The sequence below is a fragment of the Perognathus longimembris genome, chromosome 15 (genome assembly GCF_023159225.1).
Source record: "Perognathus longimembris pacificus isolate PPM17 chromosome 15, ASM2315922v1, whole genome shotgun sequence".
Classification (NCBI taxonomy): domain Eukaryota; kingdom Metazoa; phylum Chordata; class Mammalia; order Rodentia; family Heteromyidae; genus Perognathus; species Perognathus longimembris.
The window spans coordinates 41,937,885-42,082,063 of record NC_063175.1 but is presented as its reverse complement, the minus strand read 5'-3'; the positions used below and the strand labels follow the sequence as shown (position 1 = coordinate 42,082,063).

The 144,179-nt window shown below is 41.5% G+C and overlaps 3 protein-coding genes, 1 long non-coding RNA gene and 1 pseudogene across 10 annotated transcripts in view; 3 read left to right on the top strand and 2 right to left on the bottom strand.

Annotated features, from left to right (window-relative positions):
• Positions 1-303, top strand: part of Mex3c (mex-3 RNA binding family member C) — a 19,857-nt gene extending 19,554 nt beyond the window's left edge. Inside the window, exon 2 of the mRNA XM_048363364.1 lies at positions 1-303. This exon is cut by the window's left edge and continues 2,691 nt beyond it. The gene's annotated coding sequence lies outside the window, so the exon portion shown is untranslated.
• Positions 304-32,226: 31,923 nt separating this feature from the next.
• Positions 32,227-93,709, bottom strand: Smad4 (SMAD family member 4). Of its 6 annotated transcripts, XR_007213451.1 has the most exons (13): positions 93,154-93,708; positions 74,195-74,570; positions 71,932-72,106; positions 71,033-71,062; positions 65,119-65,331; positions 58,807-58,926; positions 58,595-58,711; positions 57,207-57,257; positions 50,023-50,206; positions 49,169-49,337; positions 42,108-42,246; positions 41,519-41,631; positions 40,671-40,809 (listed from the first exon to the last, which is right to left on the bottom strand). XR_007213451.1 is itself a non-coding variant. In XM_048363741.1 (12 exons), the coding sequence occupies exons 2-12, from the start codon at positions 74,441-74,443 to the stop codon at positions 33,414-33,416; spliced, it is 1,500 nt and encodes a 499-aa protein (XP_048219698.1). In that variant the 5' UTR covers positions 74,444-74,570; positions 93,154-93,709; the 3' UTR covers positions 32,227-33,413. The 6 variants fall into 6 exon arrangements, 5 of the variants coding, with proteins under 5 accessions (XP_048219698.1, XP_048219694.1, XP_048219695.1 ...); XM_048363741.1 differs by lacking the exons at positions 40,671-40,809; positions 41,519-41,631 and adding an exon at positions 32,227-33,466 and having other exon boundaries at positions 93,154-93,709; XM_048363737.1 differs by lacking the exon at positions 41,519-41,631 and having other exon boundaries at positions 38,676-40,809.
• Positions 45,607-46,374, top strand: LOC125364253 (annotated as a pseudogene).
• On the top strand, positions 90,295-113,519 carry LOC125364254. The gene is made up of 3 exons (XR_007213452.1): positions 90,295-90,508; positions 106,567-106,581; positions 113,508-113,519. It is a non-coding gene; the product is annotated as an uncharacterized LOC125364254 (long non-coding RNA).
• Positions 113,520-122,827: 9,308 nt separating this feature from the next.
• Elac1 (elaC ribonuclease Z 1) lies at positions 122,828-137,753 on the bottom strand. 2 transcript variants are annotated; one of them, XM_048363371.1, is made up of 4 exons: positions 137,658-137,753; positions 132,389-132,553; positions 125,658-126,125; positions 122,828-123,510 (listed from the first exon to the last, which is right to left on the bottom strand). In XM_048363371.1, exons 2-4 carry the CDS (start codon positions 132,543-132,545, stop codon positions 123,044-123,046), a joined length of 1,092 nt encoding a protein of 363 aa, XP_048219328.1. In that variant the 5' UTR covers positions 132,546-132,553; positions 137,658-137,753; the 3' UTR covers positions 122,828-123,043. The 2 variants fall into 2 exon arrangements, with proteins under 2 accessions (XP_048219328.1, XP_048219327.1); XM_048363370.1 differs by lacking the exon at positions 137,658-137,753 and adding an exon at positions 137,176-137,566.
• Positions 137,754-144,179: the final 6,426 nt, after the last annotated feature.

Below are 144,179 nucleotides of genomic sequence, written 5' to 3'. Positions count from 1 at the left end.
AAGCCAAGGAATCGACATATATTAGGTGCGTGTACTGTTTCTAAAAACCACAAACTAAGAATGATAAATTATCAATATAGTTTAGTATTTGCTAATTTTACTACACTCTTTTGTTATGTATATGTAGGGAAGTCATAGGGATTATAAATTCAATTTGAGTAAAGTTTAAAACCATATATTTTATGATAAAGGGCCTTTAACTTAAGATGGCCAAAGCACTGATATTATATATTTGCTGTAAAGAGAATTATAAGAGTTTTATTTTTCTGATATTAAAAGTTACTTAATAAAGACTTGTTTCCATTAACTTGAATGTATTCTCCTTGGTGTTTTTCATATCATCATTAGTTTACCTTAGAGGAAGAGAGCTGCTAAACAGTTGGGGTTTTCTTCTTACCAGGTCTCCCTAGTCCCAGCCTGTGTCCTTGTAGTGACTTCTCTTTCTGTGCTGATTCCTTGTAAAGCAGTCTCACTCACCCTGTAGCCCAAGTTAGCCTAGAAGTCAACACCCTTCTGCGAGCTCAGCTTCACAGGATTATAAGCATGAACCACCATGCTCAGCTTTCTGAGTTTTTTTAAAAATCATGCTGTTGGTAAGAGTTTTTTTTCTGTGAGTGATGTTATTGTTATATAATAAAGTGCAGGCTTAACTGGCCACAAATTACATAGGACCTAATTATACATCAAGTACTAAGTGACTTTTAAATTTGACTTCATTCACTTTTCTCATGTGAAGGTACAAGTTTTAAAGTTTCATTAAAAACTACCTTCTGGGGCTGGGGATATAGCCTAGTGGCAAGAGTGCCTGCCTCGGATACACGAGGCCCTAGGTTCGATTCCCCAGCACCACATATACAGAAAACGGCCAGAAGCAGTGCTGTGGCTCAAGTGGCAGAGTGCTAGCCTTGAGCGGGAAGAAGCCAGGGACAGTGCTCAGGCCCTGAGTCCAAGGCCCACGACTGGCCAAAAAAAAAAACAAAAAAAAAAAAACTACCTTCTGCGTGGCTTTAACATTGACAAAAATACTACTGGATTAATGAAGTTGATTGATGTTGATCAGAGTACATTGTTGCCACTTGATTAAAAGAAATAATTTTCTTTAAATAATTTTAAATTAAATTTCTATTTTTTTTTAATACTTAAAAGTATCACACAGGGCTGGGGATATAGCCTAGTGGCAAGAGTGCCTGCCTCGGATACACGAGGCCCTAGGTTCGATTCCCCAGCACCACATATACAGAAAACGGCCAGAAGCGGCGCTGTGGCTCAAGTGGCAGAGTGCTAGCCTTGAGCGGGAAGAAGCCAGGGACAGTGCTCAGGCCCTGAGTCCAAGGCCCACGACTGGCCAAAAAAAAAAAAAAAAGTATCACACAACCATAGTAAATAAACCTTTTCACTGTGGGTTGAAGAGGTGATGTCGGACTAGAATACTGGAGCAAAGATTCACGGATTGGCAAGGGCATGCGCTGAAGTGCCAAGATTTTTTTGTTGTTAATTTTAAGATTTGCCTTCAGAACTTGGAAACGTGTGTAACAGTATAAAATGCCAGTTTCGATGGATAACCTGTAAAAATGAACTTTTTTTTTTTTTAACCTAATATGAGGTCAAGATCTTCCAAGGGACCTTGAAAAGAATCTACTAGTGTTTTGCTTGCCAGAGTTAGCCAAAACGTTTGTCTGGACCCAGTGTTATCAAAACTGATAAGCACTTGCCCTAGCTTCAAGTTTGTATTTGCCCTTCCTCTGAGCCTGTGTGAACTGTCTTGTTTATACAGTACTAGGAGCCTCTAGGAACTGCCCTGTTTGGAGGAACGGCAGCTCCAGCTCCGATAAAGCCACAGTGGGGATAATCAGGAATTCAGAGTTGACAATTTGTTGACAAGGCCTTCTAAATTAAACTAAAACTGAAAACATTTTCATTACCCAGCAGCTTAAGTTATTCTAAAGTTTTGTGCTTTCTCTAAAGGACTTTACCAGAGCAATCCTGTGTGCAAAGTAAAATTTTAAGCAAGAGTTGGAAAGGTTAGAGTTGGTTTTAGAAAGTGCAGAATAGATGTAGTGAACCTGTTATTACACATTATAGAGTCTCTTCAGTAGATCTGTTTTCTGTTCCCTTACCCCTCCCTTAAATTTCCATTTCTCACATTCAAAAACTTACAAATACAAGTGCTTGGGGATGTTTAAATTAGGTTGTAAGCCTCTTTTCATGCAGTGGCTCTTCCATAACTTGACCATTCACTGTTAGTGATCACAAACCTGGGCAACAGAGCACTAAAGAAATACAAGAAGGGACAATGAGAAAACTTTATTTTAAAGTGCATTTCTAATAAAGAGTAGTGGCTATCTCTCCATTTGGGAATCAGGTAATAATTATTCCTACTTGGTTTGTTTTTTTTTTTTTTTTTTGGCCAGTCCTGGGCCTTGGACTCAAGGGCTGAGCACTGTCCCTGGCTTCCTTTTGCTCAAGGCTAGCACTCTGTCACTTGAGCCACAGCGCCACTTCTGGCCATTTTCTGTATATGTGGTGCTGGGGAATCGAACCCAGGGCTTCATGTATACGAGGCGAGCACTCTTGCCACTAGGCCATATTCCCAGCCCTACTTGGTTTCTTAAGCTGACCATGTGGAATAATAGAACATTATAAAAAAATAAAATTAGTTTCCTGCCATTTTCTCTTGCCTTTATTTTATGCCAGGGCTTGAACTTAGGACCTGGGCACTGTCCTTTTTGGCTCAAGGCTGATGCCCTACCACTTTGAGCCACAGCTCCACTTCCACCGCTGGTACAGTGCAGGGGGACTCGGTGCAGAGCATTAAGTGTTCTAAGAGGGTATTGGGAAACAAGGAAAACAGGGAAAGCACACATTTTTAGGCCTTTGGGGAAATCTTAGACCTTCACTGACGTAATTCTCATGGTAAATGGGTACTTTTATGACTGAGTGGCAAAATACTTTTCCTCCTGCCTTTGGATATGGTTAAAGTGAAAAATCTTCAATTTTTCTAAGATCACATACATAAATGCTTTTTTAAAATTATGGGAGGCTTAACAAGAATATCGAGTGGAATTCACAAAAGCAAAACTGAAAACTGGTTTAGTAATAAAATGCTTGGTGAAGAAGAGGTAGTACAGAAAGGTCAAGATATAATGTAAATCTGCTCAGTGCCTTAGCAGCAACTTCTCAGTGTGTAGCCTAGCAATGTGTAGCTCCCAGCAGGGCTGTACATGATTTGCTACACATTAATGCTGAACATCGGGATGGGAAGAATCAGTTACACCATCTTAAAATTAACACACAACCTCAAAATACAAAATGGCTTATACTGTAGAAATGGAGTTTCTATTAAAAATGTTCTTGGACATGTCAATAGCCTGAGGAACTTGAGGTTTTCTTGTGTGAGCCAGAAACCATAATTACTTTAAACTGGAGCTTAAATGTTGGGTTTTAAAGCGCCAAAGCTCATGACTGTTGTGACATTTCCCAAGATCAGAACCAGTGGAACGTTGACCTCTTCCCATAATTTTAGAGGAACTACCAAGATGGAATGAGACAAATGCAGTAGTAGCTTGCAGTCTACCTGAATCAGTTGTGAAGTGCTGAAATATAGAAAGCGCTGGACATTGTAGATAAATATAACTTAAAAGATAAAAACCGGAGAGCTAAAATGTCACAGAATTGACAGGATACTTGATAGTTTACAGACTTAGTGAATCTCTTGCCTGTAATTTACCTCGATTGAAGTATAGACTTAGTAGATCATAAGGAGGAAACTAATAGAGTTAGTAATCACTAGGAGAGTGTTGGTGATATTCATGAAGGAAATTTCATGAAAGACCAGTTAAAGCCACAGGAAAACTGGATAGGTTAGCAAAAACTTGCTGGTAACAATGTTTTTTTCTATGTGTAAATGTGTTCATGTCTGGGCTGGGGATATAGCCTAGTGGCAAAGAGTGCCTGCCTCGGATACACGAGGCCCTAGGTTCGATTCCCCAGCACCACATATACAGAAAACGGCCAGAAGCGGCGCTGTGGCTCAAGTGGCAGAGTGCTAGCCTTGAGCGGGAAGAAGCCAGGGACAGTGCTCAGGCCCTGAGTTCAAGGCCCAGGACTGGCCAAAAAAAAAAAAAAAAATGTGTTCATGTCTAAAAGCAACTTTTAAAGACCCTGCCTCAAAAGGTCAGCCTAGGCTGACATTGAACTTGATCCTCATACCTCAATCCAAGTGGACTGCAGTGGGTGGCCCGCTGTCAGCTTAAAGCGGCTGTTTGCATGAAGTTCTAAGGATAGAACCCAGGACCTTGTGCATGCTAGGCTGTCTATCACTCAGGTCCCCCTACCCCGCCCTTTAATGCTACTTTCTTAAAACAGTCCATGACTTCAACTAAGGCCTTTTTGTTCGATATATAGACCACTGATTAAAAAAAAAAAAAAAGGTTGAACTATAAAAATGGGCTATTGGTTATGTTTGGATTAAAATCCCAACTTTTCCTCCTCTATACATGACTGATTTTGTGATTCCAGTGATATTGCTTAGGGTGTTTCCTTTTAATTCTGGAAGGTCCCACTAGGGGCTAGGCAGATCTCTCTGGGTTTATTCAGCAAATGAATAAAAAAGCCTTGAAATACATACTTTGAGAGCTGCTATCCTGTGACCTTGAGAAGGCAGACTCCAAAAATGTGCTTTTCTGGACCGTTGCCAGTGGCCCTCCCCGCCCACAGGTAAACCAGCAAGATGAAAAGGGATCTTATTCTCGGGTCGCAGGTCTTGTGAGAACTTGGGTCAGGGTCAGTTGGTCCCTAAGGAGGTTTTGAAAACTACATCCTGGGGTTGAAGACGGTAGTTGTAAACTGAGCTTAAGAGGATGGCCTCTCAAGTTTCTTGATTGGCAGACGGGCTTATCCTGGATGTTTGGATTTCATATCCTCCACCTTGTCTTCCCCGGAGTAGCATCCTCCGGCCATTCACGCCATTTGAACAAGCTTTGGTGTAAGCTTAATGTAGCCACTTGACGAGTCACTGTGCAGTGCACCTTTTGGAAAGCCTTCCCACACTTTCCAAATCCTTGTAGTTAAGATTACGCTGCTACTACTACTCTGAGCTCAGCCTACAAACCTTCCAAGCCACAGCAGAGGTGAGAATAATGAGAGAATAATGGAAGTTTAGCCTTCCATTGTGACTCGTGTATCCTTATTTTCTGCCTTTCTTCCATCTTTTTTGAGACCATAGCATGAACCAGTGACCTAGCCAGAGCATCTTAATTCCACACAAGTATTACACTTCACATCATGTCTGGGAATGGTGAGTGGGGATCCTGGGGTTTGAACTCAGAGCCTCATACTTGCTAGGCAGGCACTTTGCCACTTGAGCCAACACCGCCTCCCCTCCCAGCCCTGGTGCTTTGAATCTTATTTCCCTTATCTGAATCTTATTTCCCTTACCTTAGAAGGCGATGAGACTCAAAACACAGACCTGTAGATAGCTGCTGTGAAGTAACTTGCTCTCCTCAGTAGTAGCATCCTCTTTTTGTTCCTTAAAGCCTTCATAATCCTGAAAAATACTGTTAGAATGTAAAGTAAAAATAAAATGCCCTCAGGTTCTAGAGCACTACCTTTAGTTGCCTGACCCAAAGTGAACCCAGGCCCATAATCTTATTTAATCTTTACCTCAGCCAGGATTGCAAGAACTATTATCTCCATCTTGCAGAGCATAAAGCTTTAAGCTTAAGAGTTAAGTAACTGGCTTAAGGAAAAAGTTTAAATCCCTAAATCTCAATGCATTTTTCAAAAGGTTCCATGGAAAATGTTTTATGTGTTAACAACTGTGAGCATTTTTCATTTACTCCAATGGCTCCCTTAATTCTTGGACATGCCAATCAAAAGATGGTCCTATCTTTTAATATGGTAGGGTCAATTTATATTCATTTAATCGTTTCTTGAGGCCATAGCATAAGCAAACAGCAGCCTAACTAGATAAGTTGACTTCCTAAATTACTGGTCTTTTTCCAGAACAATGCAATCTTCTATTTACTTTTTAGTTTTCATAGTCTTATTCAAGGAGGAAATCAGGAACAGAAGATGGGTCTCAGGTTAGTGCCGTGCGATGTCCCAATGTATGTGCTTTTCTATTCTGACCTCCCCCCCCCCAGTTCTTTTGCGGGGGTGGGAGAGGCAGGGTGGAGGAAGGACCTCACCGTGTAGCCCAGACTGGCCTCAAATTCAATATACACTTCAGGCTGGTTTCAAGCAGATCCACCTCCATCTACTGTGAGCTGGGATTACAGAGGCGCACCCCTCAGCCACCTTTGTGGCTTCTTCACATCTGTGTTAACTGACAGATTGTCACAAAATCTATAAGATAAACACCCTGGAAGACCATCGGGTTTATTTTGGCACATGGTTTCAGGTTTCATCCCACAGTCATGCACTGTTTATTGACTCTCAGGCAAAACATGGCAGGTAGCACGTGGCGGAGCAGATCTGGTCAGCCAGTTGCCCCGGAATCGGCTTGGGGAATGAACCAAAACAAGCTGCCCTCAAATCTAATGTGTCCCTAAGACTTTATTTAAAAACTTTGGACATCAGCATGCCTGCAGTAAGTCTGGGCTCCTCTCCATGATTCCCCAGAGGCTTCCAGGGACACCCCTTGCCAACTCAAGGAAGAGCCCTAAGTGTGAGTCCTTGTCTTTGCCAGATCCGTATCCAGTCTCTTGGAGCGTGCTGGGGGCAGTGGCAAGACCATTTGAGGCACAATTCCATATGCTCAGCCTCCGGGCTTTGATGTTAGCACTGGTTTGATCCCCAGTGGTAATCTCTGTATCCTTCAGATCATGGAGAAGTCACTTTATCTCATCTACATTATCTATCTCATCATCCATCCACCTCCCACCAGTGTTTGAAGAGCACCCCCCCCCCCCAGCCAGTGCTTTCTAATCTCTGCACATCCGTGTCACCTAGAACCCTTTAGGCAAGCGCTAGTCCCATGCCCAGGTGCCAATTGTGTTGCAGATGCTCACTTAAATGCCATGCGGGTGGTTTCCCCTTTCATTCTAGAGCTCCATGTGGTATTAATTTTTATCTTGAGGTAGGGCAATGACCCCAGTTTATAGATGGAGTGAGGGACAAGACTCAGCAGTTGCCTGAACCCCCCGAGCAGTGACCAGAAAGCAAAGCCCACACATGTTTTCTGGTTGGGAAGCCTCCTCTCAAAGTGCTTACGCCTCTGATTTCACAGCTGAGTTTAACCAAGTTCCCTAGGTGTGACTGATTTCATTCATCAAAACTGCCCTGTGGTGGTCATAGCACTGAGACTCCAACCCCCTTCCTGAGCCCACGTAGGCTACAGCTCTACACACAGTAACCCACCATTTGGGCTAGCTTGCTCCCCCCCACCCCCGCTTAGATACAAAACAACATGGGATCCTCTTAAAGGGGTGGACTTGATCCCACACTGTACTTTCACGCAATGTGCTGTGCTTTCACATTCTGAAGGCCGCTGAACTTATCTATCCCCAGAGACCCACTGACGGCCCATCCTGACTAGCTGGGGTGAGTGGGGACCAGAGGTATGAGGCTACTCTGACCTGAGAGGCAGGCTGGCTATGTGGTTACCAGCTTCCAAACAACCCAGGGAACGTGCTGGCTGGTGGGGGCGTGGGCATGCAGGCCGTCCAGCCCGGCTGGCTCAGCCCTGAGCATACTCAAGGCAACTGCGTGCCTCTTCCGAAGAGGGAGGGCCTGGCGGAGGAAATGCACTTGTCCCAAGACCCAACCGGGAGCCATAGCAGAGCTGCCTGGGGGCAGCGGCTCATGCCTGCAATCCCGTGAATAGTGGGGAAATCCCACCATGCTGTCCTCCGTCCCCAGGCTTCTGGGAGCCTCCAGCCGCCCTCCTCCACCGCTCCCTCCCACGGACATTGTGTCAGCAAAGGCCTCGCATTCTACTGGGGAAAGACACATAAAAAGGATCCCGTCCTCAGCGAGCTGGGTGCCCCCCTCCCACTCAGCTCTCCCGGGGGTTTAGGAAATAGGACTTCCATGTGTTCTTCTACTCCTGATTGAATCCCTCCCTCCTGTGCAGCTTTGTGTGCGACCTTGGCACCCAATGGGGAAAGGGGCAGGAAGGGTTTTAAAATAGCGCACAACTGGCCGATTTGCACTGCCAACGTAGGGTAGCTATTCTAAAACAATCCAGGTGATGCGATTTGTTTGTGGTGTCTTTGGCATGGGCTGGAGTGTGGGCTGGCATTTTAAGAGCACACATGTTCTGTGAATGGAACATAAATAGACTCACCAAGTGGCACTTCTGTTTCTGTCGCATGCTTTGCAACCCTGGCAGGGTGTGGTTACAATTCAAACAGAAACTTGCTTTGGTGTTCAAATAAAATGTAGTTGTCATCCATTCCTGGCCGCAGGCCCTCCCAGGTGACCTGTGGGCATCGGCTGCGGCAATCGGAATCAGCCGTTTCTAGGAATCAGAAGCTGAGGCTGCCATAGAAGGAAGCCATTTCCAGGGACTGTGTTTAAAAACGTGTTAACTCCTAAAAATGGTCACCCTAAGCCAGAGTCAGTAAACTGCAAAATGATATGGATCACGTGGTCCCTCCTGAGACTTGAGAGACAGGGCCAGCATCAAGAATACTGCGCCCTGGGCTGAGAATATGGCTTAGCAGCAGAGTGCTTGCCTAGCATGCCTGAAGTTCTGGGTTCGATTCCTCACTACCAGAAATGGCGCTGTAGCTCAAGTGGTAGAGTGCTAGCCTTGAGCAAAAACAAGCCAGGACCGTGCTCAGGCCCTGAGTCCAAGCCCCAGGACTGGCAAAAAATAAAAAAGAATACTGAGCCTTCATTTACAAGGAATATGTTTTCATCACTTTCTTGGGTCCTGTGTCTACTGTAACTGGGAAAGAATAGCTGTCCTAGCATGCAGACACCACTAGTGGTGGATGAGGAGCTTAGATGTGCAGATCTGCCAGATAACAGATAGGGAGGTCAAAGACCTTCTGGTGGGCTTGGAAATGATTAGAATGTCAGTTGCACAAATGCCATAGGTCTATAATAGTCTTGTCAAACCAAGGATCTTTGATACTGGGATTGTTACATCTATTATGGACACCAGTTTTCCTTGTCCTGCCCTGGGGGAACAGATAGGCCTCATCAGAATGCTCTAGAATTGGCAAATTTTTAGGTCTGCATGGCCTTTCAAATCCGCAGCTATTGTCTTCCTCTGTAAGGTCAGGAGGGCAGATATTGGATGGAGAGGACAGCACCACACGAAAGGCCTTTGTGCTTGTGCACCAAGTCCCATTATTACTTGGGTGAAGCAGCAATTAGACAGCAGGGTCTTTGCTGTCTAGCTCCAGGCACCCTGCTGGCTCTCTACTCCCTGGCCTTCATTTTTCCCCAACTCTCGTGGAAGTCAGCCAGAAGAAGCTGCCTGTCACAGATAGGAACTCCACTAACTCCATTCATGCTTGAGGCATGACTGAATTAAGGTGCAAATGTTTTCTGAGAGGAAGGCACCAATCACTCAGCCAACTTTTGCCACAAAGGATCAACTATTTCAGGTTTTGTAGGCTCTGCGATCCTTATGGCAACCATCCAACTAACTAGCCCACACCACACAACAAAATGAGCCTATTATTTATGAACACTGACGTTTGAATTTCAAGTCATGTGGCTAGCCACATGACACAAAATTCTATGGCATTTTCCCCCCAATGTTTTATGGATGTGAAAAACATTCTCTTTCCAGGCCATATACAATCAGCTCAGGCCAGGTGGATGTTTCTTTGCTTTGGGACATGGGGCTTGAACTCAGGGCCTGGGCACCTGTCCCTGAGCTTTTGTGCTCAAAGCTAGCACTCTATACCACGTTGAGCCTTAGTTCCTCTTCTGGTTTTCTGGTGGTTAAGTGGATATAAGAATCTCCTGGATTTAGGCTTTGAACCATAATCCCCAGATCTCAGCCTCCTGAGTAGCTAGGATTCTAGGCGGGAGGCACCAGCGCCCTGCTCCGGGCCAGGTTTGACTCTCAGGCCGCTAGAATCCCTGTGTGGTGGCTCTGCTTGTCTGCCTGGATGGAAAATGGCTTCAATCCGCTGGCAGAGCCAGGGCCCTGCCGCCTGTGTTAACCACAGGGAAGTGCTTACTCCCTCGCCTGACAAACAGGCGGCACTCTGCCTATTTGTTGTACTGATGAATGAACAGGCTAATGTCCCTGACCTTCAGAGTCCCCAGGAGTCCCCAGCTAAGAATCCGCGTTTATTTTTCAATGGGTTAACCCACAGGGATTTTCCAGTGTGGTCAGATCGGATCAGGTAATAAAGCAAGCTGGTCAGTGATAGAGTGCAGATCTGGATTCCCCAAGGCCTGCTCCCCTCTCCACCCCCCCCCCCCCCATCATTCTACTAAAGAAAGCTGCGGGATGAACCCCGAACACAAAGCCTGGGCCCCTATGCTGACACAGGAAGGGAGTGCCCAGGGCGCCCTGCTGCCGGGCAGGAGCTTCAGAGGAGGCCACACCGGGACAGGGCCGATGCTGCTCGCGAGCCCTGCTCCCCAGCAACCCATACACAGAAGCTGCTATATTTTATCAACAGCCACAGGGTGGTGAGCGCCACACGCTGCCATCGCAGGAGGAAAGGAGCACCCAGCGGATGGAGGTGGGCCCGGCCCTTGGCTCGCATCCATGCACATGTCATAAGGTTACTTGAGGTCACAAGGTGGTGCAGGGCTGGGCAGCAAACCCCATTCCCAGCTCTCCAGCCTCCTGGGAGCACGGAGCACCCCTGCCCAGCACTCAGCCCCGCCTTCTGGTCCCTCTCTTCCTGCAGGCCGAATGCGGCCACGTTCAAGGCCAAGGCAGTGGGCACCAGCTGCGGGCGCCAGCTCGCTTGCTGAAGTCTGTGGTGACGTCCACAGACCCGGGGTCCGCACTTCACAGTGGTGCTTCCCCTCCCCCAGGAGCCCCTTCCCGGGCCACACGTTCCCTTTCTGCCCATGGAATCACACACTCGGGCTGTGCGCAGCACCAGTGACCCGTGGCCAGGTTTAGCAAGACTCGGGGGGAGCCAGACCCACATAAAGCTCAACACCCCTGCACTCAGGCCCTCCAGCGTTGGGGCTGCCTGTCCTGTGTTCACGCAGCCAAAGAAGCTCCAGGCACTTTTTCCATCATACACTGTACTGTGTACTATATTTATGTTTTCAGTAGTTGTACAAGGGGATTCAGCTCCACGAGTCAGAAAAAGAGTACAATGCATTTTGGGAGGGGGGGTCAGTCATGGGGCTTGAACTCAGGGCTTGGGCACTGTCCCTGAGCTTTTCTGCTCAAGGCTGGTAGTGCTCTACGGCTTTAATCCACAGCTCTACTCCCAGGTTTGTTGGGGGTTTTTTTGGTGGGGGGGTGTAATTAGAGAAAAGAGTCATACAGACTTTCCTGCGTGGGCTGCTTTGCACCATGATCCTCAGATCTCAGCCTCCTGAGTAGCTAGGATTATTACAGACGTGAGCCCCCAGCGCCCAGCTTACAATGCATCTTAATCCATGTTACCCCTTCCTTCCAACGTCTCCCTCATCTCTTCCCAACACTCCCCTACCCTCATGTTAGGGAGTTCTAGTATTTTTAAACACACACACACACAAAAAAAAAACCATACAAAACAGTTAAAAGGATGGTTCAATGCCTGTCATGCTCATAGCTCAATACACACTTCAGCAACACTCACTGCAAGTGACCGTGTGTGTGTCAATCTAATAACCGCCAGGTATTCTCCATGGAACGCAAGGATTTATTGGGGAACATTGTAATGGGAAATACGGGTGTCATAGTAAACTATAGGTGTATTCAAAGAAGTTAAAGCAAGAAAAGGGGGTTAAAAACAAAAAATGAGGGGGGTCTATCAGATACAGTGAAACTGATAAGCCTTGTCCACAGTGATTTACAACACAAGTGGTGTTGACATTGAACAGGAAGTGGTTAAACAGATATCCTACATCCATGCAGAAATACTCTCCCCTCCCCCCCACCCCAGCCCCAATACAGGAGCTGGAACTTGGTCTCGCACTCTTGCTGGGCTTTTCCACTCAAGGCTGGTGCTCTACTACTTGAGCCGCAGCTCCGCTTCCAGCTGGTTATCTGGAAATAAGAGTCTCATCGACCGACTTTCCTGCCTAGGCTGGAATTGAACTGTGATCCTCACATCCTAGCCTCCTGAGCAGTTCTTTTTACGTCGTGGGGGTCCCCATGCAAGCACATGAATCTGGCAGAGTCTTCTGGGGCAGTATTAGGCAATCACACAGTCATTACTGTCCAGCTTGCTTTCTGTATTTATTGTCCGGGTTGACAAGTGACTCCATTTTGATTCCAGCAGCATTCCCATTGCTTTTACAGATGTGAAGCCACATATCCGTGGTCTTTCAGTGGATTTCAATTTTTGGCCAACCCTTGGTCACAGCTGTTTGCTCTGCAGGGCATGGGTGACAGGGAGCTCACTGGAGGGCCCCTGACTATGATTTCCATAGCAGTTGCTATCTTCAGTCCAAGGTTTATCTTTGAAGTTGTTTTAAAGCCCCCTGTCCTTGTGAGTGCTTACTTGTTAGTGGATACGGAGATCTCTAAATCCCCTCCAGTGGGGACATGTAAGCTGTAATTTGCTTCCCCCCCCCCACACACACACAGCCTTCCTCCCCAGTAGGCTCCTCCCACAGGACAGTCCAGGGCTCCATAGTCCACCAGCATCAAGTCTAGTCTTCCCTTGGTCCCGTGCATCATCTTCCCCTGGCTCCCTCTTGAACGCCGTGCCCTTCTGCTCCCCTCCCTAGAGAGCCATGTTTCATCAAGAGGATCTGCTCAAAGCGACAAAGTCCATATAAGAAAAGCTTCATCCCCGGGGTCTCAGAGGCCACCTGTTCTCCCCTCTGTGACGGGCTCTCCCTCTGAGAAGTGAAGAGGCTGGGCACAGAGTCCTGCCTGACACCAGCATGGTGGGTAGGGCGTTTCTGGATGACGTCAGGCGTCCAGAGCCTCGCACCTCATGGCCTAGCCCCAGCTCCGGGCCTGCCCGGCAGCAACACGGGCCCAGCCTCAGAGGAAGTAGGACGGAGGGGCTGCAGCCTCTCCAGGTTCTTGTGGCATTTCAGAAATTTCATTTCCTGTCACAATGCCGAAGCAGGTGCGTCTGTTTTGAAGCACATCTTTAGTTGCTATTCTGGTTGTGCAAGTTACTAGCTCTTTCCAAAGACAGAACTGCTGGTTTGGGGGTGTTGTTTTGTCTTTTCCTCTTGGGTGAAGGCACTGGGAGCTGCCAGTCAATTGCCCAGCCAGCAGAGGTGGCTCACCGGGCCCGCCCCCAGGTGACACATGGGGACAGGCCCCAGACAGCAGAGCAGACGAGTCCCTTGAGCGGTTACCTAACCCTTTGTGTTTGGGGTCCAATTACACTTGGTGTGCAGCTGACCCCACTTGGGAAAAACAAAACAAAAACAAGCCAGGCCTATGTTCCTTCTTGGGGGACCTCAAATCCACAGGGTGTTAGGGGTGGCTGGGTTCTCTTGCCAAAACCAGCTCGAATCCAGGCATGTTAGAACCAGGGTCAACAAATAGCCTAAGAACTGAGCCAGACACACTCAAGAGGCCCACAAGCCACTGCCATAAGCATTTCAATGAGATCTTAGAGCAATACAAACGTTTCAGACCATACATCAGGTCTCACAATTAAGAGGTTTGGGGGCACACAGGATGGACTTTTTTTTTTTTTTAAAGGAGACAGGCACAATTGTGTGTAATCTGTCTGAGGCTAAATCAGGAGAACCACTTAACTCTTGCTCAAGTTAAGCCTGGACAATTTATGGGAACCCTGTCTCTTCCAAAAGAAAGAATGGAACAGAGGGTTTCTCATCAACACTGGGCTGTTTCATCCAAGTGAAATGTGGCCATTTGTCATGGAAGAATCCCATCTTCTGGGGCGATGATTTTGTGGATGATATCCCCAGATTTAGGGGTCCAGGAAAATAACCTGGCAGATTACATTAAAGTATGAGCACTAACTTGAATCCTGGCGGCTTTGTGAGGACTCGATTTTTCATTTATAACCTGTTTTGAGTTGTAAACATATATAAACACATAATTTAACTTCGTGTGACATTGTTTTGTACGTTTATAGCAAATTCTGTTTATATTTAAGTAATATGATCAACTAAATAATTTAAATCAACCCTGGAGAAGTATAAGACTTTGATGTCCTTTTTGTTAAGAGAGGTTGTTCAGCAACAACAAAAAAGGCTCAATAATTTATTTTTTAAAAGCCCTCTGTATTATTCCTATGTTATATTTGGTGGGTTCGTCTCTAAAGGATAGGCATCTGAATGTTTTGTCATTAAAAACAGACAGAAAGAGCTGGACAGTGACTCATGCCTATAATCCTAGCTACTCAAGAGTCTGAGATCTAAGAATCAAGGTTCAAAGCCAGCCCTAGCAACGAAGTCCATGACACACTTAACTCCAGTTAGCCAGCAGGAAGCCAGAAGTGGAGGTGTGGCCCAAGTAGTAGAGCACCAGCAATGAAACAGAACCCCAGTACTAGCACATGCATACACACGCACGTGTGTGCACATGCACACACACACACAGAGGTTTCCCCTAGCAACCACTGCAGATGCCCCAGAGGCATGGTGGGCAGATGAGGTCATTGCTCTTACCTGGCTCCTATCCATTCCCCAGCCCTGGCTTCACCTCCACCCTTCCCTCCATCAACTCCCTTTCTCTACCTCCACCCTGGGTTTGGGGGGTGTGCATAGGAGTTGGGTATGGGCTGCCACTACGGGAAGGGAAGAGTCACAGCTCTGTTTGGATTACTCCTCAACAACATGTCCAGAGGAACAGCATGCACAAGAGCAGAGCTGGAAACCTGGCTGATTCTTAAAAGAATCAAGCAGAGAGTTCCTGCGAATCCGTGGACAAGTCTCATCCCAGCTACCCATGCACGGGGCCACACAGAGGATCAAGTCCAGCCAACAAGTCTCCAGGGTTGAGCTGGGCCATTAGCTATCACGCCGGGAAACCCCAGAGATCTGCGCTCTCTGCCTTCTGAGACAGGAGCCTGCAAGAATCTCCTCACTTGGAAGGGGGTGGTTGGTACAGGAAGACAAAATAAGAAACAGGCGCGGATATACTTAGACACAAACGCAGCAAAGGAAGCACTGGGGAGCAGCTTCCAAAAGCAGCTCCCTCAGGACCGTGGGGGTGGGTGGGAAGTGCTCACCTTCGCCTCCCTGTCCTCCACAGTGTTTGACCCCACCTCACACATATTTCTGAATACACTTGGGAAGCGCACTCTAGAATTCATTTCCTCCCAGATCTAGAGGAAAAGTGTCAGCCATTTGTGTTTCTCCTGAAAAAGGCCGAGACTTCTTACCTGTCCTCAGGAGGGACTGACTGCTAGGTTGTTGAACCAGAACCAGCTCTGTAGCCACTGCATCCATGCAGATAGAAGTGGAAGGAGAGGGGCTGGGAGTATGGACTAGTGGCAAGAGTGCTTGACTCGTATACATGAAGCCATAGGTTCAATTCCTCAGCACCACTTATATAGAAAACAGCCAGAAGTGGTGCTGTGGTTCAAGTGGCAGAGTGCTAGCCTTGAGCAAAAATAAGCCAGGGACAGTGCTCAGGCCCTGTGTCCAAGGCCCAGGACTGGCAAAAAGAAAAAAAAAAAAAGAATTGGAAGGAGAGACAATTGCCAGTGGCTCACACCTGTAATCCTAGGTACTCAGGAAGCTGAGATTGGAGGGTCCAAGTTCAAAGCCAGCCAGAGAAGACAAATCCTAGAGACTCTTCTCTTCAATTACCAGTAGAAAGCTGGAGGTATAACTCTAATGGCACTGTCCAGCATTGATCAGGGAAAGCCAAGCAAGAGCTTGGGAACCCAAGTTCAAATCCCAGTACCAGCCCAAAAGAAAAGAAGGAAGGAAGGAAGGAAAGAAAAAGAAGGCAAAAGAAAAGATGGAGGAAGGAGGGAAGGGAGAGACATAAAGAAAAAGAAAAGAGAAAGGAGGAAAGGAGGGAGTGAGGGACAGAATGACAGGAAGGAAGGACTAGAGAGAAGGGAAAGGCAGATGCTGTTTTCCCATTGGCCAGCATCTCCAGAGTCTGCTCAAGACGGCACAAGTCCTCAAGTGCTCTTTTAGATTCTGTTTACTCAGACAAGCACTGTGTGCAGCCCCGGCCGGGCTAACGCGCACCTTCCAGTACCTGATGCCAGACCACATGCTGGGTCTATGATTCATCTTCCCCAGACACTGCGGAAGCCGAGGAGCTGTCGGATTTCAACTACTGCCCTGTCCACACCGCTCAGTGGGTACCCGCCACGTGGTGTGGGAAACAGCACGGGGCCGCCTCCTCCATTCATGGCAAAAGATGAACTGGCAACCATGCCACCAAGGACAAGTGGGAAAGCTGGATGATAAATGAAAGGGTCGGACAGGTGACGGTGAAAATGAAGAATTTCCTTTCGGGTCAAGATCTCTGGAGAGCAGAACCTCAGGTACGTAAGACAAACATCTGGAGTCTGGGAGCACCGCTGTTCACACAAAGGCGGCTGGGCGGGGCATGTTTCACACTCGCATCAAAAGACAGTAAATGTAACTGGCTTTTCGTAAGACATGTATACTGAGAAGTGATGGCAGTAGTGATTTCTTTTAAAACTTGGTAACTTCCAGAAGTCTATTGTAGTATCCAAGTTGGAAAACTAAAAAGCCTATTCCTAAAGAAATAACCACCAGGCAAATAGGGGAGAAAGTTTAATTTAAAATATAGTAAGGAAGGCAAGAGAAAAAGAAAGGGGCCAGAATTGGTAGAAATTAAAATTATCTAACAATAGAAACCAAATCAACTAAAGTTAAGAATCATTCCTATAGGGGCTGGGGATATAGCCTTGTGGCAAGAGTGCCTGCCTCGGATACACGAGGCCCTAGGTTCGATTCCCCAGCACCACATATACAGGAAGCGGTGCTGTGGCTCAAGTGGTAGAGTGCTAGCCTTGAGCGGGAAGAAGCCAGGGACAGTGCTCAGGCCCTGAGTCCAAGGTGGCCAAAAAAAAAAAAGAATCATTCCTATAGGTAAAAAGGTATTTTTATCATCATAAAAAAAAGGCTGCTAATACTTTTCTCCTAGAAACTGGAAAAAACAAAAATATCTGAAAGGAACCTAAAGGACTGAATTGAAAAATAGGCCCAAAGTAAACTGACCAATACTAAAATAGGTTATACTAAAATAATGAATATTAATAGATATTGTATGCCAGAAGAAAATGTATAAAATATCTTACTCAGTAAAAGAAAATGAAATCCAAAGATTTTTTTAAATCTCCTTTCTTTCCCTCCTTCCTTCCTTCCTTCCTTCCTGTTCTTTCCTTCTTGAAGACAGAACACCCATACGTAGCCTAGATGGCCCTCAAACTCCAAATCCTCCTGTCTCTGGTTCCTGAGTGCTGAGTGCACAAGCATATGTTACTATATGCAGCTCTGGGTTATAAAGCATAATGTCACAGAAATATTGTGCCTGCTATCTATGAAAATCCAGAGAATATTAATTCTGTAACTCTTAGAGGACTGGCATTAGAGAATGAAGTTTTGATAATCATATGTTTGTGTATATCAAACTCTGCTTGTAGTTATAAAAGGAGAGAGTATAATGTCTGCTAACGGCGTGCTCCATAGAAAAGCAGAGTAGGAAAAGCAAAACAGACTGAGAACACCCCCCCCTCCCCGGCCAGATAATCTGCTCAGCTCTTCTCATGAACCAAATGTGGACAGTAGTGTATCATTTCCCACTAAAAAGAGCCAGCACTTCAGGGAGAAATTTCTAGGGCCAGAATTGTACAAAATGAGCATCGGAGTATTTTGTTATAACAGATGAAAAGAAGCTAACAGAATCATAGGCACCAAGTCACTCTCCAACTGCCCAAGTTTGGGACAATTTGAGTATGAAGGGTTATCACTGTAACAAATGAAACACAGCTAATTGTTTAGGTAAGGGTGGGACAGAGAGACAAAGAGAAAGAGAGAGAGAGAGAGTATACATGCATGTATGTGTCTAAATCCATTGGTTCATTACAACAAAAAATAAAACACTAATTGATCATCTTGGAGGCTGCTAAGAAACCAGGTCTTCATTTCGGTAACAGGCAAAGAGAAATAAGCAAGCACTTGTGTAGATTTCCTATGGCACTGAACAATGGAGAACACATAGAAGATGAGTTGAAATTTCTTATTACAGAGGTACAGCAGCAAATGAATACAGGAACGGTGCAAATGTACATGGCTGGTTTGAACTCTCAATGAACCAATGCAGGGTGACCTGGAACACAGCATGTAGTACAGTAAGTACCAAAGAGGGACATCAGACATGATGGCTTCTGACGCTAAATCAAGCAACTATACGGACTCTTACCACAGAGCAACAAGAAACCCCAATCTGATCCTGCTAAGACTTCCAGATCCACTTCCCAACTTACAGGAACCCCGAGGGTCATTATGCCAGGAAATGTAGTGAGCAAACCCAGAATCTGAAAACTGTCCAGGATGAAATGGGTTTTGATTTGTTGTTTGACAGTACTACGGCTTGAACTCAGGACCTGGGCGCTGTCCCATAGACTTTTCTGCTCAAGGCACCTGAGCCATCCTTCCACTTTTGTCCAGGCTAATTATCATTCCTGCCCAGGTTGGCTTCAAGCCATAATCCCCAGATCTCAGCCCCCTCAGTAGCTAGGATTACAGGTGTGAGCCCCCAGGGCCCAGCTGGATGAAATGTTTTTAAACAAACTTCTCAGAAAGAGCAAAGGGAAAATTGCAAATTAAAGATTTAGGGGATATATAAAAAAGACAAGATTTGACTAATGTGGGTAGGTATTTCCACTTGGGTGATAAAATTATAAAGATAAAGTATAAATCTAGAGTTCCATTATCAGGACTCTATGCAGACAAGCAGGGTTGGCTGTAAACAGCCAAGGGTGTGTGTGTGATACAAGCTATAGTCTTCTTACATCGGTGGGGGTGGCAAAATGTTCCCTTTACAAAAGTTCATTAGTAGTATATTATTTAATGTGACTTAATGCATCTGGAGGCTATTATAGTAAAAATAAAAGTTTTAAACATGATTGACACATCTCATCTCACTGATATATGTATGCTTATATTCACATATGTACATTTACATGTAAATATGTTTACACAAACACTGAACTCAGCAACTACAGGACCTCCAGGGGCAGATAGGAATTTCTGCTTCTCAGAAGGGGCTTCTAACCACCCCAGGCTCCTCTAAGTAAAGAGATTGCTGTGAATTTTATGTCTCTGTGAGGGATCCAAGCAGCTGGCCAGGCAGTGTCTAATGTACAGGGCTCAGAGCCGGCAGCCCCCACAGCCCTCGGCTTGCCCGGGCTGATGCGTCCAGCTGGGATTCTGCCCTCTGTCCAGGGTGCGTAACAGTGCCTGGAGGAAGGGAGGATAGGTGTATGTGCTGGAAAAGAAAGCACCAAAGAACGGAGCTGGAGAGAAATCCACTGGAGAAATAGCCCCTCTGCGTCTCAGGAGGCCCATGCCGGTTTTACTAAGATCTCACCAGCTTGGTATCTTTTCCCTTCCCAGTATATATATTTTTAATAATAATTAAATGGAATCCAGTTTAGAATGTGTATTTTGGGAGTCCTCTGAGCTGCTGCGGTGCAAAGGTTCCGGTCCCTGAGGCCTCCGCCTCTTAATCTCTGAATTGCCCGGTGTCAGGTTACAGACAGAGCAAAGTGGTGAGGATGAGGGAGAGCGTTGCCAAGTTTGGGGCATTCTTCAGGTGACCTCTGTGGGACGCTAGGCAATTTCACCAGACAAATGAAGGATGCAGGTACCTGAGCAAGGTGAAGGTGTCACCTAGAAAACTACATTATAGCACTTCAACACAAACACTGGACCCCAACACAAAGTACGCCTAACCCATTTTTCACCCTGGTTCTTTGCCAAGAACCTCTGCTTGGCAAGTGCCATCCTTGGTGTCACACAATTCCAAAACGTGAGGCACGGGCGTCGCCCGGGAAGCGCGCCCCTCGCCTGCTTCCTGCCGTCTGGGTTCTTGGAGCGGTTTCTTCAAACAGTGATCGAGAGGCTGGCTTTTGAGGCTGGGTTGGGTTGGGTATCAAAAGATATTCACTGTGTATCCTGGGCAAGTCACTGCACTTCGCAGCAATCTGGATGAGCCTCCTGCTTCTTCGTTGTGTAACAAGGCAGTGAGACCCCCCCACCCCCCCCATCTCATCAGGATGCTGCGAGGATTAAATAATTCACACAAAACATAGAGCAATGTGTAGCACCCAGGAAGTCCTCATAAAGTATCAGCTACTGCTCTGGGGGGAGGGGTGGGTGTGGAGTCAAAGCCTAGAAAGTCCCAGCTTCCCCTGGGAGGCAGAAAAGCCCAATGGAGGCCCTTTCCATGGTAGCTTTGGTACTGGGAGTGCAGAATGGCCTTTTTCAACCATGAGTGACAGCTAGAGGCCTTAGGCTCGGCTGCAGGTTCAAAGGGACTCGGGCTTTGCTGGTGCCCAACGTTCCCACAGCCCTCCAGCCGCCTGGGGCTGGGGCTCCAAGTGAAGGACCTCAAGTTAATTAGGGCTCAATTCACAGTCCAAGCCTCCTCTAGCACCTCACATAGTGTGCAGGTCCCAACCTTCAACCACAGTTACCCACCGAGAGGCCAAGACTACCAAAAAGCCAGAAATGGTGCTGTGGCCCAAAGTGGTAGAGTGCTTATCGCTTTGGGCACAAAAGCTCAGGGACAGCAGCCAGGTTTGCAGGCCCCTCTCCGGCCCCTCCCTACCCCTTAGAGCTGCGACTGAGAAACAGAAAGATGCAAACCTCAGAATGAAACATTTCTGGGTACCCTAGGGGCCAGGTTCCAGGTCCGGGACAGCTGGGACACGAGTGCAGGCGTTTCCCACTGCCTGTGGAAATGGCTGGTCACGAGCCAGCAGACGCTGCAGGGCCCCAGAGAGGTCTGGATCTGGGGTCAACCCACTGGCAACCCGAGGCCTTACTCTGGCTCTCAAACCTGTTTGGATTGGCCTGCAGTGTTCAATAATTTTTTAAATCATTTGCCAACATTCAAACATTGGGAAACATCAATAGTACTGGTTTCCGGTTTCTCCTGAACTATTAGGTCTGGTGGCACGAGGCTGGTTTTCCTGCCTGGCAGCGGCCGCTGGAGTCCTGGGTTGCTGCCCACTGGCCCGGGTGGCTCTGCTCTCCCCGCCCAGGGCAGTGGACAGCCATGGCCAGCTCAGCTCCAGTCTTCCTTACAGCACGGTTGAGAGGTGAGATGCTTCCCATACCTCTCTCTGTCTTGTTCATACGGTGACAAGATTAAAGTGAATGCAAAGAGCTTCATGTGTCTGGGGGACAGCAAAGGATCCCCCCCCCGGCTGCGTCTCACAGGCTTACTGCAGGCACCCATTTGCCAAACTGCTTTACATTTTTGGTTGGGTCCGTGACAAAAGACAAGGCAGCCACTTTACTCACTTCCCATAAAGGAAGTGGGGTGTTGAGTGCCAGCCATGTACTAAATACCTGGAACTGGCTGGAGTGGGGCACCCCAGGGAGGAGGGGGTCTTGAGGTCCAGGGGCTTCTTTCTAGTTTCCCAACATCCTACCTCCAAGCATCAGATTTGTTCTGCCAGGACCATAGGTGCTCACACCTAGAGGAGGGCGTGGACACAAGTCCCACACAACCAACCAGGCTGCTCAGAGCTACCCCCAGCCTAGAAAGGGCAAGGGAGACAGCCTAGGCTGAGGTGCGGCCACCGCCCCCCCCCCCCCACACACATATCTCTGCTCATTTTCCCACCATCAGGCCACCTTCCGGCCCCGCTGCCATCTCAACCTCAGGAGGTGCAGAACCAGCTACTCCCAGATTCTTCTAGCTTCCAACGTAGACCTAGTTAGCCTCTCTTGGGCTCCAGGACTGGAACCGCACCCCACCCCACCCCCCCACCCCCAGCCTAGAAAGACCTAGAAGTCCTCATGGTTCAGGACACCCAGGGATCCCTTTGCACACCAATGGTGCAGGCTGGAGCGAGCCCCAGCTTTCCATTCGGTGTGCAGGAGGCTGCTGACTGCTGCGCAGACCCCTGGGAGACAGGGCCTGGCCAGGTCACTTAAGGAGACAGGCTCTGGTGCACCTAGCAGGCAGCCTGACAGCCAGCACAGTGGTCTCTGGGATCCCTCGGCACTGGGCTAGGTCTATCCCGGATGGGGGGGGAGGGAGGGAAGGATGGAGGAGCCCTTGCCTCGAGGACATGCGCGGGGCAATGGTGACACTTAGTGGTGACTGCAGGAACTAGAGAAAGCAGCTTTCCGAGCTCAGTCAGCTCCTCTATGTAGCCCAAGATGGTCAACAATCTCAGCCACAGAAGTAGTTAGGATTAAAGGGATGAGTCCCTGGCACTTGGCTCAAAAAAACTAAGATTTAAAGACTGAATACAGGGCTGAGAATATGGCCTAGTGGCAAGAGTGCTTGTATCATATACATGAAGCCCTGGGTTCGATTCCTCAGTACCATATATATAGAAAAGGCTGGAAGTGGCACTGTGGCTCAGGTGGCAGAGTGCTAGCCTTGAGCAAAAAGAAGCCAGGGACAGTGCTCAGGCCCTGAGTCCAAGGCCCAGGACTGGCAAAATAAATAAATAAACAATAAAGACTGAATACATTGCCAATGGTCCAATAATGAGCACAAAGCAGCGACATGACTTCACTGACCGCTGCCCTGGGATCCGGTCAGGTCACTCCAGGTGTCTGCCAGTTACTCAGTAAAGAAAAATTATTGCCACCACTGCAGTCTCTTCACTCGAGGAGGGGCCTCTGCCGCCCCCCCCTTTTTTTTTTTGCTGGTTCTGGGCTTGAACTCAGGGCCTGATCACTGTCTCTAAGCTAGTGTTCTACCACGCAAGCCACAGAGCCAATTCTGGCCTTTTCTGTTTATGTGGTACTGAGGAATCGAACACATGCTAGGCAAGCACTCTACTGCTAAGTCACATTCCCAGCCCCTCCACCTTTTTTCTATGGGTAGTTCTTTACTCGGTCTTCAGAGTACTAAGGAAAGGCAACTCCAGGATGCTCAGGTGACAAGTCCTCCTAACCCGAACCTTGCCCTGGGTTTCCAGGGACTTGCTCTGATCCCATTCCACGAGCCTTGACCTTCCCAGCTGGATGGAGCCTGAGTCCCAGCAGATCTCCTTAAAGACAGTGGATGTGGGGCTGGGAATATGACCTAGTGGTAAAATGCTCACCTCATGTACATGAAGCACTGGGTTCGATTCCTCAGTACCACATATATAGAAAAGGCCAGAAGTGGCACTGTGGCTCAAGTGGTAGAGTGCTAACCTTGAGCAAAAAGAAGCCAGGGACAGAGCTCAGGTCCTGAGTTCAAGCCCCAGGGCTGGCAAAACAAAACAAAACAAAGACAGTGGATGTGCCTTGGCCTGGTTACATACTAACTTCTGAGAGCCATCAGCCTGCTATGCGGGCCACATTTAAACCCTCAGTGCAGACAACATCTTACTTACTCAGCAGTCACTTGAAACTCCCCAAAGAGAGTCAGGCTCAGGCTGGGCACATGCTGTATGTCTGAAGGATGAATGAATGAAGTTGCATTAAGTTGCCTAGGACTGCCATAGCAATGTATGGAAAGGTCCCAAATCAAGGTCTGGCCACCTCCCCAGGAGGCTCCTTCCTGGCCTCTCCCCTAAGCATCCAGTGGTGGCATCAGCCCTTCAGCGGCTCCGGCCTCTAATTCCAGCCCTCCCATCTCAGCCTGTCTTCTCACAGATGTCCCTGTGTGTCAGCCTGTGTCTTTCTGTTTTGATAAGGACACTAGTCAAACTGACCTGATCTTAACTGGATTCCATCTGCCACAACTCTATTCCCAAATAATGTCACAGTCAGGGGATAGGCTGTCAACATGTCTTTTGCAGCAACAACATAGTTCAACCCACACCAGCCTTGAAGGGCAATCTGCTTGTGATGTGACTTTCAACTAAAGTGAAAGCTTGTCAGGTGGGGGCCCGTTGATCCCAGGGACAATCAGCGGGTTTACAGGGTAGTGTTGCCTTCCTCGCTGTAGAGATGGACTTGTTTCTCCTGTGACTCCTTGCCCGTTTTATTGGTCCATCAGTGATGCTTTGTGGTCACAGTAATGACTGTTTACTCCCAGCGTAAGTGCTCATGTTTCTCTCTCTTTCATATCAGGTATAAAATGGAATATTAACTTGGAATATAGCCTCTCCCTTTTGGGCAGTAGCAAGAACATTGTAAGGTCAAAACAAGTCAAGCTAACCTTGAGTTTTTACTGAAGTTGCAACTTCTGGGCCTGTTCTGTAAGCCTCATCAGAGTCCAACCCCGACCCTTCATGTGGGTTGTGCCTCCATTCTCAATCTCCTAGGAATCCAGACACTGGCAAAGCCTCCAGAATGTCCTTCCCCCAAAATCAACACAGCTCCTACCTTTGCCAGGTTCTTTCTGGAAGCCTCTTTCCCTATCTACTATGTGCTATCAAGATTCTCCCCAATCTTCAAGGCCTGGCTCACAGGTCACACTTCCAGGTATCCTTTCTGACTCTCCAGCTTTTCCCTCAAAAGGCTGTGGCCCTAGTTGGCCTTTAGTTAAGCACCAGCCACATGCTACTTTGGTCTGCAGAAAACTTTTCTCCTCCCCTCTCCCTTCTTCTCACTGAGGAAGAATGAAAAGGGGTCCAGAGGCCTTCCACTGAAGAAACAGCAGAGGGTTCTCAGAAGGTTCCCTACACAAGAGATGACTGCTGGGCACTGGGGGCTCCTGGCTGTCATCCTAGCTACTCAGGAGGCTGAGATCTGAGGATTGCAGTTCAAAGCCAGCCCAGGAAGGAGAGTTTGTGAACTCTTTTCTCCAATATACTACCAAAACAAAACAAAATAAAAGCCCTAAGTGGAATTGTGGCTCAAGTGGTAAAGTACCAACATGCTTTGAGCAAAGAAGCTCAGAGACAGCACCCAGATACTAGCCCTAGGACCAGCACAAAAACCGAGAGAGAGAGCGTGCAAGAGAGTGAGAGCAAGTGAGCGAGAGAGCAAGAAAGAGAGAGACAGAGACAGAGACAGAGAGACAGAGCGAGCGCACACTTCTGGGAAGCATATGCCCAGGCTCCCTTCAGCTGCTTAGGTTCTATCTGACTGTGAACTCCTTATGGATACCATCACTTGCTTCTCTGGGAAAACACACTATTGTCCCATTACCAGTTTAAATGGACCCATATGGCTGATCATACATGGCCCCTTAATATGTCAGTTTTCAGGCCACTGAAGGACCAGTTGAGGAAGGATTATGTCTATTGTCTGAAAACTTTCTGTTAACATCAAGTAAGAGCCCACATCAAAAATTAAAGAATGATGGGCTGGGGATATGGCCTAGTGGCAAGAGTGCTTGCCTGGTATACATGAGGCCCTGGGTTTGATTCCCCAGCACCACATATACAGAAAATGGCCAAAAGTGGCACTGTGGCTCAAGTGGCAGAGTGCTAGCTTTGAGCAAAAAGAAGCCAGGGACAGTGCTCAGGCCCTAAGTCCAAGGCCCAGGACTGGCAAAAAAAAAAAAAAAAAAAATTACAGAATGAAGGCAAAGGGGGTAAGAAAGAGTAATGGACAATAAATATGATCAAAATACATTGGGGGGAAAGAGAGAGAAATATCACAATGAAATCCTTCACTCTGTATAATCAGTACATGCTAATAATGATTTTCAGTTGCAGAATGGGTGTTAACAACCAGAGATAGTAGTGAAGCAGTCTTGCAGGAAAATCTGCATCCCAGTGCTCCTGCTGGTGTGAAGGAACTGTGTGACAGCAGAGATGTAGGCAATTCAGTCAGAAACCACTCCAAAGCAGCAGATTCTGAACGTTAACAATGGTTCTAGAATACACCAAAATCAATACATCTCTCCTACATTCAACATTTAATTGTTGGGCATTATCTGAAACACACAAAACTGTATACAGGGGCTTGGGACGTGGCTTAGCAGTAGAGTGCTGGCCTAGCAATGCATGAAGCCCCGGGTTCGATTCCTCAGCACCACATAAATAGAAATGTCCAGAAGTGGTGCTGTGGCTCAAGAGGTAGACTGCTAGCCTTGAGCAAAAAGAAGCCAGGGACAGAGCTCAGGCCCTGAGTCTAAGCTACAGGACTGGCAAACAAACAAACAAACAAAAAACCCTGTATATAAATAAAGTCTCAGCAAACTCTATCAGAAAATATAAACTAAAAACTGCAAGTGAAATGACAGCATGGTGTCATAGTTTACCAGGCAGAGTATCATTTTCTTGGTAGCATGTGGCACATATATCTTGCATCTGATAAAATGTTAAGATTTCATCAGCATGCTCATCAAACAATTATGTATATAAATGTATTGATATTAAATGAATTGAGAAAAAACTAGGATATAAATCCTCCATGTAAAGCTACCTTTGAGGAAGTAAGCAGTAAAAAAGCTTTAACACTGTACTCTACATGTCTCTGCAAGTAAGAATATCTTCACTTTAGGAGACACATTCATATACTGTATGGTACTATATATTGCCATGTATTTAAGTACATCATACGCTACAGTTATGAGAATTTGTGTAACATTGTATTATAAGAATAGGCAGACAGATCAATGGAAGTGGATAGAAATCACAGAATGGAAGGCAATACCAGGCAGGCTAATTTTAGAAGCATGACCCAGAGTTTGTTGGTTGAGATACAAATTTCATACTACAGGGTTTGGGGGGAGGGGAGGGTGTGTGGGGGGAACATCAGTAATTAAAGCAGTATAGTACTAACACAGTGGACAGATCAAAGAAAGTTCTGAAAAAGACTCAACAGAATTTAGGATAAGGAGACGTCTCAGGTCAATCAGTGAAAGCTATAATTGATGTGGTAGAGTAACCCCACTGATGTTCACCTTCTCCTAAACTCTGCCTCAGTTTAATTCTACTTGTAATTCTTCTCTGGAGTCCATAAACTCTCTTCCATTCATAAAATCATAGTGAAGCCAAAGGAAGGGACAACGGGTGAACAACTGCCAGTACTCACTAAACACTATGTTGCAAATGAACTATACAACTTGTGGGGTGAGAGGGAAAAACTGAGAGAGTGTGAGGGAGGGGGTGACATTGTCCAAAAAGAAATGTGCTCTTTACTTGACTTAGGTAACTGTAACTCCTCTGTACATCATCTTTATAATAACAGTAAAAATGATTTTTAAAAACAGCAAAGTATTTCCTTGCACTTAGAAAACTGGCACTGTTTCCATATATGAGACAATTAGCAACAGGACTGTAATTCCTAAGAGAAGGGAAACAAATGACGTAAGCCCGATGGCCACCCTGACCTTCTTTTGGGAGGCAATCTCTAGACCACAATGTAGACTGACGAACCCAAACAGCCTGATGGGTTCAGAATTTGAAGACTGACGTAATCACCAAGGGCTGGTGATTTAGGCAATTAGTCCTATGTAATAAAGGCTTCATAAAAACACTAGACAACAGAGTTCAGAGCACTGCTAGCTTCATGGACAAATATGCAACTACATGCCAGGAGGGTGCTGTACCCCGAACTCCACAATGACAGCAGCTCTGTGCTTGAGACCTTACCTTATGTATTTCTCCATCTGTGTTACTTAAATATATCCTTTGCAAGCTGGGCACTTGTGATTTATGCCCGGACACTAGCTACTCAGGAGGCTGAGACCTGGAGGAGGGAAGTTCAAAGCAGAAAAGTCCAAGAGACTGTATCTCCAATTAACCAGCAAAAAGGAGGGCTGACATACCTACAGTTATCTGATATTTGACAAGAGCCAAAAACATACAGTGGAAAAAAAATAAATGATGCTGGGAAAACTGGACATCCATACATAGAAAACTCAAATTGGATCCCTGTTTTGTCACCATGCACCCACAGCAACTCAAAGTGGATCAAAGACCTCAACATCAGACATGAAACTGTGAAACTACTGCAACACGGAGGAGAAACATTAGAGCTTATAGGCATACGTAGGACATTTTTTAAAAGAGTCCTAGGGGCACAGTAAATAGGAGAGAAACTTGAAAACTGGGAATACATCAAAATAAAAAGTTTCTGCAGGGCTGGGAATGTGGCCTAGTGGTAGAGTGCTTGGCCTTGCATGAATGAAGCCCTGGGTTCGATTCCCCAGCACCACATACACAGAAAAAGCCGGAAATGGTGCTGTGGCTCAAGTGGTAAAGTGCTAGCCTTGAGTAAAAGGAAGCCAGAGATAGTGCTCAGGCCCTGAGTTCAAGCCCCAGGACTGGCAAAAAACAAACAAAAAAACAAACAAACCCAAAACTCCAAAAATTTCTGCTAAGCAAAGGACATAATTACTAAGCTAGGAAAACAGTCAACAAACTGGGAGAAAATCTTTACCAACAATATCAACAAAGGCCTTATATCCAAAATGTACAAGGAGCTCAACTAATTAACACCCCCAAAACTAAGAAACCAATCAATAAAATGGGCGAAGGAACTAAGGAGAAATATTTCTCAGATGAAGAATGGCAAATAGACACATGAGGAAATGCTCAATATCTTGGGCCATAAAGGAAATATAAATCAAAATAACTGAGATTCCATCTCACCCTAGATTGGCCAAAATCAAGAATTTGAATACCAAATATTGGCAGGGCAGAGATGTGAAAGAAAAAGGGACCCTATTGCACTGTTGGTGGGAATGTAAACTAGGACCAACACTCTGGAAGGTGGTTTGGAGATTCCTCAAAGAACTAAATAGAGAACTTTTCCATGACCCAGCCATATATACCACTCTTGGACATTTATCCAGATCATTCCAAGACAGGACATGGTAAAGACATTTGCAGGGAAATGGATGGACCTAGATGTAATAAATCATGCTAAAATGAGGTAAGTCAAGCCCAGAGAGATTAATAGCCTGTTTTCTCCCATATGTGGAACCTAGATGTAAAATATAACTGGACATGATAACTAGTCTCTAGGCACTCACACACAGACAGACTAAAGGACAAAGGTGTAAACCTCTCTGAACATTTAAAATGCTATTTATCAAAATGAACTCCAGGAAATGGAAACAGGGTTTTGTTGTTATTGTTGGTGGTGGTGATGATGGTAAAGTTTTTGCTTTGGATATTTTTTTCTTTTAGGAGGCAAAAGGGGGAGCAAAAGGGGAAGGAGGAAGGGTAAACAAGTGCGCTGTTCAGTATATACTATGTGGAAAGTGACCTATGTAACTTGTGGGCAGGGATAGGAGGAGGAAACTAGGGAAAAGTGAAAGAAGGGTGGACATTGTCCAAAAAAGAAATGTATTAATTACCTAACTTATTAAATGGTAACCCCTCTGTACAATGTCTTAATAATAACAATGGTATTTAAAAAATAGAAAAAGGAGGGCTGGAGGCATAGCTCAAGTAGTAACATGCTAGCTATGAACAAGAAAGGTGAGAACTCAAGGCTCTGAGTTCAAGCTCCAATACAGGCCTTATACACACACCAAAATATTCTTTGCAATAAATTGTTAATAATTATCCCCAATCTTAGCCTTTCAAGTACCTAAGATTACAGGCATGAGTATCTGCCACCTGGTTTGTAGTATTTTTTTTTCTTTAAATATTTATCATGTTAAGGTTTTCTATTCCTCTGTTCTTGAGTTATCATTTACCACAAAAAGGTACTGAATTATGCTGCATGTTTTCTTCTGCATCAATTAAGGCTTTTTTTTCCTTTTAGCCCAATAATGTGATGGGTTAGACTGACTCTCACATATTCAGCCAGTCTGTCATCCTGTAATAAACCCTAAGTAATTATGGTGTGTCATTTGTTTTTACATGGCAGGGAATCCAACTTGAAAGTAATGTCAAGATTTTTCTATAAATATTCATAAGGGATAATGGGGAGCCTTGTGGTTTTCTCTGTTTTGTACTGAGGCTTGAACTCAAGGCCAGGGCACTCTCTCTTTGCTTTTTCAATCAAGACTGGTACTCTATCACTTGAGCCACAACTCCACTTATGGCTTTCAGTGATTAATTGGAGATAAGAATCTCTAAGATTTTTCTGCCTGTTTGGATTCAAAACACAATCCTTAGATCTCAGCCTCCTAAGTAGCTAGAATTACAAGCGTAAGTCACTGGCACCCAATCATTTTTTTTTTAACATTACTTTTGTTTTGTTTTGTTTTTGCCATTCCTGGGGCTTGAACTCAGGGCCTGAGCACAGTCCCTGGCTTCTTTTTGCTCAAGGCTAGCACTCTGCCACCTGAGCCACAGTGCCACTTCCGGACTTTTCTATATGCGTGGTGCTGAGGAATTGAACCCAGGGCTTCATGTATATGAGATAAGCACTTTACCACTAGGCCATATTCCCAGCCCCTACATTACTTTTGTCTGCTGTTTTGTATCAGTTTCATAAAATGAATTGTCAAGCAATTCCTATTTTCCAAGAAAAGAATACAGAATGAAGGTACTCCTTCTTTGGCAAGAATTCTTCAAGGAAATCATCCAGGTTTATCAACCCAGATTTTATAACTATGAGTCTAATTTCCTTAACACTTATTAGCCTATAAAAAAATCTATTTCATATGGTAGTTTAAGAAACTGCTCTATCTCCTGTGTGTGTAGCTGTTCTCCCTGCTCGGCTTGTGATGTCTGTAGCCTGCACTGACACCTCATTTCAGTCCTCCGCGTTTTCCCATCAGTCTTGATAGATTTTGTAAATTTAAATCATCCTAAGAACCATCTCTTGGCTGTCTTGGTTGTTGTTTTTCTCTTTCTAGGTGCTGGAAGCAAGAACTTAACGGTGTTGATCTAAGATTGTTCCCATCACAGGTGTGCATTTAGTGTTATAAATTTTTTCAGCATTAGCCATATCCCACATCCACTGTTATGTTCTATTTCCATTTTTATTCTGCTCAGTGTTTTGTTTTTTCTATAGTTCCCAAGACTTTTTCCCATGTATTATTTAGGAATGTGCTATTAGTTGTGTAAAGGATTTCTGCTATCTTTCTGCCATCTCTAGTTGTATTAGAATATATCCGAGAGCATTTTGTATGATATCAATTCTCCTAAATTTGTTTTATGACCTATACGATTTATCATACAGTATGTTGCATTAGCACTTGTGAAGTACACCCTTACTTTGTTAGGTTGTTCTGTTGATTGTTGGAGGGGAGTGTTGTAGTTCCCAGCTACAGTTGTGGATTTATTCCAACAGTTTTAGCTTACTTCACACATTTTGTGGATCAACTGTTTGGTGCTTGACATTTAGGATCAGTCTGGCTCATTAATGCACTGACCCTCCTCTCACTTTTTTTTAGGTGGAGTATCGCTGTTACTCAGGCTGGTATCAAGTGATTCTTCTGCCTTAGTCTCCCAAGTAGCTAGGGCTTCGGTTGTGCATCACACTTGGTCAACCACTCATTTATCATTATATGATTTTGCTGCCTCTGAAATAGTATCTTTGCTCACCCTGAAATAGTTTCTTCTTTACTCATATTAATATACTCCACTCTTCCCCTCCCCTCCCTACCTCTAACTAATGCTGGGGATTGAACCAGAGTTTCAGCAGTGTTAGACAGCCAACCCGTTTTCCTTTACTGTTTGCCTGACATATAATTTCCCATACTTTTCCTATTGTTGTTTGGAATATCTTATAGACAGTACACAGTTGGTTTCTTGTTCTCTTGTTCTATTAATGTCTATCTGTTAATTCACTGATGTATTTAGATCACTTAGGTCTAAGGTAATTACTGACATGTTAGCACATTAAGTCTACTGTCTTTGTTTTGTTTTGTATTTGCCAGTCCTGGGCCTTGGACTCAGGGCCTGAGCACTGTCCTTGGCTTCTTTTTGCCCAAGCCTAGCACTCTACCACTTGAGCCACAGCACCACTTCTGGCCTTTTCTGAGTAGTTTATTGGAGGTAAGAGTCTGATGACTTCTCTTACCTGAGCTGGCTTCGAATCACAATCCCCAGATCTCAGCTTCCTGAATAGCTAGGATTACAGGCAAGAGCCATGGCCCCCAACTTGGAATTACACACACACACACACACACACACACACACACACACACACACACATACACACACATCCCCAACTTGGAATTACTTAAACACACACACACACACACACACAGACGCGTGCGTATACATATTTTCCATTCATACACACAGAGTTTTTGAGCACATTACCTTTGAAGAGCTTTTCCAGTAGTTATACTAGGTATTGTTACTTTACATATGCATAAATCTATTGTCATTTTACTACTTGGAATGAAATACAGAAATATCTCTCTATTCTCCTCTATTTATAATTGTTCTAAATATGTCTTCTATATACTTTCAGAACTATCTGAGGCAGTACTTTAAATTTTTGTTTCAAAATATTTTAGAAAACTTGAAGGCTTATTTACTCATATTTTTGCTGAAGTCATTTTTTCTTTCTTCCTGGTACTCCACTTTCCTTACCCTTGTTTCCTTTCTCTTTGAGAACTTCCTTTAGCCATTCATTTAGTGTTGATCTGTGGAAAACAAATTCTTCGGACTTCCTTCAAACATCTCTCTGAACCTAGGAGTGGCTCAAACAGAACTATACCAATTTGTAGAACTGGATACCACCCAAAAGTACTAGATCCAAAACTAACTGAACTGTAGTTTTAACAAAAAGGGGCTAACGACAATTTATCAGTGGAACACTGATGGTAGAAAAGGTTTGAAGGAGGGCTGGGAACATCCCAATGTCAGAGGTTCCCATTTGTGGCCACTGTGATGACGGAGGAGAGGGAATAAAGCACAAGGATCAAGGTTAAGAACAAAGGTCAGTCAAACCTGGTGGTGCAAGCCTGTAATGCCAGCACTTGAGAGGCTAAGGCAGGAAGACATGAGGTTTGGGGCCAGATAGGGCTCCATAGTGAGGCTGTCTTCAAAAAAAGTTTTTAAAAAAAGGAGAAGGAAGCAAAGAGATGAAGAACATGCACAACTTCTAAAGCTCCACAAAGCATTTTAAAAATACCTCAACAAGACTAATTGCCAATCTACCACCTTTTACAAGTTCTAGCCTAAATAAAATACTGTACATTTTAGGTTAGCCAACAAGTGAGAACAATTCTCTGGGTCTTATAAACACCTCTGAAACTCAAGTCAGCAGAAGGAAAACACTGATGTGTTGGGCTACTTACAAGCCATTGCTGTAGAACCACTTACCTAATCCACACTCTTCATGGAAAGTAACTCCCACTCATAGAGGAGGCAGCTGGGAGGGAGAAGGCTTTCCTTAGATGGGCAATGGCAGTGTCTCTAAGTTCTGCCTCTTCTTTAATCATCCTGTTCTTATATTCTACTAGCACTCACATCTTCTCCAGTCATTATCACTGCACCCCTTCCTTTAGAGAGAAATCAGAAAAGAATGGGGACTGTTATTCCACAGGTCATATTTGGAGAGCCATTATTTCCCATTTCAATGGCCATAAAGAAATGAAGGGAAATGTTGAACACAAGTTTGAAATTTCTTTATGTGATTAGGGACTATTTTCCAGATCCAAGACATTCACAAGCTTAAGAAAAAGAATGAGCACATATGATTTAGTTGGCTTTCTCTTTTAATCAAAAACATACTTTGTTACAGAGTTCTCAAGAAAGATTCAACTTTTTTTTTTTTTTTTTTTAGCCACAGACTTCAACCAGGCAAAAAATATACAGAAAGCCACAAAGGAATGAATTAGATCTTCAGCTGACCAGTGCTCCCCAAAGCAGAAGCTAAGAGGTGGCTCCCCCCTAAGTTCTGGAACGACTGCATGCCTCCACTCTCAGGGGAAGAGACAGAATTGGGAAATATCACCAAATCTGTCCCCAGCCCCTAAGTCACATCTTCCAAACTGAACTGTGCAGCCAACCAGGTTTTCAACATCTATCAGTATTCATACTTTTCCTTTAAATCACATGTCCAGTGCATTGAACAGAACTCCATACTTGGCAGAAGTTTGTCAACATCACACCATGGCTAGCCTTTTAACCAAACGAAGCTCATGAGTCCTTCTATCAGTGACAAACAGCCTTAGCAAGAACAGCTGGCTTCATCCCTTCCTCTCCTGTTACTACAAGAGTGGTCTCTACCAAGACTCGCCAGCCCCCCGCCCTTAGCCCTCTCACAAGGAAGGCTCCTACATCCTTGAGAAAAAGCAAACTTTATTAATTATAGTCATCCAAGAGTAGGCTGGAAAGAATGCTGGTAGGAATGATCCAGCAAAAAGTTGTCTCATCAAAACAGATCTAAAAAGAGCCAGAAAGTACTGAATAATCACTCACTGGTACTGTTTTCTTGAGTCAGATAAACCATTTTAATTGATGCAATTCAGACAGATTGCCCTGAATTGAGTGTAGAAGAAACCAAAGACTCAAAGAAATAATCTCTCCTATTAGGTATTAACAATAGATTTTTTATCCATTTTAGCTGAAAAGCATTACCACGCTTAGGAGGGTGATGCCACACACATACCAACTAGAGAGCTAGAATGTCCATAGCTCAGAAAAAGCCTTTATAAAACAGAAGTGATGGAAAAATAAAATGAAGGCTTTTCCCTCCCTTTTGTTTTAAGCCTGTAAAGTATTTATTGCAGCTCCTACAGTGATGCTAGGCCTTTGGTTACAATGAAGTCTTAAGGACATATTATGTAATGTCTTGTCTAAAGAACACTAATAAAATATTAAGCCAAGTCTCAGTTGAACAACATGGAAATAAGTAAAAAGCCCCCTCAATCAGCAGAGCAAAGATAAGGAAAAAGTCCAGAACTGCTGCAAGAAAGGCAAGGCCACTTAGAATTCAGAGCTGGAAGAGTTCATCTAATCCAATGCCCTCCTTTTACAGATGAGGCAACTGAGGCCCAAAGACGGTAAATGACTTGCCCAAGGTCACACAGCAAAAACTTCAGAGTGCACCTGTCTGGCCTAGCCCAGAGCCACTAGTTTCAGGTTGAACAAGAACATAAACTCTGTGCCTATTGAGAAAGCACCTAAAACAAACTTGTGTGAAAAGTATCCGCATCAAACAGAGAGAGATGATTGTCTTCACCAGTTTTCTCCTCCATCCTTCCAACATTTAAAAAAAGGAATAAAAAGCTTCATTCATTCAAGTCTGATGTTAAAATCCCTGAAAACATCAGCCATTACTTTAGTTATTCCTTAGGGCAGGATATGGGACTGTCAATTCTCAAAAAGGCACCTATAGGTCAAAAGTATCTGTAGAGGAAGAAGGCTAGAAAGTATGGCTAAGAGGACACCAAAGCAAAGCAAAAACAGCCCTCTTGTTTTCCAGTGTGCGTGTGTGCGTGCGTGTGTGTGTGTGTGTGTGTATGTGTGTGTGTTGCAGCTGCCAGTCCTCTAGGCAACAGTATTGCCTCTGGTTACTGATGCTAATTTAGCAACATTTTGTATGCAGCACTTGAGTGGAAGCAATAAAATGTTTCAAAACATTACTCTAGGGGGAAAATTATGAATATGACTCACTTCCCTCCATATCAACCACACAAAACTCACCAAGAAGTAGAGAGCACTGTAAGCAATCACACTAATGTCTATTACCAATGCACTGATGTCCTTTGCAACACTTGATAGTCAAGTACCTGGAGACTGTCCCAGCTTAGACTTTTGTATTAAAATTTCTAATAATTTCACTTATCTGGTTTCCTTGCTCAAGCAGTTAAGAAATAATGAATGAGAAAGGGAAGAACACAGTCAGGGGAGGCACACTAACAGCAATCTAAAAAACGGTAGTTGTCAGAACAGTTCTTAGAAGTCCACACACAGCTAAACATAAAAAGAAATGTTATGCCTGGCACAGTGGCTCAACTTGTAATCCTAGCTACTTGGGAAGTGGAGATCAGAAGATCTCAGTGTAAGGTCAGCACAGGCAGAAAGAAGCTCATGAGATTCCATCACAACCAACAGCTAGGCGTGGCAGCACATGCCTGTCACCCTCAGTTAAACACAGGTAGGATTACAGCCCAGCTGTCCTGGGCACACAGCAAAATAAAATAACCATCTTGAAAATAACCAATACAAAAAGGGGCTGAAGTCGGGGTCATAAGCAATGTTCTCTAACAAAGGACAACAGATCACAACAGGGCTCATCGATAAAGCTTATCACAGACTACTTACATACATCAATACAGAAACTAGTCATTAAAGGAGCTGAAGGTCTGATTCACCTTCATAGCAAGAACGAGGCCCTGAGTTCAATCTTCAGTCACACACACACACACACACACACACACACACACACACACACACACACACACGTTATATCCAGGACATTTTCTGATAAACACTTTCAATAATTGCATCAAAAAATAGCTGAAATAAAAAGTTTTCCTGCTAACTAGAGCAAGTTTGTAGGAAATTTCATTCCATAGCAATACCAGATAAACAACCTAGAAACACTGGGACAAGTGCTAAGAATAAGGCAGGGCCAAGAGTACTGTTATAAATAAGGCCACTGAATTTTTACATCCTTCTTGGTATACTGGAAAAGAAGAGAAAAATTGGAAAAGCTTGCACAAGAATCTTACAGCCTATTCTCTATAATCATGCAAAGTAGGATTCAGATAATTATTTACAGATCACTAACTGTAACAAGATGGCTTCTGCCTTTAGAATAAGAGTTTCTTCATGCTGTGTTATCCTAACCCCACCTCTAAGAGTTAACCAATTTTACAGAGAATCATGTTCATGTATTAAATTTACCTACGCAACCTAAATTCATCATTTTGCCTGTCTAACATTAAATAAAATGCTAATAATATGACCATGAAGTAAACAAATTATAGTAACTATTAAAAAGAATTCTGACCTGCTCAGAGAATAAAACTCCTCCTAAAAGGCTCTCAATAAAGGCCTCAACTAATCTGACTTTGCATAAAACAGCCAATGAGTATTCACCAGGTACCACAAAAACAGAAACAGAAATATTTTACCTCAACAGATACTGAGTGAGCACTAATGGAAATGTTGAAATTTTCTTCCCCAGATGGCCAGTCAAAAAAATGTCTACTGGATGGGAATGTGGCTTAACAGTAGAGTGCTTGCCTAGCATGCATGAAGCCCTGGGTTTGATTCCTCAGCACCACATAAACAGAAAAGGCCAGAAGTGGCGCTGTGGCTCAAGAGGTAGAGTGCTAGCCTTGAGCAAAAGGAAGCCAGGGACAGTGCTCAGGCCCTGAGTCCCAAGCCTCAGGACTGGCAAAAAAAAAAAAAAAAAAAGCCTACAATTCACCTACATAGAATAGCAGTCAACTTTTATAATACGGCATTTACCATCTGAAAGACAGGACATTTTATTTTGCCATTCCACCACAAAAATGGCTTTATAATTTTCAAATACAACATAGCGAGTAATTTGTTGTTTAACTGGACATTCCAGGTACAATTACATTTAAGTCAGATCATCTGATTTATAAACCTGTACTGTTTATAGGGAGAATGGCAGAGATACCCCACCCCCCTTATTGGTAAGGGCAATACAAATGATCCATGTTTCTGGAAAAGCAAGGTTATATATGGCAGTGATTTATTATCATTACATTAGTAAACCAGGGGCAGTAAACTATTAAAAAAAATAGACTCTATCCCACCAAAGAATGTACTCCCAGGCCAAAAAAAAAAAGAAATAGGCAACACCATTAAGGATTCTTTTGGACAATACAAGGAAAGGCACAAGACGAGAGTGGAATGGATTTCAGGCTGGATGTAGCTGGTTCATCTCTCATTCAGCTTTCACTGAAAGTTGATATTCTGAGATTCTTTGAGATATGAATTAGAGAAAAGCCACCCAGAACCATATCCACATAATAAGAACTACAGTACAGAAATGATTTACCACCCTAACAGGGATATACAAATTTAAACAGTGAGATTCTTTAGTCTTATTCATGAAATAGGACCATTTCTAAGCAATGGAAATACAGTTTGATAACCACACTGTCAGACATTAACTGATAATTTACAAGATATTTTCCCCAAAGCATATGACAATATAGGTCAAATACAAGCAAACAATAACTAGAAATACTTCTGTAGTTTATGGCTCTTATTAGAAACCAAGACAGGTGGCTTGGCTCTGAACAGATACTTCTCAGCAAATATCTTCCACATACTTTCTGAAGATGATTAACATAAAACCTTTTGTAAAGTAGAAAAGGAAGCAACAAATTAGAGCATTGCATGGTTAGTTCATAAGCTAAATTGTTAAAAAAAAAATCTGTTGTTTTAAAACCCTCTCCTCACATTTTTATTCTTCATTCATAGTAAAGTGGATAGAAAGGCAAATATGTCTAAAGATATCTTTTTATAATTCTGCCAGTAAAACTTTTGTTTAAAAAATCAATAAACTTACATACTTAAATTTAAGTGTTTACCAAAAGTATCCGTGAGCACATAAGAATAGAAATGAATTGGTAGCAAAGCTGGTTAAAAAACAAGACATGTAGCCAGGCATGGGTGGTCACACCTGTAATCCTAGCTACACTCAGAAGGCTGAGATCTGCAGATAAAGGTTCAAAGCCAGCCTGGGCTGGGAGACTCTTATCTCCAATAAACCACCAAAGAGCAAAAAGTAGAGCTGTGGCTCAAGTGGTAGAGCACTAACCTTGAGCAAAAAAAGCTCAGGGGCAATGCCCAGGCCCTGAGTTCAAACCCCAGGACTAGCACAAAAAAAAAAAAAAAAGACATGTAACTTGGATGGAGATCTAGATCTAAGTCACAGCAGAAAGCACTCAATGCCCTCTAGGACAGTCTGACTAAAGACCTGCTGAGGGAGGCTGCAGGACTTGTTCGTTTCAGTTGGTATAAGAACCATTTTGGATAAGTGTTTTCTAGAGCTCAAATGTAGATAACACACCTTAAAGATTAATAAAAGCTCATAGAAGCCCTCGAAGCAAAAAGTAAAAGCATCTGATAATTTTGATTTTATTTCACACTACCTTGTAGACAATCTATTTGTCATACAGACAACTAGGCCAATTTTTGCTATAGTAAAACAAAAGTTTAGAAAACAACCAACTCTACCCGATGCATAATGTCCATGGAAAGTCCCGGTAGAGTGTGAGGGAAACCAGAGCTGTCCAATGCAACTGGCTGTTGGCTGTCATTTAGTAGAAGGTGTCTTGCCACTGAGATTGGACTCAAAAGTGCAAAAGAAAAACATTTTAAAAATCAAACCTAGAATTCAACTTTGTATGTTGAGACTCAGTTTTATTTATTCTACTAGCTAGGTAAAAAGCATACATATTGTGTCTGTGGTACAGTCAATACATCTGTAACTTTTCTACTTAAATTCTCTATACAAAGTCACTGCCGATTGATATGATCATTGATGGCAAAAGGCTTAGAATAACCAAAAGGTATAAAAAGTTTACGGTCTTGCCCCAAGATACAAAAACTGAATTTTAAACAATGTCATAACATACATGATTTAAACAGTATATGAAAAAAAAAGTCACACATCAAATCAAGTACAAAAATATCCAAACTACCTATGAGGAACTGCAATGTTTCCATTATTCTGCACAGTATTTAACATAGAATTTAGCAGTTTCCAAAATACTCATTATTTAAGCACTGCCACCTTGCAGAACAGTGAAATAATAGTGACACTGCTTTTAGTGTTTTTAAAAATACAAAAATTTCCCCTATGAATTAATGAAGGAAAAGGAATTTCTCTTCTAGGCCTCTAAGTAACCAACCCTATGCCTAGAAAATATAGAAGAATACATCTACTGTTTAACAGGGCCAAAGTGTACTTCTTGATAAAGTCATCCAATGGGGATAACAAATGTAATTTTAAATGACAGCTGTCTGGTAATATTAAGGAATTCTTAATATACACATAGATTAGTGTTTTGTCTTGGCAAAAAGAAAACTGAAGTTGCAAGACAACAATCTGAATTGAAATCTAGTTTAACTTGCAAAAAATATTTTGGATAAAAGGTTATAATACATTACTATCTTAGTTTTTAAACACAGAGAAAAGTTGCTCTTGGTAAAATTAACTCACCCACATGGCACAGTATTTTGGAGTAAAGTACGTTCAATAGTAACAACTTGCACACAAAATAACATAGGTGAATTAACTTTGAGAACTTCTCTGCCTTTAAAATCAGCAATATTGAATTTATTCTGTAGAATAACACACATACTGATGTTCTGCATATAAAAGGCTTTAAGACATTTTAAAGGACTAAAATTTCCAGCATTGGAATGACTCCTTCATACATAACTGATGACGACTAATAAGAGTGTGTTCTTCCTGATCTTCAAGCTCTGAGCCATGCCTGAAAAGTCTAAAGAGGAAAAAAATAATTGTTTTAATCCAGTTTCTGTCTGCTAGGAGCAAGGCAGCAAACACATTTTTTCAACCCTTTATAAAGCAGAACAAAAATGAAATAAATCTTCAGATTATAAACAGGATTGTATTTTATAGTCCACCATCCTGAATGTGATAAGGGTCCCCATGGCAAGAGCCCTCAGTCTAAAGGTTGCGGGTCTGCAATAGGCATGGTGTGAAGCACTTCATCTAGGAGCTGGAGGGCCCGGTGTAAGTGAATCTCAATCCAGCACGGTGTTTCTTTGATACTCTGTCTTGGGTAATCGGGTCCCCAGCCTTTTACAAAGCTCATCCTGAGTATGCACAAGCGACGAAGGTCATCAACACCAATGCCGGCCGCAGCTGACAGACCTAACAGAAAAGTTTGGAAATGTCAGAGAGATAGGTGATCTTCTTTCCATCCTCCCTATTTTATTTTCCTCAGCATACAGCTTATTTCCTCTGTTAAATTGCCAAGAGGTAACTGTAGTTCTAAACCTCATCAACAGGGACTGAAAACTTTTGGTTTAAACCATTTTATATTCCACCAGGTGTCTTCTAGTCACCACTAATTAGAAAGTTACCACAATCTACCGACACCCCTATTTTCCTCTTTAGAAACGGAGGTGAAGGGCTTAGAAACAATTTGCTTGTAAAAGGCAGACATGTCTGCAAACTGGTTCTAAGAACCGGTGTCAATCTAAACAGCCCAGTTCAGAATAAGACATGACTACTACGCAGACAGTGCATGTGCCTGGTTCCACATTCAGATGACCCCGATGATGTCTGTCTCTCAATCTCACAATGAAAGCAGGTAGATGACAATATAAAATAGTATAGATGTTCAGATCTGCTAAAAATCAAACTCTCTAATGAGTATGTGGTACCTATGTCTATGTTGGAAACTCCTGAACCTAAGTCACAATGGAAATCTATATCTAGTCTTCCAGTCAAACATATAGTCATATAGTCAATCTGCATTTATCAATTATCACCATGAAACTAATGGGAAGAATTTGCATGTACTGTAGAGAAACCTGCAGGACCACTGCAGTTTTCTTAGCCAGTGTGATTTGCTTACCACACTGAAGAGGTTAAGAACAGGGGTTGAATGAATCACTAGTTATGCCTTCAGACTTGGAAGATGGGTGCCACGTGTTTCCATCATAAAAGTCTATAGTCAGGAGTTTAACTCTGCAGTAAAAAATTCCCCATCAGTGTGAAACCTGGCACACAGTTCAATTTAAAAGTCTACAATTTAAAAGTCTACAAGTTATCAAAATACCACCCTCATTTAGTTTTCTTCCATGCTTAGCACAATTTTTAAAAGTTGGAGAGGTGTCCAATTCTGAAACTGAAATCACTTTCCTTACCAGAATAAAGTCAATCACTCATTGTTTACAACCCACCCTAGCTGGTGAGATAGGAATAAGAAGCATCAGCCAAAAAGAGATCAACAGTCTAGAAACTGCCCCCTGTATCCCATACTCCCTTTGATCTACAAAAAAGAATACAGAGGGTTCTATTCTAGGCAAAAGGCAACTATTACAGAAGAAAGTTTTAACAAGTTCAAAACTGTTATTACCCAGTAAAAATGTTTAATTCTACCATATGAGGAACTAATCACCTACTGACTCAAGATTTACAAATAATAATGAAAGCATACTTACTGATAGCTGGAGCTATTCCACCTACTGATCCAGGCCCAGGGATGTTTCCTGCCACGGCTGCTGCCTGGGCAGCAGCTGCAGCTTGTGCAGTGGCCGCCTGCTGCTGCATTTGTCGATGACACTGGCGCAAATCAAAGACCTGTTAAAAAAAAAAAGTGTACGTTCGATGTTATGACTCCATCAGAAAATATTTCATACATCAAAAAACTGTACAATTTATTGAAAATCATAGTTTTGTTTTGCTTCTTCCAAGAAAATAACTGAATTTCTATAGTAGATTGTAGTCTATGTGAGACTAGTTAGGAAAGGTGGCTTGGAGCTCACCAATAGGTACATTTTCAGTGTCAGGATGACTGGTCTGCCACATGAGCTCTCTATCATGCCTCCGGGCAGTGTGGGCCAGCCATTCCTATTTGTGAAGAGCCACCTATCTCCATTAAACAACAGTTAAGAAATTGCCCTAATCTTCCAGAGACAAATTGCTGAGTATTAGCCTAGAGTCAATGGCCTGGTTACCTGGCTACCATCTTTCCCGACCATTTGTTATCCTTCATGGTATATGAAGGAAACAAATTTTAATGTCACTAATAAGAAAAGTTTAAATCTTTTTTTTTCACAGACACATATTCTTGTACCTAAGAGCAAGCAAGAAGCATAGTATGTTAGACTTGTTTTCAAAATACTCCAAAGAAAGAAGAAAAAAATTTCAAGATAGAGCAAATACAAACTCTTATCTGTTGACTATATAGGATTTCCTTAAATTAGTTTCTAATTTCTGAAAGTTTGAAAAGATTTATACTTGTAAATGAAAAAAAAAAGGCTAAGTTTGGATCCTGTCACTGACATCTACTAATCATATGGGCAAAGGTTCAAACCCTCACGGAAGTATCTATAAAACGAGAATACTTTTTTGGGTCTGACTCACTTCACTTAGTATGATTTTTTTCTTAGTCTTTCAATTTTCTTATGAGTGGGCCAATGTCATTCTTTCTGATAGAAGCATTGATTTCCATTGTGTATATATACCATAATTTCTTGATCCATTCATCTACTGAAGGGCATCTGGGTTGGTTCCATATTTTAGCTATGGTAAATAATGCTGCTACGAACATGGTTGTGCTGGTAGCTTTAATATGGCCTTGTTTGTGATCCTTTGGGTAAATGCCCAGAAGTTGGATTGCTGGGCCATATGGGAGCTCTATGTGTAAGGATAGTCCTAGCAGATGATCACAGTAGCTCAATAGCTATGTACATATGATCACATAAGATGACACTAAGAGAAATGATCTCCAAAATATGGAAACAAGTGGTTTATCTTTGATGTTGTTATTTTCAACGTACTATGTGAAATTATTTCTTCTTTCTTCTGTTTAGCTTCCCTATGATTTAGCTCCTGTTGTCACTGTATTTGATCCTGGTACCCTGGGTATTTTATATATGTCTGTCTGAATTAGGGAAGGGAAGGGAAGGGGAACATTAAAATGGTAAGACAAAGGGGCCTAGTGGCAAGAGAGCTTGCCTCGTATACTTGAGGCCCTGGGTTCGATTCCCCAGCACCACATATACAGAAAACGGCCAGAAGTGGCACTGTGGCTCAAGTGGCAGAGTGCTAGCCTTGAGCAAAAAGAAGCCAGGGACAGTGCTCAGGCCCTGAGTCCAAGGCCCAGGACTGGGCAAAAAAATAAAAAAATAAAAAATAAATGGTAAGACAAAGGGTAAAAGGAAAACCAATGCAACAGCAATACTTACAAGACAATATGTTGTAAACTAACTGTACTATTAGGGGAGGGAGAGACTGGGGAGGAGGGAAGGTGGAAGAAAAATGAGGAAGGGGGTGACAAGTTGGACAAGAAATGTACTCATTACCTAACACATGTAACTGTAACCCCTCTGTATGTCACCTTCACAATTAAAAATAAATTAATAAAAAAGAAAATAAAAATAAAATGAGAATACTAAGTACACATACTTTCATAGGATTATTGTAAATGAGGCGTAGTATACAAAAAGCTGTTAATAAATGTTACTTATTATTGGGGGGGGGGGCTGCACCAGTAAGCCATTTTTCTTTCAGGGTGAGCAAGGAAGAGCTGGTAAGTAATTTCCTTGCTGCTATTAAGCAACCCAAAGACTGTCAAAGTGAGGAAGGAGTGACTGTCACTTGCACATCTATCCTGGTGAAACCACTGAAATAGTCTTTCAGAAAGTAACAAATTAGAGATAGCAAATCATATCACCTTTTTTCCTGAGAAGATTCCATCTTCCTAAAATAATGTGTTTTCTAATACTTGCATATTTATAACTGGAGAAAATTACAAAGAAAGAGTAGTCATCTAAGTTGCAGGAAAATAGGAAAAAGAGGGCAGAAGCAAGGCTACTCAATATCAACTACTTTTCAAAATCATGTTAGTTTTTGAATCATGTAGCTACATTCCCTTTTTAAAAAGTAAACTATATTTTTAAAAAATTCTTCTGGCACATAGATAACCCAAATATGAGCAACCATATTTATCACTGAAGATAAAAGAAATTAAAGAATGCATGACCAACAAGTTGATGATAAATAAAAATATTATGGTTTGGAACCCAAACCGTAATAAATTCTCAGATACTTGAAAAAACTGTCTTCAACCATGATATTTACATAAACCATAACAATATAACAATAATAAACTCCTTCCAAACCATAAAATACTTTTCTCTTTTAAGTGCTTATCTGAAAGAAAAAAAAAAAAAAGCCCATCTTCATTAACACTGCTAAAGGACCAAAGTCAGGTCCTTAAAGCTGTTTGCCTCTAGTCAGCCATTTTGCCACTTATTTGGATTTGGAGTCTCTGATTTGTCTGTGCTGCCTTTAAAATGCAATACAAGCCTCCTGAGTAGCTAGCAGCCAGTGTATCTCTGTCACAAGACTCGACTGTCTTTTCCAGCATTTTGTAATACTTAGGTGCAAAGCCTTACCAGAATGGTTTCTTTCACTTAGAAGTATGAATCAAGTTTTCCTCCATGTCTTTTCATGGCTTCACCATTCACTTGTTTTTGTACTTTTCCATTGTCTGATGTACTAGTCTATTTATTCATGCACTAAGGGACATCTTAGTTGCTTTCTAATTTGACAACTATAAAAGAAAAACTGCTATGAACATCTGTGTGCAGGATATTTTTGTGGTCAAGGGCTTCCAAATTATGTTGGTAAATGCCAAATAATGTGACCGTTGAGTTGTATGGTAAGAATACATTTCATTTTCTAAGAAACTGCTAAACTGAGGGACTAAGGGCAAACAAATATTCACTGGACACTATGTTGAAAATGAACTATACAACTTGTGGGTAAGGATGGGAGGGAAAAACTGGGAGAGAGCAAGGGAAGGCCTGACAGTGTCCACAAAGAAATGTACTCTATGAAATTGTAACGTCTACGTCCATTACCTTTATAATAACTATTTTTAAAAACCATTCCATAAGAATTAGTGGTGTGGCACAGAGGGGGTTGCGGGCACTGACATGGCGGCAGCAGCAGCGACTGCAGCCACGAAAGGGAACAAGGGCGGCGGTGGTGGCCGAGCAAGGGCTGCTAGAGCCAGCAGCAGCACGCGGAAGAAAAAGGGCCCCGGGCCTCTGGCCACGTGTGTCTGGTCATCTACAACGTGGTGATGACGGCAGGGTGGTAGCCGTTGGTCTGGTCATAACATATCTTGCTAAGGGATCTATCATAGCCTTTATTATTATTTTGTTGAAATTATTATTTTATTGAAATTCTTCCAAACTGGAGTCTTACTGGAGATTTTATATTGTGCTATAGGAATTGTTCCCTCTTCTGTTGTCCTGACTTCTTTCCAAGTGATGTCAAGAGTTTTTCTAATATGGGCAGTAACACATAGTGTCAAAGAGTGCAAAGTGAAGATAGTGTCATTCTATTCGTTCCTGCCTGGACAATCACAGAAATTATCCGTTTCTCCTTTTATACATTCAGTCTATTAAACCATCTGCCTTACCTCATCAAATGGGCCAGGCACACACTTTTCATTGTGCTCTACCCAACGGGAGTGTCAGGAGAATTGCTTACAATATATGCCGCTCTGCCATTTGTTGGGCAGACTGGTCTGTACTCCATCAATTTACCAAACAAATACAATTTCTCCTTTGACTACTATGCATTCCTCATTCTGATAATGATCTCCTACATTCTCATTTTCCCCCAGTTATACTTCCACATGATACACCAGAGAAAAAAGGTCCTTTCAAAGAACACAAGAAGTTTGAATAGTTTCTGCTTTCTGCACCATCCCAAATCCCCCAAAACAAACTTTCCAATGAAAAAATGCTGCAGATTTTTTGAGTTTCCAATATGTTTCATAGAAAATAAGTAAGAACTATTTAATTTAATTTCCCATACTTTTTCCTTTCATGGAGAAGATCCTAGTAACTATCAAAGTTGGATGATGAGTAAACACAGGAATAGTTATTTTCTCTATACTTGGTATGTTTTAAAGTTTCACATAACAAGAGGCGCTGGTGGTTCCACCTGTAATCCTAGCTACTCAGGAGGCTGAGATCTGAGTATCCAGGTTTGAAGCCAAACCAGGCAGGTAAATCTGTGAGATTCTAATCTCCAATTAACCACCAAAAAGCCAGAAGTGGAGCTGTGACTATCTTAGAGCACAATAGTGCCGAGGCCCTGAATTCAAGCTCCAGGATAGGCACAAAAAAAAAAAAATTTTTTTCACATAAAAAATTTAACTATCAGGCTAGGAATATGGCCTAGTGGTGAGAGTACTTGCCTCGTATACATGAAGTCCTGGGTTCAACTCCCTAGCACCACATATACAGAAAACGGCCAGAAGTGGTGCTGTGGCTCAAGTGGCAGAGTGCTAGCCTTGAGCAAAAAGAAGCCAGGGACAGTGCTCAGGCCCTTAGTCCAAGCCCCAGGACTGGCACCCCCCTCCAAAAAAAAAATTAAACTATCACTGAATGTGACATATTGAGTTTACTATTTTAAACAACAAAGCACTTTCATTTCTATAGATACTATTTGGCCATATTATTTGTATCTTAGGAAACTTCCTGAAAATTCTGCTAATATTCAATAGCTAAAAATGCATATCTGCAAATAAAAATATTAAAAATCTGGGCTGGGAATATGGCCTAGTGGTAAAATGCTCTCCTCGTATACATGAAGCCCTGGGTTCGATTCCTCAGTACCACATATATAGAAAAAAGCCAGGGACATTGCTCCAGGACTGGCAACAAAAACAAAACAAATAAACAAAAATATTAAAAATCTGAAATTAATGAATTTTAAGTTAAAATATTTTAAGAATATTTTATAAATTCAAGGGGCTGGGAATATGGCCAAATGGCAAGAGTGTTTGCCTCATACATATGAAGCCCTGGGTTCGATTCCTCAGCACCACATATATAGAAAAGGCTGGAAGTGGTGCTGTGGTTCAAATGGCAGAGTGCTAGCCTTGAGCAAAAAGAAGCCAGGGACAGTGCTCAGGTCCTGAGTCCAAGCCCCAGGACTGGCACAAAAAAAAAAAAAATTTAAATCTGAAATTAAAAAAAAAAAATTTAAATCTTGGGGCTGGGGATATAGCCTAGTGGCAAGAGTGCCTGCCTCGGATACACGAGGCCCTAGGTTCGATTCCCCAGCACCACATATACAGAAAACGGCCAGAAGCGGCGCTGTGGCTCAAGTGGCAGAGTGCTAGCCTTGAGCGGGCAGAAGCCAGGGACAGTGCTCAGGCCCTGAGTCCAAGGCCCAGGACTGGCCAAAAAAAAAAAAAAAAATTTAAATCTGAAATTAAGAATATATTTATGTGAGGCACTGGTGATTCATGCCAGTAATCCGGACTACTCAAGAGGCTTCGATCCGATGATCATGTTCAAAGCCAGCCAGGACAGGAAAGGCAGTAAGACTCTTATCTCCAATTAACCATCAAAAGCCAGAAGTGAGTGGAGTGGTGGTGGCTCAAAGTGGTGGAGCACTAGCTTTGAGCAGAAAACACACACACACACACACACACACACACACACACACACACACACACACACACATTTTTAAAGCTAATTATATCTACTTTTCTCTCCCCCAAACAGTATGGGCAGTATGGGTTGAATATGTAATAACCAGTGAAAAAAAAGCACCTCAGGCTTCTCAGGATCTTAATTTGAAATGTTATTAATGCTGAATGTTGTTAATGTCGAAATGCTATTAATGGTCACATTGCCTTCCACAAAATCCTAAACATTGGCTGATGAAATTCCAGAAGCTGATTTTTACCAATTTCATTTAATTTAAAAAAATACAAGTCTGGAAGTTTCGTTCATTATTCACTATTTTATTGTATAACTCTAAAACATCTGACAAATCTCTTATTAAACAGTGCATAAGTGCAACCACAAAACTCCAACTAGTCACATGTTCCATATTCACAGCAAACTCAATTTTTTTTTTCAGTACTAGGATTTGAACTTAGGGCTTTGCACTTGTTACACAGAAGTCTATCTCTTAAACCAAGTCTCCAGCACCTTTGGCTCTATAATTATTTTTGAAAAAGTGTCTTGCATTCTATCGTGAACAGCCTAGACCATAAATCCTTCTTAGGACTAACCAGGAACTTGATTCTCTACATCGTAGCTCCCATACAGCTGAGGTGACAAACACACACCACCACTCCCGCCTAACAAACACAATTTTTGATTATGTACTAACATAAGGCATTTTTCTATTTCTGTCACTTCTACTTCAATTGGGTGTCTAAGGTTTGAACTCAGACAGGTGTTCCACCAGATTTGAGTCATGTTCCTAGCCCTTTATGCTTTCTGCATAGCTGGGCTGACACACTCATGCCACTATACCACTATGCCGGCTATTGACTGAGTTGGAGTCTCATGACCTTTTTGCCTTGACTGGCTTCAAACTGTGATCTTCTTGATCTCTGCCTTCCAAGTAGCTGAGATGAAAGATATGAGCTATCAGTGCCCCGTTGCATTTCAGTTCTTGAAGCAATAAGAAGTAGTTTTTAAATCTAAAATACTTGAATAAAATTACAACTAACCTTTATATATGCACTTGGGTAGATCTTATGAACAGCATCTCCAGGTGCACGTCCAGCTTCTCTGTCTAAGTAGTAACTCTGTACAAAGACTGCATGGTCACTAAGGCACCTGACCCAAACATCACCTTCACCTTTACATTCCAACTGCACACCTTTGCCAATATGCAGCCTTAGGAAGGAAGAACAGAATTATATGTCACTTCATTTGCTCACAAACTTTATTTCAGATCATACTGCATATACAACACTGAAATTAAAAATAATAAAAATACCACATAACTAAAACCTAGCCCTGTTTAATTTTACAGTTCCTTCTTTTCCTTTTTTGCAACAATGAGCATATACATAGTGTTTGTGTTAGAAACATTAAACATGAAGTCTCATTGAACACAATAAGGTAAATACTATAATCTCTATTTTTATGAGGAAACTAAGGCTTATAAACTACTATAGCCAAATCAATAGTCATTTAGCAACATACTAAAATTAAATAAAAAATTCAGCTAATCATATGAACTAAAGCTTAAGTACTCAAAAGCCATATGTGGCTAATGGCTATTAAATTCTACAGCACAGATATAAACCAGTTACTATTCAGTGCACAGAAACTTGACTATTTTATTATATATTAAATAAATATAAATATTGTATATTAAATAAAATATATCTTAAATAAAAATTATATAAACATAGTAAGCAACATATTTATTAAATTTATTTATTAAATAAAATATAAATAAATGACCTTTATTTCCTTATATTTAAGAACTCATAAGTTGAGTACACGGAAAACTATCTTGAATAAAAGACAATGTACTATCTAAATTTAAAAAAAATAGCTATACAGTCAATACCTTGCTCTCTCAATAGCTTCTGTCCTGTGGACATTGGAGAGTTGACCCAAGCAAAAGCGATCTCCTCCAGAAGGATCCACATATCCATCAACAGTTACAATAGGGCAACTTGAAGGAACCTTAAATGTCTCTCCTACCTGAACATCCATTTCAAAGTAAGCAATGGAACACCAATACTCAGGAGCTGTAGGAAATAAATAAGAAAACATCCACACATGTGAGAAAGATAATAGGACTTAGCTTTCACTCCATAAAACGATGCTTTTCCTAAAAGAAAAAGTAAAGGGAGACAAGAAGGAAATAAAGTACATAAAACTGGGCTAAAATCATGCAATTCATTTAAAAAGTAGGAATTTCCATGTCTTCTGCTTTCTAACACAGAACTACTACTGCTTTCAAAATTCTCACATCATTTTAATTGTGTAATTTTGTTCTTAAAGAAATAAGTCAACAGAATTCAAAGAAGACATAATCAAAACCTAAAATAAAATTTTTTGCCATGTTTCATTTAACTACACCTATTTTCTGTCCTTTTTTTTTTATGCCAGTCTCAGGGCTTGAAATAGGCCTAAGTGCTGTCCTTGAGCTTCTTTTGCTCAAGGCTAGCACTCTACCACTTGAGCCACAGCTCCGTTTCTGGATTTTGAGGGTTAATTGGAGATGAGACTCATGATTTGGCTGGCTATGAATGGTGATCCTGAAATTTCAGCCTCCTGAGTAGCTAGGTGTGAACCACCAGTACTTGGCTTCTATTTCTATTTTCTTTTTTTACTTCTTAAATACACTGATCCTAACATATATTCCAGAAAAGAGTTCTTGAATGGTTTATTAATGGAGGATATAGTTTCATAGATCTCTAAATAAGAACATAAGGAAGCAAATTAAGCTTCACAGCCCTGAGCCAAGGTTAATTATACTCTCAGCATACAAGGATTCTCAATTTTCTCAGTTGTGTTATAGTGGAAAAGATCATTTGTGTGTGTGTGTGTGTGTGTGTACAATTTCATATAATGGATGGATGCTGCTGCTCTTAGACCTATTTAACAGAAAGCGGAGAGTGAGACCCAAAAATTCATCAATCTGGGAAGGTCAAGACTAATACCTACAACTGCCTGACCCTTCTCTGGTGGTCAGTTCTCTCTCTGTAGGTTCCCTGTCTATGGAGCCGGGTAGAGTCTGATAGCAAGCACCTGGAGCAGGCAAGCATGGCCATGGAGGAAATGAAAATGAAGCTGGAAGTAAGGGCTGGCCTGCAAGTGGGGCTGCAAGGAAGAGATGGTTCTGCTTTCCAGGTCAAAAGGGAGGTACCTGCCAGCCAAATGGAGAGACTGGAACAGAGCACTGTGCCCCGAGGCCTGACCTCAGGCTGAAGCCCTCACCCTGAACCCAACTTGGACCCTAAACAGAATCTCAGCCCCTGAGCTGAGCAGCAAGCAAGTTCACACTGAGTCTCTGAGACTAGACAAACCCTGACTGCAGGCTGGGCTCCCATCTGAGCTGAACACCAACTTAGACCTGTGAGTCCAGTGGAAACAGACAGAGGTAAGGAAAATGACAGGGCTATTTCCTTCCTTCTTTCCTTCCCCTTCCTTTTTCTTTTACAAGGGGTATTTTTTTTTGTAAAGTTAATTCATGTTAACAATGATAATTTTAACTTAAAAATGATAACCCTGCGGCATCTCAAGATTAGTAGGAGTAATAGTGTCTTTTTTTGTGCTGGTCCTGGAGTTTGAACTCAGGACCTGGACACTGTCCCTGAGCTTTTTTTACTCAAGGCTAGCACTCTACCATTTGAGTCACAGCTCCACTTCCAGTTTTTTAGTTGGAGATAAGTCTCACGAGCTTTTCCTGCTCAGGCTGGTCTGGATCCACGTTCCTCAGATCTCAGCCTTCTAAGTAGCTAGGATTACAAGAGTGAACCACTGTCATCTGGCACAGATGGCTTTCTTAATGCTCTAAATTAGCTGAAAGGAGATAAGAAAGGATTGTTAGGTGCTGGCTTGGTTTTCTTTTTTCTTTTTGCTGGTACAGGATTTGAACTGAAGGCTTAAACTTGCTTGGCTTGCTTGCTCAGTTGGCATTCAACCTCCTGAGCCCAACTTTCTGATGGTTATTTAAGACAGAGAATCTCACAGACTTTTCTGCCCAGGCTGGGTTCAAATCACAATCCTCTGGGCCTCAATCTTCTCAGGATCACAGACATGTACCACTGGCACTCAGATTTTAATTTTTAATCCTAAAGTAAAAGCTAATCTTTGTTTATGGGCTATGTATCACTGGCCGACAAAAAGTGTTTTGAAAGACTGAGTTAACCTGAATTGTTTTGGGTTTTTGTTGTTGTTGTTGTTGTTGTTGTTTGCCAGTCCTGGGTTTGGACTCAGGGCCTGCTCACCATCTCCAGCTTCTTTTTGCTCAAGGCCACTTTGCTCTGCCACTTGAGCCACAGAGCCACTTCTGGCCATTTTCTATATATGTGGTGCTGGGGAATCAAACCCAGGGCTTCATGTATACAAGGCGAGCACTCTTGCCACTAGGCCATATTCCTAGCCCCCTGAATTGTTTTTTTACAATGCAAGAACTGAGCCAGGGCTGGGAGTGTGGCTTAGTGGTAGAGTGCTTGCCTAGCATACTTGAAGCCCTGGGTTTGATTCCTCAGCGCTAAATAAACAGAAAAGGCTAGTCATGGCACCAGTGGTAGAGTGCTAGCCTTGAGCAAAAGAAGCTTAGGGACAGTGTACAGGCCCTGAGTTCAAAACCCCAGGATTCACAAACACACACACACAAAAATTAGCTAACCTTTTGCTTTTATAACAAGGAATTAAGATTATAGAGCACAGTTTTAACAAATAAATACTGTTCAAGTATAATGGAAAAATGCATCTTTCCAAGGCATTATCTTTCATTTCTGAAAAAAAGTCATCCAAAAAAGTTAAAATCTGGACAAATTAACTAATTATGAATCATTCATTTTATTACTTAAATCTCAATAAGATATCCCATGAGAATCTTTTATTAACACACACTGGTAATCTTTCATGTGGTGAATAGCTCCAAAGTACCAAACACATCCAAAGTGGAACAGCTGTGGGTTTCAAATCCATTTCTGAATTTGAAAAAAAAAAACCACCTCAAAAACACAAGAGAAACTTTTAATTTCAACTTATAATCCAATTGATGAATTTGATGAATATGTCAACTTAAAAAAAAAAAGCAAATATCAATTAAGTCAGTGAAAAATACACAGCGAGAGTATCCTCTCCAAAAACTTTGGGACTGAGGGTCTGGCTCAAGTGGCAAAGTGCTTGCCTAAAATACATAAGGTTCGAAGTCTAATCCTTAGTAAGGGGGAAAAAACCTGACTTCATTTTCTTTCCTATTTGTTCATTAAATAAGGAAAACAGACATGTAAACTCATAACTGTAATTTAGTATAATGAGAAAGTACTAAGAAGCCAGGGACAAAGGAATCAAAAAATTTCCCAACAGTTGTGTGCTTGAGCTACATATGGGAAAGTAGGGGTTGCATGGTACCTGGCATTCCAGATGGCCTCCAGTGATTCTTGTCTTGTAATATTCACACCCATGTGTAGCCCCTCACCACACACACAGAAAGACAGACAGACATACACACACACACCTAACACAACAATGATGGTGTGACTTCTGTGGTTCAGAAAGACACTGAGATTCTGTTATAATTTTTCCTGATCTCTTGTTGGTTGTGATGCTGTAAAGATAGTCAAGAGCTCTACAAAGAAGTCCATACTGAGAAAAACTAGAGCTTCCTGCCATGTGTAACACTAACTTGCTAAGTATATTGGTAAACACCATACCTCAAGTCAGATTATCCAGCTAATATACAATCAAGATACCTATCCACAGAAACTGAGTAATAAGACCAGTTAATATTATTGATTTTACTTGCCATGTTTTAGAATAACTTATTATATAGCAATATATACTACATAGTATAACATATATCAGGTACACAAGCACACAAAAAAAGCAGAAAGAAAAATACCCAATGAGCTTGGATAAATAGTAGAAAATGGTGAGAGCCTAAAAAGGGGAGGCTAGGAAAATATGGACTAGGATCAGAGATTCTCTTCTGCCTACCTAAAGAAATGTGTCCTACAACCAAGCAACAAGTTCTTGCACAGACAAAAAAGTATTGAGTCAAATTTTAAAAGCAACACTATAAAGCAGCAGAGAGTAACTGGTGAGGGGAAGGGTAGTCATTCAAGCAAAAGGTGAAATCTGGACAAAATAACTAATTATACCCAAAACAGTATGGTGGTTATTTTGAAGGAGAGAAGAGAAAAAGGTTTTAAGAGTACGACAAAAATGCAAGGGGTAGGAGTATTCCTAGGGGTGCTGAAATGTTCTAGTTCTCAATGTGGGCTGGCAGTTACACAGCATTGGCTTTAATATTATTTATCCAGAGGTGGGGAACTCACCTGACCTTTGGGCTACACAAAACCTGAGAAATCATTTGGTATATGATGGGGCTGACAGGTAGAATTCTTATCGGTACCCCAATAGCACATCCGCCTGTACTAACTGATGGGAATCTGCTTGGTTCTCCTAACTCCATGCTACTCCCATGGACCACTGACTATCCTCCCCCAGGGATCCCTCCTGGTTCTCAGGAAAATGTCACCCTAACCTTATCTGAAAGTGCAGGACTGCTGGCATAAGGAGGATGCCCCTACCATATATCCCAAACAGGACAGTTCAGACAATAAATCCCCAGCAGGACAGGACAAAGAAATTCCAAAGAAGGATCTCATCCTAGAAGGTATAAAATCCTACAACCCCCCCCCCCCCCCGCATGCTCCCTGTTTCTCCAACCCTGCTCTGTGTTACATGGAGGCCCTCTGCAGCCACAATCAAAGCCTGTTCTGGTCTGCTGATGTCTCTGCCTTCTTTCTCTCCTTCTGCCCACTTGATCTTTCCGAACACTCATGACTCAATTTCCTAGCACTAACAATTTTTTTTCAACTTTTTTTTATTTATTAATTGAACACAATTTTTTTTGACAAGGTGTTGTAGCACTAACAATTTTTATATGGCCTGCAAATATAATATCCCAAATGTCCCTTGGCAAACAAAGGTTCCGTAACCGTTTAGACTATATATTATGTTATGTGCTTTCCTGTATATAACTTTTCTTTTCTTTTTTAAGTGTATGAAAAGGTAAAAGGTCTTAACCCACAAAAGAATGTAACAAATGCACAACACATATATACAAAACGTATTAAAAGGGTAACTAACAACTAGTGAATATGTAGGGTTTAAAAAGTGTTCTCGCGGGGCACTGGTGGCTCACACCTGTAGCACTAACTACTCAGCAGGCTGAGATCTGAGGATTGCAGTTCAAAGCTCGCCCAGAAAAGTCCCCATGAGACTCTTATCTCCAATTAACCACTCAAAAACTGGAAGTGGTGCTGTGGCTCAAGTGGTAGAGAGGAAGCCTTGAGGCTCAGGGACAGCGCCCAGGCCCTGAGTTCAAGACCCACAACTAACAAAAATGGGTTTCTCACCAGCTATACTTTCTTTGACCCACAAGCAATACTCTCTTGTGTTCTAAATGAGTGACATTTGCTGCTAATGAGCACAGTAAAACTGTTCTAATACAGCTCATATTGTTGCTATTATAGGAAAGTAATTTGGCTTTTTGATCCAGAAATGCTTTTAATCTCCTAAACTGACTATGAGAATATGAGAATGTTGTAAGCACAAAGATCTGCCCTTCAATTTTTTTTTTTTTTGGGGGGGGGGCCAGTCCTGGGGCTTGGACTCAGGGCCTGAGCACTGTCCCTGCCTTCTTTTTGCTCAAGGCTAGCACTCTGCCACTTGAGCCACAGTGCCACTTCTGGCCGTTTTCTGTATATGTGGTGCTGGGGAATTGAACCCAGGGCTTCATGCGTACGAGGCAAGCACTCTTGCCACTAGGCCATATCCCCAGCCCTCAATTTTTTTTAAACTGGAAGAGAAATTAGAATCAGCATAAATAATAAGAGAACATATTCACACAAAGAAAGCTACGAGCAAATACTTAGAATGGCTAAGTTATCTTTTAATCATTCTGGTCAATGTGGCCATTTGTTAAAAAAATCTTTACTGCAAACATATACATCTGTCTTTTAGTATCCACAGAAGGACAAATTCCAGGTTTCATTTTACAAAAGAAACATACATAACTACAGAGTTTACTAACTCGGGGGCATCCTGGAACCAATCCCCTTGCAGATTCTAAGAGACAACCATTATATATGCAACTTTTTAAAACTAAGGAAAACAATTACAAAGAGATGGAAGGAAAAAAATTCAAAATTGTATTTTTGTATTAGAGGGGACTTTTGATTCTTTTTTTTTTTTTCTATTTTTTTGGCCGGTCCTGCGGCTTGAACTGAACTCCGGGCCTGGGAGCTGTCCCAGAGCTTCTTTTGTTCAGGCTACTGCTCTACCACTTGAGCAACAGCGTCACTTCTGGCTTTTTTTTTTTGAGTAGTTTATTAGAGATAAGAGTCTCAAGGACTTTCTTGCTCAAGCTGACTTTGAATTGCAATCCTCAGATCTCAGCCTCCTGAGTAGTTAAGATTACATGTGTAAGCTACCAGCACCTGGTGACCTTTGATACTTTAAAAAAAAAAAAATTAGACCTTTTTGTTTTGTTACTTCAAAAGGTAATGATAATTATATATGAACTTTTAGTTGAAGAAAGCTACTTAGCTATATTACTCTTCTGAATATAATATAACCAAATAGGTTTTGAATTCTAGTACTCAAGATTCCTGAATCTTTCTTCTAAGATACAGTTGAATTATTTTCCTTTTCAGTATCTAGTTAAGATTCTTATTTTTTAAGCAACAGTTCTGCAGCTATTATAGTTTGAAACCTACTTCTGCATATTTATGTATTATGCTGTACTAAACTTAGCCTATCTGTATATTTTAGTTAAAAATATTTCTTGTCTTTTCTTTCAGGCTGGTAAAATGAAGCAAATGGAGACATATTATGTATGACTATATCTATTACACTCAAACCATTAAACCGTTTTATCACAATGCATAGTATACCTATGTGAGAAGCTGTTCTCTAATTACATTAAAACCTGAGTGTATGCTCCAGTTATCATAAAGAGTATCTAAATTCAGGGAATTAATTTTGATATATACTTACCAGGATGATTGGAAATGGGAGGCTGGAATGCAAGCTCATTGTGAACTGGCCCTAAAGAAAAGACAATAAAAATCTCATTTTTATTTATTAAAAGTTTTCCAATGCTGAAACTTTTAATAAACTTTATAATACCTTAGGACTTTACTTAGATCAATCTTATACAATATCTAAGAACTTAAAGGTTCTTCAAACTATAATAAGCAAAGACACTTGAGTTACTTTTGTAGATATTTAATAGCTAACATTTTAGTGCTATCAAGTGCTATTAAGCGATTTATAGTTTTGCATGCCATACTTAATGGTGATTATAAATGAATTATTCATATAACTTTTAATACAGTATAATTTATAAGGTAATCCAGAATTTAAATGGTTAGGACTATTATAAAAACAAGTGTACATGTTTATTACATTAAAGCTATTTATATAATAAGATCAGTAGCTAACATAATTGAAAATTTATAATGTATTAAGACGCTGTGCTTTTTTAAAAGCTCACATGAATTATTTCACTCAATTCTTACAAGAGTCCTTGAAATAGATAACTACTACTACTCTTGAGACTAAATGAGGTTAAGTTGGCAATAATCACACAGCAAAATCCAGCATGTTTACCCACTAATGGTGGGTCCAAGAAACCATTTTAACTTTCTTTCTTGAGACACATGGAGAAATAGCAATATAACTAATAAAAATCAATATATAACCATATATATATAGCATGATCCCTCCCCCATTTTTATATAAATATCCTTTATCTGACTGGAAGGAAAATAACAAAATATTAAAAGTGGTTATATCTGAATTGTAGAATTCTGGGTATTTAAAATGTTTTACTTATGCTTTTCAACATCTTCCAAGTTTTTGTATTATTAATTTTAAAATGAGAGTTTTTAAGGGAAGTCTTATACTCCTGATTTTTAATAAGCCAAATGAACAGTGTTCCTTTGCTGCCTGAAACTGCAAGCTTTCTGTGGCAAGCTTTCTCTACCTCCCAATCACACCTGCCAAATATAGTCAGATTCAATATCTGAGTTTCTATGTCACTGGGTACTATGGTGAGGGAAACCTTGAGATCATAGCACTCAAGGGGTTCCAATCTACTATGGGAGGATATTCAAGACACATATGAAATCTAAAATCACACACAGAGCTAACGATAAATGAATGGAAATCAATGTGATGTTTATGAAACATCTGCAACAGAGAATGGTATAACTATAAAAATAAATGATATTATTTACCAGAAACACCAAAAAAATAGCAAAAAGAACTAATGAAACTAAATTTGTGATGAATGAAAAGTGTAAAAACATTAAAAAAAATAAAGAAACAGAAAACAAAGTCCTATAAAAGAAAAAGCCCTTACAACAAAAACAAGAGCTTACAGTAATGTCCGGGATGGGGCGGCATAGGCGGGTGGTGCTGAAGATGGCCGTTTTGGTGGTGAGGCAAATTAGGTGTGTATGGTGCAGTCCTACTTCCAGTCCAGGTGGTAGTGCTGTCTAAAAATTAAGGCCCACATGGATTAATTTGCTTTTATAAAGGCTGCCTATTTTTTTCTCAGCTATTTAAAAGACTTTGAAAAGCATGTACATACTATGATGGTAAGTAGCTGGCTGACCAGTAAATCCATTCTGCTGCTGTCCTGGCTGAGGCCCTGAAGCTATCTGCAACAATCCTTCACTATGGCTGCCTGCCAGAATACTGGCAGGCTGACCTAGAGAAACAAGAAGACATTAATATGGTACATGTGTAGAAGCAGATCTATGGTTTTATACAACAGATGAAGGACTAATTACATCTGATAACTCAAAACTACATTTATTGCCTATCAAGTAAAAAATTAAAGATATTTATAAAGGTGAATCTTGAGAAATTCCTCAGAATTACTCCATCTCAAGTTATATTTGCCTAACTTTAGTAGACTATGTGCTCATTAATATTCTTCAAATGACAGCAAAATCCCACTCCATGTCTAGCCTACCATATAATTATCTTCAGAAGCACATCAGTTCAACCTGTGGCCACATCATCTAATTCTCTCTGGACTTTGGACTTCCAAAACCCAGGCTCAAACAAATGCTGAAAACTGAAATAAAATAATTATCTTTAGCACTGGTACTGGTAATGACAGAATGCTAGAGTCTGATTTTTAAAGAGCAGATCCGGGAAATATTTTAAATGGAATGTGATGGGGAAGATAAAGAGGTTAAAAACATCTAGCTCCACTATCCAAACACAGCATTTGGGTTACAATAATATTACCAAACGATTTTAATTTTATACAGCATTTGGGTTACAATAATATTACCAAACTTTTAATTTTATGCAGCACTTGGGTTACAATAATATTGCCAAACTATTTTAATTTTTTCTCATGTGCTTTCTTTTAAACCAAGAAGTTTGCCTTTTCAAGAACGCTATTACAGGGGGAGGGGGGAGGAGGGAATGAGGGACGAGGTAACAACAGTACAAGAAATGTATCCAATGCCTAACGTATGAAACTGTAACCTCTCTGTACATCAGTTTGATAATAAAAATTTTTTTTAAAAAACGTTATTACAGGCTCAGATGTATATGAAATTAGAATATCTCTTTCTTTCTCTCTCTCTCTCTCTCTCTCTCTCTAAGTACTAATTTCTGGCTTTTATTCTACTCAAAAATCATCTCATAGCTGGACACTGGTGGTTCATGCCTGTTATCCTAGCTACTCAGGAGGCTGAGATCTGAGGGTTGCAGTTCAAAACCAAAACAGAAAGGAAAGTCCACAAGACTCTCATCTCCAATTAACCACCAGAAAACCAGCACTGGCACTGTGGCTCAATGTGGAGTGAAAGAGCTCAGAGACAGCACCCAGGCCCTGAGCTCAAGCCCCACAACCAACAACAAAAAAATCATCTCATGAACAGCAGGCACTGCACTGAGTGAGCCCATCTGCAGTGCTGACCAAACATCTCCATATGATCTACAGCATCAGATAAAGGAAGAGAGCGCGGCACAAGCAGAAAGGTCTGTACACGATAAAATTAAAAGTAGCAGTGTTCATCCAACAGTGTCCAGGAAAGAAGATGCCCCAGTGAGTGAAATGTCCAGTCCTCTCTACAAGTGATCTCTAAAAAGAGCAGAGAAAAACCTTGGGCCATTAGAACTTAATGTCCATAAACAAATTTGGCTTGTGAAATATTGAGTATATTATCCAGGATATCAGACTTTCAAGTTTAAATAAACCTATGTTTGTCTCAAAAATAAATAAATAAATAAAAATCCTATTGTATTGCTTACTGTCTGGCATTTTTGAGGATTTTTCTTCTTAAGTTGAAAATATAGTATTTTGTCTTTTTTGGGGGTTCCAGTACTGGGGCTTGAAGTCAAGGCCTGAGCTCTCTGTTCCTTAGCTTTTTTGCACAAAGCTGGTGTTCTACCACTTAAACCACAGTTCTATGTTTAGATTTTTGGTAGTTAATTGGAGATAGGAGTCTCACGGACTTTCCTATGCAAGCTGGCTTCCAACCCAGACCCTCAGATCTCAGCCTCTTATGTAGCTAGGATAACAAGCATGAGCCACCAGCACCAGCCAACTAATGTACTATTTAAGAAATAATAGGCAGGGTTGGGAATGTGGCCTAGTGGCAAGAGTGCTTGCCTCATATACATGAAGCCCTGGGTTCGATTCCTCAGCACCATATATATAGAAAATGGCCAGAAGTGGCGCTATGGCTCAGGTGGCAGAGTGCTAGCCTTGAGCAAAAAGAAGGCAGGGACAGTGCTCAGGCCCTGAGTCCAAGACCCAGGACTGGCCAAAAAAAAAAAGAATTGGCAGTGATACTCACTAGACATTATGTTGGAAATGAACTTTACAACCTGGGGGGGAGGGAAGAAGGGGGAAGAAAAGTGGGAGAAAATGAGGGAAGGGATAACACTTCAAAAAGAAATGTATTACCTGACTTATGTAAGTAACCCCTCTATACATCACCTTTACAATAAAATTTAAATTAAAAAAATAGATTTTCAAGCCTGCTCAGGGCCTGTAATCCCCTAGCTACTCAGGAGACTGAGATGTGAATTCAGGTCAAGGGTGGAAGACAGCCCTGGGGAAGGAAAATCCATGAGATTCTTACCTCCTAACTACCAAAAAGCCAGAAATGGAAATGTGGCTCAAGTGCTAGAGTGCTTGCCTTGAGCAAAAATGCTCAGGGCCACAACCAGGCTGCCCTACGTTTAAGCCCAAGGACTCTGACTCTAAAACACACACACACACACACACTCTCTCTCTCTCTCTCTCTCTCTCTCTCACACACACACACACACACACACACAGACAGCATTAAGTCAACTGTTTACTCTGTTTGGAAAGCACTGAAATTACATAGTTGTTTTTTTGTCACTAGCATAACCTTTCTTTTCTCATCAAATGGGAATGTAGTAGGAACAGAGTAAATGTCAGCACTACTCAAAGTACCAAACACAAGGAACTTTTTTCTCCTCTCTACCTACCATACCTACCATCTCATATTTCTAAAGCTAAGCATTATAATATCAAGAGCTTTTTATTTCCTTTTAAACATAATGTATTTTACCAAATTATCGTCCTAATCATCCCTCAAAATTCTCAGTAATTTTTAAAGGTTATCTCCCAAAATTCTTGGTTATCTTTAAAGGTTATTAATAACAGTCTTTCCCTTGGTTTTAACACCTGTACATGCTACATACTCTTAGCTAATTTATAAAAACTGTCATTACACTACAGAAGCTAAATTATTTTGGTTTACACAAATTTAGAAAGTAACCCTGAAGATATTCAGGTACTAAAATGAACAAAAATTATAAAGTGGCCCACTAAAAGTTATCTGTTCTGAATATTTCCATCAAGTAACTATGCCAAGTACATAAGATAAACAATACAACAATATCTGCACATGTAAAGTTGCCTTCCAATTCCTTTCTTTTACCTCAATTTCTTTTAATTTTAACTCTTTTTGTTTTGCTTTGTATTTGTGCTGTAATGGGGCTTGAACTCAGGGCATGGGCATTGTACTGTAGCTTTCTCAAGACTGGTTCTCTACCACTTGAACCACAGCTCTATTTCCCCTATCAAAATATCTTTTGAAATATATGGAAACATTTTGCCACAAATCCTAAAATACAGTTCTACTCTTCAGTTATGGAAATCTGCCCCCCAATACTAAGACAAAATTAGATAGTAGATGGCTGGACAGTAGCAGTAATCTATACTAAATAAATATAAAATACCACCCATAGTGAATGTTGTCTTTCATATAGCAAACCAAAATATAATGCTTTAAAGTAACAAAATGGATTAATGAAAAGTGCTGAAGACATAATCATGGTGGCTAAAGGTATAATTCAGTGGCAGAATGATCTCATCTGAGCGAAACCAACAAAGTATCAATCCAGATCTACCAACAATCTAGTGCTTATATTTAAGTACAATCCCCTTAGCAACCAAGTGCAATTAGTATATACACAGCAATGCTCTATGATTTAATAATTTTTATTTGTTGCCAAGGAACAAACTCTTTAACTATTGCTAAATGTTGAAATACATAGTACTACTAACACTACTAAGTGATATTATCTTCATTCGGCCCAGAGAAAAGCTGAACCTAGGGAGTAGAGCTGTGGGTCAAGTCGTGGAGCACTAGCCTTGAAAAAAAAACAGCTCAGACAGCACTCAGGCCCTGAGTTCAAGCCCCAGGAGCAGCATGGATAAAAGGAAAAAAGGGAGGGAGGGAGGGAGGGAGGGAGGGAGGGAGGGAGGGAGGGAGGGAGGGAGGGAGGGAGGGAGGAGGGAGGGAGGGAGGGAAGGAAGGAGAAAAGGAAAGAAAAAGGGAAGGAGAAAAGGAAGGAAGGAAAGAGAAAAGGAAGGAAGGAAGGAAGGAAGGAAGGAAGGAAGGAAGGAAGGAAGGAAGGAAGAAGGAAGGAAGGAAGGAAGGAAGGAAGGAAGGAAGGAAGGAAGGACGGACCTGAGCTGAGGATATAACTCAGTGGAAAAGTGTTTGCCTAGCACCCATAAGACCGAAAGTTCAAGTTCAATGGCTACTAATGCAAAAAGAAGAAAGAGGAAGTAGGGCTGTGAATCAGGTGGTAGAGTCTAGCTTTGAGTTGAAGAGCTCGGGGACAGTGCCCAGGCCCAGAGTTCAAGCCCCACTACTGACAAAAAAAAAAAAGAAGAAGAAGAAAGAATACAAGATCAATGGGGCCTGAACTCAAGGCCTTGCATTCTCACTCCGTTTTCTCACTTGTAGCTGGCACTCGAATTCTGCTGGTTAACTGGTGATAAAGAGGTTCTCAGACTCTTCTGCCCAAGCTGGCTTTGAACTGGGATGCTCAGATTTCAGCCTTCTGCAAAGCTACATTTATAGGTATGAGCCACTAGCACCTGGTTCAGGAAGAATCTTTTCTAACAGACATTAAAAGAAGTTCAAAAAGGAGGGGGAAAAATGTGTAATGTTTAATTTTATATCAAAACTGGCATTTAATGTTATAAACAAGTCTGTTTGTTGATCTCTTTTTTCCTAAGTTTTCGCAAGGGAAAATTGAGGTGGCTATTATACAATATTCCCTCAGATAAAGCAAATTAAGAACACTGAACTAAAAGGAAGGATGCAAGTATAGTAATGGGATCTTTTAAAATAGCTTAGTTTACCAGGTGCTGTTGGCTCACATCTGTAATCCTAGCTACTCAGGAGGCTGAGATCTGAAAATCACAGTTCAAAGCCAGCCTAGGCAGGAAAGTTCCTTAGACTCTTATCTCCAATTAAGCAATAAAAAGCCAGAAGTGGAGCTGTGGTTCAAGTGGCTGAGCACTAACCTTGAGCAAAAAAAGCTCAGAAACAGAACCCAGTCCTTGCCTTCAAGCCCTAGAACTGGCACCAAAAACAAAAAAATACTACAGAACAAAACAAAAACATATCTTAGTTCAAAACTACTTATTAGGGGCATGGCTCAGACATTACAACATTTGCCTCGCATGCACAAGATACTGGATTCAATTCCCAATGTGGGGAAAATACAGCAAAACTACTAGTTAATTCAAATTTTTCTCTAATATCCAGAAATTGTGTTAATTAATGATTACATCAATATTATAACTGAAGTCATCACTCAAATTCCAAGTACTTGTATGTCAATATCTTCAAATAAGCCAGGTGCTGGTGGCTCACACTTATAATCATAGCAACTCAGGAACCCTCAATCTGAGGATCACAGTTTGAAGCCAGCCAGGGCAGACAAATCCAAGGGACCCTCTCCAATTAACCAGTGAAAAGCTAAAAGTGTGGCTAAAGTGGTAGAACCAGTCTTTAGCAAAAAAGACAAGTGAGAATGCAAGGCCCTGAGTGCAAGCCCTAGTACTAGCACACAGACACACACAGAATCTTTATTTTTTTATTTTTTGGCCAGTCCTGGGCCTTGGACTCAGGGCCTGAGCACTGTCCCTGGCTTCTTCCTGCTCAAGGCTAGCACTCTGCCACCTGAGCCACAGCGCCCCTTCTGGCCGTTTTCCATATATGTGGTGCTGGGGAATCGAACCGAGAGCTTCATGTGTAGGAGGCAAGCACTCTTGCCACTAGACCATATTCCCAGCCCCACACAGAATCTTTAAATAAATCCAACACCAGTTTTTTCCAGGACCAACTCAAACATCTATTTAATTTTTAATTAGGGACTAGGGCTGTATGTAGCTCAGTGGTAGACAGTTTGCCAGCATCCCCAGGTCCCAAGTTCAATAACCAGCCCTACAAAATAAAAAAAATAAACAGTTTACCTATGAAAGATACCATAGCACTTTTGATTTTTGTACTTGCTTTGAGTTTCCCTCCAAGTGACTAAAGATAAATATTCAATAGGAAAAATCAATTTACTGACACTGTCCAGCTGTGTAACTCACTTGTAGAAGCCACAGGAATGTTGGGAAAGTTGGTGGTGCTGGTAGCATTAGACTCAGATGGGGCTAACAGAGCTGGGGTACTGTATGTCTCCGTTGACCCACGGTTACTTGGTGGATGCTGGATGGTTTGAATTGAATGTCCTTCAGTAGGTAACGAAGGCTGCCCCTCAAAGTCGTGAACATATTCATCCTTCACCAACATACTTGGTGGGGCTGTGCAAAACAGTAAGTACATTAAAAATTTTTATAAGCTTCTATTCACAGGAAGAAAAATCATGCACACAATATTAAAAGCTATAATATGAATAATTCTAATTTTTGTCATTTGAATTTTTAGTAATTCTAATTTTCTAATATTAATTTAAAGCACACATTTTCTCAGCAAAAGCTATTTATTTAGATGTAGAAGCACCAGATAAGTTTTATCAACCTGACTGAAATTTGAGGCTAGACCATATTCCAAAGACTTCTAGCAATGATTCTAAAGAGGTATTCCTCAGTCTCTTGATAAATCTAAAAGTAATAATTATCTAAATACATAACATGAGGTAGGTAAAAATTAAATGCTAACAAAATGTTTCTTCATCTGAGAAGACCAATTACTTATTCAATTCAAACAGACTATTCAGTCTTGAATAGTTAGCTCTTTTTTGAACTTCACAGGAGGGATGCAAAGGTAATCTGGCAACTCCACTTTCAGTGTACGGAATTATTAAGTAACAAATCCTTTGAAATTGATACTTAATGTCTGTTTAGAACCAAACATAAAAATTCTAAAAAAATCAAAGTGAAGTGGGGCTTGGTGGTACATGACTGTATTTCTAGCACTCACAAAGCTGAGGTGAAAAGATCAAGAGTTTAAATCTAGCCTGAGCTACAGGTTGAATGAGACTCTGGAATAAAACCAAACAACAATGACTACAACATACACACAAAAGAAAAAAAAATCAAATTGAAATTTCAACACAGAATCCCAATCGACATAAGAATGTTGATAAATACATGATACGAAAAACTCAATAATCAATATCATTCATCTATGTGGTTATAGTTTGTGTTTTTTGTCGGTCATGGGGCTTGAACTTGGGCCCTGGATGCTACCCCTGAGCTCTTTTGCTCCAGGCTAGCACTCTACCCACTTGAGCCACAGTGCTACTTCAGTTTTCTAGTGGAATTTAAGATAAATCTCATGGACTCTCCTTCCTGGGCTGGCTTTGAACCATGATTCACAGATCTCAGCCTGCTGAGTAGCTAGAATTATAGGCATGAGCCATCAGCACCTGGCTTGTGGTTATAGTTTAATAAACTTCTAATAACTATAAACTTCAGCTGATGAAACAGTGCCACTTTTCCACTAGCCAACAAGGGAACAATGTGTTTTACTGCATATATGAAATAAAACTGAATTGCATTCATAAAGTCAATTTTCTGTCCATTTGTTTCTGGGATATTGTTTTGGGTTTTGCTTTTTATCTTTATCAACATACACTTTTTCTCCTTCTTAACTAATGTTACTCTACAATTTAAAAAGACACTAATATTCTAATATCAGGGTTTCTTCTTAAAGCAGTTAAGAGTACACAAAAGGACATTCTCTTTCCCATTAAGTACTAATACGTCATTTCCTTATCTTTTCCTAAGTCCATCTGGGGAAAAAAAAAACTATCACACTAAAATTTCAAGTAGTTACATGGCTATTTTTTAAAAATTAAATTCAGACTATTTCAAAGCAGTAGGAATAATCTATTATTTAAGTTCTTATATGTACCATCTATTGAAAAAGAAAAGGCATATCAAAAGTCTTGAAGACAATCAAAAGTCTAGAAGATAATATCCTAAAGACCTATAAATTTCACTCCAAACTTTCTCTTAAAAAAACTTGTAGGGGCTGGGAATGCAGATTATTGGTAGTGCTTGCTTAGCATGCATGAAGCCCTGGGTTCGATTCCTCAGCACCACATAAACAGAAAAGGCCAGGAAAAAGTCTGAGTTCAAGCCGGGTGCTAATGGCTCATGTCCATAATCCTAGCTACTCTGGAGACTGAGATCTGAGGATCACAGTTTGAAGCCAGCCTGGGCAAGAAGGTCCATGAGATAACTACCTCCAATTAATCAACTAAAAGCTGGAGCTGTGGCTCAAGTAGTAGAGCACCAGCCTTGAGCAAGAAAGCTCAAGGACAGCATCCAGGCTCTGAAGTCAAGCCTCAGTATCAGCGCACACACACACGCACACGCACACACATATACATACACCCCCACACACACATTCTAGAAATAAAAATTTAAAAAAATGTCATTATGTATCAGTAATGTATCAATAAAAACTTGGACCTAACTACTCAATTGTTAATGTTGACCAAATAATAAAAATAACCCAGAAAAATTGTTCCAGGCATAAAGTAGGTATTTCTGCATGTAGTCAGTATTTTATTTTACTCAACCAAGTTCTGCAATATTCTTCATATAGATCTTGTCATCTCTACTTAATTTTAGGGTTTTGTTGTTATAGTGACTGAGATCTTTTTACCCATATAGCAATACTGCTAGTACATAAAGAAAAAGCGATTGTAGCTAATATTCATTTTTACCCTGAAAAGGCTTAATGGGTAATCATAAGATTTTTGAATTATCAACTGTTTTCTACTTTAAATAGCTAAGCCTCCTGAACTTTTCTTCCTTTAATAGACTGCCTAAACTTTCACAAATTTAACTTTGGAACTACTACTTACAGATCTTCTATATCAAATGTTTCCTAAGTAAAATTGAAGATATCAATAAGGATGGAGTTCTGTAATATATTTTTGCCAAGAAGAAAAGCAAGTTATAAAATACTACCTTATACTATTATCTTGTGCATCTTAAAAAAAATCATAAGTAAAGAAAAAGATTACAAAAAACAAAACAAGGTCCAGAACAGTATGCTTTTTGTGTAAGAAAGGAAAGAAATAATACATGTTTGTTTGGAGGGCGGGGGGTTGCATAAAAAAACCTAGAAGAAAACACCAGAAACTAGTAAGTGATTACCTGAGGGAGGGGGGAATGGGGGCACTTCTTTTCACTGTATATCTTTATAAAGTATTTTGATTTATGGACTATGTATTGCCTATTCAAAAATATAAAATTAAAACAATACATATAGTATATATTTTTAAAGTCCATAAAAACAGATACTAAACTAAACTATTTCTCTTTGTGGGATAGCATTCAACGAATTCATTCACTGAAAAAGTATTTATTGAGCACCTATGCTCCAGGTACTGTTCTAACACTTGGGATACACCAATAAACAAAACAAATATCCCTAACCTCTTAGAATGTAAATGTTATGCAATATTTTTCTGCTGTTAATATACTCAATAACAACATCAATTATTCCAACTCCTCCTAGCTAACTAATAGTGGAGAAGTACCTTGACCTCTCCAGGCGCCAACCTCTTCATCTGGCAAAGTATGGATAATCTCACTTGGCATGTAGGAACACTAAAACAATGATGACACAATACTCATCAAGCAGTTAGCTCAGTACCTGACATAGAATGAGTACCCAGTTAAGTGCTAGCTATTGTTATTTAGCCATAGTTTTTGAGGAGTCACACAGAGCAATTGCAAAATTTATATAAGGGGTAAAAAATGTTCTCTCTACAGAGAGAACAACAACAAAAACTCTGCAGTCCCTGGAATTTTACCCCATGTCTGTGTTTTCATCATTACCAGCAGGTAGGCTTAGCACTTGTCTAATAGTATTGTACTCACTTACTTAAATTATTTTCCTCCATGAGACTGAACTATCTAAGTAGGCAAAACATGTATTTACTACAGTGTCCATGAACCTAACACAGTACTGTAATACATGCTCATTAAATATTTGTAAAATTAATATACAAGCCATTATAATTGTAGACAATGTATAACGGAAATGAGACAGACTAGAAGAGATATCCATAGGACCCTTCCACAAATAAATAAAAGAACTGTTCCATTTTCTTAACTTCTAGTTACCTGACCCTATATTATTTCTTTGTCTAACTCTTGAAGGAACTTTGAGAACCCATCTGTTTTCTGAGGAAATAAGCCTTAAAATAACCACCACTAGGGGGATTCATAAGACTGAATATAGACTTAGCATCACTAAAGAAAGAATATCAACCTACACAATCTCATCCATTGCTAATAATCAGGACAGAAATTATTTTAGCATAGGGAACTATAAGGAGCCTTTAGGACTCAGACCCTTAACAACCATCTGCATAGGAAAATTTTGAAATCACTAGTGCAATCTTCTTATCCCTAATATCCACTGGGCTAAATGTTCTCCCAAAACATGCAGAACGGTGGAGACAGAAAGGGTGTTTCTTTCAAAAAAGAAGCTAGATGATACCATCTTTGAAGCAAAGAAGCAGAGCTTTAAGCAAGCTTAAAGTTATTATTCCTAGAACACCACTGCTCATGTTAACCCACACTTGTCAGAGATCTATACATCATGTTATAAAGTATTAGATTGTTCTTCTATTACTGATGTGGGAGAAAAAGAGTATAAAAACAAGTGTACTTGAATGTTCTTCCTAAATTTTAAGGATGCATTGAAATGAGGTGCAATGAAAAGAGGTGCCAAAGCTATTTTGCTTCCAGAACAATAGCACCTTTCAAAAATGACAGTGACTCTCTATTACAGCTTCTCTACAAATTGACTGGTTCTTACAGAGATTTTAGTTCATTAACAACTTCTAACAGAAGGAAAAAATTTTAAATGACATCCTCACATATCACACACACACACAAAAAAAAAAAATATTCCAACTGAATTTCATTTTCTCACCTCAAACTATTTTTTCTTTCTTAAAATAGGATTAGATCATGTCATTGGCATATACCATAAAATAGCTTTGTTTTATTCAAGTATAAGATATAAAAACCACAAATTCGTAAGTTTAAATCATTCCCACTATTATCATTCATACAAGTTAGGATAAAATGAGAAAAAAAAACTAGATTACTGACTTTCTTTTAAGATAATGTTTGTTACATAAAATTCTAAAATTATTATACACTACAGGTAATAACCATTTAAACTGGCTCTACAAGATTTTCTTCCAAAACAGCTCATTTTTATGAATTCAAAATTTAGTAAGTCGAATGATATATTATTGCTCTTGGTACATTCTACCTTTTTTGTGTGCTGGTACTGGGGCTTCAACTTAGGGCCTGGGCACTGTCCTCGAGTTTCTGTTGCTCAACTACAGTGCTTTACCCCTTGAGCTATAGCTCTACTTCTGGCTTTTTTGGTTGTTAATTGGAGGTAAGAGGCTCACAGACTTTCTTGCCTTCTGAGTAGCTAAAATTACAGGTGTGAGCCCCCTAGCATATGACTTCTACTGTGTTTTTTAAAAATGCTTTAATTCATAAATGGTAGTTCAACAGAAAACAAAGGGGCATGATCTCCCTGATATATGACTGTTAACAAAGGGAGACGGAGAGACAGTAGAGACCAAGTCTGTGAACACTGTATATGTGCTTGATACATTGTATATTGCATATGTGTCTACCTGACCTAGACAAGGGATGGAAAAACAGGATGTAAGATATCACAAGAAATGTATACACTGCCCTACTATGTAACTGCACCCTCTTTGCACAACACCTTGTAAAAAAATTTATGTTCAATTAATAATTAAAAAAGAAAAGAAAAAAAATAAAATAAAATAAATGGTAGTTCAAATCCAAGGAGCCAAAAGCCAATTTAAAATCAGTTTTAAATGTTAATGCATACCCTAAAATAATCTACATTCTTAAGCAGTAAGCTTTTTTCTTGTTAAAGGTTTGTGACACCCACACAAACTACTTACATGTAAACCAAAAGACAGAAGAGACAGGATAAATAAAAAAAAGAGCAAGTAACAAGAAACAGATTACCTACCATTGCTCTGCAGCGTTAATCCTGAGAGATCTTAATTTTTTAAAGAGAAAAAAAAAAGAAACATTAATTATTACCACAAAATTATCTTCCATCGCATTTTAAATTTTAGAATATAAATTTAAACTAGAAATTAAAAACTATGAACCGGGGCTGGGAATATAACCTAGTGGCAAGTGTGCTTGCCTCATATACATGAAGCCCTGAGTTCAATTCAGTGCCAGAAGTGGCACTGTGGCTCAAGTGGCAGAGTGCTAGCCTTGAGCAAAAAGAAGCCAGTTACTGTGCTCAGGCCCTGAGTTCAAGGCCCAGGACTGGCCAAAACAAAACAAAACAAAACAAAACAAAAAAAACTATGAATCATTTCAATTCAGAAGTAGCATAAATGCTATCAAACAATATGCAAATTATTCAAATCTATGATTCTCATCTTAGTTTTCAAAAATAATGTGCTAAATGGCCAAATTACCAATTTTTACATACCTACCTTTAGAATTCAAAATAAAGGTTTAGTCTCAAGTTCAAATTTAAGTATTTGTATTTCATAAAAAATAGTAAAAAAAATTTTTTTTGTTTTAGTACTGATGCATGAGCTCAGTGCCTCAACTCTCACATCACTTTTTACTTAAGGCAAAGTTTGCTACTACTTGAGCCACACCACTAATTCTGGCTTTTTTTTTTTTAGTTAGAGAAAAGAGTCTGAAGGATTTTTCTACCCTGAAGGGCTTCCAACTTTGATCCTCCTGAATAAGTAGGTTTGAATCACTAGTACCCCACTAAAAATGTGAGATTCTTTACCCTTATTTGAAGTCCTAAGTAATACTCAAATATAAACTTTATCTTAGAAAATTTGACACATTTATCTTTTTCTTTATGTGTTATGATAAACACAGTCTACTTACCAATTCCAGGTGAAACAACTCGTTCATAGTGATATGGATTCACACAGACACTATCACATTTTAAGTCAAATGCATACTGACAATATTTAACATGCTTTAGTTCATTTTTATGAAGATCAGGCCACCTCCACAGACGTGCATAGATCACATGAGGAAATCCTTTCCGACCAGCAACCTGCAGAAAAATAAACAACCATTTTTGTTTTATTGTAAAGGTTACAGAGGGGTTACAGTTACATAAGTACAGTAATGCTTACCTTTCTTTTCCAACAGTGTTACCCCCTCCCTCGTTTCCTCCCACTTTCCCTCCCCTACAGTTATAAAGTTCATTTCCAACATAGTGTCTAGTGAGTATCACTGTTGCACTGGTTCGCCCTTTGTCCCTTTGAGTATGGCTTACTTCACTTAATATAATTTTTTTCCCCAAGACTTTTCATTTCTTTACAAATGGGATGATTTCATTCTTTCTGATGGAAGTATAGAAGTCTATTGTATATATATACCATATTTTCTTGATCCATTCATCTACTGAGGGACATCTCAATTGGTCCCATATTTTAGCTAAGGTAAATAATGCTGCAATGAACATGGTTGTGCTGGTAGCTTTAGTGTGGCCTTGTGATCATTTGAGTAAATGCCCAGGAGTGGGATTGCTGAGTCATAGGGGAGCTTTGTTTAGTCTTTTGAGGAACCTCCATCCTGCTTTCCAGAGTGGTAAACAACTATTTATTAAACATCAGTTATGTGTTAGATGGTACACAAGGTACTTTACAAATGTCCTTAGTTCTTCACATTTCTTAGTCTTGGGATTTGTAATACTGTGAAATAAGCATTGGTTTTGCCCTTTCAATTCTTAAAATCTTTTTTTCTTTTTCTTTTTTTTTTTTGCCATGCCTGGGCCTTGGACTCAGGGCTTGAGCACTGTCCCTGGCTTCTTTTTGCTCAAGGCTAGCACTCTGCCACTTGAGCCACAGCACCACTTCTGGTCATTTTCTATATATGTGGTGCTGGGGAATCAAACCCAGGGCTTCATGTATACAAGGCAAGCACTCTTGCCAGTAGGCCATATTCCCAGCCCTTAATTCTTAAACTCTGAATCCTTCAAAGTAATGTCTTTTTAAATCTGTGCTAATGAGTTGAATGAAGACTGGCAGCCCCCCAGGTAGCTTCAGGATGGGAGCTGGTCAAGACCAATGTAGGATTGGTAGAACTTCAGCCCCACTTTCCTACTGGAAAAGAACTAGAGTTCATCACCAGCAGACAAAATTTAATAATCAATCACGCTTATGTGGTACTGGCTAAAAACTCCACAAGAACAAGGTTGGTATAAGAGCATCTTAAACAAATGGAGAGTCCTGGAGAGTGTATGGAAAATGTGCCTCTCCTTGTTCATCTATTTACCTATATACTTTGTAATATCCTTCATAATAAACTGGTAGACATGCTTCCTTGAGTTATTAGGTGCAACCAATTAACAGAACCTAAGGAGGGGGATGGGAGAGAAAAACTGGAAGAGACAGGGAAGGAGTGACACTGTCCCAAAAGACATGTAGTCTTTACTTGACTTCTATAACTGTAATCTCTCTGTACATCACCTTTATAAAAAACAATTTAAAAAAATTTAACACATAAGCAAAATCAGCTTAGTAAGCATGAAGCCACAAGTTAAACGCTAGTACTACAAAAAATGCACACATACATACATATATATACATACATACTATTTTAACCACTGAAGCTAAAATCTAAACCTTTTCGAAGCCTGCATCAGGTTGTTTTTTCAATGTTACAGACACTATACTTAAAATCTAGTATGTTTTAAAATCTATGTAAAATTTCTGTTCATGTATACTATATTATGTAGTTCTACATGAAAAATGTCACCAGTGAAATATTTGGTATTGGTGGAAAAGGTACCACATGTTTAAATTATAAAAAAATAAGTAAATTGCTTTTAAATGTGTACACAATATAGGAAGAAGAAAGCAAAAGGATAAGTACCAAAGTGCCAAACAAAGTTTTCTAAAAATATAAGGTTTCTTCTGTTTTTTTTTGTTTGTTTGTTTCTCAATATTTCTTGACTGAACTACCTGAGTCTGAATAGTCATCTGGACATTCCCACAACGCATTCTGATAACAGAATACACAGCACCTACAAAGATGGAACTTGCATTAAATTATCCTATAATAACTTAAGAAGAACAAAGAATGTTTTTAAATTTGCCACCACAAAAGACATAGAAAAAAACTATTGGAGTCCTACCTGAAGCCTTCCATCCAGCGTTCTCTGTATGGTAACACACTTACTAGGATGAGCTCCATTTGTAGTTATAGCAGTTATTAAAGAATCCAATTCATCTTTTTTCTCCTTCAGTTTCTTTACCAAACTTTCAATTGCTCTTTTTGCAAAAGTTTCACTTTCTCCACCTTGTCTATGGCACATCAAACTATGTACAATGCTCAAACAGGCATCATTACTTGTTGGTGTATTCGTAATAGACATATTGTCCATTTGTTCAAGTGTTTTCTTTTAAGTCAAATATGTCTCCAATTTCCAGAGCAATTTTGATCTTCTATAGGCAGTGAAAAATAGCTAATATTGCAAGGAAAACTGTAAGACATCTGGTGTTCAGGATAATCTAAAAGAAAAAGAGAGAGAGAGATATGAGAATACATTGCACATTTCACACAACAGATTCAATTATTTGGAAAAAGACAAAACTGTTTTAATTAAGTCAAAGAAAGACTAAAGCACATAACTCTGAAAATAATTGATGCTTAGGTTTTTAAATGACTTAGCTAAAATGTTGCTATTTTTAGCTGGAAGCCAGTTTTACATCTGTAATCCTACCTTCTCAGGAGGCTGAGATCTGAGAATCATAGTTCAAAGCCATCCCAGACAGAAAAGTCTATGAGACTCTTATCTCCAATTAACCACCAAAAAGCCAGAAGTGGAGCTGTGGTTCAAGTGGCATACTCTAGCCTTAAGCAAAAGAGTTCAGAGGTAGCACCTAGGCCCTGAGTTCAAGGCTAAGAACTAAAGCCATTAAAAAAAAAAAAAGTTACTATTTTTAACATTCCCAAAACATTAAAAGTTAGGCTTTCTTATTAGGAACATATTCAATTAAATATTATCAAGTATAGAATACTAAAGTATAGAATACTTTAGTAATTTCTTCTTTCTATTTTTCCTGCACTATAGTTTTAAATTTTCTTAGAATAATCAATCGCTTTGTGTTTAACAATGATTCATTTAGGTCTTTTAAATATGTCCTCAACTCATTATAACCTCTACAAAGATAAGCAATGCTTTCATGTCTTTGACTACTTAGACTTTCCGATACTAGATAAATGCATGCTGAAGATACATTTTCTAGATAATTAAAGATTACGTGCACTTGGGGGGTTTGGAGTCAAAGATCTACAGTAAGGATCCCAATTTTCACACTAAGTAGTTAACCAGATAACTTACAACTCTCTGTACTAAAAGAACTCAAGGACTCACAGAGAAAAACCAGAAAGCATATGGCATTTTTATATAGTACATTCAGTACAAAATGCCTACTCTCTGAATACTAAAATATTTATCTTAGTTTAAAAGATTATCCTAAAACACATATCTATGCATTTTCTATGCAATAGCAGAAGTAAACCACAAATTAATTCACAACTCAGGAACAGGCAAATTGTATGTATGAACAAGAAGGGCCAAGTGTATGTCCATCTAAAGTCAATAGCCCCTACTCACTTACAGAAGTGACATTGGAGAATGCTAGCCCACTGCTACTAGATCTTCAACTTAAAGACAAATTAAAAAATGTCCAAAGTATGTGAAGTATCACTTTTAAGTGCTGGTGATTTAACTCAAGGGAAAATAAGGAAGAGAAGCAAAAGAAATCACTATGAACACTAAAGCAAACACTATAAAACTGAGCTAGGCATGGTAATACTCAGGAACCTGAGGCAGGAGCTCAAAGCCTGACTGGGCAATTTAGCAGAAATCTGTCACATTTGTAATTATTTTTCCCAGGTACCAGGGCTTAATTTTGGTAGCCTCACAGTCAATGGGTTCTCTTTCTTGCTCACAGCTGGTGCTCTACCATTGGAATTACATCTCCAACTGCCTTTTTGCTGCTTAATTGGGGATGAAGTCTCTCAAACTTGTCTCTCTAGGCTAGCTTCAAAACACCATCTTTCAGATCTCAGCCTCCTAAAAAAGGTAAATTTTTAAAGGCTTGGATGGTGTTCAGTGGTAGAGTGCTTGTCACACATTAGAAGCCCAAGATTCAATCCCAGTACAAAAAAAAAACCCAAAACCAAAAAAACACTCTCCAATTTAATCCAAGAAAACCAACAATTTGATATCTCTCACTGCCAGATTCACAATTTTAATTTCCAGACAGCAAGCTCTAGGGAACAAGGACTGTACTTAGCACTTGCAGATACAGCAATTACTAAATGTTACTAATTAATGCTAATGTCTTCACTATTATATACTCAGTTCCTAGAAAAGGTGAATCTTCCAATGGATATACTGCTGGCTGGGTGTTAGTGGCTCGCACCTCTAATACTACCTAGCTACTTTTTTTTTTTTTTTTTTTTTGGCCAGTCCTGGGCCTTGGACTCAGGGCCTGAGTACTGTCCCTGGCTTCTTCCCGCTCAAGGCTAGCACTCTGCCACTTGAGCCACAGCGCCGCTTCTGGCCGTTTTTTCTGTATATGTGGTGCTGGGGAATCGAACCTAGGGCCTCGTGTATCCGAGGCAGGCACTCTTGCCACTAGGCTATATCCCCAGCCCCCTAGCTACTTTTTAAGAGGCTGAGATCTGAGGACCACACTTTGAAGCCAGCCCAGACAGACAAATACAAGAGACTCTTATTTTCAATTAAAAAAACAAAAAGCCAGAAACAGAGGTATGGCTCAAGTGGTAGAGCAGTCGCCTTGAGTGAAAAAGGCAAGCAAGAGCATAAGGCCCTGAGTTCAAGCCCCATACTGACACATGTGCACACATGCACAAACACACACAAATCTAATTTGTATGTGTTTCCAGATGCTTGGCTATGCTACTTCTTTTGCCTAAAACATGCAACCCCATTTATTATCTACTCAATAAAGTGCTATCTTTCAAAGTACCTCTTGTTTCTTTTAATATCTCTAAGAATTTTCTTCTAGCATATGTTTTCTCTCAAGCTAGAAAAATGCTGTTCAGGCCAGAAAACAAAACAAATCAAAAGTCTGCAAAAACTCTTATCTCCAAATCAAGTGGTAGAGTGCCAGAGTGCCAGCCAAGCAAGCATAAGGCTCTGAACTCAAGCTCCAGCAACAGGTAGGAGGAAAGAAGGGAGGCGGGAGGACAAAAACAGTTCCTACTCCATTAAGAATTACTGCATTAAATGGCAATTCTTTTGTAGAACTACTTAAAATTTTTTAATTAAAAAATTACTTAATTGTTGATTCTGGCCGTGTGCAGTAGAATGCACCTGTAGTCTCAACTACTAGGGAAGTCATAGGAGTTACCACTTAGGCAAACACCTATCTCAAAAAATGAAACATCAACAAACTGATCTAGAGGCTGGGAAAGGCTTAAGGGTAAACATATACTTAAGCCTTTGGATGAAGGACTGGGTTCAGTCAAAAAGGAAAAAGAAAAATATTCACCTAAAATATTCAAATACATTATCACACTAAGTAACAAATGTTAAAAGAGGTAGAGTGGCAAACTAATTTGGGACTACCTAAGGAGGAACCCAGAAAATTCATACCTATTATACATATATACATAGATAGTACTATACTATACAAGAAGGAACACAGAAAGGCTCATAGCAACACTATACTATATATACACTAGACTATACCATACTATACCTATGTTTTGGCATAATGTATCAGTCAGGATAGGATGGGGTATATTGTACGTATAATCATCCCCCAAAACATTAATAGCTTAACATGTTCATCACATGTTAAATGGTGGTACTGTTCATTTCATCTCTTAGATAATAGGAAGATGGAAGCTCTTCTCTACATATGTTATTAAATTATTAAATAGCAGAGGAAAGGATAGTATAGCTCAAATTGTTTCCTAAAAGCTATTACTTATGCTCACATTTGACTAGCCAGAATATGGTCATACCAATAATTCTCAAGCAGTAGCCAACTCAAATAGGCATTTAGCAAAATCAAAGACGTTTTTGTGTGTGTGTGCTGGTCCTGGGACTTGAACTCAGGACCTGGACAACTGTCCTAAGTTTTAGTACTTAGGCATTCTAGTACTTGAGTCACAGTTCCACTTCCTGCTTTTTTTGGTGTTTAGCTGGAGATAAGTCACACTGACTTTCCGGCTTGGGCTGACTTTGAACCAACGTCCTCAGATCTCAGCCTCCTGAGCCACCAGCACCCAGCTTACAAGACATTTTTGATGGCCACAAGTGTAAAGTGACAGTAGGAGCTAGCACTACTGAAAATCTAGTGGTAAGGGAAAGGCCACTACTAAACATCCTCCAATACAGTAGACAGTCCTCAGAACAAAATCAAATACCCATCCTGAAGTGTTAGTATCAAGACTGAGAGAGCAAGTTATGACTAGTTTCAAAGGGCAGAAGAAATGAGAAAGACAAATGAGTGTTCAATGCTACCACATGCCAAAGGAGAGTCATTAGAATATTGGTAGAATAGTACTAATGACTACCACATATGAATAACAATTTGCCAGGCGCCACTGGCTCATACCTGTCATACCAGCTACTCAGGAGGCTTAGATCTGAAGATTGTAGTTCGAAGCCAGCCAGGCAAGCAAGTCCACGAGATTCTTATCTCCAATTAACCAACCAAAAAGCAGGAAGTATAAGTGTGGCTCAAAGTTAGAGCCCAGCCTTGAACAAAGCTCAGAGACAGCACCCGGGTAAAGTTCAAGCCATAGTACCATCACAAAGAAAGGAATAAATAAAAAGTAAAAAATTAAAACAAAAAAACAAGAACTTTCCAGGTAGGCAGAATGCCAGTAATTTGAGCCAGTAATCCTAGCTATTCAGGAGGCTGAGGGCTGAAAGATATAGTTCAAAGCCTGCCTGAGTAGAAAAGTCCACAAGACTCCATCTTCAAAATAACCATCAGAAAGGAGCATAGCTCAAGTGTTAAAGTACCAGAGGAGCAAGCAAGCCCAGCCCAGCAAGTGTGAGACCTCAGTTCAAATCCTAGAGGTAGACTAGCCAAAAAAAAAAAAAAAGGATAAAGAAAAATTCCAGGAAAAAAGCAAACAAGATTCAAATATATAGATCAAGCTCATGCTAGGAAAGTGAGGAGGTATAACAGCATTAGATCTGTAGTAGGAAAAATATAAAATCAAAACAAAACAAAAAATCTTCAGTGACAACATGGAAAAAAAGAATCAAAGAACAATAATGAGAAAAACAGTAAAGGCCTTCTTCAGGGGTATGGGCACAGAAATAAAATGGAGTCAGAGATATTACTATATACAAAAGAGTAAATACAAGCAGAGGAGGAAAAAGGACAGTAAAAGCAGTCTGAAAAATTAGTAGAGATGTTAGAGTTATTTGAGAGTCAACAACACAGGTATTAGACAGTTATGGTAAGAGTTAATGGGAGGTAAAGTCAGAAACAGGTTTGTTCTTGTATCTAACTACTGTGTGCTTTTCATCTAGCTTTGCGCTGTTTTTCTTTTGGTCACCAGAAAAACAAATCCTTAAACTACCAAGCCAAGTAATCAAACTTGTTAAGACTCTCTAAAATTAAACAGGCTGAAAATCTAAGGCTTTCACTTAAACTGTTTTAGTTAATGAGTGTTGGCATTTACTTTTCAGATGTTAGTTTACTTTTGAACTGACAACACTATACATGCCAAACATAGCTTTCTAGAAAATATAGGTAAGACGTCTTGATACGTGATTAATAAACTTTAGCATGGGATTCTCTTTCAAAGTGTTAAGGAATTTGAGATCAGTGGCACTGAGCCAGTGATAAAACACCCTAATCAAAATTTCATTTCAAAAATAAAAGCTAAATTAATATATATATATGTGTGACATCTGTATAAATGTGATGCTAGATGTTGCTCATTGGTTCTTCTGTATGTTAAGTGCATTTGTGTTTCCCAAATATGTAAGCTTTCTAGAATGTAAATTTAGTTATTTGCCAGTTTGAGGGCTTGAACTCGGGGCCTGAGCATTATCCTTGAGCTTCTTTTGCTCAAGACTAGCTCTCTACCACTTGAGCCACAGCTCTACTGCTGGCTTTTTTTTTTTCTTTCTTTCTTTCTTTTTTTGGTGGTTAATTGAAGGTAAGAGTCTCACAGACTTTCCTGCCAGGGAAAACAGCAATACTCAAATCTCAGCCTCCAGAGTAGCTAGGATTAGAGGCAGGAGCTCCTGGTGCCTGGCTAGAATGCAAAATTTGAGAACACTTTTACCAAGTTGGAATCCGCTAAAATAAATTGTTGGTAATGCTAACCTTTTGCAGGTTTGTATACTTGTAGTCCTAATTGTGACAAGAAAAGCTTGATAATGTTGACAATGATATTAATCATAATTATCATATAAAAATGCTGTGTACAATGGTAATAACTATTCTGTTAACTGCTAAACTGGTTTTCTCAAAATTTTGACCATACCTATGCTAAGTTTTCATCTGTTTGGATATGTTTTTTGTCACTCTGTCTGGATCTTTCTGAAGCATTTGCAATCAAACATTTGGTAAATGACTCTAGCAAGTACTTATCTGTCAAATGAGTTAGCTTTTAATTTTTGCTGTTTTTTTTTAAATACTTGTTGGTTTTATTTTCTGTTTGCCTTGTGAAACTTTGTAATTTTCTCTGTTGCAGCATTTTTCAAATACTAGGAAATCTCATCTACAGAAAAAAAGAAGTAAGAACAGATGCCAGGTAAGCCCAGGCTAAGAAACACTTCCTTGTACAATTCTCAGTTGCTTAAAATTTGTCCAAGAGCTTCTTATAGGTACTGACTCCCACCTGATCTATCTGTAACTTCCTCTATACTGTAGGGCTTTGGGGAAAAAATCTAATCCCAACAACATGTAGCATTAAAAGCCAAACCACAGAGATTAATCAGCAGAATCTTCAGAGAAAACAGTTTTGACATGCACAATTACAAATACAATAAAATAACCACTTCTCAAACAAGAAGGGAAATGGTCAGATTCCAAATAGTCACTTGTGTCAGTGCTTCTAAAAAAAGTAACCAAAACTGGGATTTTTTTTTTTTAAGCATGATCTTTACGTAGTTGTACAAAGAAGTTGCCATTTAACAAAGCAGTGTGTTAATATAATGCATTTTGGTCATGTCAACTCTTTGAACATTCTCACCTATCCCTCCCAGCCTGTTCCTTCCCTCACTTTTCTTAATTTTGTAGGATATACAGCAAATTACTTGCATTCTCCCCCATTTCTCCCCTTCATTTGTCTGCCTCTCTCCCCATGACTCCTCCCCACCCAAGTTATCATCTCCTGGTGTTCATTTGTTGAATTCTTGATTATGGCTTTCTAAGGAACAACATTTGAGTTCTCCCTGAACCTGCCATCTTTAAGACATTTGTATACACTTGAATACCACCTAATGAATTTAACTTATTAGTTTATAAGCTAATTCTGGCTTACACTTATGAAGGAAAACATTCAACCTTTGTCTCTTTGGCCTGACTTACTTCACTTAACATAATTTTTTTCCAAGTCTTTCCAATCCTTTACAAATGGTACAATATCATTATTTTTAATAGATGCATAAAATTCAATTGTGTATGTATACCACATTTTCTTGGTTCATTGGGCCATGAAGGTGGCATGTGGGCTGATTCCATACATTGGCTACAATGAGTTGTGCTGCAATGAACATGGTTGTGCTGGTGGCTTTGCTGTGCCTTAGTTTGTAATCTTTTGGATAATTGCCCAAGAGTGAAATTGCTAGATTGTCTGTAGTTCTATGTTTAGTTTTTTGAAGAACTTCCATAATGCTTTCCAGAGTAGTTGAGCAAACTTACATTTTTACCAGCAATGTATTAAGTTTCCCTTTTGGCTACGTCTTCCCTAGCATCTGTTACTGTCTGTCTTCTTGATAAGGGCCATTGTAACTGGGGGAGACACAATCTCAGTGGTGCTTTGATTTGCATTTCCTTTATGGCCAGAGATGCTGGGCCATTTTTACTTCTTCTGAGAAGACTCTCTTTAGCTCATTAGCCCATTTATTAATTGGATTGCTGTTTCTTTGGGGTTTTGATTTGTTAAGCTCTCTCTATATTATGTATATTAGGCCATTATACAGCTGGCAAAAATCTCCCATTCTGTAAACTGTCTTTTTAGCTTGTTGGCTATGCCCTTTGACATGCAGACTTCTTAGATTGATGCAATCCCATTTATTAAGACTTTCTTTAATTTGCTGTGTTTCTGGATCTTTCCTCACAAAGTTCTAACCTGTGCCAAGGAGTCCTAACCTTTCTCCTACTCCACCCAGTAATAGTCTCATGGTTTCAGGTCTTCCATTGAGGTCTTTGGTCCATTTAGAATTATACTGGTACAAGGTGATAGGGATCGTTTTCAGTTTTCTGCATGTGGATTTCCAGTTTTCTGAGCACCAGGTGTTCAAAAGGCTATCATCCTTTCAGCCTATGTTTCTGGCTCCCTTATCTATATCAGATATCTGTAGATCTGTGGGTTTATTTCTGATCTTTTGTTCTGTTCCACTAGTCCATTGAGAGGTATTTTGTTTTTTGAGTTCTTACACATCTATCACTGTATGATTTTAAAATCTTTTCATACAACTCTGATAGAAGGAAAACTCATATATCTTTTTATTAGTCCATGGTCATAAGAGTTATTTCAGAAAAGGTTTCCCTAAGTAATTTATTTAGCTGCATGCCTTTTGACTTCCCTTCCTGTAGTCTCCTTTTAGTAGCTTAAACAACAGATACTTTTGACTTGTTTTTTCCTGTGTATTCCAGTCCTAAGGATTGAACCCTTAGTACTGCCCCTGAGCTTTATTACTCAAGGATAGCTCTCTACAATTTGAGACCGAGCTCCACTCAAGCTTTTTGGTGGCTAGTTGGAGATAAGAGTCTCACAAACTTTCCTAAACCTGCTGGCTTTGAACCATGACCCTCAGACCTCAGCCTTCTGCGTAGCTAGGATTATAGGCATGAGCCACTTGTACCCAGTAAACTTTTGATTTTTATACTTTAGCTATTACAGTCTGTCCCATTATCCTATACTAACACTAGGCAAGAAAACTGCAAAGCCAGACTGACTGATACCTTAAGTATTGTTCAAGCATCAGGAAAAAAACAAAATCCATAAGTCTATGTTATACATGGAACAGATCTCTTACCTTTACATGATATTGTTATATAACTGATCATTTGGGAAAATTCTGCCACATGTTGTACCATTTCCCTATAGAATACATACATATATACACATACGCATGTGCGCACATGGCACATGCACACACACACGCGCGCGTGCACACACACTTTTTTTTAATCACAAGTACAAGTTTTCCAAAATTGTAACTATCACTTAAAAGATCATATTTTATCTTTGTCAACAATACTTGTTCCCTTGAAGTAGTGGACCTACTTCATTCATTTTCAAAGAAATACCTGCCAAATATCTAAGTCCTCATAACTATGATGTATCTATTGGTCATTTCTTTTTTTATTTTTAAATTATTATCATAAAGGTGATGTACAAAGGAGTTACAGGTACATAAGTCAGGTAAGAGTACATTTGTTTTTGGACAATGTCACCCCCATCCCTTGCTCTCTCCCAGGTTTTTCACACATTTTATAGTTCATTTTCAACATAGGGTCTAGTGAGTACCACTGCTATATTTGGTTACTCTTTGTCTTTCCATTTCTGTGCCCTCCTCACCCTCCCAAAGATGGATAAACAAACATGACAGAAAGAAAAGAAAAAAAAAGCATCGAAGAAAAAACAAACCTTGTTTCCATTTCCTGGAGTTCATTTCAATAGGAATTATTTTATATAATCAGATTATTGGTCATTTCTGAAGTAAATATTAAAATAAGCTCTGCGCCAGTAACTCACACATATAATCCTAACTACTCAAGAGACTGAGATCTGAAGACTGCAACAAGAAACCAGCCCAGGCAAGACTTTTACCTCCAATTAACCATCAAAAACTGCCAGAGTGCTCGCTTTGGCAGCACATATAAAAAAAATTAAAAAATAAAAAAAAGGAGCTGTGGCTCAAGCAGTATAACATTAGCATTGACGAAAAAAATCAAGGCCTATACCCAGGCCCTGAGGTCAAGCCTGAGGACCACGACTAAAATAATAAATAAAGTTTAAAAAAAAAAAGTTTAAATATTCCATTTTCAAAGCAGTAAGTTCAGCCTGCAACTCAAGCCACATAAATACACTTCTAAGAAATGGAGTATGCTTCAGTGTGTAGAAATTCTGTATGTGCACTTTTTATTTAATTTCATAAAATTAAAGACATACACTCAAGGATACAGATTTTACAAGTTAAATTCTTTAGTGCTCTACTAAGGACATTCTTAAGTAAAGCTGACATGTTTCTCATGTGTTTAGATGTGAAGAATACAATAAAGACAACAGTTTTGGTGCAACTATCCTAATTTACTTTAAGACTTGACCAATTTACCACTACTGTGCCACTATCAGTGTAATTTTTTTTAATATAGAGCTAGGTGCTGGTGGCTCACAGCTGTAATCCTAGCTTCTCAGGAGGCTGGGATCTGAGGATTACAGTTCAAAGCCAGCCCAGGCAGAAAAGTCTGTGAGACTCTTATTTCCAATTAACCACCAGAAAACTAGAAGTGGAGTTGTAGCTCAAAGTGATATAGAGTGCTAGCCTTGAGCAATAAAGCTCAAGGGCAGTTCAAGCCCCACAACTGATAAAAATAAATAAAATATAATTTTATTATTATTATTAAGGTGTTGTACATAGGGGTCACCATTTCTTAAGTCAGGTAGTGTATATATTTCTTTTTTTGAACAATATCATTCCCTCCTTTGCTTTCCTCCAGTTTCCCCCTCCCATCCCTGCACAAGTTACATAGGTCATTTTCCACATAATATGTACTGGATAGCATGACTGTTTACCCTTTCTCCCGCCCTTTCTATACCTTTTAACTTCTCACTATAAATTTGAACACTGGAAAGAAAATTACCATTTCAGCTGCATTATGAAAGTAATTCTGATTTCACAAATCACTTCAGTAAAATGGTCCTAGGGATTCCCAGGAATGCATACACGATATTTTGGGAATCACTGGTTTGTTTTTTGGCAATACTAGGGGTTTAAACTCAGGGCCTGGTGCTTACTAGGCAGGTGCTTGCTAGGCTATCACCTGAGCCACATCCCACCTCCAGCCCTTTTGCTTCTGTTATTTTTCAAAGACAGGATCTTGTTTATACCCTCAGTTCTCCTATTTCCATTTTCCCAAAATAGCTGGGATGGCACTCACTGGATCAGATGAAGTCTCCTGGCCTCAAAAAATGATCCTCCAATCTCAGCCTATCAAGTAGCTAGGATTACAAATACAAGCCATGAAACCCAGCCAGTCCACTATTTTAAGAGATTGGAAAGTAAGTTGAATTTTAACAACTGATAACTGAAACATACATTTCATATTAACTTATCTACTTTACACTTTGAAAGGAATCCCATGCAGGGTAGCCCAGCTCTTAAGTAAATAGCAATCAGAGTGGATCTCTACCTTTAGAAAGCACTCTAGGAGTCTCAGTTGTCAGTTTCACTTCATAGATTACAAACTAGACAGTGTAACAAAGTACTACAATATAATTACATGTAACTAATTTTAAAGATTAATTACAAACAACTTGTGTCATTTTTCTGAGAATTAGCTGCATCATTTCAGTTATTTATACATATAATTCTACAACTAATTTTAGTAAGAGATACTGATGACATAGATGCACTTTGTTTATGATTGCTGGCTAAGATTAGCTCATTAAGTACTACTTGCATTTCTTTTACCCAACGATTCAATTGTTACAATGACAGCCACCTATTGGTATCAAATCCTCTAAAACTTACCTTATGAATATTACTGGTAAATAACTTTAATTCAGTTTTGTATTTAGAAGCACATTCCGAATCCAGGCCCAGTGGCTCATATCTGTAACCCTAGCTACTTGGAGGGCAAAGATCAGCAAGAATACAGTTTGAGACTAGCCTGGGCAAAAGACTGACAAGATATCTATCTCAACCGATAAAAAACTGGGTACAGTAGTACACATCTGTCATCCTAGGAATGTAGGAAGCATAAACAGGATGATCATGGTTCAGGCTGGCCCAGGCACACATGACATATATATAAAGTAAAGGGGACTGGGGTCATGGTTCACATGGTACTTCATCTGCCTGACAAGTGCCAGGCCCTGAACTCAAACCCTATTACTGCCAAAAATTAATTAAAATACATTTCAAAGTCAGGCATAATAGCACATGCCTTTAATCCCAGTATTTAGGAGGCTGAGACAGGTGGATCTGAAGTTCCAGGCTAGCCAGGCCTTTATGGCAAGTCCTGAAACTCGAACTCAGGGCCTAAACACTGTCCTGAGCTTTTGCTCAAGGCTACCATTTGAGCCACAGCACCACTTCCAGCTCTTCTAGCAGTTTCATGGAAACAAGAATTTCATAGACTTTCCTGCCCAAGCTGGCTTCGAACCACAATCCTTAGATCTAAGACTTTTTTTTTTTCTTTTTTTTTTTTTTGCTAGTCCTGGGCCTTGGACTCAGGGCCTGAGCACTGTCCCTGGCTTTTTTTTGCTCAAGGCTAGCACTCTGCCACTTGAGCCACAGCGCCACCTCTGGCCATTTTCTGTATATGTGGTGCTGGGGAATCGAACCCAGGGCTTCGTGTATAGGAGGCAAGCACTCTTGCCACTAGGCCACATTCCCAGCCCCAGATCTCAGATCTCTTGAGTAGAATTACAGGTGTGAGCCACCAGCAACTAGAAAACACAGACAGACAGAGACACATACACACACACACACACACACACACACACACACACCATACAACACACACATATATACACACACATACAAATTTTTAAAAAGTCCTCAACTGCAGACATTCATCCACATTTTAAAAAATTATTCCAGTGTACTGATGATTGAAAAATAAAGTGTATTGAACTAAAACAAGTAATAACCATTATCAATAACCAAAGCTTTTACAATTAAGAGGGTTTTTTTGTCTTTTTCATTTGTTTTTTTAATAATGCCTTTTCATTCCCATTCTGAATCAGGGTATGTGTTGGTATAGAATGACAAATATACTGTTTTATTTTTTTAAATAGCTCTTCCAGTGACAAAGATGCAACTATCCGATAGATCAGCACTTGAAGGCTACTTCAGGTGATACAAATGGAGAACTGAGGGCTAGTGGAGTTCAGTGGTAGAATCCTTCCTAGCCATGCTGGAGGTCCTAGGTTCAATCTCCAGCACTTTTTTTTTTTTTAAAGTAAACTGTAGGGCTGGAGCTGTACCTTAAGTGGTATAGCACTTGCTTAGTAAGCACAAGGACCCAAGTTCAAATCCCAGTACTGCTAAAAAGAAAAACCACAATGAGAAGTAAACACGCTCTCAAATGAGCTTTTTAGAACAGCCAACTAGTAAGGCTAGTTGTGCAACTTTTCTCCAGTGTAAAAATTAATCCCTGACAGCAAAAGCTAAATCAGTAAAGCTTTCTTCTTTAAAACCAGTAAAGTGACTAGCTAACAGGTAACTAGAAAATTTTATGATTTCCAAGCAAGTTAGCCTCCTGTGAAGATGAAATTCCACTGTAAGTTTAGATGTTAACTTAGGGACCTAAAGTCATTTTTTTTTCTTTCCTACAAAAATTAGAATTAGAGAATAATGTTTTAAAACAAGACCAACTTCCTACTTAAAATAACAATACACTAGCTTCTCATCATGGAAAATAAAGCTTCCTAAAACTCGTTCCTTGCAAATAAACTGAAAAATGGGGAAAGAAGTGAGGCACTGTGGTACATGCCTGTAATCCTAGCTACTGGGGAGGCAAAGATAGAAGTAGGAAGAAAGTCCAAGGCCAGGCTGGGCAAAGGACCCTATCTCTAAAGCAAATACAAACCAAATGGCGGTGAATGTGGCTCGAGTTGTACAGTGCTGGAGCTGCAGGCCCTCAGGTCAATATCCAGAACTGCAATAATTTTTAAATAAGATAAGGAAAGAGAAAGGGTGAAGATGGGAGTAACAGAAAAACAGATTTGCAAACAATACAAATGTGACAATTTCATGGAAAGACAATTTAAAAAAAAAAGAATATAAAGTTGACACAGGGAAAAAGGAGAACCCTAATGGCTAAACTACTTTGGTTCTCTGAACCTGGCTCTACCCCAGTCCAACTGAATCAAAATTTCTGTAGGTAGAATGCAGGCATCAGTTGTTGGCAAAGCTCACTAAGAAATCCCAATTTATGGCAAGGTTGAAGTCTTCTGCACTAAAACTTGGGTACAGTTCAGTGTTAGAGTGCTTGCCTATCATTCATAACAGCCTATGTTCCCATTCCTACTAGTGGAAAGTAAGCCAAGGCACAACTGAGAAAAATAACCTCCATACAGTAAAACAAGATTTTCAAACCACTAGAACTTCTCATTTAAAATAAAAATATGAAGCCAGATACCTATATCCTAGCTACTTAAGAGGTGAAGATCTGAGGAGTGCAGTTCAAAGCCAGCCAAGGCAGAAAAGTCTGCAAAACTCTTTATGTCCTATTCATCACCAAAATCTAGGAGTAGAACTATGGCTGAAATGGCAGAGAGCTAACCTTCGGTGAAAAAATTAATGGACAGCACCTAGACACGGCCCTGCGTTCAAGCTCTGATATTGGCACAAAAAAATAAAGCAGGGCGCTGATGGCTCACATTTGTAATCCTAGTACTCAGAAGGCCGAGATCTAAGGATCACAGTTCAAGGCCAGCTCAGGTAGGAAAGGCCATGAAACTCATCTCCAATTAATCACCAGAAAACTGGAAGTGGAGCTGTGGCTCAAAGTGGTAGCACTAGCCTTGAGCAAAAGAGCTAAGTGACAATGCCCAGGCCCTGAATTCAAGCCCCAGTATTGACAAAAAGTAAAATAAAATAAAACATATGAAATACAGACTACTAGTATTGGAATGTATTTGTAGTTATCTTTAAAATTAAATTGATTAAGATGTAACAATAAATTCACCAGCTCCTATAGGTGTTTGTCGGGCTGGGGATATAGCCTAGTGGCAAGAGTGCCTGCCTCGGATACACGAGGCCCTAGGTTCGATTCCCCAGCACCACATATACAGAAAACGGCCAGAAGCGGCGCTGTGGCTCAAGTGGCAGAGTGCTAGCCTTGAGCGGGAAGAAGCCAGGGACAGTGCTCAGGCCCTGAGTCCAAGGCCCAGGACTGGCCAAAAAAAAAAAAAAAACAAAAAAACAAAAAAAAAAACCTATAGGTGTTTGTCCTATGATCTAATCTTCAGGGTCCCATTATCAGCCCTCAATTATAAAGTTTAGAACCAGGTACTGGTGGCTCACAACTGTAATCCTAGCTATTCAGAAGGTTAAGATCTGAGGATCTCAGCTCAAAACTAGCCCTGGCAGAAAAGTCTGAGACTCTTCTCTCCAATTATCCAGCAAAAAGCAAGTAGAGAGGTGAGCAGCATTCCCACCTTGAACACAAAAAGCCAGAGTATAAGACCCTGTATTCAAGCACAAGTACTAGCATAAATTACATAAATACATACATACAATACATAAGCTTGATAAATTATAAGAATTGGACCACTTACCATCTTAGATTTGCAAGCATAAGCATTACCTAGTTTTCATTCACTCTCCTGTTTAAAATAACTTTTCCTGAATGCCAATTATACCATCTAACAGTGTCAAGTTGACCCAACCTAAACAATCTTGTTCCTAAGAAACAAATTCAGTCAAATTTTCCATCACCTAAATTACATATTTTAAAATAAGAAAAAAATTCAGCAATTCTAAATCTGACTCATTATCATATGTTTGGAATATTCTGATGCCCACAAAAATCATACCATAAGTAGCTCAAGTGAATGAAATCTATACATATTTTTCAACTGTCTAAAATTGTTAATTCAAATGACCGAGTCTTCATCAATTCTGGGCAAAATGCTTAAAATTTGATAACTTAAGAAAACTGTCCTAGATGCCACGTTATACTGATCTAATTCCTTTAAATCAATTTAGCACAGAAAATAATAAAATGTAACTGTTCTATTGAGGGCTTTTTGGTTGTTGTTTTTATTTTTGGCATTACTGAGGTCTAAACTCAGGGCCTTAACAGTTGCTAGGCAGGTGCTCTACACTTGAGTCACACACATACACCTTTCATGTGGGGGTCTTAAAATATTTGCCAAGGTGGCCTTGGATTGCAATCCTTTGCCTCCCAAGTAGCTGAGATTATAGGCACCCACTACAATTCACAGTTGAGATGTGGGCCTGAATCTCCTTATCTTTTTGTGACTCAAGATCCTCCCAACCTCCAAAGTAACTGGGAGTACAAGTGTAAATCACCACCCCAGACTTTCAGTTTAGTTTTATATGTGACCAAGGATTACTACAGAGTCACCACTACTCATTTTAAACAAGCAATCAAACATATTCTTCTGGGAAAAACAAGAAATGCAATCATGTTCAATGAGCATTGAAATGGCTATTATAAGGTGTTTTGAGAATCATTCATTCTAAAGCCACTGAGTGAAAAATGAAAACATTTTTAAAAGACATGAACTAATGGAGAAAAGAGCTAGCAAAAGTTTAAAGATTAGAAAAAATGTAATCACAAATACAGACAAAAGTTTAAACAAACCTAAGCATGTCTTTCAAATGTAAAGAACCAGGCAGATTCCATAAGGTTAACTGCCCCACTGGAGGCCCCAGCAATTCACAGTTCCCTTAGAATGGTGTCTAATGATGTTACAACAACACTGGCTTAAGTGGGGAGGGGGTGGGGGGGGAGACAATTTCCAAGTGGAAGAGCTGAAGTGTGACTGGGCTGCATAAATTAGTTTAAATAAATGCTTGCTGCTTAATTTGGGGGAAAAGTAAAGGGGATCCAGAAAAGGTATTCATACACAAAGAGAAACACATCAACTGAAGTGTAACCTAGGTGAAGACTAATTTTCAAAAATAACATCTGCTGCATTCTAATGCAGGCAGGATTGCTTCAAGAGCAAAGCCATCATAAAAAGTGAATGGTCCTTATAAAACTCACTCCAAAGTATCTCCAAGTGACTTATTCAGCACTAATTTTCATTCGTTCTGAAAATGATTTGCAATCGTTGCTTTTTTTTCTCTAAACTTCGGATTTGCACTGAAGGTACTTAGCTAACAGAAATGAGCATTCCTGCCTCAAAAATTTTAAGCTTAACATGAACTATTTTTTAAAGAAAACTCATCTAAAACCCTGAAAATGCTACTTCTACTTCAATTCACAAAATATTAATATTTTCTCTAGGAAGACTTTAATTTCAGCAACTTAATTCATCACCACATTTAGAGCTAAAGCTACTAAAATAATTAATTCTGGTCTACCTCTATTTGTTCTGTAACAAACTCATTCCGAAAACAAACTGGGGCAGCATTTATGGAGTATTAATGAGAAATCCTATTGTTAAATGTTAATTGCAACCCCTTCAGAGTAGCGGGTGTTAATGATATCAGAACTTTCCAATATAGAGAAGAAAAAGTTAACGCTTTAGAACTTATTATATTTCAGTAGAAATGCATTGGATCTTGCTACCAGACAGCAAATGCAATTTATGAAATTATAAAAAAAAATTATCAAACGCTGCGTTCTAATGATTACTGTGCGCAATTAGGTATTGCTGTGTTTCCTAATTAAGGATTCTACCTGGTTCCTGCCAGCAAAAAGAAAAAGTATCGGATCTACTTCTTAAAACACTGGAATAATCAAGCTGCCACTGAGACAAAAAAAAAAAAAAAAAGTATGCAAAACCTGGCAAAAGACTACAAAGCCTGCAAAAAAAAGTCAACTCAGGGTGCTTAAAATAACCCCCTCATGGTCTTCTATTATTCCTAAATAAGTAGCAATTCCACCTTCAACGATGGTCAGAAACTGATAGCACTTTTAAAACATAAAGGAATAAAAGTTTCAGAGTAAAAGTATCTGTTAAATATTCTTTAAAAAAAAAAAAAGTACGATGGTTTTGGAGAGCGAGAGAAAGACGTCACGGTCTTCCCCGCGTCTCTTCTCCCCCTCCTCCCCCTCCCCCCCTACCCCCAGACCCGCAAAGGGACCTTTCCAGTGAACTCCACACACCCAAGTCTTCGAAGAAGCTGGCTGGAGAAATCCGAGCAGCGGACGGTGGCATGTGGAGAAGCCAACGCCCTCCATCCTACACCAAATTCTACCCCAAATGTACAGCCCTAACATTAAGATAAACTACATCTTTTTTCTTTTGTTGTCTTTTTGTTGTTTTTTTTTTCCCGGAGACCTGTTTTATTGGGCGTGGAGGTTCCGTCGTGTGCAAAGAGTGTTTCCGCGCACGCCGCCATCACCCACAATACCCCCCAAAAAGTAAACAAATCAAAGCTAGAGACCTCAACGGGAAAGATCCAACCAGGAAGAGAAAGTAAAAGCACAATGAGAAGACAAGGATCTGCCGGGGATGGGGGTGGAGGGGGTGGGGGAAGATACGAAGAAATGAAATTATTTCTTCCGAGGAGATCGGAGGAGGCAACACCACACCGCGTCCACCCGGCCCCCGGGACCGCGCGCGGCCGGCCGGGCCCCCGCGCAACTCCGCAGGAACAACAAAGGGGAGGAGCGGCCGCCGCCGGAGTTCCACGGGATTGACCGGGAAACTGCGAGTGGAGTTGGGGGCCCGCAGGACCAAGTTCGGAGACCGAGGAGCTCCGGGACACCGCGGCCCGTCCGGGTCCTGCAAGGCCCGGCTCTGCCCGGCCCTGCCCTGCCCCGCCCGGCCCAGGTTCCCCCCGGCCCACCCCGGCCCCGCCAGCCGCGCTCGCAACCCCGACGCACCCGGACGCGCGCTCTCGTTCGCCTCAGCCGCCCGGGCTGGGGCCGGGGCCGGGACTGGGGCCGGGGCCGCCGCCGCTGCCGGGAGCCCCCGCCCCGGGGCGGGGCGCGCGGGCCCGGGGGAAGGGGAGGGGACATGGCGCGTTACCTGGGCACGGGCGCCGCTCTCCCGCCGCTGCTCGTCGCTCCCCGGGAACAGCCCCGGGCGCCCGCTCGTCCGCTCGCTCCTCGGCCCCCGCCCCGCCTCCCCGGCCGTCCGGGCCAGGCACGGCAGCCCCTCCTCGGCGCCGCGGCTCGCGCGGGCCGGGCCGCCACGAGCTCCCGGGCGGCCCCGCGGCGGGAGGGGGGGGGAGGGAGAGCTTCTCCCGCGGGGCGCCCGCTTCCCCTCACCCGCTCTCCCGCCCCCCGGACAGCCGCAGGGCCGAAACCGGAGCGGGAAGGGCCTCCCGAGCAGAGCCTGAGGCGGGGAACGCGGGCTCCGCCACCCGAGCCGCTCCGTTACCGCAGCGGCGACGACGATCAGGGCCGTGTTGTTGCTGCCAACTTGTCGGGAGGATACTGAGCATGCGCGCGCGGGGACCACATCCGGGTAATTTCAGGGTTTGGCTCCTCTCCCCAGCAGCTCTCCTTTCTCCCCGGCTGCTCCCGCCTCTCGCCCGGAGACGAGAGGGTCGCTCTGCGCAGGCGCCCGCAGGCAGTGGCCCGGCCCTGCCCTGCCCACGCGGAGCGCGCTGCGCCGTCTCCGCGGGGACTGGCTGCCCCTGGAGGGCGTCGTGGGAGAAAGTGGCACCCCTGTGCGAAGAAGAGTACGGCCGAGCATCGCGGGGGAGTCCTGCGAGCGGGAAGTGCTGGCGGAGAGCCCCCGGCCCGGTCTTCTGGGCTTTGGGCTCTGTTTTGTGTGGAGGACCTGAGCGGACGCCACAAGTCCGGACTTTGCAGCGCCCGGCGCTAACCCGGGTGGTGGTGTGGTCGGTCGGTCGGTCGTGGTTTTTATTGAGAAGACTTTGGCCGTGGCTGTGCCTCCCTTCCCTTCCCACCATCTGGGAATCACGGAGCGCAAAGCTGCTTGTACTCGAGAGATGCGGGGGAATCAACCTGCGGGAGCCTGGTCGGGATCCACCCGCAGCTGACACTTGTCTAGGGATCTCGGAGTTGGAGGCAGCCTTCCAAACCTATCACGGTCCCATCAACTGCTCTACCTGCACCGGGCGGGCACGTAAGCAGCCTCGAGTGTGCAAAAACAAGCAGTGGATTGGGTGGAGGAAAGGCACAACCTCTGCTTCACACCTTTTTTTTTTTTTAAGTTGATGGTTTTGCGTGCTTTTCTTGTATCGTGTACAAGTGTCAGCCGGGCGCGCTGGTGATTCTGGCTTGGAATCCTAAACTACTCAGGAGGCTGAAATCTTAAAGATCGGGTTTGAAACCATCTGGAGCCGGAAAAGTCCATGAGACCCTCATCTCCCAATTAACCACTAACATAAAACGCCTCGAGTAGGAAAAGCTAAGCAACCGTGCCCTGAGTTCAATCCTCAGTCCTCGCACACACAAAAATTAAATTTCATTTAAAAAGCCAGAGATGCTTGTGTGCCTCACAACGGTAAAACACACACTTGTGCAAGACCATAGGGTTGACCACCTTTAAAACATTTTAAAACTTTAACTCCCATTAAACACATACGGAGCACCCACCCTCCCAAGATGCAGTCAGCCAACAACTACTTCTGTCAGGACACACACACACACACACACACCCCAATTATTAGGCAGTTCTAAGTCATTTCTTAGGGAGGTGTTGACAAGAAGCTACATACCTCCTGCCGTTGATGCAATGTTCCATTCTGTCCTCCTAGACACCATAGCCTGGTCTCTTCCTTCTTCTACCGGGCCCCTGAAGCTGCCACCTTCAAATTAGTGCTTTCTGATGCCTGTGATTTATGAAGTCGCTTCAAAACTGGTTTTAAGGGAATCCGTTTCCAGATTTTCCACTGAATGTGAACTATTTCCTAATTCTCATGAGGTGACTCAAGACATAAAAAGGTCCAGGACAATCAATAGGGTGAGTTCAAAAGCATATCTGTGCCGAGAAAGGAAATGACTATAATGAATGTGTATTAAATTCTTTTGCAAGTCAGGTGGTTTGCAATTCTATGAGGTCAACGAAATTGAAGGAAAGATCTGTCATCTGAGAGGTCCTACAAAAATGATTTGGTACAAGATCAATATGTGATTCTTCAGTAATACACCTTAGGAGGTTTTTTAATTTTTTTTTTTTTTGGCTGGTCATGGGGCTTGAACTCAGGGCCTGGACACTGTCCCTGGGCTCATTTGCTCAAGGCTAGCAATCTACCATAGCACCACTTCCTCAGGAGTTTTTTTAAATTAGGGAACATCACTATTACTATAGATTTTCCATCCCATCTGTACTAATATTGCTGTGTGGCAGTATAACAAATTGAGAAGGTAAAACAGCATGCACTTGTTGTTTGTTTTTTTTAAACGGAGTTCATACGCTGCTGAGCAATGTCCTCTGCAAAGTGAGGCTCCACCAGGAAAAGAGCTCCTTCTAAGCTCCTGTGGCCATTGGTAGCCTTTAATACCTTGAGGACAACAGACTAGGGGCTGGCACTTGGAGTCCTCCCTCAGTTCTTTGACATGTGGTCCCCTCCATGGGTTCATTTCAGTGGCAGCTTTCTTGATCACAGCTAGCAAAGGGAAGAATCTCAAAAAGACATCAAGATGCGGGTTACACTGTGTGTGTGTGTGTGTGTGTGTGTGTGTGTGTGTGTGTGTGTGTGTGTGTGTGCCTGGTGGTTTGGGGGTTTGATCTCAGGGCCTGGGCACTGGCCCCTGAGGTTTTGTTTTTTTTCTCAAGGCTAGCCCTCTACTACTTTGAAACCAGCTCCACTTCTAGTTTTGTGGTGGTTAGTTAGAGATAAAGTCTCACAGACTTTCTTACCTAGGCTAGCTTTGAACTGTGATCCTCAGAGCTCAGCCTCCTGAATAGCTAGGATTACAGGCATGAACCACCAGCACCCAGCTAAGGCCACTTTTTAAAGAAGCAGTATCTCACTCTTTTTCTCAAGCTGGCACTAAAGCCCTGAGCTCAAAGTGACCCTTCTGCTTCAGCTTCCCCAGTAGCTAGCACTACAGGCATGCACCACCGCTCCTAGCTTGGTTATCATATTGTGACCCATACTCACAAGCATAGTCTCACATGCATAGATTCATACAAGGTCTCAGGCAAACCACAGGTCCTATCTTTACTTCACTCAAAAGGACGGGATAAAAGAGAAAAGGGGAGTCCTGTGAGTCTAGATTATAGTCTTGTCTACCACACCATCTGCTTATACAAATGACATTCCCTACAGCCTCTTCTCCAAACTTCCCTTCAGCTTTTTCTTAAAGAAAATCTGACATTTCCTCCTTGGAAGCTGTTTTTCCTTCCACTTGTAAAGCAGGGGCAAGTGTGTTTTCAACCCTCAGCCTCCTAACCTGTGCCTGGCGGTGTGGTGTGGGGGGGGGTGGGGCTCCTTGCTCTGCAACAATGCTTGCAGACCAATGCCGGCTCAGAGCCAGCCGCTTCAAATCCTATTCCCCAGTATTCACATCCTCACCCTTTCCATCACAGAAGTGCCACTTGTCCTAGGATAGTCAGAATACACAATTAGATAGTCTGCCACATACCCTGCCTGGCCCTTGACTCCTCCCCCTCCAAAGATCTCCTCTCTCTGAGCTCAGCCACTGCCCCCTCCTGTTTCTAATCATTGTAAACTGCAGCTTCTTCATAACAAGCATTTCAAATATCACACATTCCCATCACCACCTCCTTGCAGTTCCTTGCAGACTGGGACTTGGCATATCAGCCTCTTTGCTTTTGCCTCAGTCCCTTGCCTCCTTAGATTAGCTCACAACAGTCATTCTGAATTAAACTTAAAGTTCAACCCTCACTTGGGTCCCCATCGAGCTTTACCTAGCTTAAACCCTGGCTAATCATAATCACTCCTGCACATAGCCCTCATATCCCTTGAGTGCCCCTCATCATTTTTTTTTTCTTGAAAACAGTCACACAGACTACTTTCCCTTTAATTCTATCACTGTGAATCTCAGAGTGACTCAGTGCTGCCCTCTATTCTCCTCTATTCTTTCTAGATTTGTTCACTTTTCTTTCCTGTAACTGTACCTGTTCCTCTCTAACCCCTTTCTCACTGAACAATCTTACTTCCTAGTTCATTGAGGAAACTTAAGCAATGAATGAAAAAACTTCCACAAAATCCCATGATCACATCTACCCCTACCCACACACCAGCCTTTTCTCTGCCTTGACTCCATCATGTGTCTGCGTTTCCATGCTCCCAGCTAAAGCTAGTCCCTACACTAAGGCAATGCATCCAGTCCTAGTCAACATCATCACTTTTACTCCAGCAATTGTCCACTCACACTTTCCCACTTCTATATACATAGACATGTGTGGGTGTACATTTGTGCTGGTACTAGGGCTTGAATTCGGGCCCTCACTCTTTTGCTTGGCCTTTTCAGTCAAGACTGGCATTCTGCCACTTTAGCCACATATCCACTTTCAGCTATATGGTGGCTAAGCCGAGCACGCTGGTGGCTCACACCTGTAATCCTAGCTACTCATCAGGCTGAGAGCTGAGGATCATGGTTTCAAGCCAGCCTGGGTAAGAAAGTCCATGAGACTCTTATCTCCAATAAACTGCTCAGAAAATGGCCACAAGTTCAGCTGTGGCTCAAGTGGTAGAATGCTAGCCTTGAGCACAAAGAAACTCAGAAACAGCCCTGAGTTCAAGCCTTAGGATTGGCCAAAAAAATAATAATAAATCACAACGACTTTTATGCTTGGGGTGTGTTCAAACTGTGATTCTCAGGTCTTGCCCTTCTGAGCAGCTAGGATTGCAGGCATAAGCCACCAGTGTCTGGCTCTCTTTGCTTCTATATTATCACCATTTCCCTCTCTGCTGATTTATTCCTACATACAACCTTGCAAACAGCTGTTATTTCCTCAACCCTACAAGGTCTTCTCTGATCCACTGTCATCTGTCACCCATTGTTCTTCTTCCTTTGCAACAAAACTAAGAATTTTCTTTTTTCTCTTTCTTTCTTTTTTTTTTTTTTTTGCCAGTCCTGGAGCTTGGACTTTGTGCCCGAGCACTGTCCCTGGCTTCTTTTTGCTCAAGGCTAGCACTCTACCTCATGAGTCACAGCACTACTTCTGGCTTTTTTCTGTTTATGTAGTGCTGAGGAATCCAACCCAGGGCTTCATGCATGCTAGGCAAGCACTCTACCACTAAGCCACATTCCCAGCCCCGAACTGTAACACTTTGTCCTTAGCTCTCTCCAACTTGGCAGTAGCATATGTATAATGTATACCTTTATGTAAACGTATCAAACATTTTGTATGTTAACACTGTACACACACACACACACACACACACACACACACCCCTAGGCCTCATGGCCCATGACTGTAATCCTAATACTTAGGAGGCAGAGGCAGGAAGATGGAAAATTTAATGCTAGCTTGGAGTACATAGTGAGTTTTAGATTAGCCTGATTACACAATGACCCTCTGTCTCATTTTAAAAAACTGACACGCACACATATATATAATATAATTACAAGGACACACACAGGTTATAGATATAGTTGGCATTGATAATCTCCCCTTCTCTTCAGTCCACTCCATCATGCTTTACATCTTACTATTCTATCCAAACTACTCTTGGCAAAGTTGACAGTGACTTCACTTTGGCTAAGTGCAATGAGCAACTGGACTGTCATCTTGATTGACTTGATATGACATCTGACTCAGTTGTTCTTCTTTGCTCACTCCATCTCTTCTCTCAAAACACTTTAACCTTGCAGTGAGTGACCTGGGGCTCTTCCTCTGACTTTATTTTAAATTTATACTTATATTTTTAGTGATCTCATCCAGTCTCTTGACTTTCAATATCAACTAAGATATATGAAATCATCACATATGATGACAACTCCCAAATTTATATCTCCAGCTCAGATCACTCACCTGAATACAGCAGTGTATTGCATAACTCAAAATTAACATGTCAAAAACTAAACAATATTCTTCCTCAAAATCTATTCAACCCACTCACTTTACTGTCTCAATTGGGGACAACTCCACCCTTCAAATTGCTCAGATCAAAAACCCTAGAATCACACTGGGCTTCCTTCTTTGTCTTACACTCTGTCTTCTCCTGAGATAGAATGTCCCTCACTGCCTCCTGCTGTCCTCTGGTCTGAGCAACCATCAGATGTTCCTTGAATTCAGACTTCTAAAAGCCTCCATGTCCTCGTATTTGGCCCTTCTCAATGAAATAATAGACTAATCCTCTTGAAATATGTCATCCCTTTTATTCAAGTCCCAATTGTGTGTGTGTGTGTGTGTGTGTGTGTGTGTGTGTATCTGTGTGTTTGCTGGCTTGAACTCAAGGCCTCTGGCTTAGCTTTGTCACTCATGGTGCATTACTTGAGCAACACCTCCAGTTCTGGATTAATCGGAGATAGCAATCTCTTAGATCTGTCTACCTAAGCAGGCTTCAAACCACAATCCTCAGACACCTTATTGAGTAACTAGGATTACAGATGTGAGCCACCAGTGCCCAGAAAATGCTCCTGATTTTACTCAGAGTAAAAGTCTACATCCTTACAATAGGTTTCCATAACACCAGTCTTGCCACCCTCCCCCCACATCATCTTCACTTTACTCTTGACTCCTCTCATTCCCCTCATCACTGCTCCCACCTTCCCAGCGTCCTTTCTTTTTCCAACTTCATTTCTTGACCTTCGAAGACTCCAGGTGTGTTCCCACACACTGTGGGGGTTGTGCACGGGTTGTATCATCTGCCTGGTACATACTTCCTCCAGCCACCTATACTGCTAATGTCTTCTTGGTTCCAAAGCCATCTTCCAAATGAGTCGCATCATGACTGATTTAGAATCACTGCACATTCTTTTTGTTTATTGACTTGCTTCTGAATGAAGCTCCCGCATACTAGGCTAAGTGCTTTATCATTGAATGAACTACACCCCCAGCAACAACTCATTCTTAACTCAGGCTATATTGTAAATCCCCTTACCCTGTTTTCCCTTTCCTCCTAGCATTTATCATCTTCTACACTAGAATGTAGTATAAATCCCCATTGATGTGTTCCAAGAGCCTAGAGTAGCCATTGCTACACAAAAGGTACTCAATTTTTTATTTATTTTATTTACTTGTTTGGTTTGTTTGTTTGTTTCTTTGTTTTACCACCACTAGGGCTTGAAGTCAAGGCCAAGCCCACACACAAAGCTTTTACAATAAAGGCTGGCACTTTACCAATTGAGCCATACCTCTAGTTCTCATGTTTTGTTGATTAGGTGGAGATAAGAGTCTTACAAATCTGTTTGCCCAGGCTGGCTTCCAACCATGATTCTCACATTTTATCCCCCTGAATATCTAGGATTATAGGTAAGAGCCACCTATGCCCGGCTGAATATTTGTGGAATTAAAAGAAAAAGTGTTTCATGCTCCTATCTATAACAATGAAAACTAGGACTAGAATGATTGTTATTTCACTCCAGGAAAAATATTCTCTCTCTCTGTGTGTGTGTGTGTGTGTGTGTGTGTGTGTGTGTGTGTGTGTGTATACGCATGCATGTACACAAGCATTATGCACACCAGTCACGGGCCTAAAGGTCACTGTCCTTGATTTTTGGCTTAAGGCTAGCACTCTTCCATTTGAGCCACAAACACCACTTCCAGCTTTTTGGTAGTTTATTGGAGATAAGAGTCTCATAGCGGGGCTGGGGATATGGCCTAGTGGAAAGAGTGCTTGCCTCGTATACATGAAGCCCTGGGTTCGATTCCCCAGCACCACATATATAGAAAACAGCCAGAAGTGGCGCTGTGGCTCAAGTGGCAGAGTGCTAGCCTTGAGCAAAAGGAAGCCAGGGACAGTGCTCAGGCCCTGAGTCCAAGGCCCAGGACTGGCAAAAAAAAAAAAAAAAAAAGAGTCTCATAGGCTTTCCTGCTGGGCTGGCTTCAAACTACAATCCTCAGATCTCAGCCTCCTGAGTAACTAAAATTACAGATATAAAATGTAGCCATCAGTAATCAGCTACACTTTAATTTTAATAATATTTCAAAATTGCTAGACACATGCCTTTAGTTTCAGTTCTTGGGTATTTAAGGTAGGAAAATTGTGAGTTTAAAGCCAGCCTAGGATACATAATGAGACCCTTCCTTAAAAATGTTTTTTTGGGGGGCTGGGGATATAGCCTAGTGGCAAGAGTGCCTGCCTCGGATACACGAGGCCCCAGGTTCGATTCCCCAGCACCACATATACAGAAAACGGCCAGAAGCGGCGCTGTGGCTCAAGTGGCAGAGTGCTAGCCTTGAGCGGGAAGAAGCCAGGGACGGTGCTCGGGCCCTGATTCCAAGGCCCAGGACTGGCAAAAAAAAAAAAAAAAGTTTTTTTGGTAATATGTTATTTCTTAACTCAATTTGGTATTAACATTGTATTAATTATACAATCAAAATGAGTTTTTAAGCCTACGAGATTTAGTTTTTTTAAAGAACTTTTAGGGCTGGAAGCATGACTCAAGTGGTAAAACACTTGCCTGCAAAGCACAAGGCCCTGAGTTCAAACCCTAGTACTGCAAAACAAAGAAAAAAATTAAATTTTAGTGGAATATAGGCTGATCAATAAAAGACTTTCCACCCTAAAATACACTAAAACACTCAAGGAGAAGTGTAATAGAAATACAAGTAAGAAATAAATGAGTGATATAAAATTTCTTTTAAAGAAAAGCTTGTTCATGTGTTTTTTTTAAGTGAATGATAGATGCACTTTGATATTTAGATTCTCTTGGATACACTTAAAGAATGATGTAGCACTTGCTTTAAAATGCCAATATTTATGATAGGACAGAAATAACTAAGTTTGCAATTATATAAAGTTATGGCAAAACAGATATGACCTTTAAAAGTACAAGAAACACAATTTCTCACATTTCTTTTAGGGGGTAAGCAAGCAAAAAAAAAAAAAAAATATATATATATATATATATATATATATATATATATATATATATATATATATATATAGAAGACCACAGTCCAAAAGCATCCCTAGGAGTAAAGGCTCCTACTTTGCCTTGACCTCTCTAGGTGAAAGGTCTCCACTCCTACCTGCATCTGACCCAGGATGACAGAAGCTATATGTATGTTTTCTTTCCTCTAGTTTTCTTAGTGGATGGCACCTCTTGGAAATCTCCACCTCCAGCATGTGGAAACGGCCCAATTCACAGCTGCAGATAAATGTTTGTGTCATGACATTTTAGTGTTAACCAAATTGGGGGTTTCGTTCATGGTTGTTGTTTTTTCCATCCTGGGAATTGAACCCAGGGCCTTTTAGTAAACTAGACAAATGCTCTACCACTAAGCTAATTCCCAGCTTTGGTTTATTTTGGGATTTTTTTTGGTTTTGGTGCTACTGCATGTTGGACCCAGGGCCTCTCACTTTCTAGGCAGGCACTCTACTTGGCATCTGTGGCATTGGTTATTGTTTTGGGTGTGTGTCAGTACTGGGGCTTGAACTCTGGTCCTGTGTAGCTTTTAAGGCTGGCACTCTACCATTTGAGCCACAGCTCCACTTCCAGCTTGTTGATTAAGTGGAGGTAAGAGTCTCACAAACTTTCCTACCAAGCTGGCTTCACACTGTGATCCTTAGATCTCAGCTTCCTGAGCAGCTCGGATTGCAGGCATGAGCCATTAGTACCCAACAGCGTCGGTTATTTTCAAGGTGGGTCTTGCTTTAGGCCTGGGCTGGCCTGGGCTATGATCCTTCTATTTATATTTCCCCATGGTCCTGGGAATGACAGGCACTCACCACTTAGCCTAGTTATTAGTTGAGAGGTCTGTCTTCAAGTGTCTAGGATTACAGGCTTGAGCTACCAAGCCCTGCCTCTTTGTTGTTATTGTTTCTCTTTTGACACAGGGTCTTACTATGTAGCTCAGGCTGGCCTTTGGATTCAGGTCCTTCCTGCCTTGTCCTCCCAAGTGCACCACCAGGCCTTGCTCTTCACCTATTTTTTTTTTTTAATAAGTTGCCCCTGGAAGAAACCACTCAACACTGCAAGTGTTTCTCATATTCCTAAATGCAGTGTAGTAAATGCTCATCTTGGCTTAACATCTAGGAAGTTTGAGGGTAACTTTCATGTACATGTGACTATGAAGCCATGTGTCCGTTTAGCTTGAGAAGAGGCCAGAGACTTAGTAAGGCAGAGAACATGGGTGGGGCCAAAGCTCCATTTTTATTTTTACTTCTCTCCAAAATAAATAAATAAATAACAAGTGCTGTCCATGCCAGTCCAGCAAGAACCTCGTGGACAGCTGTGCTCATAGTCCCAAGGGGGTGAAGGGGCAGGTCAGGAAGGAAGGAATAGGTGGAGGGGAGGGAAAATCACAACCCACCTTTGTCTAGCAGCAGTCCCCAGTATTTACAGCGGCTGGGAGGCTGCTGACAGCAAGGGACAAGGGAGGACACAGCTCCTCCAGGCCCCTGTGCCCTCGTGTGGCCTCGCCTCTCCATGGGAGCAGTGCCTGCCAAATAGCAAAGACAGGGACTCAGAGAGAAATCCAGCACAGCGAAGGCCTTCCCGTAGCTGTGAGGCTAGTGGGGGAAGAAGGAGCTTCTGAAACTGCCCGGGCAGCGCTGTGAGGAAAAGGAAGGAGAGGCTTGGGGAAGGGGGAGCTTCCCGCTGTTCTCCAGGTGAAGTGGGACTGGGCCAGCAGAAAAGGACGGGGGAGGGATTTTCAAGGCAAGGGAAATTAAATACCAACCAAGCACTAGTGGCTCACATCTATAAGCCTAGATACTCAAGAGGCTGAGGTCAAAGGACGACAGTTCAAAGCTAGCCTGGCAGACAAATCTGAAACACTTTTTTTTTTTTTTTTTTTGCCAGTTCTGGGGCTTGAACTTGGGGCCTGAGCACTGTCCCTGGCTTCTTTTTTGCTCAAGGCTAGCACTCTACCTCTTGAGCCACAGCGCCACTCCCAGCTTTTTCTGTTTACGTGGTGCTGAGGAATCAAACCCAGGACTTCATGCACACTAGGCAAGCACTCTACTGCTAAGCCACATTCCCAGCCCCCTGAGACACTCTTATCATCCGTTAATCAGCAAGAAATGGAGGCATGGTTCAAGCAGTACAGCTTTCATATATATGAAAAGATCTTAAAGGATTCCTTCCCACTTGAAGAGCAAAGTCAAGGACTATATGATTATGCTATCTTTTGTGTTTAAAAGGAGGAAAATTAATGTGGGTTTATAATAGTTGTACAGATGGACTAGGAACTGGGCGGATGGGAGGTAGAGTGGGAGGAAAATTTTCACTTTTAATTTCTTCTTAAATCATGTAAATGCATTATCTATACATTTACATATACAGATAATATGCATATACATATACATGTAGAAACAATAGAACATGGGCTATCTGGAACACATATTCCTATCCTCTATGACTGGTAGCTCACACCTGTAATCCTAGCTCAAGAAGATCTGAGAATGGAGGTTCAAAGACAACCATGGAAGGAAAGCCCATGAGACGTGTGTGTGTGTGTGTGTGTGTGTGTGTGTGTGTGTGCGCGCTGGTCCTGGGGCTTGGACATGGTCCTTGAGCTTCTTTTGCTTAAGGATAGCTCTATATCACTTAAGCCACAGCTCCACTTCTGGCTTTTTCTGTGATTAATTGGGGATAAGAGTCTCACAGACTTTTCTACCTGGGCTGGATTCAAACTGAGATCCTCAGATCTCAGCCTCCTGAGTAGCTAGGGTTACAGGTGTTAACCACTGGCAACCAGCTCCATGAGACTCTTTCTCCAGTTAACTGTCAAAAGGCTGGAATTAGAGCTGTGGCTCAAGTGGTAGTGTGCCCAAGCCCAGAGTTCAAGCCCATGACCAGCACAAAAAAAAAAAAATCCCCAAAAGGCAGGGTGCTAGGATGTTATGGCTATGACTCAAGTGGTAGAGCATTTGCCTTATATACAAGGGGGTTTGTGTTCAATCTCCAGTACTGCCCAAAACAAAACAACCACCAAAAAATGGTAAAAGGCATACTAGGATAGGAGAGAGAGGGAAAAACATTAACAGTTGGTGAATCTGGGTGACACATATGCAGAAGTTCTTTGTACTACTCTTGCAAATTTTCCTAAAATTTTAAGTCACTTGTTTATGTGTTGAAGTTCCTAAAGGAACTGCTAAAGCAACAGAGCTTGATTTTTCTTCTTAGGTAGTAGAGCTTGACCCCGGGGTGTCACACATACACTAATCACATGGCTACACTCCCAGCCCCACAGCTGGAAATAGAACCCTCTGGCTTTCCAACCTTCTACACAGTATGTGGTGTGGTGCTACCCTGCACTCCCAAATAGCTGTACCCCAAAGCCAGGCCTCAGAAGGCCTCCCGACATGACCCCAAGCAATGTGTGTCCAACTTTCACATGCACATACATCAGTCTTGATTAAAGGGGGATTCTGATTCAGTGGGTATGAATTAGGCTGAAATTACCTTCCAAACAAGTTTGGAGGCCAGGCTGTAGACTCATGGTCCAGACCTATAAGGTTTAAAATGCAAATTTCTTAGAGGCCCATAATGGACAACACTACTAAATGATTTAGAAGATAGTTTGTCACTTAAAATGCTTTCCAGTGATGGGCTTTCTTTTTTAACCACAGTAACCCTACTAGGTACCATTTTTTAAAATTCAGAACTAGATGGTGGTGGACATGAACTGAAATAGTTCTAATATACCCAGCCTTTCCCTTCTCCCAGGAAACTCCAAGTCAGCTTTAAATCCAGACACTTTTGAATCCAGTGAGTCAACTTGTCATCTGACAGTCTCATGTCACAAGTACAAGAGAGAACATGGCAGGTACAGAATGCTAGAAACGACAACTTCATCAAAAGGAGAAATAAATAAATAAATAAAACCTGGATTTTGTGCTATGATGTAATTGAGTGATAAAAAAGCCTCTTCTAGTGAATGTATTTCCTTTCTTGTTTGTTTGATTTTTTTTTTTAAGATTTCAACCTTGTTGGGAAACTATCCTATCTAGCCAATGCCAGAATAGAATCTTTTTGTATTTTTAAAAATGTTATTCTTGGGGCTGGGAATGTGGCTTAGTGGTAGAGTGCTTGCCTAGCATACATGAAGCCCTGGGTTTGATTCCTCAGTACCACATACACAGAAAAAAGCCAGAAGTGACATTGTGGCTCAAGTGGCAAGAGTGCTAGCCTTGAGCAAAAACGAAGCCAGGAACAGTGAGTGCTCAGGCCCTGAGTTCAAGCCCCAGGACTGACAAAAAAAATGTTATTCTTCAGAGATAATCTTGGGGAAAATAATTAACTTTACTTATGACCAAAATCAGTTTTTTTCAAAAGGTTCGTTATGTACACATATAAAGTGAGCATAAAATGGGGCCTGAACCAGGCAGGAGCTAGATGGCTCATCCCTATAACCCTAGATACTCAGGAGACTGAGGTATGAGAATCATGGGTTCAAAGCCAATGTGGGCAGACAACTCTCCAAGACTCTTATCTCCAATGAACCAATTAACCAGCCCTGAGTTCAAGACCAGATACTGATATGCAGACACTCAGATGTATACACACACACACACACACACACACACACACACACACACACACAGAGTATGAGCACAGAGCACAGTCAGAAAGATGTTCAGTAAGTTAAAAGCTCATGCATCCTCAAATGTCTCTCCAGTCCTTTTAGCTCCCATCCAGGAGGTACTAGAAACAATAATGGGGATCTTTCAGGCCTTCGAGTTCCTGCATGGAAATGAGCACAGGGTCTGTCCTCCCTCTGCTTCTACTCCAGCTCCACCACCGGGCTCAGCACATGAGCTAGTGCATACTTGGTCCAGAGAGGAGGATCTCCATGTTCTCCTTGGCATTCTGCAAGTCATCATCCAGCCCTTCATCCTCTTCGACATGATCAAAGTCATCACCATCAAAATCATCCTCATTATCTGACACAAGGTCGAGCACCAGACTCAGCTTCCCAGACCTGAGCAGAGTTAAAAACAGTCCTCTTTTTTTCAGATCTAAGGATAAATACATTGCCATCAGATGTGTACTGGAGAGAAGGATGCTGTAAAGCATTTGAATACCATGATGAGATGGTACCTTGCATCTCCTCAGCACGAGCTCCTCAGGAAGGATGATGGGCAGTTCTATCACCCCCCCCCCTCCCTAGGACAGGTGGCCTGCAGGGCCTCACCTCTCAGGCTTCCCAGGACATTGACACACATACACACACACACACACACACACACACACACACACACACACACTGAGACTTTTCTGTCTCTATCTCCTGCCAACAGCAACTGCTGCCTGTCTGCTTTTGCTTCTTCCCCTTTCCTTCCCATGGCTGACTTTCACTTCCTGGGCACTTCCTACCAGCTTTGCTCAGCTGCTGTCTTTGCCTTGGAGTTGGCCCATGCTTCCTGTCTTCTGTGCTGCCACCACCTACACCAAACAGGAAGTTAGCTCCTAACACGTCCAGACTCAAGACTGGAGGCCTAGTTCTCTATGTGTGCATCTTTCTTCTCCTTTTTCTTTTTCGTGCAGGTCTTGATGCTTGAACTCGGGGTTTTGTGCTCTCATTTCTTTTCCCATGCAAAGCTGGAACTCTTCCACTTGAACCATACTCCCAAGTTTGCTTTTGGGTTGTTGTTTTTTTCTTCCCCTTTTTTGGTCAATTGCAGATAAAGAACTTTGTGGACTTTCCTGCTTGGGTTCACATAGAATTGTGATCTTCACATCTCAGCCTTTGAGTAGCTAGGATTGGATTACAGGTGTAAACTGCCTGGTTTTTGTGATGTTTTATTGGCCCGTTTAGCACAAAGAAAAGAGAGAAAAGAGAGTGTTAACTGGAAAGTTCCCTACCATTATTCTAGTTATGTCATTAATGACTCTTCTCTATCTTTCAATCCCAAAGTTTCTCAGCTCTAAGAAATACTGTTAAGTAACTACTGTCTAAACCATTTGCCTGATATAAATAAACGAATGATACCATTTCCAAGGTGGGATTGGGCATAGATTTTACTAAAAGCTCCTAAGAAACCAACATTGGCAAATACTGGTAAGCCTTTTCTGGAACTGGTCTGTAAAACTTGGTGCAAGAAGATGGGAATCCTTATCATTTCCCTCTATCAATAAAGTGGGAAAGCCTCTTGGATAGCAGTGAGGAAACCTGACTATGATCTTGGCTTTCTCATTTATTACTGTTTAGTAAGCTTAGGAAATCAGTTAATACCTCTTATTTCTAATTTCCTCATCTTTAAAATGGAATTTATGATACTCCCTTGCCCGTTTGACTGAATGGTCATAAGAGTTAGAGAAAATATACAAATATAAAGTATTATGTGCAATTCAAATGTACAGTTACAATATCCTACTCCTATCTAGCTAGGATTGTGAGCCTGTGCCTCTCCCACTCACCAGGATTGAAGAAGTGAATTGCTTCGCACAAGACAATTTCTTTAATATCCATTCATCGTGAGTTAGAAATTGTGCTAGTCCACGATTAGCGTAGTATCAAATGTGGAACATTAGTCAGAATACTACCATATGCAAATTGTTAGAGCATCAATACAGGCTGCACATGACAATTTAAAGATACTACAAATTTCTATAAAACATAAATAAAAATGGTCTTCAACAGATGCTTCCAAACAGCCTCTAAATTACAGCTTTTTTTTTTTTTTTTTTTTTTTGGCCAGTCCTGGGGCTTGGACTCAGGGCCTGAGCACTGTCCCTGGCTTCTTTTTGCTCAAGGCTAGCACTCTGCCACTTGAGCCACAGCGCCACTTCTGGCCATTTTCTGTATATGTGGTGCTGGGGAATTGAACCCAGGGCTTCATGTATACGAGGCAAGCACTCTTGCCACTAGGCCATGTCCCCAGCCCTAAACTACAGCTTTTGAACAAAACAATAAACCTGGTGGATTTGGATCAGAGATCTCGAAAACCTCCTTCACTCCCACATTTAGGACAAAATTTAGAGCAGATAAAGATACCAACAAGCAAGACAATTCCTACATCTGGTAATAAATTAATATTGCTGAGCTGAGCAAGGAGGAAAAGCTCAACTAGTTTGTACACATTAGCAGAGTTACAAATAATGCAAGCATTTCTACTTTTGAAGAATTTGTAATTTATTCAAATTAGACATATTTTTTGCTAATACCTATTGATATTCTACTGTGTGTTAGATACGATTCAAGGTATTTTGGTCATGTTAAACAATGCCTTTAATCTTTCTGAGACTCTTCAAAATATATAGTGATATATTATGCAGTTCTAAGGAAGAATATTAAACCTTATAGAGGTTCAGTGATTTTTACCCAGGATTCATGGTTGATAACAGACTTGGGATTTCAAAGGCTGATACTCCTAAATGTTTGTCTAGACAGACACAGGAAGGAATAGATGTCCTTCCTTTAATTCATAATTCCAATTTCTGGCATGTCTGTTATTAGAATATAGAAATACAATTTGTTTCTTTTGCTCTTCTTTTTTTCTTTTTGTCCAAGACCGGGACTCAGACTTGCTCTCTGATGGCTGCTTTCATTCATTGCTTGGTATTTTACCACCTGAGCCATATCTCCAACCTTTTCTTTTTTAGATATATTAACTAGACTTCACAACCTGCCTAAACTCATTTATTAATCCTAACAGAGTATCTACTTATTCTTTTGGATTTTTAACGTCCATATTCACATCACCTGTTGACTAATGATAGTTTGATTTTTTCCACCTCCACCTCCACATGTCATTCTTTTTTTTTTTTCTTTTTGGCCAGTCCTGGGCTTGGACTTGGGGCCTGAGCACTGTCTCTGGCTTCTTTTTGCTCAAGGCTAGCACTCTACAACTTGAGCCACAGCGCCACTTCTGGCCGTTTTCTATATATGTGGTGCTGGGGAATCGAACCCAGGGCTTCATGTATACGAGGCAAGCACTCTTGCCACTAGGCTATATTCCCAGCCCCCATATGTCATTCTTTATTTGTTGTTCATTTTAATTTTGCTTGATTGCACTGGGTTAAGCCTGTGAAGCACTATACTACTCTCTCATATGTAGAATCCAGACCAGAAAATTTTTGAAAAGAATGACAAGTATAAAATGGGGAACTATTTGGGGGGTAGAAACCAGTGAAGGGAGAGGGTAAAAGATGAGAGTGAGTATGAGCAAAGAAAATACAGTATGGAATAGTTCCATTGGTTTTCAAAAAGGAAGGATAAGAAAGCGATAGAAGGGGTGGATTTGATAGAAGTACGTGCATGGAAATACCCTCTGTACACTACATGCTATTTTTTAAGGAAAAGGAAAAATCACTACCCTGCCTACAAGCCAGAGACAGGTACAAACAAAGCTCAGGTGCAATCCTGTCTCTGAGCAAAGAATCCAGGGTGCAGTCCTCACCACCCCATCGCACCTAATTCTTCACATTTACCACTTGCCAGACTTCCACATGCTGTACTTTCATTATTTTATTGCCTTTCTGCAATGATTTTACAGAAGGGCTATATTCCATCATTTTCTAGAATCTGATGAGCAATGATTGTGAAATATGGCATTATTTTGTATCTTGCTAAGAGAGCAAAGGCATAAACTGTGATTTGCTCTATTATGATGCATGTTTAGATCTGAGTTAAGATGTGAAATAATGTATATTTAGGACCTAGTGAAATTTAGTGCAATTTCCTTCTTTTACAGAAGAGCAGATGATACTCAGAGAGGTTAGTTAAGGTATGTTTCCTAAGGTCACATTGGCCAGGGAATGAAAGCGGAGTATCAGGGTGTGAATCTAGTCCACTGACTACCTCAACGGGTATTCTAACTATGGCCTCTCTTTGCTTTGATCTAGAAGAGCCAATACTTCTCTCTGCCTAGGCCTCCTCATCTTCTAAAGTAGGAGTTTTAGCTCTGAACTAATTATTCCTAAAATCCCTTTCAGCTGCCTCCTATTCAGATGGTTTTGCTCTTGTTCATTAGCGTCAATTAGTTGTCCAAGAGAATTTCACTCTGACATGTCCATACATGCAGACAATGTACTTGGATCAGAATTGCCCCCCTCCCGTAACTCTCCTTTATCTCCCTCCTCCTTCCCAAACCAATTTCATCAAGCTTCATTGTCCCAATTGCACACACATATATAAAATATTTTAATCATATTCATCCTTCTTCACAAACAAGCAGTGGTTTGGAATTCAAGCAGAAAACAACATGGGAGGCACTGTATAATTTTCTGACTACAGAAATGTGAACAGTCTCTTGAGCTCTGAGAAAGAAATCAGCCTTGAAGGAATGGACGGTGGAAGCAGATTGTCTTTAAAGTCCAGACGACTCATTTCCTATACCACTGCCAAATCTCCTTCACTGTGTGACACTGGGTAAGATGCTTATGTTATTTGTACTAAAGATTCTTCATCTAAAATATAAGAATATTAGTAGTTTCACTACCCAGGAGGCTGAGTTTCAGAAGGTCACTTTGAGGCCATCCTGGGCAGAGAAATCCTTGAGCTTCCATTTCCAAAATATCTAGTCATAAAACTGTTGCTCAAGTGGTAGAGTGCCAATCAAGCAAAAATGCAAGGTCCTAAGGTCAAACTCCAGTCCCTTGCCAAAAACAAAACAGAAAAAAACAATAGTCCTGTTTTAGGGGCTGGGGATATGGCCTAGTGGCAAGAGTTCAATTCCCCAGCACCACATATACAGAAAACGGCCAGAAGTGGTGCTGTGGCTCAAGTGGCAGAGTGCTAGCCTTAAGCAAAAAGAAGCCAGGGACAGTGCTCAGGCCCTGAGTTCAAGCCCCAGGACTGGCCAAAAAAAAAAAAATAATAGTCCTGTTTTAAAGAGCTAAGAACGGGGCTGGGAATATGGCCTAGTGGCAAGAGCGCTTTCCCCTACACATGAAGCTCTTGGTTCGATTCCCCAGCACCACATATATGGAAAACGGCCAGAAGGGGCGCTGTGGCTCAGGTGGCAGAGTGCTAGCCTTGAGCGGGAAGAAGCCAAGGATGGTGCTCAGGCCCTGAGTCCAAGGCCCAGGACTGGCCAAAAAAAAAAAAAAAAAAAGAGCTAAGGATGAACTATTATAATGATAGTGCATCGCTTGGAGTGAAACAGTTCCTCTCTTCACTTCACATAATTAGTGCCAAAAAAGGTAATCCAAGTTATTGGATATTTGGGGCCATATGTATTCTCTTACAAAGAACATGTTAGTGGTGTCCGGATGCTGAAAAGAATGAAGGAGACTTGTTGTGTATTGCTAAGCATTTAGTGATAGCTATCACTGCTTGGGGATCCTCCCAGAATCCATTCACCCATTTGCCAGTGAAGTGCCCTGACTTGAGATGGAGTTGACTGATCACCTAACTCCACGAATGGACAAGCTCCTCAGACTTGGAGAAACCAAATTACCCAAAAGATCTGGTGAGCTTCAATTGGGAAGTTTGGTACTGACTGCCGAGAGGAGGCAGGAGCTCTTTCCCATTGAACTTGCACCTTGAAATTGGAAAGTGCCAATGGCTATCCCGACAGCCAGGAACTGAAAGAAATTGTGTAACATGGTTGGGAGCAGTGTGGAGAGACAGTGTCCTGATGATGCCCCTCCAGGCCTTATTGCTGAGACCACACCCGACTCCTGTGAGCTAGCTGTTTTGTGCACATTAATAAGTTCTGTTTTGTGCAAATTTCTGTCTTGTTAAAAAAAAAATAGGCACTATGCCATAGAAGTGGTGTTGAGTATGCATCTTTTTTTTTTTTTTTTTTTTTTTGCCAGTCCTGGGCCTTGGACTCAGGGCCTGAGCACCGTCCCTGGCTTCCTTTTGCTCAAGGCTAGCACTCTGTCACCTGAGCCATAGTGCCACTTCTGGCCATTTTCTGTATATGTGGTGCTGGGGAATCAAACCGAGGGCTTCATGTATACGAGGCAAGCGCTCTTGCCACTAGGCCATATCCCCAGCCCCGAGTATGCATCTTTATCTGTTAGCTCAGAGGGAAAACTATCAATACTAATATTACATTTACTTTTTTTTTTTCCTGGGCCTGGGGCTTGAACTCAGGGCCTGGGCTCTGTCCCTGAGCCTCTCTGTGCTCAAGGCTAGTTCTCTACCACTTGAACCACAGCACCACGTCTGGCTTTTTCTGATTAGTTTATTGGAGATAAGAGTTTCAAGGACTTTCCTGCTAGGGCTGGCTTTGAACCACAATCCATAGACCTCAGCCTCCTGAGAAGCTAGGATTGCAGGCAGGCATGAGCCATTGATGCCTGGCTTACACTTACTGTTTGCAGATATTATATATCAGAATAGGGTATTCTCTAGTATTCGTAATATGTGTTCTTACAGTAGGTGAATATTAAATTATTAGGAAACATTCTGTGCCTATGCAGATCATCTTACCAATTTTTCCCCAATTTTTGTTAATGTGAATAATGTTAAACAAACCTTGCGTTTCTGGAATGACCTCCCATTGTGATGATGTCTTATCCTTCTGTATATGTTACTGGATTCAATTCGCTATTTTCTCCGTGGTGTGACGCCAGATTGGCATGCCGTTTTCCTTTCTTTCAATGTCCCTGGGTTTTAGCATGAAGGTTATGCTGACCTCATAAAATGAGTGGAACACATTCCCTCTTGTTCCACGCTGGCAGGGCTCGTAGAGGAACCGTGTGTTTCTTCCTCAATTATTTACAATGATTCACTGATTGAAGCCTGGAAAAAAAAAGTGTTTTTATAAGATGTTAATCCCAAATTCCATTGGATGGGAAAATAAGGTACATTTGTGATAAAAGTTTCTTCTGTCAGGTATGACAGATCGTACTTTTGTTCCCAGTACTGGGGCTTGAATTCAGATCCTGGGTTCTGTTCTGGAGTCTCTTTGTGCTCAGAACTGATTACTCTCTACCATTTGAGCCACAGCACCCCTTCTGGCTTTTTCTGAGTAGTTTATTGGACATAAGAGTCTCCCAGACTTTCCTGCCCTGGCTGGATTCAAACCATGATCCTCAGACCTCAGCCTCCTAAGTAGCTAGGATGACAGGTGTGAGCCACTGACACTCAGCCACAAAATGTGTTTTTATATTGTTTTCTGTTTTTTTGCATTTTTTTTTCCAGTCCTGGGCCTTGGACTCAGGGTCTGAACACTGTCCCTGGCTTCTTTTTGCTCAAGGCTAGCACTCTGCCACTTGAGCCACAGCGCCACTTCTGACCATTTTCTATATATGTGGTGCTAGGGAATCGAACCCAGGGCTTCATGTATACGAGGCAAGCACTCTTGCCACTAGGCCATATTCCCAGCCCCTGTACTTTGTATTTTTGAGACAGGGTCTCATTGTTACCCATACTGTCCTCAGATTCTGGACATAGGATCCTCCTTTCTCAACCTTCTGAGTAGCTGGGACTACAGACTCTACCATACTTTCTCAAATGATGCGTGTGTGGACTGTGTGTGCACATGCATGCTGTGCTTTAGTTTGGGGGTGTTTTTTTTTTGCTTTTGTTTTGGCTTTGGCTTTTTGAGACAAGGTATTGCTATGTGACCCAGGCTAGTCTTGGACAAATGATCTCCCTACCACAGCTTCTGGAGTGTTGGTACAAGCATGAATCACCACATCTGGCTCCCAAATTGTATTTTTAAAGAAACTTTTAATACTTTCATCTAAAATAATAGTAATTTAGTGTTACTATATTAATATTTAATCTGTATCAATATCTCCTTCTACATCTTTTTTTTTTTTTTTTTTTTTTTTGGCCAGTCCTGGGCCTTGGACTCAGGGCCTGAGCACTGTCCCTGGCTTCTTCCCGCTCAAGGCTAGCACTCTGCCACTTGAGCCACAGCGCCGCTTCTGGCCGTTTTCTGTATATGTGGCGCTGGGGAATCGAACCTAGGGCCTCGTGTATCCGAGGCAGGCACTCTTGCCACTAGGCTATAACCCCAGCCCTCTCCTTCTACATCTTTGATACAGGTATTTTGTAGAGAATATTCTTTTAACAATCTATCATTGAATCAACAGAAGAATGCATTAATACAGTATAGCCATATAATGGGGGTATTATTTGCTATAAAAATACATGGAGTACTGATGTAACATGGGTATATGTTGCAAATTCTATGGTAATTGAAAGAAGCCAGCCACCTAGGAGCATGTGTGGTAGAACTCCATTAAAATATGAAATGTTTGGAATAGGGAAATCTGTAAGCAGAAGTCAGATTGTCTAGGAATACAGGGTTTGGAGGAGAAGGAGAAGGTGGAAGTGACTGACTGCCAAAGAATATGGGTTATACCTGGGGAATAACATATCCTAGAATTGAGAGCAGTGATGTTTTATAACACTATAAATGTATGGGGAAAAAAATCAATGAGTATGGGTGGTAGCTCACTCCTGTAATCCTAGCTATTCAAGAGGTTGAGATCTGAGGATCTTGCTTCCAAGTCAGCCCAGGCAGGAAACTCTGTGAGACCCTTATATCCAATTAACCACCAAAAAGCAGGAAGTGGATCTGTGGCTGAAGTGGTAGAGTCATAGCTGTGAACATAAAAAAGCTCAGAGACAATGCTCAGGCCCTGAGTTCAAGCTCTAGGAAAGGCAAACACACACACATACACACACATGTGTGCACAATGAGTTGTATACTATGTGAATTATAAAGGTGTGTGTATGTGTGTGCATGCTATTACTGGAGCGTGAACTGGAGGCTTCTTTGGTCTCCCCTTTGGCTTTTTTGCTTAAGCTGGAGCTCTACCACTTGGGCTTTCTTGGTGTTATTTGGATGTAAGAGTCTTACAGACTTTCTTGCCCTTGCTGGCTTTGAACCATGATTCTCATTTCTCAGATCTCAGCCTCCCAAATAGCTAGGATTACAGGTATAAGACACCAGTGCCTGAAATAAAGTTGCTTTTAAAACTCTGTCATGCTGTGGCCATCAGTGTAATCCTAGCTACTGGGAGACTAAGATCAGAGGATCACAGTTCAAAGCCAGGCCAGACAGGAAAGTCTCTGAGAGTCTTATCTTCAATTAATCATAGAAAAAGCCAGAAGTGGAGCTTTGGATCAAAGTGGTATAGCACTGGCCTTGAGCAAAAGGAGCTCAAGTCCAGAGTTGAAGCCCCCCCCCAAATAAACAATCATCACATGGATTATATCCTCTCTCAATTTTGTTCTAAACAACAACTTGCAAACTACCTAACTTGTAAAAGGATTTTCCTAACTCTTCCATCTTTTCAACTCATACCAGCATTTCGGTTATCTTTGTCTTTGGTATTCTGGAAAGTTTTCATCCCAGGCTCTGCTCCATATTACACAAGACAGCACTAGTTGTCAGGATTAGGAAACATGGGAAGGCTTGCCCGTGTACCATTGGGAAAGTCTTAAGATTTCCCAGGGGCACTGGCCAGCTGCACTGAGGACTACTGCCCTGGGCTATGCACTGCCTCTCGGGATAGATGGGGGAGGAAACTGATCATGCTTTAGTCTCTACTGGCTGTGAAAATGTGTCTCACAGCAAAGACCTGGGTAAGCAAATTAGGATAGACTCTTGGTGTGATGAGACCGGGCTATTTCTACAAGGCCAGCTCTTACCCAGAATGTGTGAGGGAGATGTGGTCCGACAAACCTATCATCACTGGAAGCCACAACAATTTAGAAAACAAGAACGACCTTGGTGTCATCTGGTGTCACTGAACTCAATGTTTTTTTTAGCTCTGTCAGAGGCTGCCTGAGCACTGAGAGGGGAATTTTTCTATCTGGATAACTTGATCTTCCCTCCACTTGCTTCTTTTATTCTTTCCTGGGTGAATTTAATCTTTGTACCTGCCATGTCTACTGAGTGTATAATTAGCCGGCTGACATCTGAGCAGCAGTGATTCTCAGCTAGCTTTATTTAGGGGTGGAAATATTTCTTCCTTTGGATAACTTAGCCTCTCCACAACTTCTTTATTATCCCGGATATGACAGCTTTTAACGCTTGGAATGCATCAAGGACACAAGTACCTGAGTCTAGGTGTGAATGGAGCGACCTTGGCCTATTACCATCTACCTGAATTGGTTCACCCCATCTCCTCACTCTGCAGGTTGCTGGAAGGTCAAGGCCCTGCTCCTAGCTTTCTGAACAATTCCTGGAGTCACGGGTTCTGTGGTCACCTCGGACTCCAGCTCCTGTCAACTGCATGCCTTTAGGCACTGTCACTCTCCCTTTCTCCTTCCTGCTGTCCCTTTCTTCCAGGTCAATCTACTCATGGAATTCAGAACTCAGTCTTGGTTCATGGTGTATAGGGTAGGGGAGAGGTCTCCAATCATGAGTCTAACAGACTTCAAAGGAAGTTTGAGGAAAGACAATGATCTACTTCCAAGAATCAGGGCTAGCACTGAACCACATTTGGGGAACCTGTTTGGGGCAAACTGAGAATCCCTGCTTCCATCCTTGACACTCATATTTGGCTCAGAGAATAAATGATCTGTTTTTTTAAAGTAAGTTTGAGTAAAAGTTCTATCACCATTCTACTCTCCTGGGGCACCACACTCCTGCCTGGGGTTCAACCCTCAGGATCCTTCTTCCCATTGCTCTTAACCTTACACAGAGAAAAAGCCAACATCAAGCTTAGGCAGAAAAAAAAATCTTTCTTCCAACGTTTTCCTTAGCTTATCGTTGGTTTGAACTCAGCCCCTTGCACTTGCTAGGCAAGCACTCTAACGAGTCGCTACTCCCTTAGCCCTTTTTGGTTTTTTTGGATAAGGCTTCACATTTTTTTTTTTTGCCTGGGTGAGTTTGAACTGCAATACTCCTTCTTCTGCCTCCCTTGCATCTATGATTACAGAGTAAAACTGCACCCCACTAGTTTGTTGAAATGGAGTCCATACTTTGTTTCCCAGCTGGCCTTGAACCACAACCCTCCGAGATATCCCACCCAAAGCAGCTGGTCTTACAGGCATGACTGTGCTCAGTCAAGCTAAAGTTTTAAGGCTAATACAACTATTTGCCTGTTAAAGTTCGGGCAACCATTCTCTTCCTCAATGTATGTTTAGAGATTAGGGGTGTGGATTTTGCTTTTAATATGGATTGTGAAAAATGCCCTAGGAGAACAAGGTGCTAGATATAAACAAAACAGAGGACAAGAAAATTGAGCCAGTCAACACCATTTATTGTGGTCCAGGTACCAAGCTAGACACAGAGGGAAACAAAATTAGACACAGTTCTGCTCTTGGGATGGAAACGAGAAAAAGTCAAATACTTACAGAAGCAAAAGCCAACACTGAGTGCCAAGCACCTGAAAGATGGGTGCTGGTTCTGAAAGAGTAATATGCACCTAGGAGGCGTCAGGCAGGCCTCTCGTGAGGCTGGGGCGGCGGAGCTGTGACCGAAGCCTGCTACACTAATTAGGGAGAGGCTCAGAGAACACCAGGCGGCGGAGGCAGGCCCTGTGAAGGCTTCGTGACACCATGAAGTCCTGCCAAAAGACTCAGCAAGGCCTGTGCACTGGGGCGGCAGCACAGCTAACGCGAGCGAGGTTGAAGAGGTGGCTCAGATGTGCATCTTGAAAAAATGCCACCTAGGCTGCGGTAGAGAAAATGAACTAGAATGTTCCAAAGACTTGTGTGGGATTGTCAACTGCCTAAAGGCCCGTGTGGAGACAGGCGATGACTACTGACAGCACGATTGAGAGTATTCTACCTATAGTGTTTTCGTGTAACTGTTACATTAGACGAATACATATATACAAATTGTTCATGCTCATCGCTGGCCTTCCACTCAGCTCCACCTCGTCCCTCCCCTCCGCTCTAGACCTAACATGCTTAAAGTGGTACTTTCCAATTTTAGACACTACGTACTTGCTGTTAGGGAAGAAACAGTGGCTTACATTGTCCCCTTCAACTCTCATCTTACCTGTCAAGAAAGAACATTCAAAACGTGACCAACACTTCCTTTCTAGTAATTTCCATGAAAGAAGAATGTTCACTTGTTCATTGCCTAGAAAAATCCACCAACGTGTAAGGACAGATTCAGCCCATTCCACTAGACATTTAGACCATTGTGAGGACAAAAGTACCTTCACTGTATATTTGTCATGGACTTATTTGAAAAAGTGAGAATTTCCATCCCAAATTAACAATTTTTAAGCGGCCATATGACTATTCAAGGAAGTCAGTAACTACATGTTAGTTGAAAGACATAATAAAATTAATTTGTACTAGGAAGCAGAAATAATATTTTTAAATTTTTATTTATTTTCAATTTTTGTATTAGGGATTGAAACTCAGAACCTCAGATGCTAAGCAGATGCTCTATCTCTAGGCCCAACATTATCTTTCTAGAGCCTTCTTGGAAAAGGTTAATGCTGGGCAAGATGATGTATGCCTGTAATCCCAGCATGTAACTATAGGATGGAGTTACATGAAATCATGAAATTCATGCTTTCAGAGTATTTAATGCTGTGGGAAAATCCTCATATGAAAAAATAGTTGAAGAAGCTTAGCCTACATGTAAAAATACACCGTATACATGTGTACACTATGTATATGTGTATACTGTATACAGATATGTGTAAGCACATGTAACATCTTTGTAGACATCCCAATTTTAGTATGTAGAAGAAAAGTTTGGTTTTTTCCTCCTAGGCTGCTCTGCCACTTCAGAATCACCTAAGGGGCTTGTTAAAATGTGGATTCAAAGGCTGGGCACAGTGGCTTATACTTGTAATCCCAGCTACTCGGGATGCAGAGCTGGGAAAGATCAAGGTTATCCCAGACAAACTACCAGCAAGACCTCACATCACGACCAACAAGATGGGTGAGGTGGTCAGCTATGCAAAAAGCCACAGGTAGCAGGATCAGAGTTTTGGGCCAGCCCCAGGGAAAAATGCAAGACCTTAGCAGAAAAATAAAGCAAAAAAGGTTGCAGACATGGCCCAAGTGGTAGAGTGCCAGTCTAGCAAGGTTCTGAGTTCAAGTCCCAATACTGCCCCAAATGTTGATTTTCAGGTGCCACCCTGGCCTAGTGACCTAGTTCTTTTTAGGAAGATCATAAGGGTGTCTATCTGTCCACACACCTTACTCAGTCCTCAGTCTGAGAACAACTGGATCTGAAGTAGATGCTTTTTGGGTGAGAATCAGGACCAAATGTCTTCTGTTCTTGAATCCTAAGGAATTCCATAAGGAAATACAGAGCAAACAGCTATTATGAGTCAACATTCATCAAAAGTATTTAGGAGGCATGAATATTAGAAAATGGGCTTGATACCAAATCCATTCGCACAAATCTAAACAACTTTTGAAAATGGAAAATGCATATTTAAAAAATCTGCAACAACTAATACCTATGAATTCATGACAACTGAAAGTCTATTTAGGATAAAGAAAGCACTGAGATAGTGTCACCTAAATAAACTGTGCAAATGAAACAGAAATAAATTTGGTAGGATAAGGATAGATTTTTGCAGTATTCCAAGATGTTCCTTAGGAAAAGGAGGATTCGGTGATTGGACAGGCTCGGCATAGTTCACAGCAGACCTTGCACCTCTCACTCAGACAGTCTGGTAGATCACAGGTTCTGAGAAGTTGAATATAAGTTTCATTTGGAATTCTAGCTCCACAAATTCTTAGAAAAAAACATTAAAAACAAATTGTATGGAGGGAAGAAGGGTGAGCAAATAAAAACAGTCATCAAATTCAATGTACATTATGTAAAAAACTGAACTACATTAACTTGAGGGTGGGGATGACGGGAAAATAGAGAACGATGGCAAGGGTAACACTGATCAAGATGCGCTGCACTCATACCCTAACTTAAAGAATTGTAACCTCTTTGTACAAGTACTTCATTAAAAGTTAACTGACCCTACAGCTCAACTCCTTCCCATGGTCTCTCCACATTTATACAGAGTGTGAGTCTAAGAGATTAGCTCAAGCCAGCTACAAAAAACTCAGAAAGAGCAAAACTGGGTGTCAGGCTATAAGATCAGAACACCTTAGCTTATTTATCTGTTTCTACTTCTAGACTGTGAGCTCAGGTGTGTGGCGAGAAATGTGTCTGGTTTTGTCCACTTGTTTATATGTACTTTACCAACACTTGGTACTCAGTGAAGCATCAAACAGGTGGTTTAGTTTTGACAAGTACAGTAATGCAGTGAGCACTGTATTACTCCTTGCAGTGTGCAGCTAAGGAACCCACTCATTTCATTTAAAAACCATTTCTGACTGGATGGCCAAGTCTAAGAATGTAGAGGTGACCAAGACATGTTCCTAACCCTTTTGAGCTCCATGAGGAAAAAAACAATAGTCCCAGCCATTTTCTCTTGTACATATTTGGGCACATAGTTGGTATTGAATTAATGCTTCTTTAAGTTTGGAAACCATGGCATATTTGAAGTCTGGTGAAGCGTGGGCACTGTAGGGGCGAGAATCACTTTAGAGTAAGAATCGAGAGGCCACATCACGGCGACTGAGAACTTAAGCAAACTGAATTATCTGACTATCACTGTTGTGCAGTCCCATAACTAGAAGAAATCACAAGTTTTGACCAGAGAAGCCATAGAAATGAAGGAATCTAAGCGTGTCCACTGTGCCATGTAGTATAATGTAGTATTTAATAGTGGGAGTGAAACAGGGACTCAAGAGCCAGCGCCTCTGTACTGCAAGGCTTCCCCAAACCTTACACAGTGTGCTGTGCTCCTTGTATGCACTCGCAATCTTCACAACCATCCTATGAAATGGGTTTATTATTTTTCCAATTTTAGAGATGAGTGAGCTGAAGAAACTAAGAGTGAAGAGTAAACTGCTCCAGACTTCAGAGAGGTACCATATAAAGTACAGATTCTGGAACCAAGTATTTCTGATACCAAAGCCAATTTCATTAAAAGTACCGCCATTTTTTTTCAATGCTGCGGGGCACCAGCCCCATCCAGGGGGGCACACAGCGTAACACCTTCCCAAACCAATGGGAGGAAGGCGCCTGTTGAATGCATCAGCATGCTTTACTAGCTTTTCAGAGAACACAATTTGAGAAATACTGAGAAACAACATTAAAAAAAAAAAGAATTATGAAAGAGACATGTAAATTAAACGTGTATGATACCACTTTTTACCTTCGCATTCATAAACTTTACTTGATGACTCATGTCTTCGAAACCTTTGGTATGGCATTTCAATTCTCAGGTATTCATTCCGTTTTTAAGGTCCATAGTAGAAGCTGATTTATCTAGTGAGCTAAATCTTTACTGGATAAACTAAATTTGGCTAGGACCCGGGGTATCCCTGCTGACCAGTAGGGCCCCCCCACCGCCACCCCTTGGCCACTATGACCAGGAAATGACTCCACGGCTGCCGGATTCCTAAAGGGAGCACTCATCTGAGAAGCATGGATTAAGAACAACCAGTAAGTTCACAAAAATACTAAGACAAACATCTAATTTGACTGTGTATTCAGTATTCCAGCAAAGCCATTGTCAAGCTACTGGAGACACTGCATGTACAACATCTCATTACACTTTTCTCTCTGCTGTTAATTATACGAACAGACTTAACACAAACTACCAAAATACCACTTTTAGTCAAGAGGGCCAAGTCCTGGACACATGGCCGAAAATAGCAATAAAGCTGGGCAGAAGCTAAGCCCAGGATTGCACGGAATATTGGCTGCTATCAGTGACAGTAGCCACAAAGTGAAAAGTAAAAATCTATCATCTTGTCAAATTTGCACTTTAAGAAGGATGCTGGATTTTTTTTCAACTTTAAAAAATGATTTATTATTTAAAAAAAAAATCTTGCTCCCTCTCCTTACTGAATCAGTTCAGCAATGCAGCTCAATCCTTTTAGGATTATTAGGACCCAGATATGCAGACCAAAACAAACAACAACAAAAAAAACCCAAATCTGGACTGCAGGTTGGTAACATATTGACAGACATAGCAACATATATTTAGGAATGTTGTTTTCATTTCTTGATTGGAATGCCAATCACCATAAAATCTTCAGCTAGAGTTACTTCTTGGAGATCTAATACCGACTCAGCTTGCTTCTTTAGCTCTGCAATGCCATCTGTTTCTCCTTCTCTGGCCAAGGCGACGGGTTTGTACCTCTGACTGAAGTGGGTGAGAACCAGCCTCTTGGCCCGGCACAGCTTTGCGAACGTTGCTGCCATCTGGGGGGTGCTGTGGCCGTGCTCCTTTGCCTTGTCCATCTGGGCATCATCCAGGGTCGCCTCGTGGATCAACAAGTCTGCTTCTGAGCACAGCTTCAGGCCTCCATCACCCACAACCCCACAACAGTCGCCCAATATGCAGATTTTCCTCCCAACAATTGGCTTTTTTAACACATCTTGAGGAGAAATTGTAACCCCATTTTCCAGAACCACAGAAATTCCATTTTTCAGCTTTCCGTAGGCAGGGCCTGGTGGAACACCTAATGATGAAAGCAGATAACATTACATCATGTGTAAGGAGCTGATGACTTTTTAAGAGTCTATTTTAACAGCACAGCAAACAGAAATGGCATATGATTCCTTTCAAAATTGTTATGTTTTGCTACTTGTGAGTAACTGAGCTATTTATATGTGCTGGTTACTGATTTTAATAATTGCATTACATTTCTATGTACATGTCAAGTGACACGTAAGCTCCGAAATCCTACTAAGACCTTACTGTAGCCAAGACACAAACTTACATGGCAGAGACAGTTTTTGAGGCTATCTTATTCAATAAGCTCGTCTATGGGTAAAATTAGAGAATGTATCTAAATAATATCTAAATAATGTATCTAAATAATAGGCAAGACAAGTACATATGAACAATCTTATTAAGAAACTTCTTAGGGACAACTGTTGGGATTGCAAGATCAAGAAGCATTTCAGGCACTCAAGTGACTGGTGGATAGAGGTAGGTTCATCTTTACTAAGCTGGGCCTAAGTCTTACTTTAAAATAATATCTGATCATCACTGTGGACAATACTTAACAAATAAGTATGACATAATCACCATTTCCAACACAGATCCTGTTTAAACTTCTAAAATATAATAGAATTTCCGCAAGCTTTTAGGTAAGAAAAACACCTTTGTCCTGAGACAATAATATATAACATCTTGGTTTGGTAGGGCAAAAGATTGTATAAAGAAATAGAAGAACAATTCATGCATCTTATACAGCTATCCCATGCCAAGGGCGACAGCGATGCTGGAAACGGGATGGCCTGTGCTGTTAGTGAGAGGGGCTAAGGACCCCTCATCACAATGGCGAAGCCTCTAAGGGGCTCAGGCCCATTTCTGTGCTTCTTCCCCCATTATAATAGACTGTGTGTTCAACTGTAGGTAAAACTGGTTCAAATGCAGTGTTCTAAACGCCAAATTAATTTGATTGAGTAGGAAAGAAGCGGGGGGTGGGGGGAAGAAAACCCTGAAAATAGTTGACTGTAGCTGTAAGGAGAAGAATTATAACAAAAAAAATCCTTGTAGCAAAAACTAATGATGTTATTGTAAACATACCTTAAAGCTCTGCCTGATGGTACATACTTCTAATCCTAGCCCAGGGAGGCTGAGACAGGAGGATGGTAAGCTGGAGGCCAGCTTGGGCTTTATAGCAAGAATCTCTCAAAAAACAAAGCCTATATCGAAATGTACTCTTTTTTTTTTTTTTTTGGCCAGTCCTAGGCCTTGGACTCAGGAGGGCCTGAGCACTGTCCCTGGCTTCTTCCCGCTCAAGGCTAGCACTCTGCCACTTGAGCCACAGCGCCACTTCTGGCCGTTTTCTGTATATGTGGTGCTGGGGAATCAAACCTAGGGCCTCGTGTATCCGAGGCAGGCACTCTTGCCACTAGGCTATATCCCCAGCCCTGAAATGTACTCTTGGAAATGAAAATAAGTGTTTTTTCCTTTTTTGCTGTTTTTATTTTCTTGCCTTTTTGTTATATATGTCCATTCATATGTCTTTGGTAGTGTAAGGGGAGGCACAGAAATGGAGGGACACAGAGTAAACAAATGCAGCAATGGTACTCACTAGATACTATGTTGAAAATGAACTACACAGCTTGTGGGTGGGACGGAAGGGAAAAACTGGGAGTGAGGGAAGGGGTGACACTGTCCCAAAAGAAAGATATTCTTCACCTGATTTACATAACTGTAACCCCTCTGTGGATCACTTTTATAATAACCATTAACAAAAAAAACAACTAACAAAAAAAATCTTCCATAGGAAGACATGAAGGCTCCCTAGGTCACTTGGGATGCTCTAGGTTCAATCTATAGCAGGGTCCATAAACACCTTAAAAGATAAATCCCAGATCTAAAACTATCATCATCACCTCACCTCCAACTCCAAATTACCTTGCTTACCCAAACAGTGAATCCAAGACACTGAAGTGAGAAAGATTCAAGACGTAATTGGCTTTGGTCCCAAACAGCATCTTTGGCCCCTAGGATTCCCCTTAGAAGGCAAACTTTGGGCAAAGGAAGTTCAGAAACTGTCAATTTTAGGCCTGAGACAAAGGAAGGTTACCGTGACCTTGCTAATGGCTGAATTTAAAATAGAGCAGCTGATGAGAGGGTTAAAACACTTACCAAGGTCTTTCAGCTTCTGTGCATTAAGTTTACCTGGGCGTTTCTTTTCCACAATTGAAAACCCAAAGGAGGGAATTCTGTGGAAGAGGCGGAATGCTTTTACAACAAACTGTTCATCATCAACCAGAAGGTAGGAGTTTTCTTCTGAGTCTAACTGGATTGTTCTTCCTTGTCCTTCTTTGGGAGAACCGTCTGTTTTATCCACGCATGAAAATTCTTTCAGTTCTTCTGCAGGACACTGATCTGCTGTGGGCACCAGCTCGTGGACCACATAAGGAAAGACCAGCTCCGTGTGAGAGAGCTCCATGGTGCGCGAGATGAAGTCCCGAAGCCCTACAGGGCCGTAGATCTCAATGGGCTGTTTGCTGACGGTGGAGCCACTCTGCAGGCTGATTGTGCAGAGGAGGCCGGGAAGGCCAAAGAAGTGGTCTCCATGGAGGTGTGTGATAAAGATCTTGGTGATTCTCCCTTTCGATTGAGACAAAGAGACAAGATGATTTCAGAAATGAAAACTGAGACAAAGCTATTTGAAACAAGCCTAGCAACTCCTATAAAAAACAGAAAAGCAAATTTATAAGTTCTATGTACCACCATGAGCTTATTCTTTTACATTTTGCTGCATAATTCCAGAAGCACGAGGCAGGCATAATTTCACTGGATGATCTTAAGTAAGAAATAACATTTTCACAAAATATCTTTAAGTTGCATCATCTTAAAGTTTTCCCAGTATTTCTGACATAGTCTTTCACTTAAAAAAAAAAGAGAGAGATATTAGGTGCCAGCAGTTCATGCCTGTAATCCTAGCTACTCAGAAGATTGAGATCTAAGGATCATGGTCCAAAACCAGCCCAGGCAGGAAAGTCCATGAGACTCCAATAAAATACTTAAAAAAAAAAAGCCATAAGTGGAACTGTGGCTCAAGTGGTAGAGCACTAGTTTTGAGCAGAAAGAATCCGAGGAACACCTCCCAGGCCTTGACTACACACACACAAAAGTGAAATGTAAAAGTACAAAATAATTCACCTCGCTAGATGGAACTATCAAAACTTCTGGCAGTTATACTGCCTACTACTGCTCCTGCTGAGAATAGCAAACAAAATGTTCCATGGACTCCAAAGGACTATACCTCGGCCTGAACTCCCAAACTGCTGTTTAGGGACTCTTCACTGGACAGTGATTAACTAACCAAGTCAGTGTCTGTCAGTGAGGTTTCAGGGGAGGAGAAAGTACAAGGGGGAGAAGGAAAGAAAAGAAAAAAAGGTAATCGCAGAATGGATGACAATCGGGGAGGAGGCAAGCAACAGATGCCAGATGTAGACTGGAGGCAGATCTCCAGGGCACTGGGGAAGGACACCTGGGCCCACTCATCTCTTTCAGTCTAAACACACCAGCTTTTTCATACACAATGGCCTGGGTTATGATTTGAACTCGCCAATGGTAAAGTAGTGAATTTACTGCTGGTATGTGGCAGGATGCCACATCAGCATTTTCTAAGATGCACCACAGGCATTTTGAAAGTAACAGTCACAACTAGCACACTTCCAGTATAGCACCTAGTCTAAGTATCTGATGCCATCAAAGTACAGGAGCAGTTTATCAATACTGTAAAGAACAGGGCAGTTTACTACAATGCAATTTAACCTATGACAGTTGTTCTTAAAGGAAGGTCCAGTGGGTAGGGGCAGAGAACAAAGGATTAGATAGAGGCTGGCTTGGAACCTTGAGAATTTTCCTTAATATATTCCTTTTTTCTTTTTAGTCTTTGTTTTTGATTTTGTCAATTTGTGAATTTTTTTTTAATCTGAGAATTCTTTCATTTCTTCCTTCTCCCTATTCAAACCACGTGTAAATGTGACCTTATGTCTCTGAAGATAAAAGGACTACAACAACTGCTGAGTTCAGATCACACATTGGTTTCAAGACCAACACATCATACTTTCTGGGCCCTCTCCCTATCTATTCCAAAACAAAGCCAAAGCTGAACACCAAAACAGTCTGGGAACCTAAAGCACAAGAGGAAATGAAGTAAGTGAAAAATTGCTTCCCACAGTTATCACAGCTTCAGAAAAGACAAACATTTCATTTTTCCAAGAAACTTGATTTCAGAGAGGATGAAGAACAACCACAGTTATCAAAGGTATGAGGAAGCACCAAGGAAGAGAAAACCACGTGTTCTCTTTCCCTTGAGAACAAGGAAGAGATGGGGAAACATACTACCCACATAGGAGTGGGATGCTAAACATCCTCTGAAAATAACAATGCAGGCATACTCATGCCATAGGGAAAGGTCTGTGATAGATTGTACATATGCACTGTTCAGCTGAAAAGAAACAGGCTACACCAGGTACAATGTGATAGTACTGAAAGTTACTCACATGTACACAAATACCCCACCACTGTGTCTGGATGTATAGAAAGTGTACCTACAAAGCCAGTGCCTGTGGCTCACACCTATAATCCTAATAAAGTAGGCTGAGATCTGAGGAGCACCATTTGAAGGCAGCTGGAGCAGAAAAGTCTGTAGAACACCTATCTCCAATTATCCAGCAAAAAGTTGGAACTGTAGGCATGGCTCAAGGGGTACAGCATCAGTCTTCAGTAAGAATGGGAGGACCCGAGTTTGAGCCCCAATACCAAACAACAATAAAAAAGAAAATGAACTTACAAGAAAAGGATTTAGGTTTTTCTTATATCATTTTGGTTTGTTTGCACTTCTACAATATATATATTATTTTCCATATAAACTTTGTGTGTGTGTATGCACGTGTGTATGCGCCAGCCCTAGGGCTTGAAGTAAGGTTGGGCACTGTCCCTTAGCTTTTTCTGCTAAAGGCTGGTACTCGACAATTTGAGCCACAGCTGCACTTTCAATCTTTTTGGTGCTTAATTGGAAGTAAGAATATCATGAATGGCTGGGAATGTAGCTTAGTGGTACAGTGCTTGCCTTGCATGCATGAAGCCCTGGGTTCGATTCCTGAGCATCACATAAACAGAAAAGGCCATTTCCTGTGGCATACCCTGGACTGCATATGATTTTGGTACACTGGATATTGTATATAGGCCTACCTGATGTAGAGAAGGGAAAGAAATATGAGGGTGTAAGATATCACAAGAAATGTATTCACTGACTTATTATGTAACTGTACCCCTTTTGTACAACACTTTGTCAATAATATTTAATTAAAAACAATAAAATAATTTAAAAAAACAACAGAAAAGGCCAGAAGTGGTGCTGTGGCACAAATGGTACAGCGCTAGCCTTGAGCAAAAAGAAGCCAGGGACAGTGCTCAGGCCCTGAGTTGAAGCCCTAAGACTGGCAAAAAAAAAAAAAAAAAAAAAACATAAAACATGAACTTTGATGACCAGGTTGACTTTGAACCGTGATGCTCTAATCTCAGCCTCCTGAGTAGCAAGCATTAAAGGCATGAGCCACTGGTGCCCAGCTTCCAATCTTCTAAAAATAATCTTTATGTAGGCACTGGTGGTTCACAACTGTCATCCTAGCTACTCAAGAGGCTAAGATTTGGGCTGGGGATATAGCCTAGCGGCAAGAGTGCCTGCCTCGGATACACGAGGCCCTAGGTTCGATTCCCCAGCACCACATATACAGAAAACGGCCAGAAGCGGCACTGTGGCTCAAGTGGCAGAGTGCTAGCCTTGAGCGGGAAGAAGCCAGGGACAGTGCTCAGGCCCTGAGTCCAAGGCCCAGGACTGGCAAAAAAAAAAAGAGGCTAAGATTTGAGGACCATGGTTCAAAGCCAGCCCGGGCAGAAAAGTTTGTGAGAGTCTTATTTCCAATAAACTACTCAGAAAAATCCAGAAGTGGTGCTGTGGCTTAAGTGGTAGAATGCTAGCCTTGAGTACAAAGAGGCTCAGGGATAGTGCCCAGGCCCTGAGTTCTAGCCCTAGGACTGGGGAGGGGTGGTGGTAGAAATGTGTGTGTGTGAGTGTGTGTGTGTGTATGAGAAACCATTGATTAGTTGCAGAAGGTTACACTCTAATATATCCACCATGATCATATTCAGCTCCTCCATCACTCTCCCTCAATCCTGTCCCTACTTCCCAAACCAATCTCAACAAGTTTCATAGTTTTTCACTGTGTACATGAACTATTTTGACTGGTCGCCCTCCCTCTAGTATACTCATCCCCAACAGGAGCTATTTCTTATTCCTGTCGATTATTTTTAGTGTATGCTAACTGTTAAGAAGGGATTTTTTGTTTGTTTGTTTTGTTTTTGTTGCCAGTCCTGGGGCGTGGACTCAGGGCCTGAGCACTGTCCCTGGCTTCCTTCTGCTCAAGGCTAGCACTCTACCTCTTGAGCCACAGCGCCACTTCCAGCTTTTTCTATATATGTGGTGCTGAAGAATCGAACCCAGGGCTTCATGTATACGAGGCGAGCACTTTACCACTGGGCAATATTCCCAGCCCTTAAGAAGGGATTTTACCCTTACAGTTTCACACAGGCGTATACAGCTTTTTGTTGTTGCTGTTGTTTATTCTGTGCCAGTCTTGGGGCTTCAGCTTGGGGTCTACATGCTGTCCCTGAGCTTTTGTGCTCAAAGTTATTAGCACTTTGCCACTTGAGCCACAGCTCCACTTCCAGCTTTTTGGTGATTAATTGGAGATAAGAGTCTCATGAACTCTCCTGCCTGGGCTGGCTTTGAGCCATGATCCTCAGATCTCAGCCTCCTGTGTAGCTAGGATTACAGGTGTGAGCCACTAACACTCAGTCCTATTCAATATTTTAATTAAGATTAACTCCCTTGCTTACCTTCACTTGTCTCTTCCCCCGTTCTTCTTTTTTTTATTTTTGGGCCAGTCCTGGGGCTTGGACTCAGGGCCTGAGCACTGTCCCTGGCTTTCTTTTTGCTCAAGGCTAGCACTCTGCCGCTTGAGCCACAGCGCCACTTCTGGCCGTTTTCTGTATATGTGGTGCTGGGAAATCGAACCCAGGGCCTCATGTATACCAGGCAAGCGCTCTTGCCACTAGGCCATATCCCCAGCCCCCGTTCTTCTTATTCAATAGTTCTCAGTGAGTTTCATTTTGCCATCTTTGCTCAGAGTCAATTTATTGTTGACTCTCTTACATTTTCTTCTTACCTCGCACTCCCCTCAAATGGTCCCACAATTACAAACATGTTCAATATATCATATACCTTTTAATAATTTTTAAGTTCCTTACAATAGTTCCTTTTTGGTGCTAGAAATTGAACCCAGGGCTTCACACACATTCCCAAGCACACATTGCACTGCTGGGCTATATACCCAGTCCCATTTAAACATTTTTACAATCATATTAAAGCCTTATTTTTGTGATACTTCAAATAATCACATTATAGTCATCTTGTTTCATTTGACTGTCTTTTGTTCTTGATGCTGGAGACTGAACCCCGGCCCTCACACATGCTAGCACATGTTCTACCACAGGTGCGGCACTTTTCTTTATTCTCCAGAAATATTTGGGAAGCACTCTGGTATTTTACTCATCATTGTATATCATCGGTTTCTCTTCCTGGGCCAAGAAATCCTTGGGCACTAGAAGTATCCTTTGGTTGTCAAGTGCCCTGCCCTAAGATGAGTTGTAGGTTTACTGTGGCAACTACTATTTATCAAGACCTAAAAAAGTCAGAGGCACTGAACTAGGCTTCTGAACGTCTTGTCCATCTACAAACTGAACAGATGTTTACTAGATTCTACGAGGAATATAAGTGATCACTCAGTACAATTTATTGTACAAAGAGCACAGAAGCAAAAACTATTTAGATAACATATTTCCAGATGTTAACAAGTTGATAAAAATAGGCTAAAATAATAGAATAACTAGGGTGATGAAGAGATTGCTTATCCCAGGAGGTTTGGAAAAGCCTCTAAAGAGGCAGCCATTCAAAGAAGGAATTTATATAATATGTATTATTTATATGATATATGATACATAATAAATCACATATATTATATACTTTCATAACAATCCTGCCCAGTTTTTCAGTCTTACTATATAGCCCCAGTTGGCCTTGAGCTCGTCCTTCTGCCTCTGCCTCCTGAGGACTACTAGGATTACAGGCACGAACCACTAAGCCACCACACCTAGCTCATAACATCCCTTCTAAGTAGTTTTCAGTCAAAGAAAATAAAGTTTACTTTGATGATCTGCTAAGGTTACAAGCTTCAGACACAGCTGGGGTTAAAATCTAGGACTGTCTGAATCTAGGCTGAGATTTTCCACATGTGGACTTCCCTATCTCCCAAATGCTGGCCTTGGCTCATTCCATTCTCTGGCTATAACTCTTTTCTAGGGAATTCCTCTACCTTTCTCTACAACTCACAAGTATCTTCTCTGAAAAACTCAAGTAGAAAGAGGATCTTCCTCTGAATATCTACTGTTTTTGCTTTTTATCATGACAACTATCTCCTGGTAGAAATAAATATATGTAATTCAGCCTGGCTAGTGCAGTATCCATTTACTAGGTCTGATGTATCCCATCCCATCTGCCACCCCCTAAGCCTACATAAACCCATGTTCTCAATACTTACCAGAGGACTGAAAAGCAAAGAATTACAGGAAGTTCAGCGGGCATGGCTAGATGCCGGAGGCCCTTCCAAGTTTTGCCAGCACTCCTCACTGAAGAAGGATGCCACTGTCAGGGCTGTTTTTGAACAAAAGGCCCATGGAAAGCCAAGAAAAGGGGGCAGAACAGATGCTAATCATGAGAAGGTAGAATGCACACTGACCTGCTTTAAGCTGGCTTTTCATAAGCTGTGTCTGCGTTCCCTCCCCACAGTCAAAGAGCCAGCACTCGCCCTCAAACCGAAGGACCACAGCAGAGGCACCCCGAGTTGGGGATGGATATGCTGCTCCCGTCCCAAGAAATGTCACATCCATAGACATCTTCTACCCTGAAACAGAAAAACCACTGGGAATTATTTCAAGCCACCAAAACAGACTGCACCAAAAACAAATTGCTCAAGATTTGCTGTTATCAATTGTTTTTTGTTTTGGTGCTGAGGAGCGTCTCTACTGCATGTACCTGCTAAACATATGTATGTATGCATACATACATGCATATATATGTACGTACATTATATATATATATATATGTTCCACCACTCAAGCTTTATTTTTCAGTTTTAACTTTTAAAAAGGTGGGGGAGGGGTGCTTTAGGGTTTGAACCTAGGACCTTACATAGGCAAGTACTCAACTACCAGCTGTACCCCAAGCTTAACTAAAGCTAAAACTGTATGCTACCAAGCCTTAGATACCTGCTTTCATGTACACATATACAAACATGAACAGCTAAATCCAATCCATAAAAAATTACAGTTGGCACCAGTGGCTAAGGCTGATAATCCTTACTCCTTACTCAAGAGGCTGAGATTTGGTGGCTAAAGGTTCAAAGCTAGCCCAGGCAGAAGAGTCTATGAGACTTCATCTCCAAAATAATCACTCAAAAGCTCAGCTGGAGTCATTGGTCAAGGGGTAAAGCATTAGCTAAGCAAGCAAACTGAGCATTAGGAGGCTCTAGTCCTACAGTTAAGAGCGTGACTGGGAATCTGTCTTAGTAATAAGAGCACTTGTCTGGCATGCTCAAAGCTATGGGTTCAATCCCTAGCACTGCAAGCAAACTATACTTGAATTCCAACCATTTAACATTCTCAAAAAGGCAAACTATGGAGACAGCTTTTAGATCAGTATTTGTCAGTGATGTGGATAGACAGAAGACCCAACAGGTGGAGAACAGGAGGTTTTCAGGGCAGCAAAACCACTGTGTACAATACAGGATAGAAACACATTACACATTGGTTAGTTGTACAACACAAAGAATGAGGTAAGCTTTACTGTTTTGATACTGGCTTGTCAACTAACAAATTTACCCCACCAAGGCAAGATGTTACCAATGTCACTCAGTGATAGAGGACTTGCTTAGCATTCACAAGCCCCTGGGGTTCTACCCTCAGCACTGGGGAAAAAAATCAGCATACATACATATAATACTGGAGATGTGAAAACCCATGTGAAGGCAAAAGGGCCATTCATGTATCAAAAGACTCATAAAAGTTGAAGGACAAAAACATAACAGTGGGAGGGCATTAGTGGCTCACACCTGTAATCCTAGGTATTCAGGAGGCTGAGATCTGAGGATCAAGGTTGAAATCCAGCCTGAGCAGAAAAGTCAGTGAGATTTTTATCTCTAGGCAGAAGCAGAGCTGTGCCCCAAGTGGTAGAGTGCCAGCCTTGAGTGAAAAAGCTAAGCAAATGTACAAGGCCTGGAATTCAAGCTCTAGTATTGCCATATAGACACAAATATAATAGCTGGGAAAATTACTTGTCCTCCTTATGACAAGGAGCTAATACCCCTTAAAAAGTTTATGTAAAAGGGGTTGGAGATGTGGCTCAGAGTGCTAGCCAATGAGCAAATGCTTCAAGTATCGAGTTCGATGCAAAGGCAGTCAGGAAACAAAAAAATAGCCAGGTGGCTCACACCTATAATCCTAGCTAGGCTGGATGCCGAGATCCGAGTACTGAGGTTTAGAGCAATCCTGGGGAGAGAGCAGACAAACCTGTGAGACTCTGATCCAATTAACCAGCAAAATGTCAAACCAGAAGCATGGCTCAAGGGGTAAAGGGCCCACAGCAAAAATGCCAAGTGAGAACATGAGAATCTGAGTTCAAACCCTAGTACCAGCATTAAAAAAAAAAAAAAGATATAAAAGGAAAATAGACTATGGATCAAATCACTGAAGAAATTCAAGGGACCAATAAAATAAAAAGTGGTCAGTTCCTAGGTAGTCAGAAATGATAAGACACTATTTCTTACACACTGGCTGGCAAATATAAATGAAGCATCATTAGCCAGTACTACCCAGGCAGAAGGGAAATCAGCAAATGTGTGCTCTTAGAAGCTACTAATGGGGGAGATGTGAATATGTCCTGGGAGAATAATTTGGTATTAAGTATCACTAATGCAGCCAGGTGCCAACCAATGACTCACGCCTGTAATCCTAGCTACTCAGGAGGCTGAAATCTGAGGGTCTGGGTTTGAAGCCAGCCTGGGCAGAAAAGTCCATGAGACTCTATCTCCAGTAAACTACCAAAAAAGCCAGAAGTGGAGCTGTGGCTTAAGTGGTAGACTAACAGACTTGAGCAAAAGCAGTTCAGAGATAGCAACCAGGTCCTGAGTAAAAGCCCCAAGACTGGCACCCAAAACAAAACAAAACAAAAAACAGTATCACTACTAATGATGAAACTATTGCTCACAAAGCCAGCAGTCTCATTTTTAGTAATCTACTCTGCAGAAATACAGGATCTATATATAATAATGTTTAACAGTTCTTTTATGTGCATTAAAATACAGAAGTAGTCTAAATAAATGTCAACAGGGAAATGGTTATTTATTGTACATTCCTAGTATTATTTACTTTATAAACTATTAACTATCCTGCAGTTAATAGCGATTCAGGTTTGTAACTATGATGGTGAGAACAGCTACAAATGGCTCTGGTGTAACCTCATTTTTCTAACAGTGCCCCAACTCCTACACTTATGTTAAAGATAGTCTGATAGGAAGGATGAGTATACAGCATATTGTTAACACTAGGCATCTCCCAGCTGCTCAGGATGGCAGGGAAGTGGGCAGGAGAGGAGCTATTAATATTTTCAATTCTTATTTGAAATATTTAACTTTTTTCTATATAATACTGATTGCATTTCTTAAATGTGCCATAGGACAATCATGCTTTTCTCTAAAAGGACCTCTAATCCTTTTTGCTCTGTTTATTTTTCAGATAGGGTCTTACTTTTTGCCTGGGTGAGCCTGAATCATGATCCTGTTTTTACTTCCTGCACTATCTGGGTTGACAACTGTGTACTATGCCTGAGGAGGGGTCAACTATGAACTTTATGGCCTACACTGGTCTGGAATTGTGATCTTTCTGAACTTGACCTCTCAAGCAGGTAGAACTATACATATGAGCCACCACCAGTTCAGTTCAAACACATTTTTAACTATGTGTCTCCTAGCAATTGTTCCCATTTGGGGAAACAATAAGCTTCCTAACACACTTTGCCCCCTCACCCCAACAGACATCACATCTTAATCTGAACCCACGCTTTGAGGTTACTGCCAGTGTCCTTCTGTGTTACTCCACTTTCACTCTAAGATCAACATCCTCTGATAATTAAAGTGCAAAGGCTTTAGAAGCTTCCCTACTAATGAAGTGAGAATACACAGAATGAGGAATAAACAAAATGTATAACACTAACACTTTTAAAAGCTAGTAAAATGCTTAAGGAATACTAGAATCACTTTGCAAGATCAATGGTGGGGAGCACTGGAACCTATCAGAATTACCTGGAGAGCTTTTGAAACTCATCAGTGATCAGGCCCCACCATCCTAGAACAATCCTCATCCCAGAACATACTAGAAATGCCAAGGGAGAACTATAATCTCTGAGGAAAGGGGAGCTAACCTCACTAGTCCATCATGATGAAGAGATCAGATTTTTCCATCGCCACATACTCAGTTATCAACGCATGGGCAATCTTGATTCACTGATACCCCAACACTACCCTCATTGCTCCAAGAATACTTGGCAAGTGGTAGGTCCTTCAGTGAAGGACTCATTGTTTGGCTGTCTTTTTCTGATGGTACCATCTAATAGTGATCATGCCAAGACCCATTCCTTCATTAGGCACTGCCAAAAGGTGGTAATTGTTCTACAGGGATTAACTGGGGTCCTTCTCCAATTCCCTGATCAATTATTAGGTTACCCTGCAGAGCAACTTGTACATAAAAAGGTCCATTAAGAGAGACATGTTAATGCCTGATGATGCCAAACAAAATACACAGTAAGTCTCCATGAGCTTTTCTTTGCAAAAAGAACAACCAGACCCTGAGAAAGCCTCTATTAGTTTATTAAAAGAATTCACAGGGATGGAAAAGGCAATTATCTTGGCTGTAGGAAACTACAGAATGGCTTGGTTTTTCGACAGATTCAAGGAAAAGTAATATCACCCAAATATAGTATATGTAGCTGGTCTGGATCCTAATTTGGACAAACTGATGAGAAGCAGAGACAATTGGGCAAATGTAAACGCTGAGTATGAGTGTAAATGCTGACTAGATGATAATGTGTGATGACTTTATGTTGAAAAATTGTCATGTCTTATAAGCAAGTATGGATGGAATGACATATCACAGTTGCTTTAAAGTAACACTGGGAGTGAAGATTTGAGGGTTCAATATACTATTCGTTTACCATATATGTTTGAAAGTTTCGATAATAAAAGGTTGTTTTTTTTAAAAAAACACAATCTAATAATAAAAACATTTCCACCTGGTTGGGAAGGAATCAGAAATGCATTTAATCGCTGAATGCATGTTTTGGGACATGCACCAGTCTACGCAGAGCAATTAAAAGTGAGCGAACCAGATTAGGTTAGATCTCTGTTTGGGGATAAAACAAAAACAAAAACAAAAACCAACAACAACAAAACCCAGCTGCTGGCTTTCTCCAGACCGTCTGCGAAGTGCACATTCGTGGTCACGGTCCCGTCGTTTGCCATCGGGGCCCGCGATTGTCGGTCCTGGGCGCAGAACTCGAGCCCGCTGGCTTCCAGGGGGTTCGAATGGCTGTCGAGTGGAGGAGCTCCACGGAGTTCGTGAGCGGGCCGCGTCGGCCCTGCGACCACCCGCTGGTGGAGGGGGAGGCGGCCACTGCCGTCCTACATTTTTAAAGCTTGGAAAGGCGCCCGTGGCCTGCAGGAGGAGGCAGAAGGAGGGAAGCCGGGCCGAGCCGGGCCCCGGCCTCCCGCCACCGGCGAGCCCAGGCTCCGGAGGCCGTGTCGGGTTCGCCGAAGGCGGGATGAGAGGCCGAAGCCTAGGGCGGCGGACCAGGCGCGTCCACGCTCCCCGGGCCTGGCTCCACCGCGTCGAGGCCCCGCCGACCGGCGAGTCCCGCGGAAGCGCGCCCGCCCCCCGCCAGCGCCCGGCTCCACTCACCCTCTCCCCGAGGCCCGGGCAGGAGCCGAGGGAGGAGCAGGCCTGTTCCGAGGCCCGGCAGTCCGCGGGGCGGCGTCGCACGCGGCCGGAAGTGCGCCGCCGGCTGCGTCCCGCACGGCCGCTCTAGGAGACGCGGGAGGTCCACGCTCTATGGTGCCCGCCCGGGGCTCCCAGGAGGAGAGGCCGCCGAGGCCTGCAGGTGCGCTTCTCCATCCCAGCCCGCTGCCAGGGCGCGGCGGGGACCTGTGAGAGCCAAAGTGGCTGCACCCAAAGGGATGGATGCGCTTACTTTTCCGTGCTTCGCTTTCTTTACGTGTCGTGTTTTCCACACAGGAATGTGTTGCTCATGACGCGTGTGTTCCTGTAATTTGGGGTTGAGATGGATCTTTCAACCACTCCATTTGGAAGTTTGAGCTGGTCAGGTCTAAAAAGGGTCTGGATTTGGAGGGAAAGTTCATTATCAGCATGGCCTCCACGAGCCGCTGCCCCCACTGCACTTACAGAAGCTGGCATTGGTCAAGATGCACTGTACTCAATCTGACATGTGGAATTGTAACTTCGTTGTACAACCACATCCTCACCACCGCCACCACCACCACCACCAAGCTGATAAAGCTGTATTCATCCATAGCCTTGCAAACACACGGAAATAGCATCGGTGTGTAAAGCACATGGGGTTCAAACCACAGGGGGGAAAAGAATTTTGCTTTGTTTTCTGAAAGTAGGGTCTCCGGATGAAGCCCCAGCCTAATCCCAAACTGAGGATCCTCCTGCCTTAGCCTTCCAGGTGTTGGGATTTCAGGGGTACACCATCACATTCTGTTTAGGAACGGGATTTTCTTTTAAATTGTTTGTGGGGGTTATTGAAATTGCCAGGAAGGAGCCGTGCACCGGTGGCTCACATCTGGAAATCCTGTAAAAGATCTCAGGGACAACCCCCAGGCCTTGAGTTCAAGCCCCATGACTGACAAAAAAAAAAAAAAAATTACCAGAAGGAAAAGATAAAGAACTATTCCCTCACCTAACTGCGTAAAAACAAACACTTTAGTTGTTCTACCTATTGGGATCTTCAAAGCTTTGTTTATTAAAGTATTGAGTTTCAACTTTATGGATATTCTTAATATTTATTTACTTTTGCTGGTCCTGGGGCTTGAACTCAGTGCCTAGGCACTGTCCCTTAGTGTTTTTTTTTTTTTTTCTCTTAAGACTTGTACTCTACCCCTTGTTCCACAGCTCCACTTCTGGCTTTTTGTGGTTTATTGAAGACAAAAGTCTCACACAATTTCCTGCTGGCTTCAAACCTCATTCCTGAGATCTCAGCCTCCTGAGTAACTAGGATGACAGGCGTGAGCCACCAGCACCTGGCAGTAGTAGTATTTTTGGTGCTGAGAAATTTGTATACTTAAGCTGGGAAAGGATGTATTAGGAAACAACAAATAACAAGTGGGAAAGCTAAAGGAATGGCTAAGAATTTAGCAAGTTGGACATGGTGATGCATGCCTGTAATCCCAGCATGCCAAAGTGTGATACAGGAGGATGTCAAATTTGAAGCCAGCCTCCATTACACAGTGAGACCTTGTCTCAGAGCGGGGAGGGGGGAGGGAGAGACTTGTAGCTGAAAAGCTCCCAAGTTATTAAAAAGTAATCATTTCCACATCTAGAAGCTCAACTAATTCCAAACAGGATAAACACACAGGGAGATCCACAGACATACCACAGCAAAATGCTCAAAGCCAAAGGCAAGGGAAAAAAACAAACCTTGAAAGTGTGAAGTGGAAAATTATTTACCACTTATTAGTGAAACAGATGATTTCTCAGTGACACAGTGGAAACCAGAAAGCAGTAGATATGCTCAAAGAAAACGAGCAAGCCAAAAAGTAAAAAAAAAAAATTAAAAAAAAAAAACCACCCTCCATATCCGCTAGTTTACAAAACTACCTTTCAAATCTGAAGGCACAAATGAAGTCTTTTCAGCTAAAGAAAAAAAAAAGACTTTGTTAACAAACCTGATTTACAAGAAATACAAAAGGAAGTTCTTTCTGCTAAAAGGAAGTGGTCCTAGATGGTAATTCAAACCCACATCAAGGTGCCTCTCTGGCTGTTGAAAAAACATCAAGTGCTTTTCCTCGGCTGACACAACCCAGTACCAGTGTACAAAGGTCTTCCTCCTTCTAGCGATCTGGGTTTTTGCTTGTTTTTTATGCCAATCCTGGGGCTTGAACTCAAGGTCTAGGCCCTGTCCCTGAGTGTTTTGCTCATGGCTAGTGCTCTACTACTTGAGCCACAGCTCCACTTCTGGCTGTTTACTGTTTAGTTGGAGATAAAGTCCTAAGAACTTTTGTGTCTGGGCTGGCTTTGAACCTTGATCCTCAGATCTCATCCTCCTATGTAGCAATCAACACCTGACTGAGTCTAATATGCTTGAGTAGTGACTGTGGGCCATAGTTTATTCAGCCACTCCTTTGAATGTTTTAGTTTTGTTTTGCTATCACAATGTGGTAACAAAGGGCCTTTTGCATTGTTTGTGCAGCAATTCATTTGCCATTTACTCCTACCAAGAAGGACTGGTGGTTTAAGAGGATATGCATGATTTTGCTAGATATTGCTAAAATTCCTTTGATAGGAGTTGTACCATTTGTTATTTCCCTATCTTTTGTTTGTTCTATGGGTTTTTTCTAATGGCAAAATATTTAGGCAATCTATATACAAGTTCAACAATGTTTCTATGTCAAAAGTCAGTAATGCCACAATGTGGTCTACTTCCTGAGACTCACTAGTGCCCTGAGTCTTGGCTTCTTATTGATAACTTTTTTCCTGAATTAGTCTCAAACTGTAATCCTTCTCCCATCTCTGCTTCCCAAGAGCTTCAATATAAGCATGCCCAGCCCTGGTTGGTTTTCTATGGTACTGTGTCTCTGTATTCTTGCCTCAAATGTTTGTTACAGGACTGTTATTTGTTGGAAATACTTTCTAAAGTGTTAGTCTAATTGAGTCACTTCAAAATAATTGATACCTACACCATACCCATTAATAAAACTTATGTAGGTAGGAAAAAGCTGTCTTCTCAATTGTCATGTGATAAGACTAATGGCCTTCTACAATCAGTAGATGAACCTATTACCTCCTCTTCAGGAGTAGCTGACTTAGAATTAATTAAGGAGAATGGACAATGTCTAAGACTATATGGGAAATTTTTCAGAGCCATTGAAGTGCTAACATGGTAAATTCCATAATTTTATTTTCCTCTTTCAAATTATATTTGGAAACTATTTGTTGATCATTTGATTATGAGAAATCAAACACTGCCTGCATCAGAAAAGAGTCATACACTGGGTGAGAGATTCTGAGTAAAAAACAACTAATATACAACTCATCCTCTATTTGCATAAAGTCTAGTTGAATGGGCTACTATGTTATTAATATGTGCATTTATATAAATGAATATCTGGCACCTTCATTGGATATCAGTCAGAATTTTTGGTTACTGGATAGAAATTAATCTTGACTAGATTAAACAGACTGAATGAAGGTTAGATAGCACACAAAATTTCTGGAAAACATGGAATAATCTAATATTTGATAAGGGAGCCAGAAGCACAGGATGGAAGACAGCCTTTTCAACAAATGGTGCTGGCAAAATTGGCTACACACATTCAGAAAACTTAAGTTAGATCCTTATACATCACCTTGCACCAGAATCAATTCCAAATGGATCAAATATCTCAATGCTCTGAAAATATTACAGGAATGGATAGGGGAAACACTAGGGCTCCATGGCCCAGATCAAAACTTCCTAAGTAAAGACCCAGAAACACAGCAATCAAAGAAAGACTAGATAAATAGAATTGCATCAAACTGAAAAGTTTTGGCATGGCAAAGGACATAGCTAACAAGATAAAAAGAAAGCCCACAGAATGGAAGATCTTTACTAGCTATGCATCAGACAAGGCCTCATATCTAAAATAGAGCTAAAAAAATTAACCCTCCCTATAACAAATCCTCAAAGAAATAATAACCCCATTATTAAGTGGGCTAAAGACTTAAAGAGAGACTTCTTTGAAGAAGAAATAAGGATGGCCAATAGACACATGAAGAAATATTCATCTCTGGCCATAAAAGAAATGCAAATCAAAATAACATTGAGATTCCACCTCACCCCAGTTAGAATAGACATTATCAAGAAAACTAATAATAACAGATGCTGGAGGGGATGTAGCCAAAGGGGAATGCTACTACACTGTTGGTGGGAGTGTAAACTTGTTTAACTACTCTGGAAAGCAGTATGGAGATTCCTCAAAAAGTATGAAGATTCCTCATAAAGCCTCCCTATGACCAAGCAATCACACTCATGGGCATTTACCCAAATGAACAGCTTGAACTACACCAGCACAACCACGTTCATTGAAGCATTATTTATGGAATCAATCCAGATGTCCCTCAGCTAATGAATGGATCAAGGAAATGTGGTATCTATGCATAATGGAATTCTAGTGTCCACCAGAAAGAATGACATTATCTCATTTACAAGGCAATGGAAAGACTTGGAAAAAATTATATTAAGTGAAGCCAGATTCAAAGAAACATAGGCTGCGTGTTTTACCCTCATCTGTAATAACTAGAATGTGTCTATAAGTCTACAACTCAATCCAATGAATAGTAAAAGTCAAATAACTATCCTAGGACATGATTAATTAAACAACACTCTAAGCACTCAGACAATGAGAACAAAGGAGGATATTCTTAGAGGAGAATCATGATGGTTCAATAGCTATGTGCATATAACCATGTAAAATGATGTTTGTTACTGGGTACCTGTAATCATAGCTTCTCAGGAAGCTGAGATTTGAGGATCACAGTTTGAAGCCAGCCTGGGCAGTAAAGTCTGTGAGACTCTTATTTCCAATAAACTACTCAGAAAAAGCCAAATGTGGCAGTGTGGATCAAGAGGTAGAATGCTAGCCTTAGCACAAAGAGGCTGAGGGACAGTGCTCAGGCCCTGAGTTAAAGCCCCAGGACGAGCAAAAAAAAAAAAAAAAAAAAAAAAAAGAACGAAGAGATGCTTATCAACACGAACTCCAAGAAATAGAATTTTTTTTTAAAATTGTACTGATTGCTATTGCTGTTATTTCCTTGTTCTTTCTTGTCCTTTGGTTTATTCTCTTTTGTCACTGTTTGTGATTTCTGTACCCTGTCTTGTATATAAGTTTGTATGATTTGGAGAGGGGAAGGGGAAGCACAGAAAGGGAGGGGCAAAGGGTGAACCAATTCAGCAGAGATACTCACTAGAAACTATGTTGAAAATGAACTATACAACTTGAGAGGGGGAAAATGAGGGCAAGGCAACATTGTCCTCTTTCCCCGTCTCTCTCCTGCCCTCTGCCTTCTGCGATGGGATGGAAGATGTGTCACTAAGGCACTCAGGCTGCGTGATTCCACAGCAAGACTAAAAGTAGATGTATTGTTTATAAATTATCCAGTCTGTAGTATTGTCACAACAATGAAAATGGACAAAGACACTTAGTGTTATCCCTATGTGTCTATCTACCTAATCTAAGACTGGACATCTCAGTAGACTAGAAAATGCAGCTGAGAGGCTAGAATTACAATTTACAACAAACTGGTGTTTTGGTCACTTGTGTGATTTGGACAACAGCTCTATTTTGGCTGTGTTCACAGTTTCTATCTGGATCTGTTCCAGTCAGAGTGGCCTTGTGTGATGCTACGGTTCTGGGAAATGATGTGCAGTCAGCAGCATATCAAGGCTGGGCTGAGCCCAAGCTCTGAGGCAGCTTTCGGCCGCTGCTTTTCACCTTCTTGTCAAGGCACCTGGCAGGATGTGCGGGGAGAGCCAGGCTGTTCTCTCCTGATTCTCTTTCTCTGTGAAAATGGAAACAAGGCATCGCTAAATGTGAGGATACAGGAGGATGTCAGAAATCTGACAACAGGAGACATATGAGACTCAGTGGAGGAACAGCAGGGCTTCTTCAAGTCAGTGATTACTGAGACAGACGGCTTGTCTGTGGTTCTGCAGCCATATTCTGCTGCACAGGCTCTAGGCTGAGTTTAAACAGAATTAAGGTTTTATCCCAGCATAGCAGCAAAGGTTTAAATATCGGCTTTGCCACTGATACCATCCTTATAACTCTCCTAAGTGTTGTGAGGTTTAAATGAATAAAAACATGTCAAATGTCTAGAACAGTGACTGACTTGGGTAAGCACCCAGGATTATTATATCACACCCTACATTACAAAATCAAGTATTTCCTGATCTTTAAGTTTAGAGTTTTGCTATGTTGGTGAAGCAAGGGGGGAGTAAAGGGGAAAGAATTCCTTTAGTAATTGAAGAACTAGACCAGGAAGTTGAACACAAGGAAATAAAGGGAAAAAATGAGTGCAAGGCTAAAATCTAACAATACTTCAGGTGCCAGTGGCTCACATCTGTCATCTTGGTTATTCAGGAGGTTATAAGGATTGCAGTTGGAAGCTAGCTGGGGCAGTAAATCCAGGAGACTGTTACTACCA

What these genes read in the sequence shown, in the direction of transcription:
- Elac1 (XM_048363371.1), bottom strand. Translation starts at nt 132,545, where the DNA reads ATGTCTATGGATGTGACATTTCTTGGGACGGGAGCAGCATATCCATCC. An exon ending in GAAAAGCCAGCTTAAAGCAG is followed by an intron (nt 126,126 to 132,388) that starts GTCAGTGTGCAT and finishes CTCAATCGAAAG; the next exon opens with GGAGAATCACCAAGATCTTT. An exon ending in ACAGAAGCTGAAAGACCTTG is followed by an intron (nt 123,511 to 125,657) that starts GTAAGTGTTTTA and finishes TTTCATCATTAG; the next exon opens with GTGTTCCACCAGGCCCTGCC.
- Smad4 (XM_048363737.1), bottom strand. Translation starts at nt 74,443, where the DNA reads ATGGACAATATGTCTATTACGAATACACCAACAAGTAATGATGCCTGT. An exon ending in CGCTGGATGGAAGGCTTCAG is followed by an intron (nt 72,107 to 74,194) that starts GTAGGACTCCAA and finishes ATTTTTCTGCAG; the next exon opens with GTTGCTGGTCGGAAAGGATT. An exon ending in TGGAATAGCTCCAGCTATCA is followed by an intron (nt 40,810 to 42,107) that starts GTAAGTATGCTT and finishes CTTTTCTGTTAG; the next exon opens with GTCTGTCAGCTGCGGCCGGC.